The 141,768-nt window shown below is 42.7% G+C and overlaps 6 protein-coding genes and 1 non-coding gene across 10 annotated transcripts; 4 read left to right on the plus strand and 3 right to left on the minus strand.

Annotated features, from left to right (window-relative positions):
• Nucleotides 1–591: 591 nt before the first annotated feature.
• PNLDC1 (PARN like ribonuclease domain containing exonuclease 1) lies at nt 592–12,334 on the minus strand. The gene is made up of 19 exons (XM_061989646.1): nt 12,212–12,334; nt 11,941–12,038; nt 11,452–11,525; nt 10,527–10,560; nt 10,280–10,403; nt 9,508–9,596; nt 9,131–9,231; nt 7,547–7,626; nt 6,454–6,591; nt 5,453–5,522; nt 5,115–5,200; nt 4,832–4,887; nt 4,140–4,207; nt 3,271–3,324; nt 3,017–3,059; nt 2,350–2,449; nt 1,678–1,853; nt 1,414–1,512; nt 592–725 (listed from the first exon to the last, which is right to left on the minus strand). Exons 1-19 carry the CDS (start codon nt 12,332–12,334, stop codon nt 659–661), a joined length of 1,680 nt encoding a protein of 559 aa, XP_061845630.1. The 3' UTR covers nt 592–658.
• A 1,356-nt stretch (nt 12,335–13,690) lies between these two features.
• On the minus strand, nt 13,691–17,629 carry MRPL18 (mitochondrial ribosomal protein L18). Its single transcript, XM_061991635.1, has 4 exons — nt 16,969–17,629; nt 15,405–15,585; nt 14,113–14,347; nt 13,691–13,876 (listed from the first exon to the last, which is right to left on the minus strand). The coding sequence occupies exons 1-4, from the start codon at nt 17,030–17,032 to the stop codon at nt 13,805–13,807; spliced, it is 552 nt and encodes a 183-aa protein (XP_061847619.1). The 5' UTR covers nt 17,033–17,629; the 3' UTR covers nt 13,691–13,804.
• Nucleotides 17,630–17,769: 140 nt separating this feature from the next.
• Nucleotides 17,770–26,543, plus strand: TCP1 (t-complex 1). Its single transcript, XM_061991633.1, has 12 exons — nt 17,770–17,942; nt 19,384–19,469; nt 20,221–20,349; nt 20,937–21,034; nt 21,330–21,440; nt 22,102–22,283; nt 22,886–23,012; nt 23,346–23,521; nt 24,196–24,319; nt 25,340–25,532; nt 25,839–26,002; nt 26,257–26,543. The coding sequence occupies exons 1-12, from the start codon at nt 17,870–17,872 to the stop codon at nt 26,468–26,470; spliced, it is 1,677 nt and encodes a 558-aa protein (XP_061847617.1). The 5' UTR covers nt 17,770–17,869; the 3' UTR covers nt 26,471–26,543.
• On the plus strand, nt 18,780–18,915 carry LOC133625049 (small nucleolar RNA SNORA29). The gene has a single exon (XR_009818347.1). It is a non-coding gene; the product is annotated as a small nucleolar RNA SNORA29 (small nucleolar RNA).
• A 154-nt stretch (nt 26,544–26,697) lies between the features above and the next one.
• Nucleotides 26,698–35,437, minus strand: ACAT2 (acetyl-CoA acetyltransferase 2). The gene is made up of 9 exons (XM_061991634.1): nt 35,296–35,437; nt 35,049–35,183; nt 33,648–33,829; nt 32,787–32,904; nt 31,891–32,034; nt 30,982–31,104; nt 30,097–30,251; nt 27,990–28,100; nt 26,698–26,934 (listed from the first exon to the last, which is right to left on the minus strand). The coding sequence occupies exons 1-9, from the start codon at nt 35,342–35,344 to the stop codon at nt 26,767–26,769; spliced, it is 1,185 nt and encodes a 394-aa protein (XP_061847618.1). The 5' UTR covers nt 35,345–35,437; the 3' UTR covers nt 26,698–26,766.
• A 7,703-nt stretch (nt 35,438–43,140) lies between these two features.
• On the plus strand, nt 43,141–70,595 carry WTAP (WT1 associated protein). Of its 4 annotated transcripts, none has more exons than XM_061991639.1 (8): nt 43,141–43,164; nt 47,333–47,370; nt 47,455–47,510; nt 55,260–55,318; nt 56,997–57,124; nt 62,502–62,680; nt 67,442–67,596; nt 69,373–70,595. In XM_061991639.1, exons 2-8 carry the CDS (start codon nt 47,341–47,343, stop codon nt 69,954–69,956), a joined length of 1,191 nt encoding a protein of 396 aa, XP_061847623.1. In that variant the 5' UTR covers nt 43,141–43,164; nt 47,333–47,340; the 3' UTR covers nt 69,957–70,595. The 4 variants fall into 4 exon arrangements, with proteins under 4 accessions (XP_061847623.1, XP_061847620.1, XP_061847624.1 ...); XM_061991636.1 differs by lacking the exon at nt 43,141–43,164 and adding an exon at nt 43,424–43,676; XM_061991638.1 differs by lacking the exon at nt 43,141–43,164 and adding an exon at nt 43,705–43,790.
• A 3,228-nt stretch (nt 70,596–73,823) lies between these two features.
• SOD2 (superoxide dismutase 2) lies at nt 73,824–83,965 on the plus strand. The gene is made up of 5 exons (XM_061991641.1): nt 73,824–74,043; nt 75,167–75,369; nt 80,214–80,330; nt 82,035–82,214; nt 83,449–83,965. The coding sequence occupies exons 1-5, from the start codon at nt 74,015–74,017 to the stop codon at nt 83,592–83,594; spliced, it is 675 nt and encodes a 224-aa protein (XP_061847625.1). The 5' UTR covers nt 73,824–74,014; the 3' UTR covers nt 83,595–83,965.
• The last annotated feature ends 57,803 nt before the right edge of the window (nt 83,966–141,768 follow it).

Below are 141,768 nucleotides of genomic sequence, written 5' to 3' on the forward strand. Positions count from 1 at the left end.
TTGGATAAAGGACTGCTCACGTGCTGTGCACTAAAAGTGAACAGAAACACACACCAGCTCACCTGACCTGTGTATGTTCTGCACATTGGAATCTGAGAAATCCCACTTCTCTGTGTCTATCCTCAGCTCTACTGCCTCAGAAGATCTCACTGCACGACACTGATGGCACTGCAAATTATTTACCGTTCCCCAGAATCCTCCATGAGCCCCAAGAAGTGGCTTTGCCATCAACCCTGCCCATTTCCATCTGGTAAACACTGACATTTCCCCTGCTTTACAACTGTAGCTAAAAATAACCTCTTCCATTTCATAGCTTCCTGAACTCCATCAGAAACGTGCTCCAAGCAGCAGCACGAGCACTGGGAACAAACTGGGTTTGTGAAGAACTATGAAGAACTAGCACAGGATTGAGGTAAATTAGGCATCAAAAGAAACACCCCCTCCCTCTTCAGGAGGGGACTACGCTTTGAACAGACTGCAAAATACCACACGTTGGAAACCACCACATCCTCTTTAGAAGCACATTTCCAAGGAAGTAATTAAACACACTGTTCACAGCTTTTGGATCGGGTTGGGTTTTTATTTTGCTCAGTTGATGGAATGGAATGAAACAAAGTGAAACACAGCCAAACACAAAGTAGGATCTGCATTCCTCACGTCAACAGCAAGGAGCTCCTCCGAGTACAAAGGTGAGGAGAGACCACAGTGCCACAATACCTGAGACTCTGAAAGGCAGAAATAATAAAACAATATCAGCCTACTTATATTTAGGGTTTAATTTTGTTCTCACTAAGCACTGTCCAAACAGTCTTAAGGCCAGAAATTCACTCTTCATGAGCATCATTGTCAGCATCTCATGAGAGGGGAGCACTTTGAACCTGGATTTCTCTCCTACTGTCAAGCTTTTGACTCTGCTGCAGAAAAAAACACATATCCATGTCCTGGCTGGCAGATTGCCCCTCTTCTCCTCAAGCTTAATGAGCTGTAGTGCTACCTCTAACAAAATCACCTTCTGTCCGATAGCACATACAGAGTTTTGTGCTATCCGTGAGGTACTATCAAGGTGTGGAGTCTCCAGCCCTGGAGATCTTCAAGACCTGACTGGACATGCTCCTGTGTAACCTGATCTAGGTGGATCTGCCATGGCAGGGAGGTTGGACTAGACGACCTCTAAAGGTCCCTTCCGGCCCCTACCATTCTATGATTTTATGAAGATTATAGCCCAGTTGGCCAGGGCTGCAAGCTCCCACATAGCCATCCAGCAGTCTGGAAGCAAATCTGCCTCTGAAGCCCTCGTCCTCTGGAAGGGCTGGCAGAAGAACACTGGAGAAGAGCGGCAGGCTGCTGCCAAGTAGCCAGGGAGGCACGCTGTTCACCCCCCTCACCCCCACCCCTGGCATTTCCCTAACTCACTGCAGCAGGCAGCTCACGCGGGGCGAGTCCCTCCAGTGGCGATAGAGGGAAACCTGCAGGCGAGGGTGATGCTTATAATCTTGCAGAACGAGCCTCACGCTGAAATGAAAGCCGATGTCAGGAGCCACGGCTTGTGGGCTGCTTACAACATCCCACAGCTCAGCACAGGCATCTCTTTAGCTAAGAGCGGTCACAGCAAAGGGAGGGCAGGGTGAAGACTTGCATGCCAGAGGATGAAGGGACAGAAAACTTCTGATCACTTACTACTTTAATTTATTGGAGAGCAGCAGGAACTGGTTCTCTGAAAGCCGCCTGACATCAAAGCGACAAAGAGCTTCAAACTCTTGGTAAATCTGCCCTTCATTCAGCCCTGGCTGGCCTCGGACACGGACAACCAAGGCAGGCAGATGCTGGTAGGGAGCATCTTCCCCAGAAAAATTCTGGAAAGTGCACAATGCTGGGACATTATTATGCAGTATTTTTGAGTTTGGAAATACTATCGAAGCACTACTACCATAATCAGAAACGTGCAAAACATGACACACAGGACCAACTGTGCAACACAGCTGTTGGTGTAATATTATTTTCCTTTTTGTCCCCAAATTGTTCTAAACACGTGTCAGAACAGCAGACTGTCACGACTGCTGTGGAGGAACCACCAGAGAATCAGCGAGCTCTCTCACAGAGCAGAGAGAATAGGGGCAATGTAAACTGACCAGTGCCACCTCACAGGATAACAGCACTGAAACATTCCACAAAGCAGAAATTCAACTCGTTTCCCATTTGGAAAGGTCGGTTGTGACATTTGTATGACGGTAACTTCCGCCAGGGTGGACCCAGGCACTGGTGGATTTTTGTCTTCTAGCGAAGCCACGGAGTAGGCTACTGAGCTGCGCCCCCCCACGAACCAGTCAGACACCTGCAATCCATACGTACAACGCTCGAAGCGGCACCTCGGATGAAATTCACTTTGTTCAGATACTCAGCTAACGCAGTGAGATACCGAGAGAAAGAAGGATCAGCCTCCACTGCATCACTACAGCAAGAAACAAAATGGAACAGGGTTTTGTTTCTCCAGCCCTGCACAGCGTCTCTGGAGCACAGAGCTCCCGAAGCAGCTCTTCAACTAGTGACAAAATAGGCATTTCAGATCTTGGTATCCTCTGCACAAGTTTCAAAGCTGCGGGCAAAGGGAAAGGACTTGAACAGTTGCCTCTTAGGAACTTAGCTGAAGGCACTGAATCATGCTTATTTCAAAAAAGGAAAGTAATGGAAAATTATTTGACCCTTCCCCAAGTGAACCGAACTCAAGAGAGATTGTTCTTTGGATAAAGGAGTCACAGTGCTATTTCCCAACCTCTGAGCCATCGCACGGCCCCTGATTTCATTTTTTTAAATGTCAGCTTTGACATAAAGCTGCTACTTTCAGATTTATAACATAAAAATCTAATTAGGACAGTGACGTTTCCAATAACGCTTTCTCTTACCCAAAAGGAAGGCGAGTCTGCAAAACAAAACATCAGCCAGAACCAGCCAATGACTGTTTTCCATAGGACCCACCCATATAATGCAACTTTCAGTGAGCATTTAAAACATCACTCACTCTGTGGATCCATGCAGCAGCAAATGAGCTGACTTCAGAAGAACTAGGGGGAGGAATGAGGAGGTGGTGTTAGAACAAAGCCAGAAAAACGTTGACTGAAAAAACAGAAAGCAAAAACTCACTATGAAGTTACTAAGAGCAAGAGACTGTATATAAACACATATTTCTTCGCATCAAAAACAGAGCTACAGAGCCAAAGAGGCATTGCCAAGTCTCAACCCAAACTCTGGAGAAGTGTTTAAGAAGCATTTTACCTGAACCACTGAGAAATGCATCATAGCCTGCCTCGTGAGGAGATTTCTTCTCAGCTGTAAACATGTGACAAAACCAAAAAGGAGAGAGCACCTTTTGCATCCTGTGGAAACTGCTCCACTGCAGAATCCTAATATTCCCAAGATCCACTGTCCCCTTCTGAAGGTTTTATACCACCTCCCCCTGCCTGCCCAGCTGTTTCCTTCCTCAACTGAAACCTTTACATCTCACAGAAAGTCTGTGCTTCTACCATGCATTTTTAAACACCACCAACAAAAATACAGCAGTTACACAAATGAAGAGCTGAGATGCACATTAAATAAAACCCAACTTTAAGGAAGATCTAAATCAAACTGTCTTATATACATTACTGATGATATGATAACCTTTTCAAAACACAGGAGGCCCAGCACTGCAGGACACCATGCTGTCAGGAGAAGTCAGTATCACGTCAGATACTGAACACAACCTCCTGCACACGAGCCACCAAGCTCCTGCTACCTTCTGGGACCTCCCTCTGTTTTCCATTCTACTGTTCCCTGCCTCCCCTTGCAAGGGCTACTGACTCTTCACAGTGCCAGCTCAAGGGGCTCAATTCAACTCCACTGGGATTAAGAGCCATTTGTGCTAGCACCATGATAAAAACCTGCACCCCATTACCCTTGGCAGCTGCCAGGGACAGGTACAACACATAACACTTTGGGAGCCCAGGCTTTGGGTCTGGACAAAAAGAGAACGTGTATCAGCAGCTCAGTGCAACTTCAGCAGCCCCACAGGCACCCACTCATGCTTTGCATTGGGACATTAGTTCACAGAGTACAACAAAATCCCTTTTAGCTTCCGGCCTCTGAAGATTCACTGAAGAACATACCATATCTCAAGCAGTCACTTGCAAGAGCTATCACTGGGCACGTTGCATCCTTGGGGTTCAGCTTGCTGCTGAAGACAAGCGGGTGTGTAAGACTTTTGTCTTTCCTTGTTACGAGACAAATTACTGTTTTCTAACGACCTGTGGCTTCACATCAGAAAAAGCTGCTGAAGACTTCTAAAGAAACTTTGGTGGTATTCTATGAAAAGGACAAGATACTTAGCTGAATCGTATCTATCAGTTTTCTTCCCAAAAACTAACACCACGGCCAAGCTCATGAGATATGGTATCTGCCCATGTCCTCCATTTGAACATTGCATTCAGTTACTGCTTTGGGTTCAGTGCAGATTTTCCTTGGAAGCTGGTACTCTGAAATTAGGGTGTATTTTCACTAAAACTCATTCATTTCGTAACAACTCTAAGTCTGGATGTAAGGCTGTCTGCAAGCCAAACTTGTGACCAATGAAGTAATGGCGGTAAAATATGAGAAGTGACTCAGAACAAATAATTTCCTCCACAATTACTTTGTTAGAAAGATGAGACAATCTTTTTGCTCTTAAATTTTGAAAGACAAGAAATCAGCTGAAAAACATTCGGGAAGAGAGAAAGGTGAAAACATAGGAAGTGAATGACTTGGAAATATCTATCCCAAGAAAACAAAAGGATTGCTTAAGTCTTTCTAGGACACTACTTACCTGCACAAAACCTCATGTATCTCCAAAAGATTAAATACTCGAGGAAAAGAATACCTCTGTAAAAGAAGAACATGTCAGAAAAAAAACCAAGACAGACTCCATGGCAGGCAAGCTCATTTACTGGCACTGATGATTCGTTAAATGGTGTCTAAAATCAGAATGTTTCTGGGCAACACTGAGAACTGGTCACAGTTCTGTGATAGGAGGGCCCTGAAGAACAACATCCTCTCTTTTGGGTGAAAGACAAGCTGTAACTCCAAACAAAAAGACCTTTGCATCTCACCTTCCAGATGGATTTTGTTACAGTCTTGGTGTCTATGAGGACAGGAAACAGATTGTGAATGTTCCTTTTAAACTCCTCATAGCTTTCTGAAAGCAGAAAAGACATGCAGAAGGACAATGTAAAACTGAGGAAAAGCCAGTGATATTGCAAATGAATTCAAAAAGAAGGGTGAAGTCAGAGCAACAACACACCACTCCAGCAGTTAAAGCAACTAGCACTGCTGCTTGCTAAGCACTGTGGGTGGCTGGGGTGGCAAATGACCACCGTGCTTACTGTCCCATGCCCACTGCACAGACAGTGCACTGCTGCCTGGGGACAGCAGCTATGCACAGCATTACCTGGAAGAGGCTTGTAGAACTTATCGTGAAGATGCATGAGATCCATAAGCATGTTGTGTCCCACCAGGGGCTACGGGAAGAACATAAATGTAACAGCTCATCAGTGCTTATTTTCAAAGAGAACTCGGAGATAACCAACTTCAGGCATGCTCAGCAGCTGGAATCCTTGCCTCCAGCCAACAAGACCCACTCAAAAGTCATTCAGGCTGCCAGGCTCACAGGAGGACTACTGCTTTCAGGAAAATCAGACTTGTGGAGTCTCTGAGGAAGAGATTTTTCCAACAGCATTCTAGTTTGAGTGGGCCTAAGGATTTAGGTGGATCCTCAGCTCATCTGAATACCTGTAACACCTTCCAGCAATCAGCTTTACAGGTCCCTCACGAGGGCAGGGACAGCCTTTGCCTGCACACCACCCGTAGTCTGCCAAAGCTGAAATTCATTCCATAATCTGCACACGGGATGTAAGAATTTCCACATGTGATCAGACCAAAGGTCCACGTGGTTTGGTAAACTGGTCTGTCACATGCTGAAAAGCCTCATTTGCCCCAAAGGCAAGATTCTGCCCAGCCTCCTTAGGCACAGGGTGACTCGTGGCGTGTGACACAACGATTTTTAACACTGTAGACTTCTGCATTTTCTCAAGTGACATAAAAACCACACCACAGAGTGGGTTCCGGCTCCCTCTCCCCAGTTGCATTTAGTACGAAGGAGCAATAGAAAAGTAGCAAAGGGAAATCTAGTCTTTGGATCCATAATTCTGAGCATGCTTTGGGAGAGGGACCTGTCAGTAAAAAGAAGTGATATTTAACACTCAGCTTTTCTAACTGTAGCTGCAATCTAAGAATTCATCTCAGTGTTACTGACAACTAAACAGGATGATCACACAGAAAGATTAGAGCCATCTAACACAAATTACTACTTTATATTTTATCACCCCTCTACATCCAGTGTAGAAAATAGAAAAAAAGATGAAAAATGAGAGTAGGGATGAGGCATTTTACCTTCTTGGCTTCAACAAGTGTCTGGAAGAGGTTGGTGAAGCCCCGGGCAGACAGGAGAATGAGCTCCTTCTGGCAAGAGTCATCAGGAGAGTCCTCCAGAAGCCAACGATGCCGTGGACTCACTTTTTTCACCATTACCTGAAAAGAAGAGTCATTAGGTGTCTCATCCTCCCACGCTAGTTGTATGTACATTGCTTACTGGGCTTGAGTGATGCTGAGGACAAGTTCAGCTTCTAAGCTATGAAGAATGAAGAAATAGTGCATCTCCTGGGACCTCAGCACTGTCCCACTTCTCCTCCATACAGAGATCACTGCTCCAGTAACAAGGGAGATCTACTCTAAAGGTGTCCTATTAATCCTCTCTTGATAAGATGATGATTCCTACCACAGCACAAATGAACATGCTTCAATTTAACTTGACACCAATGTGGTGTAAGTTCACAGCACGAAAACCAGAAGCAAACGGCAATCACACAAACCAGGTCCCCAAAGGCTTCAGGAGAGAAGGCTGGGTAAATCTGTCACTCTGCTGACACTGGTTACCACACTAAAATAGTACTAATGAAAAAAATAAACCAAAAGGACTCATGTAACATACTTCTAAGCAACTGGCTGATATCACACTCCCATCATGTTTTAAGAAGTGCACAGTCACAGAAAATATTGCACCAAATGTAAAATAGCAAAACAGCAAACCACATAACAGGCAAGTCTTCAAAGCGACTACATGCCAAAAGTCAGCAAAGGAAAAACACACCAAAAAATAGGCTAAAACTCATACATTCTTGTGGAGGTACTGAAGGAGAGATCTAAAAGTCTGAAGACATGGGGAGTGTCCCTCCAAAAGTGCCCCAAGAACAAAAGCACTTCCAACTCAAGGTATTTTGTGGCTATAGAACAAACAGAAACCAAAGTTACTCAGTTTTCTGAATCTTTTTTCTTGGGATCTTCCCAGAACATTCCTTAGTAATTTTCTTCTCATCCTACACCCTATCATTAAAAGTACAAGCAACACTGCAGTTCCTGCAAGAATGCCAGTCTTAACTGTCCAGATAGCAGCCCTCTTTCCAAAAGGTTCACATTTCTATCTCACCTTCTTGTCTTCAAGAGGCTGTGTCCAAACATTTTGGAGAGCTTGTCTCAGAACCAGCTGAACTTCAAACATCTGATGGCCTGAGAGAAGAAATAATAATAATTAACAAAAAGTAAGAACTTGAGGAGCAGGCAGGCCTGTTTAGGAAAAAACCATTCTTCTAGACAGAGGGATTGACCAGATGTTTCTCCCCCCTACCCAGAAAATATTCCTGAATGTATGATCTACATTATCATACAGGAGGATAGAAAAAAAACAGACAGGAAAAAAACCCCAACAAAACAAAAATCTCAAAACGAACCAAACAAAAAGTGTCGCAGTTAGAATGATAGGTAAATAATCTCCTGTGAGGACAGAGAGGAAAGAGACTATCTGAAGAGGGAAGAAGGCTACTACTCAGAGAGTGTGCTTTTGAGAAGTTTCAGAGCCAAGCACAGATGAGAGGTACCAAGCCATCTTACCCACAGGTGATAAGGAACTAACCGAGTCCTTGTCTGAACAGCACACAAAAAGATGCCTTATTGCTTACTTGAATCTTTGTCACAGGTGCTCACTACTGTCAGACCCTACTACATCTGGCATAGCAAATACAAAACACAGCACATTCCTCACTGCCTGTATTTCACTCAGGAAAAGAAAAAAAATGACAGAAAATCTATCAACAGAACAAGCCTTCAGCAATTTCTACCCTTCCTAACCTCCTCTGTATTTTATTCCCTGACCTAGAGGATTCGTATTTGGTTTCTGTTCGTGAACATAAAAACTATTCTCTGCTACAACTCCCTGTCCTTCAGAACTCCTCCAGAATGACACAGAAAATTTCTCAGCTCTGCTATAGTGCTCCCAAAAGAAAATGTTTGTAGCAAGTGGCCCGTTTATCCCCATTAGCATAGAAATGCACCTCCACGGGACTCTGTTGTTCCACATAAGAAAGACAATGGGTAATGGGCATAAGCTGGAGCACAAAAAGTTACACTTAAACTTAAGGCATAACATCTTTACTGTAAGGGTGAGGAAGCCCTGGCACAGGCTGCCCAGGGACGGTGTGGAGTCTCCTCTGGAGGTTTTCAAATCTGCCTGGACACATTCCTGTGTGATCTAGGTGGACCAGCTTGAGTAACAGAGGTTGGACTAGACGATCCCTAGAGGTCCCTTCCAACCCCTACCATTCTATGATTCTATGAACAAACTGAAAGGAGACACACCTTCCCCTCTCCACAGGGAAAAAAATAAGAAATAGTTCACCCAGGATTTAAAACAAGTCAAAAGTTATCCCGATCCAGAGCAACTACAAAACCTTCAGCTGCTGGTCTGGTGCGGCACAAAATGGAAATCAGTTACCACAAAGCATGTTCCAAGCACCTAGACATCCACTTCCACTACAGAACTGAGTCACAGACAGGAACTGAGTCATAGAGTGGGGCAAATTGTTGTAAAGGCAGAGTGGGCATAGATGCTTTCACTCTTGACAGAGTAGTTTAACAGAACAGTAAGCAAAGGACAACAGCAGCACCAGAAGTTCAGAAGCAATGATGAAACCACTTAGAGCTCACAGATGCCTAAGGGAGGCACCCTGCTTCATACCATTCAGATCCTGCAGAACCATAGTCTCCTCCTCTTCTGCTGTAGCTATCCAACAGGTCACTTCATCAATAGCCTTCTTCAGCACGTTCCTGTCCAGGCCACTAAAGCAGAAGCGGGGGAAAAGAGAGCGTGAGAAAAAGCTCTTTACAAACTGAGTAAGACTGTGTCTTGCTGTTGGAATGCAAAAGCATCACTCCCTGACAGTCACACAGTTCTCCAGATTGTATCCTGTGACTGTCATCTTCCTTCAGACAGATCACAGCATGCTGGAGCAGTTGGCACCAAGGCATTTAGACCAACAAGCTCTAATGATCTGACTGAAGATGAGCTGTGATCACAGTTAACACTGAGGATCCACCTCTCCCAAGAGTGCTCACCTGCTGATTCTCCAGTTACCCGCTAAGAGCTGCTGGCGAAGGGTCTCCTCCTGTACCTCATTCATGTATGGGATTCCATCTTTGAGGAACTGAGAGGGGATAAGAAAAAAGCCAGGCCAATTACTCCACGCTGGACTTTCTCAAAGCAAATTATCAGCTAGCCAGGTCCAAATCCAGCATATACTTGGAAGATGCTGATGTTCCTCCATTCTTACATGAAGGAAGATGTGTTTGTGTATGGCAGAAAGAAAAGGATTTGTTAACTGCAACCATTTTTTTTCACTCTGCTTTTACCTTTCTTTTAATGACATACTTCAAGTGTCAAGGTATCATGATATTTCCTGTACAAAATTGTTAAACACTGCTCCTATGTAGTTACATAGTCTGAATTTGATAGGAAATGTGACAACACACAAGACATAAGTTGAGACTTCCCCGCCTTCACAGCCAGTAGAGACTCCCAGTGAGGCCTGTTCACTCACTCCCTTTCTCAGCTCACCAGAGAAAGGTTATCTTTTCTTCTTGTTTATTTTTTTTATTTTGAGGTGGGGAAATGTGTCTTAGGCTGACAAAGATGTGGTTACTGCCTCTACTTCTGTCCAGAAAAAACAGCATTCACTCTCCCTACTGACAACGAACCATGTGATGCATTCTCACCTTAGGAAGACGTCGCTTATCCCAGAAAAGTAGCATTTAGGGATACTAAGCCTAGTTTCTCCTGTAATTGCACAGACTTCCTCTGTTCTAGATTTCTGGCAGAGATATTACATACCTTATTATAGTCAAAGCCATAACGAGACAGGAACTGAATGCTAGATGCAGAAAGGGTGAACTCGACATCCGTAACTCCCAGTGTTGAGGGAAAGAGAAAAAAGTTGTACGAATGTACCACATACCTACAATGAAAAGAAAAACCTCTCTAGAAGAGAATTACAAGAAATAACTCCTTCCAAAAGAATTATGTGCAAAATCTCACCTGCCCTGTTCTCACTATAACAGAAAACTGCTTTTCAACTTACTTGTTTGAATTTTCATTTGAGAATATTGCCAGCCCTGCAACAGAGAGAAACCTCCACTGAAATGCAATGTTTAGCTGGATGTCTATACTGTGAAAATTAACTAAGGGATGAGTGGATACCCTGATGGGGTACATGTTTTCCATTCACTAATGCCACAGTGCAAACCTGAATAGAAATTGACAGGCCACACCCCAGCTCCCTGAAAGCTAAACAATCTTTTAGCGCCGATTGGGAAAAGGAGTCGTCTGATTCAAGAGCAAAGAGATTGAGCAAAGGGTAAGGAGAGGATAAAAATCTCCAACTATGCATCCACAGGTCTGTGGGTCCAACTAAACTACAACAGTATTTGAAAGGAGCTAGGCACCACATAGGACTGAAACATGTTTTTTATTACTTTGGTTCTTTCTTTTTCTATTAATCCCTAAAAAGCACATTAACATCTTACGTAGCCTAAGGCCTTGACCAATACTTTAAACAGTTTTGGAGATGGTTCTTAACTGGCAATAGTTCTCCACCACCACCACAGTCCCTTCCTTGATTTTTTTTATTTTAGGAATATCAGAAATACTAACTTTTGGTAGTTCCCCTTACTCATACACCGCATCAAGTGATACAGCCTTGAATAAGAACTGCTGTCACCCTACTTCTTGCTCGCATCCCCTGTTTTAAAAGCCCTGTATTTGTATCTGAAATTAAATTTAGACCAGTAAAAAAAAGTGTATGGCCCCTCCGACTTTCAGTTTTTAAAACATTAACATGTTAATAGTATCCAACTTCAGACAGGGAAAAGAAATTACCACAGCAAACAAATGGCTCTGCAATGAGTAAACTGAGAGCAGAGATACCAACAGGGATCACCAGCTGGCAAAAGGCCAGTTATCACTGGGACCTCAGGAGTCTGCTTCTGTGTCGAAACAGCACTTACCAAGCTGAGTAACAGTGAACTGCTGAACGCTCTGCCTGGCTTTCAGGTACCGCTCCACGGGGGAATCAAACAGGCTATAGATAAAAACAGAATTGGGGTAAAGAAAGAAGGAGGTTTGCAATGCACATGTTGGTCTCACAGAAACAGAGCAACAAGTCTCCCTCACATTTCAAGTCCCATAGCTTTACCTGAGCCTGTTATTTTGTGGAAGAGTTGAATGTAAGCCAGTAAACTCCATATCAAGGGCTGTTGAGATGGAAAACACACACAAAAAAGTCTGAAATACAACATGGGCATTCCACAAGCATAAGGATGAGGACGTCCAAAACACCTCCCTTCACTGTAACCTCTGTGTCAAACCCAGCTGGAGCAAGCTCGAGAGAGAAGGCAACCGAGTAGCGCGGAAGGCGAGTCTCCCGCTCACTCACCCCTTTGGCGTGACAGGGAAAGGGAAACATCCCCCCGGGAGGGACCCGGGGCCCGCCTCACCCTTTGGAGCACGAACCACGGTCGTAGCTCACACCCTGGGCCCCCAGCCCACCGAGCCGCGGCCAGCACCGCAGCGAGGCCTCACTTTCCAACCTCCACTGCCCGTTTAAAAGGAGCACAAAAAGCGTCCCCGCTTTCGCCGTTCTGGTACACACCAGCGCCGCTATCCGCTAAATACACCCCAATGCCCGCGTCGCCACAGCCTCGCCCCTCGCCGGGCACGGGCCCCGCCGCCAGGCCTCAGCGAGAGCACCACTGAGGGCCGACAGACCCTCCGTGCCGCCCCGGCACGGCACGGCACGGCTCGGCTCGGCTCACCCACGAAGGCGGCGCTGCGGAGGCGGCCCTGCACGCACGACAAGCGCTCCTCGAAGCCCGACGCCCCTAGATCCATCGCGGATCGGATCGGCCCGCTGTGCCCAACCCCACCCCGGCGGGGGCGGCTCCTGTCTGGGTTGAAAAAGGCTGACCCGAGGGCGGAGGTGAGTGGGTCAGTGCGCAGGGCCGCGGGGAGGAGAAGGGGAGGTTTATGATCGGAAGGCTGAAAAGCAACTATGCGGAGCCTCCCTTCACAGAGAAAGCACAGACAGCTCGCGTCTCGCATCCCTGTCTTCCGGAAATAAAGGTCACTCAAAGGCTATCACGATCTGCGAGTTAAATATTATGAACCTGCAGCAACCCCCAGGTAGAGATTCAGTAGAACGAGAACAGTGGGATGTTTTTTTTAAAGAATTATGACTGTTTTAGCACAAACACCAGAACCGGGCTGGTCCCACACCACCTGCCCCTGGACCCGGGCCACACACCACCCTGGCCTTCATGTCACCTCCCCCCGAGTCTGTCAGCCCTTGGCAGCAAGTGCAGCACCTCATTATACAGGCCAGGTTGGCCTCCCACAACTCAAGGGCTTTCAGTCAGAGGGATTTTCTGTGGGTATGAAAATGACTTGGATCAGCCTGCTACTTCCTTAGTTTGAATAAAGATGGCAGGGTCAAGTTGATGCAGCTGGCAACCTTCTTCCAATTATTAGGAACAAGTGCTCCATGTTAATCAATTGAGCCCTGTGTGATCACATGGGTGGAAGCAGCATATATAAGGAAGTAGCTAGCAAATTAAGGTTGGCTTTGAGTCAGCCTTGCTGGTTGTACTATGTTGCCAATGTGCATCTTTGTAAAGCTATTCCTTGCTTCTTTACATCCTTGCACGAGCATCACTTGCATCATCACAACAGTTCTCCGTTAAAACAAGGGACAATGCAGCAAGGACTCAGGCAGGAGCTCGGCTGGCCCACCCAGCAGAGAAGCTGACAGCACCAGTCTGTGTCCAAGCAGCGGGAAAACACAGAGAGAGGGAACAGGGCATCTTGCTCCCTACTGTTGGCATTTGTGCAGCTCCCCTCCTAGACCTGCGAGGTTTAAGTAGTTGAAACCTAAGGGTTGCAAGATGAAACCTAAGCTGCAAAGATGAGTTAGAGAGGAATCTAATCTTTTCACCACGTTTAGCACATAACTTTCTGTTGCAGTTCTAAGCGTGAACATAATGACTGCATTTTGTTAAATGCAACTGGCAGGGTGCATGGATAAAGTATCTAAATATTTCCAGAGTTCACTATAGAGAAAATACAAAACTAAGTATTAACAATGAAATACACTTTGAAATTATTGAACTCTGAAGTAGAGTCTGTTAACCTGTCAATTTATACCAGCCTTAAAGGTGTTGATGATTTTAAAAATCAAAGAGTAGGACACACTTCTGCCCATTTAAGAAGTATTTTATTACAAGGTGCCACGTTCCAGTTCTGGCCCTTCCCCATGCCAGGAAAGGGATTGTTGTTCCTTGGAAAGTTTTCCCAACAGCCTCCGTTTTACTGATAGATTCTCCGTGGCTCACGTAGAACGACGCCGCCCTCCTCCATAGCTTTTTCAAATTCCTGAATCTTGTTTAAAAGATAGAGACAGGGAAAAATGGGAGCCATCAGCACCAGAGTATCAGTGGGGACACATTAGGTGGAAGGGTTGAGGTTAACAGCCTCACTAAGGCATAATGCCAAGACCTGCAGCTTGAGCACTGCAAGAAGGAATCGTCATGGCAGTTTTAAGGAAACTAATGGTGAAGAGGAGTAAAATTCACACTTTGAAAAGGACCAGATAAGCGTAAGGAGATGGTACTTGCCGAGTCACAACGATGTGTCCAGGGGATAACAGCTTTAAAGTTCACAAAGTTGATTCCTGCCTCCAAACAGCGCTGTGCCATGACGCGGCCCAGGTTTTTGCAGGCGGTCACTCCCCTGGGGCTGTACAGGTGCCTCTTTATGGCCCATTCCCGGGTGGAGGCAGACACCACCACATCCCCGTTACAGCGCTCAACAAAGGCTTCTACATAATGCTGGGTGCGCTCAACCCGTAGCCTGAGGGAAGAAGCAACGTGGGATTATGATGTAAAGAGAGAACACCTTCAAGTGCTGAAATGCCTCAGTGACTCACCTTATGAAATAAAATCTAATGTACTAGAGTTATTAACATAACAATGAATTCTTAATACTGCTTTTGTTATCTAGGGTTTTGCTTATTAGGACACCACCAGTTCAGCAGAGTGAAGCTCCAAGAGCAACTTTTCACCAGTTACACAGTCCTACACACCCTCTCACCAGCACAGACTCCAAACCAAGCACTGTAGCTTGGAGTGCTTGTGACCAGGGAAACTGCTCCCACAGACATGTAACTTTAGGTTCACTATGCAGACTTTTAAAGGCTTGTGCTTGCATAGCAGGTAATGATGTGTTAGGACTGGCAAGTGGTCAAGTAGTACTTCATAAGCCGTAAAATAACCACAGAGTACTAGCAGCAACTGTTTCTTACAGTGCTGAGACAACATCAGATTTCTAGGTATGAACAAACTGCATGTGGTTCTCCCCACAAGAACACAGTAATGATTTTGAATCCCCATCTTAAAAGGAATTTACTTCCTAGAGGACAAGCAAACAGCATTTTGTAACCACCACCTCCCCCTAAAAAAACACAAGCAACTCCCCTCCTCCAAAAAAACCCACCCAAAACCAAAATCCCCCAAACAATAACAAAATCTAAAACCAGCCAACCAACCAAAAAAAAAACCCACCCCAAACCCAAGCAGACTATTGTGGTGACTCAAATAAAACAATGATACATTGTCAGCATAGAACTGGGAGGATTCCAAATTAAACAGCAGTTGCTTAAGCAATATAGCAGTATTACTGCTACCTTAACAATAGATGGAAAGATCTTCAAGGCATATGCTTTCCTGTGATGCTAGCCTACTGTTCTCTGAACACAGAAGACACCTGCTGAATAAGAACACCTAAGGGGAGCAACTGACATAGCTACCCAAAAAGTGCATATTGGAGAATTTCCACCTAATGGGTTTCTAGGGGGGTTGTTTTTTTTTTCCTTTGGGTGTCCTGACTTCTCCTGGTGACTCCGACTCACCTATGCCAGAATTCACGCTTTGGCCATGTTGTCTTCCAGCCACGCTCCTTCCTAGCCAGGGCCAACTGCTCCAAGTTCCGAGGATTCCTGTTAGTGAAGTCTGAGGAAACAATCTCATTTTCGCTTGTGTCCACTTCAGTCTCAGTTTTGAGACTGGCTGTGTTTGATGCAAAACGAAGACCTTGAGAGAAAGCAGTAAATAAAATCTCATACACTTCAAAATAAATATAGCGCAGACAGTAGAATGAACACAGTACAGAATGACGCAGTTTGCAAGAGTCAGCAAGGCAAAAAATCACATACTCACAGAATGGTAGGGGTTGGAAGGGACCTCTAGAGATCATCTAGATCAGGTCACACATGAACACGTCCAGACAGGTTTGAAAACCTCCAGAGGAGATTCCACAACCCATCCTGGGCAGCCTGTGCCAGGGCTTCCTCACCCTCACAGGAAAGAAGGTTCTCCCTGTGTTCAAGTGGAACTTTTTGTGTTCCAGCTTGTGCCCGTTAACCCTTGTCCTGTCACTGGACACTACAGAAAAAAGACTCACCACATCCTCCTGACATCCACCCTTTAGATACTTAAAAGTATTAATGAGGTTGCCCCTCAGTCTCCTCCAGACTAAACAGCCCCAGTTCCTGCAGTCTTTCCTCATAAGGAAGATGCTCCAGTCCCCTGACCACCTTGGTGGCCCTGTGCTGGACTCTCTCCAGTTCCTCTTGAGCTGAGGAGCCCAGAACTGGACACAGGACTCCAGATGAGGCCTCACCAGGGCAGAGTAGAGGGGGAGCAGAGCCTCCCTTGACCTGCTGGCCACACTCTTCTTGATGCATCCCAGGATACCATTGGCCTTCTTGGCAACAAGGGCACATTGCTGGCTCATGGTTAGTTTATTGTTGACCAGCATTGCCAGGTTTCTCTCCGCAGAGCTGTTTCCTAGCAGGTCAATCCCCAGCCTGTGCTGGTGCATGGGGTTGTTCCTCCCTAGGGAGCACCCATTTGATTTTTTTAATCACTAAACAGACAGATTACCAGAGCTAAAACTGAAAAGCATAGTAAGTTTTAACTCTGTTTCAAGACTCGTAGGTGACTAGAAGCTCCCTAGGCTTAAGGCTTCACCTAAATACTCCAAGTATGCAAAAAAGCAATGACAGTGCTACAAAATAACAAAGGTTGGAATAGATGATCTCTAAAGGTCCCTTCCAACCCCTACTATTCTATGAATCTATGAACCATCAAGCCAAGCGTCTCTAATTAACCGAACACGCACGATTTTGGACTTGGGCTTGTAAACTCGATCTACTGCAGAACCTTTCGGTCCAGAGAGACAGCGGGAGCCCCTCGCCTCCCTTCCTCAGACCGCTCTCCCCGGTCGGAGACGCACCCGCCCCACAGCAACCCGAATGGCCGCTGCAGGCGGGAGCCCGGCACAGATAGCACGGCCCCACTGAGACACCCGGCCGCGGATGGCCCTGGGAGCGGCCCCGCGCCAGCAGCACGGGGGACGCGGAGGCCCCTGCCGGGAATGGCCGCCACGGTGAGCCGCGGAGGAGCTGAGCTTACCCGCTCCACGCACCCGGAGCCTGCAGGCCACCAGCAGCAGGGAGCTGCGGCCGCTCAGCGCCATGGCCAGGCGGTGTAGCAGTCACCTCCCCGCCGCTCAGGAGCAGACGGGCGCCGCCATCTTGGCGAGGCCGGCGCTCGCCCCGGAAGGCGTCCTACTCGCACTTCCGCCGGCCGTCGGTAGGGCCCCGCGGCGACGGCGCGGTCCCGCTGCGCGCCGCCCATGCCGGGTGCGGCCAGGGCAGCCGCGTCTCGCAGAGTAAAGCGAGAAGCTCAGTTCTGTGACTCAGAGAGGCCCTTGGAAAGAAGGGCGTGAGGAGACACCCATCTGCAGAGCCTGTGGCGAGGGTCCCTGGAGCGGGCCTAAGGGCACTGGGCCCGGGGAAGCAGAAGCGCTGGCGCAGCACAGGAGCGGAGCTGCCCTTCCGTCCAGCGCCGCGCAAACAACGCCCGCCCGCGTTAGAAGCAAACCCGTTTGTGTAGCGCGGCGGACTGCGGGTGTACCGCACCCCCGCCCTCCGCCAGGCACGAGCGGTGCCCGCCCCCAGCCGCCGCGCGGTTACGCTAAGCTCTCAGCCGCAACCCGCTGCTGGGGGGCCGCGGGGCCGCGCCCCGGATCGGAGGCAGCGCAGCGCGCAGGCGCGGTCCCGCGCGGCCTTCTAGAAGCTCCTGGAAGTGCTGGCGCCCCCCCGCCCGCAGCGTGGCGCCTTTGTTCCCCTGCGCGCACCAATGGCGGCCTGAGGCCGCGCCGCGCCGCGCGCTCGGATTGGGCGGGCGCGGCGCGGCCCTGCCCCTGCGCGGGGAGGGCGGTACCCAGCGTCCCCCGCGGCGCGCTGGCCATTCCGCGGCTCCGCGCGTTGCCTGCCCTCACCCTGCGGCCCTGCGGCGGCCGAGCGGGAAGATGGCGGCGATGGAGGGGCCCCTGGCTGTCTTCGGAGAGCGGACCAGCGGCGACACGATCCGCACGCAGAACGGTAACGGCCGCGCGCTGCCGCCAGGGGATGGAGAAGCCGTGGGGGGAGGGGATGGAGGAAGGTAACATGGCGCGCCCGTTACCGCCGCCATGTGCTCACCCGCCTCTGCCCACACCCCGCACGGGAAAGCGCTCTCTGCTGCCGGCTCCTCTCAGTCCAAGGTCGGGGGGAGTTGTTGGGAGTGCTGCTGCTGCCGTGAGAGCGGGTGGGTGGTACCGTGCCTTCCCCACGGCCACCGTGAGGAGACGGGAGGCTCTCGCCGGCCCGCGCCGCTCCCAAGCGTCTCGGTGGCGGAGAGGGTCAGTGTCCCTTTCCCTTTCTTGCTAGAAGGGCTGAGAGCGGGGCGATTGCTGTAGAGAGGTGGGCTATGCTCCGTCGCGGCTTCGTAGGCTGTCAGCCGGCAAGGCCAGAGGGTCAGCCGAGGAACTATGTGTAGAACCTTGTTGGGCCGCCGCACAGGGAAAGAAGCTGCTTCTGAAAGTGGGGACCGTCCCCAAGATGAGAACCTTTAACTGTAGTTCTCGAAAACGTTCCACGTTTCTCAGGATTGTATCGCGAGTCTTGAGGAAAGGCTGCAAATTCCGAGGCTGTTCTCAATTTCCGACTAGATAAAAGACAAAGGAAGATGCTGATGAGTTTCTCGCTAATGCGGTGTGTCGAGTCATACAGCTCTGTAGGCACAACACTTGTAATAAAAAATATCTTTATGTCTGAGATTCTTGATTATGGTATCTTTGGTACAGCGGTTGATTCTTTTAGAAAGATGCCATTACTCCTCCAAAGCAAAAGAAACAGTTAAATTGTTTGAAGTTCAAAATGAAAGACTGAGGTGTAACTATTCCCATTATACTACCACTTTTTCAATTTACGGATTAAGTGGCTATGCTTGTGGGATAAAGAAAAACCTGCCACGGTCTGAAGGAAAAGGTTGTTTGTATCTTTTTCCTAAATGAAGTTGGCAGAACATACTTTAAACAAGCCAGCATGTTAAAAGCTTCATCTTCAGTAGCAACTAAAAGGTCACTTTTGATGGCTGTGACTTAGGGAATTCGAGCTATGTTTCAGTCTTGGACCTCATTGAGACCGAACGATGTGTTACTGATTGCTGTATGATGATACCATTGCTCTCTGTCTGCCTAAAACTGAGAAATACACGAGTGCAAAGTTTCATGGCATGACTTGCTGTTGCCAAAAGAGCAGGTGCTACCAACCTCTGCTGAACTACCCCTGCTGCTCTTCTAACCTCACCAGTGTCTTCCATCTTACTAGAAGAGCAGAAACCATTTTTTTCCCTGACACTTGCCATGTTAATTAGCTGAATCAGCTTGGAGGAAAGAGTGATATTTGGAACAGATTGTATTATTTTTAGTAGCAGCAAGCCATTACTAGCTTAGCTAGGCTGAAACTTAACACCTTTGTTTTTCTTCTTTCATTTATTCAGTTACTGCTGCATCTGCTATTGCCAATATTGTGAAGAGTTCTCTTGGGCCAGTTGGTCTGGATAAGATGTTGGTGGATGATATTGGGGTAAGTAAGGTTTCCTTAAAAAGTTTTAGGAGGACTTGTATTGCTTTGTAAAAGTACTTACACTTAGTATCCTTCCTAGGTCTAAGGTGCACATGCTTCTTTTGTTTTCCACAGTTCTGAGGGGGGGTAGGAGGAGAAGTGTGGTTAACATTGAGCATCAAGTAATGAATGTTTGTTACATCACTTTAGTTGCATCTCATAGTAGTTTATGTGGTACTCTTGTCTCCACACGCAAGTTTTTGTTGCCACTTACAGGTCTCAAAGTCACAGGAATTAATATCCCCATTAAAGACAGGCCTTTCACATTAGGAGAAAGAAAAACAAACAAAAGATAATATCACAAGATTTTAAAAGCAGTGTTGCCTATTTCATATTTTGAATGACTTCAAGTGAATGAGGAAAGCCTGCCATTTGACAGGCTGCTGGAATAAAATGCTGTATTAGAAGGTAGCCACTGCACTGCTGCTAATCCAGGAAGTGCAAAAGAAAGTATTTGCTAAGTTTCTGAAATGTAAAAGCTTTACTGATAAGAAGGTGCAGATTCTGCACTGGTAATGTTTCTGTCATTGGAGTGGTACTCCTGGTTATAAAAAGGAAGCAGGAAACATTTGGTATTAATAGTTAGGGACATTTGCAAAGAATAATTAAGGGCATTTGCAAACAGTAATTAACTTTCATTTGTATGAATGTTACAAAACAACAGTCAATACATAACGGAAGTACATATTACTATTTGATTTCTGCCAATTAGGACGTGACCATTACTAATGACGGTGCAACCATTCTGAAACTGCTGGAAGTGGAACATCCTGCCGCAAAAGTTCTTTGTGAGCTGGCAGACCTGCAAGACAAAGAAGTTGGTGATGGGACAACCTCTGTGGTACGTAGGAAGTTTTACAACAGGCAGAACAAACAACAAAAGTCAGCGTTTCATTATCACAGCATGGCTTTTGATGTACCCATTATGAATCTTGATGCAGTGTCAGTCTGCTAGACACGATGAAAACCTTGTGGTTGGCTGAATGTAAGCAGGTTTTTAAAGCATGTTACAGAACAAAGAAGTCAGACTTGTGAGTTTTTTTGAGATGTTAGTTTCCACAGCAGCTGATGCTCTGGAATGGAATTTGTTTACTGCAGTTTAATTATCTATTTTTAACTTTCTTGAAGCTTGAGGATAGATTATGAGTTAAGGTTGTGAATTTTTCACAGTCATGACAAATTTAAAGTATTAAGGCTAATTGAGATGCTGCATGTTGAAAATTTGCCTGAAACTTTTAACAACTTGGAGGGCAGTAGAATCAAAATGGCTTTTACCCGATGTCAGAAACTAATTCTAAGTTTCAAGTTCTTGTTTCCTCTGAGTAAACAGCAGACAACCATTGGGGATTTTACTTTTCACTTAATGGCAGCAGGCAGTTACTTTGCTTCTTATGGAATACATGTACTGAGTGTTTTTATTTCAAACAGGTAATTATTGCTGCAGAACTTCTAAAAAATGCCGATGAGCTAGTGAAACAGAAGATTCATCCTACCTCCATTATCGGTGGATACCGACTTGCTTGCAAGTAAGAAACTAGTACAGTTGAAGTACATTGCGGGGGTTTGTTTAAGGTACGATAACAGCATGCTTTTTGTGTGTTCTTGTATTTGTGACCTCATTAATACAGACGTCTTGATGCAAGGTGGATACTGTGTTTTGTTTGGGAGGGGGTTGGGTCTTTCGGTTGATTTTGCTTTTTTTTTTTTTAATATCCCGTTCCTCTCCTAAAAGATCATCCCCATGAAGGGATGCAAACATGTAAGATTTTTGCCTTTTTGTAGGGGTGGATTTCTTCACCACTGTTTGTCTTTATTTTACAGGGAAGCAGTTCGATACATCAATGAAAATCTTATAATTAATACAGATGAATTGGGCAGGGAGTGCCTAATTAATGCTGCTAAAACATCAATGTCCTCTAAAATTATAGGAATGTATCCTTTAACTCTTGCTGAAGTTAGTTAAGTGAGAGTAGATTTGACTGAGTAGCTAGGCTGCTTTCCTTTAAAGCAGCTTTTTAGTATGGGCTACAGTGTTCAAGTTGTTGTTTTTATAACTGGGGTGTAAAAGACATTGCACAGATCCTCTTACCTGACATGGGAAAACACGGTCAGGCTCTTTTCAATGCACTGAAGCCTGGTTAGGCACATAACAATAGCTTTAGCAGTGTATTTTGTTCCCTCATGACATTGCACATTAGTGAGGCTAGAAAAGGAGTTGTGTGAATGGAAGTCAAGTTCCTGCGGAGTAAAACAAGAAGAAAGAGGGTTGGGTTTTACTGCTCTGGGTAGTCCCAGGGGTTCCTTCATGTTTTAGCTTTGATGCTGACAAGGGAATAGAGCTGACCATAGGACAGGTGTTTTTGTTTAATACAAAAAGTGTGTAAAACAAGGCATCTGCCCTAGTTCTTTACCAGTGTTTCATCTTTACGAATTACTTGTTCCTTTAAGGCAGCAGTAAATGAAGCAGTTCTGTGGCTTTCTGGAGTTCCTTTTGACTCTTAGTTCAGGTGCTGTCACAGACCTTTTTTTTTTTTTTGCCCCTAAAGCATAATATTAGTTTTCTTCTTTAGTTTTAACCTTAACAGCATTTTAGTGATGGTGATTTCTTTGCTAATATGGTGGTGGATGCTGCACTGGCAGTTAAGTACACAGACCAGAAGGGTCAGGCTCGATACCCGATCAACTCGGTTAACGTCCTGAAGGCCCACGGCCGCAGCCAGAAGGAGAGCATCCTGGTGAACGGTTACGCTCTGAACTGTGTGGTGGGCTCCCAGGGTAAGAATACACTCTGCTTCAGAAAGCTTTTGTGGCAAGTTGGTCTTTTCCCTTCTTCTGCATGGATCTTGTTACTGACTGCATTAGCTGTGAAACATGTGAGTTTTCAATTCAAGAAAAATTCAACAAGAACACACAAACCCCGTATCACTTCAGCTGTGGTTTCTAGGCTAGGGTCTGCCCACTAATGTTACTGTAGTTTCCCTAGCTCAGTAGTGGCTTGGTAACATGGTTATCTGGAACATGAGCACTTGCCTTGTGGCGAGCTACTGTCAGGTTTGTGAGGAACTCCTGATATTTAGCAGAGCTGTGTTGGGATTAGGTAACTTAAAGAATGCGAGACGATGGGTCAGCTTGTCATGGTCACTCACATTTTTGGGGCTGGGGTCTGTAAAAAGGTAACAGAGGTTACAGGAGAGATGTTTTAATTTTAAAAAGAAAAAAATTGACTCTTTGAAAGCATTCTGGCATTTTTCTGTGCTAGAGCAGAACTGAAGCAAACTGAATGGAAACGTGAAATGTGACCGTTCAGTTTTAACCTCTAATTGTACTTTGTTAACTCGATTTGACAAAATCTTTTCTTTCTTGTTTTCTCTTGTCAGGTATGACCAAGAGAATAGTTAATGCAAAGATTGCATGCCTTGACTTCAGCCTGCAGAAAGCAAAAATGAAGCTTGGTGTTCAGGTTGTTATCTCAGACCCTGAGAAGCTGGACCAGATAAGGCAGAGGTGTGTGGAGGGATGAGGAGCTGAGACAGTGGGGTCTCCCAGGCTAAGTTGGGCCTCGAGGTGGCTTGATGTAATTTTGGCTGAGTGCAGGAGGAAAAAAAAAACCACATTTGAAATGTTAACATTTCCCAGTAATACGAAGTGTTAATGGCAAAAGTCTCCACTTCTGGAGGCAGAACTAGTATTAAGTCAGTTTTCCAAGCCGTCAGAGTATCTTTGTGCAGTGGTCTCTTGCAGAGCTCTGCATTAAGATTCCAGGAAATGAAGTGACAGAATGCGATTTTTTTTTAGATGTTTAAATACATTTTTCTAACTTTGCCACTATCCTCGCAGAGAGTCAGATATTACCAAAGAAAGGATCCAGAAGATTTTGGCCACTGGTGCCAATGTTATTCTCACCACTGGAGGCATCGATGATATGTGTCTGAAATATTTTGTTGATGCTGGTGCTATGGCAGTACGAAGAGTTGTCAAAAGGGACCTTAAGCGGATTGCTAAGGCATCTGGAGGTGGGTGTATATGTATATAAAGATACACACCTTTTTCTTTAAGTAAAAGCTGTTGGTAGGGTAGTAGTAACTAATTTTCAAAATACGTCTTTGTAACATGGAAGCTGTGCAAAGAGAGAATGAGTAGAGCTGAGCCACTGATCACAGATTTTAACTTTACTGTTGGTTTGAAGTGACTTCTCTCAAAGTAGATGAGTATTGTAAGAGTTGCCTGCCTGCTGCAGATTTACAGGGAGGAGAAAAAAGCTGAGGCTGTCCGCTTGTGGAAATAGGAGCCATAATCCTTATTTATTTAGAAGTCTTTATTAAGCACACATTCGTAAGCCTTTGTTTGGAGAGTTAAGTACATTGTTTGGGTAGTTCAAGACAAATGAACTCCTAAGGCATTGAATACATACTGAAAAAAGTTCTGGCTCTGTACGGATTTTTATCTGTCAATTCTTTAAACTCACAAGAAAACATTTTCATTATGGCAGAGCACAGGAGCTGTGGAACAGTGCTGTAGAAGTTGAGTTAAAAGAGCAGTATCAGTTAAAAACTGGATTACTGAATTGCCTCCCTATGCTGCGTTTGGTTCTGGTTTTCTTTCTGTATGCCTGTTCTGGGAAGTTGGCAAATGAAGGATGTGCTGGAATTGGATGCTAATTTCACTTTTTTTTGTTTCTTTGTTTAAGCAACCATATGTTCAACCCTTGCAAACCTTGAAGGAGAGGAGAGCTTTGAGGCATTAATGCTGGGACAGGCAGAAGAGGTCATTCAAGAGAGAATCTGTGATGACGAGTTGATTTTAATCAAGAAGTAAGGATCTTTTTAAAAATACTTGGTTTTGTGTACACTTTGTACTAAGTTTGGGATAAAATTCCATTTATTTACTTCCTTGCTATTTCCCTGGTAGAAGTAGTTACATGCATGGGCAAGAGTGTTCAAGTCCATGGCAAGTTAGAAGTGTAAGTATTAGCATTTAGGTTCTGCTGCTGGGCTTAGACACCTTTCTTTCATCAACCATAATGTGTGAGACAATCAGAGTGCTAGTTAGCTGTTACTAAAAGTTTTGTTAATGAAAAGTTTTTTCTAAACCGTCTTCCTTTTACAGACAATAAAGGGAAATAGGTACCATCTGAGTCATTTCATCTGAATAGGGATGTGCAAGCTTAGTCTTAACTGTTCATAGTGGAAGACAGGGTTTACTTGTGCTTGTTTCATTGTATCAACCATCCGCTTGGTAGGATGAAATGGACCACAGTGTTAAAAGGGTTGGGTGGTTTTTTTTTTTTAAATGAGTAAGAGCAACTGTTACTAACTGTCCACACACATGGTATTTTCCCCTCATGATTTTAGTATGCCATTGCTGTCTTAATACCTAAAGGGCTTGAGTATGAGTTTATTCTTCATGAACCTATCTTGGATGTTAACTTTTCCAGTGCTTTAATATCCTTCCTTGGTATTTATCTTCCTGTAGTCTCTCATTGGTATATGTGAACAAAGTACCCTGACCCTAACTGCACTTGTGTGGCAGTTCATGGGACTGCTTGTACTGCACTGTTGTCAATCATTACCTCACTTACCCCTATCTGATGAGCTCTAAAAGACTAAAACTCAGCCTAGGTTCTTCCACATTGGAAGTAAAACTACTGACTTACTGCACTACAGTGCACATATCCTGCTGGGGCCTGCGACAATGTTAAGATTTTTCCTATAAACATTGAAAGAATCTGGCTCAACTGAACTTGGCTTTAGAAGAAAAATTTAATCAAGAAAAATTATAATTTATATTGTTCAACACACCTGACTCCTGATTCTTTTTCTATTTTCCCCTAGTACAAAGGCTCGTACTTCAGCATCAATTATTTTACGAGGAGCAAATGACTTCATGTGCGATGAGATGGAACGATCTATACATGATGCTCTCTGTGTTGTTAAAAGGGTTCTGGAGTCCAAGTCTGTGGTCCCAGGTGGTGGTGCTGTAGAGGCAGCACTTTCAATATATCTTGAAAATTATGCAACCAGCATGGTACGTGTCTTGCAGGCAGAAGTAAGGCCGTGCATGTCTTAGCCTAGGACAATGGGAACTCTCGACCATTTTATTTTCTACTATAAGTTCTGTGGTTCATGAACACCTTACCACCTTACAGAATGTAAGATGCAAGGCACAAGTTACTCTTTTCTCTGATAATTAATTAGACTTATATGATTCTTTGACCTGTAAATGAGGTTTGCATGTCAGAAGCCTCTTGCCTACTACTGATGCCCTTGATCATGGCTGTATTTTTTCCGCTTGTTGGAGCAATTGGTTTAAAGTCTTCTTTCCTGTTTCTAGGGATCACGTGAACAACTTGCAATAGCAGAATTTGCAAGATCCCTCCTAATAATTCCCAATACGTTGGCAGTAAATGCTGCTCAAGATGCAACAGATCTCGTTGCAAAGTTGAGAGCGTTCCACAATGAGGCTCAAGTTAACCCTGACCGCAAAAACCTGAAATGGCAAGTATCTGTCTGGGGGAAGGATACAGAAAGCACAGCAGGATGGGGGAGTGAGGTGGAAAATTGTTCTGCTGGTTTTCTGAAACATAGTTTGCATGTTAAAAAAAAGAGATACTTGTTACTACTGAGCTTTTCTAGTCCCTCTGTCCTTCACTCCTGTATGTATGTCACTAAGAGCTACTTGTAGCTGAAGAACACTTTTCACTCTTACTTTTTCTACCTCTCCCTCCTCTAACCAGATTTCTTCTTCGCAGGATTGGTCTTGACTTGATCAATGGAAAGCCTCGCGATAACAAACAAGCCGGTGTCTTTGAACCAACCATGGTCAAAACCAAGAGCCTAAAGTTTGCAACAGAAGCTGCAATTACTATCCTTCGAATTGATGATCTTATTAAACTGCACCCCGAAACTAAAGAAGAGAGAGGGTGCTATGAGGATGCAGTTCATTCTGGAGCACTTGAAGAATAACTTAGGTTTTATTTATGTTTGTCTAACACTTCTCACTCTTGTAACTAAAACATTAATAAAACAAGTGGTTGAATGCTGCTGCTATTTTCTTGTGAACAAATCAATTCTTGAAAGTGAGGTTGGTCTGGGGCTTGAGAATTTAAGCTCTAGCATGTTAACACCGTGAGTGGCTGCCTACTTCTTAAAAAGTAAGGGAGCAAGCTTAAGCAAAACAAACCAATGCAAGCTCCATGACCAGAAGTTTATTAGTAAGCCGTTTTGAAGCTAGTTAACAGTAGCTGTTAATTCACTCACATTCATCTCTCAACACACATAGCTATTCCCATTCCTCCTCCTATACAGAGAGCAGCAACGCCACGTTTTCCACCTGTTCGTTCCAGTGCATGAAGAAGAGTAACAAGGATACGACAACCAGAGGCACCAAGAGGATGCCCAAGAGCAATGGCTCCACCTTGGACATTAATCTAAAAAAAAAAAAGCCAAGACAGAACATCCACTTCAGAAGTCATTTTAACTGCCGTAGTTGAGTTTCAATGTGAATGACCTCACTGGCTCGAGTCCTTGACTGGGAGTAAGCCTGAAACTGCTACTACCCTTTCAAGGAGAAACTGAACATAGAATCGCAACAGCTGTTATTAAGTCTTCTGCAAGCGGTTTATCTTTATTCTCTGGAGGTAATCAAGATGATAATTGAGGTGAATTTAGGGAGAGGAGACAAGTATCCACACTTGATGCCATCACTAGAAGAATACAGTGGCAAAGACCCTTCAGCAGCAAATGGTGGAGTTAATTTTAAATGTGCCTAAGCAGTTGCCTGGCTGTGCAGACACATGCAGCTGTAGCCTGGGCAGGCAGGAAAGCACAGTTACTACAGAGTAGCATGAGGAGTCATAGAATCTTCAGGGTTGGAAAGGACCTTGAAAGATCATCTAGTCCAACCCCCCTGCCAGAGCAGGACCACCTAGAGTAGGTCACACAAGAACTTGTCCAGGTGGGTTCTGAATGACCCCAGAGGAGACTCAACAACCCATCTGGGCAGCCTGTTCCAGTGCTTGTCATCCTCACAGTGAATAAGTTTTTGCTTGCGTTTCTTTGGAACTTCTTATGTTCCAGCTTGTACCCATTGTCCCTTGTCCCATCATTGGGCATCACTGAGAACAGCCTGGCTCCATCCTCCTGACACCCACCCTTTACATACTTGTAAACATTAATGAGGTCACTCCTCAGTCTCCCCAAAGCTCAACGGCCCCAGCTCCCTCAGCCTTTCATCATAAGGGAGATGCTCCATCATCTTGATGGCCCTGTGCTGAACTCTCTCCAGCAGTTGCCTGTCCTTGAACTGAGGGGCCCAGAACTGGACACAATATTCCAGAAACACCTGTTGGGGGTCCCAGCCTTTTTGCTGATGGCAAAATGTCAGGAGGACTGTTCTCACTTCTTTGGATTACCATCTGGCTGTACAGAATGGAACAACTTTGAATTACAGGAGACTAATTAGGGCCTCAGATATATTCATTACCTTTTCTGGGTTTACTTTCAGTTCTTTAGCTATTGCAATTGATAGTGATGCAAAAGCTTCGTTAATTTCAAACAGGTCAACTTGTTCCAGAGTCCAGCTGGCTTTTTCGATCTGAAAAAAACAAATAGAGGCTTTATTACCTTTTAGGCCTTCCTCAGCACCAGAGAAGCTTTTCATAACATTTAAATTGGGTGATTTGAAGCCACTCCTTCTAAAAAGACAAAGGAAATTAAAAAAAAATATATATATCTCTCTATGTATCTATATATATTTATATAGCCAGGGTTGACCATGGAATTCTTGAATACGACAATGCTTCAGTGTTAGCAAAAGTCAGTGCAACGTGCTGTAACATACTAGCTGCTCTTAAATCTGGAGTAATTTTACACATGTAGGGGTGGTGGTGTAATTGAGGGAATCAACCTCTATATTGTGCCCTTAATAGAACAAGTACTGCTTTCAAAAGGTTTTAACAAAGCCAAGTTTTTAACAAGGGAAGTTTTTGTGACGAGTCAGATTCCATTAGGAATTCTCTGCTTAACAGAGACTTTTACACAGGAAATAGTGAAATGGCCATTAGTGATGAGTGTCAAGTGTAATGTGTCCAGGCTCTTCTGCCTTTAAGTTGAAAGTTGCTACCTGAAGCTTTTCACAGGAGGCTGTTTTAGAAGATGGTTTGTTGAATGTTTTCACCTGAGAAAATCTTGTGGTGCAGTTCCTTACTTGTGTACAAGCACAGGCATGTTTCACATATTTTTACTTCCACTCACATTGTTTCTAACAGCAATGCTGTTTCACAACCAGACAAACAGACTGGTGCTTCTCCAAGACTATAGTCAAGGAGGACAGCCTCTTTGTACTAGCTATGATAGAGACAGTATAGAAACCATTTCCTTCCGAGAAGAGTCTACAAGATTTACTATGTTGCAACATTAACACGCTTGGCCTAGTCATTCTCACACTATGAAGTGCTACTACGAAATTCTAAAGAGAGAAACTGATCATATATGGAGGGTGTAAAGTGATAACACCTTACAAAGTAAGGTGCCCTTTTTCAGAGTAATTACAAAGTTATAGGTACCACTAACGAAAGCTTGTTCTACATTTTGAACTAAACATGTGTACTGGATACATTTATGGCAATTCTTGATTTAAAAGAACAGCTTGAGATCTGATAAGAAGAAGCTTCAGCATTACAGTTCTGACTTTCTTGTCAACAGACACAGCTTGGCTGAGTTCAAGTTAGGCTTCTGTGTTGCCAGGACACTTCAGAGATGAACAAAACAGGACTTTTACATAATATAAATAAAACTAAGAAGGAATACTAAAGCAAACCTGTCCTGCAAGAGCTCTTTTCATGCTGAGTTTCATAGCAGTTTTAACAAGTAATCAGCCCATTGCCATGGGCTATGTCAATTTAAGCAAGCAGTGTGGTACCACAGTGTCTGCTCACTCAAGGCATTTTACTTGAGATCCTTGCCCTGTGGACCAAACACAGAATGCATCAGCGGGTGCAGTAATGGTTTTAACACCTTAGATGTGCCTCTGGAGGACACTTCGTTTAGTTTCATCTCAAAGGAACATGATTTATGTGCTCCAACCCTTTGATAGGCCAAACCTATTGTAATTTAAAAGGCACCATCACATTTGCTAACGCAGATGCACTCCCTGGCCTTTCTCTCAGTCTTGTACTACTGCAAATACAACCAGGCAGTGATCTGAAAATTAATCTCTTCAGGTACAGCATCAGAACCCTATCATGGCAGTACCAAATCATCCCCAAATTAGGTTACTACATGCACCTATGAAATCTGATCTTTAGAAGGCTTTAGATAGCCTTCTACAAACTCAACTAGTTTATGCTCTGAGCTCCACTCACACACATAAGCATTCTTCTTTTTTTCCCCCAAGGAGTAGGCACTGGCCTGGTAGCACTAGAAATCTTACTACAGCTGAGAGTATATAAGATTGGCTTGTTTTCACTTAGGTATTTTTTCCTACTAATTTTTCCTTAGACTATAGAGAAACCAAGACATGGTCAGAAAATTAAAAGCAATTATAAGCAAGAGTTTTTAAATAATAGATAGATAGATAGATAACTACTTACAGCTTTCTTTATTGCTGAAATGGGCCCTACTCCCATTATAGATGGATCTATACCTGTCTGAGCCCAAGATACAATCTGAGCCAAAGGCATAAGACCTCTCCTAGCAGCTTCCGATTTCTTCATTACGATTACAGCTGCAGCTCCATCATTCATACCTGTGGAATGACAAACAATTTGCATGTACTTGTTGGGCTTTGTAGCTTTTATTATACGACGTTTTCCTGCTTGCCTAAGTTCACAATCTAGACAAAACAAAAATGGCCAAATCTTTTATTAGTTTAAATCATTATTTGTTCAGATCAGCCAAGTCTGATCTCTGACACACACTTAACTGGGGTAATGTATCTATACTGCTAGAAATGTGACACGTTTCTGGTTTCTATTTGGAAAGCAGCAGGTGTAAGAACTGAAGTACAATCTGAAAAAGGAGCACAGCAGATTAGGAAGACTTTGGAAGAAGCAGCATAAGGACTCAAGGGAGAAGGTTCAAAGCTGCCTGTGACAAGAGAGTTAACCCCACAAGAGTAACATTTTGAAACATGAATTGTTAATTTTTCCTTTGTCCGGACCTGCAGAATTAGAAACCACTACATACATAGTTTTAAGAAGGATGTGGTTTCTATTTGTTCCAGCCTATTAAATATTGCTGTTATTGTCCAAACACTTGTATTGCTTCTTAGAAAACAAGCAAACAAAACACAATTTATCTGTAAAGAAATCCTCCACCACAGTTACATTTGAGTGCTACCAATGTTGTCAAACACATTGCCATTTTCTGCAAAAGGCATCCAGCAGCAACCACACAGCACCCAAACCCCTTGGAGAGACTCTGCCTTGAGCCTCAAGCAGCTACTGCTCTTTTCCATTTCAGTTTTACGGACCAACCTGAAGCATTAGCTGCTGTTACTGTCCCAGTTCCGTCTGTCAGGAAGCAGGGCTTTAACTTTGACATTGTTTCCAAGTTGCTCCCATGTCGAGGGTGTTCATCTGTTTTAACTTCTATAGGACCTGCAAAACAGAGCATTATACTCACAGGAGGATTTAATCACACACACACACGTGTCTCAAATAGAAGGTCAGCACAAACAATAGGCAGATAGGAACGTGCCATACTCCCTTTAACCCACAAGCCATTCTCATGTTGGAGAGAGCTTCCAGCTCAGTTCAGCTTCACAAATTTCTGTAACCCTCCAGCTGCTTCTAGCAGGACAGACAGTTGAGTTTTCTGAGACAAACACTCACAATTAAAATGCTGGCTAATTGTATAAAACCATGTTCCTTGACGTTTCTAAACCAACAGGTTCGCTTCCAAGCAGAGGCCTATCTTCCAGATGATACTTGTAGGAATCTCACAGTCAAGTGTCATTAAATACTATTATCTAAACTGGTACCAGGAAAGCCCTTCATCAGTTTGCAACCAGCCCAATGCCAGAACTGATTCATGATTTCTGTTCGGAAAATTCAGTTTTTGCACCCACCTCAGATGGAGCTGAGGGAATTCCCCTGGTCTAGAAGCAGACCTTTGGCTCAAGCACTGTAACAGGTCTGTTCATATCCCTAACAGACATAAAGAGAAACATATCTAATATATGTAACAGTAGTAGTATTTGCAGAGAGCTACCTTTCAGTATTCCACATTTGCATTGCTTCTCTCTTATTTAAAAAATAACCACTGAAAGTTGAAAGAGAGCAATAGGCTACAGAACAGCCTAAAAGAGGGAAACCATCCACTGATTGTAGGAGACAGACTTTTTTTTCCCATAGTATTAGTTATCATTATCCATTCACACTTACCTTTTTTAGAAGGTACAAGAACAGGAACAATTTCTTTTGTAAAATAACCAGCTTTCTGTGCTGCTTCCGCCCTGTTTTGTGACTCTACAGCAAGTTGATCTTGTTCTCCTCTGCTGACTTGCCACTGACTGGCCACATTTTCAGCTGAAATAGGAACAAAATGCAAACTGCCATCAGGAAGTGCTAAAATTTTAAGTTGCAAATTTGTAAGCACAAAGGTGGACATTAATGTTTGCTGTAGCAAGCAGTTAAGATTGTTGAACAATTTTTATTCTGATTTCGTCATTTTGTTTGCTCATGATTGAAAATTTCCAGGCGGGACCTCCTCCTAGATGGTTTATCAAGTTAAATATAAATGTAAACAAGCTTTTCTAGTTCATTGCCTCTCTGGACTATTCTGCTCAAACCTCTCTACAGCTACTTCAGGGCAAAGAACGGTTCTGAAGTTACTCTGTTTCATAAGCAAAGTCTGAAAAAGCAGTTGGTTGACTATCTCATCCAGGTTGCAATACCCTGAAGCTTCAGAACTATGTGTGTCCACAGCACAATTTACATAATTCCTGCCCACTGTAAATCTGTGCTGCTGAATGCTCTAGTTACAGACAGGGATTATTTTGCTTATTTTTCCAGAAATTAGGCTAAATTGCTCAGATGCAAAAGAGATGCAGTGACACTAGTTCATACAAAAAAAATCCTCTAAAACAGCATCTTTACAACAAAGCAGCAAATGCCTTCGTTGCCTTTTAATATTAGGTATTTCTTTCTTTTTCACAACTACAACTTAAGTACAGCTTGAAACACCTTATTTGAAAGTTCAAGTTTCTGAAATTTCCTATCACTGAATTCTTCCCCCTTCCCCAGTTAACCATTTCATTTTCTGGACTGTCACCACATACCTGTTATACCCATATGATACTGATAAAATGCATCTGTAAGGCCATCGAGGATAATAGTGTCCTGCAAGGAAGCCTCTCCCACTTTCACTCCAGCTCGCATGTGAATTACATGAGGTGCCTGCAAGAAGGTGTTTCAAAAGGAGTGAGATGTTTTGTATCTCCTATGCACAATATAGCCAATTAGTTAAAGACACAGACCCTCTCCCCTGCAGATGCAGGTAGCTACCCCAAATAATCCTGGCAGTCTGCCCATCTGCCTGCTCTGTCTCTCTCTCCAGAGTCTGCCAGCTGGTGTGGTGTTTGGCCTGTGCATTTCCCCAGCAGTAGCTCACCAAGGAGCAAGTGATTGCTCTCCACAGGTCAAATCAGTCATCACTGGGGCCACAGGGCCACGGGCCTCCCATCCTACCAGTCTGCTCTAGGTTGTTCCACTGAATGTCAGCACCACTCTAAACACAGGCAGCTAGCCAGCCCTGGCAGAAAAGGCCACCTCCTCCTTAGGCACCAGATCACTGGCACAGCACCAGTCCTCAATACAAGCCATGAGATGGATACCTTGAAATAAAAGTGCTTTGCATCCATGCTGAGCTCAAATTGCTTGGAGAACAATAAAGCTTCCAGCTATTCCTTCTTTGGGCTTCTTACAACACAAAACCCCCCTTGTTTATTGCCAGTTGTCACAAACAATTCACCACAACAGGGCGAACAAAGCTACTGTAAATTCATTCCCAAGGGCAGAAACCAAAGATATCCTTTCAATTTGTCTCCAGAGAATTAGCCTACAAATACAGGGTTTCAGCACTGCATAATGCTGTTTAGTCCTGGTAAGTCAGTGGCCTGCATGTGCAATATTGGTTTTACCTTGCTCATACTTTCCATGCCTCCTGCCACCACGATGCTGGAGTCCCCCGTCAGAATGGACTGAGCAGCCAGACATACCGCTTTCAAGCCTGACCCGCAGATCATCTGGCAGCTCCAGGCGGGCACAGAGTAAGGGATTCCCGCAGCAACACTTGCCTGCCGGACAGGATTCTGGCCGGTACCTGCAAGAACAGGCAACGTTCTTCCTTTTCCTGTTCTAAAAAGCAAAGGTCTACCTTGTCAATTTTCACAACGGGTGATTCCATCAACATGTAGAGCTCGCTCCTATTTTCGGTTGGTAGATAGAGAAGTTCCTAGCAGTAATCTGTAAGCAGGAGCTTAGTTACCTCTCTCATTTGTATTGCTCATCAATAAAATACCTGCAGGATCAGTGACTTGGTACTGACAGTTTCATATCTGCAACTCTGCTTTTGACAGCAGGTCAGATGAAACATCGACTTCAGATTAGCACTAGCCTGTTGCACCTGTGTAAGATGAGAGCTCATTTAAATTGCTACTTTGTGAAGGGTTTATTTCTGACATTTTCTGTACATTACCAGCAGACAACTTTCCCTAAAAGTTCCTATGGAAACCAAAAGCACAATTATGCAAGGAAGGTCTCAAAGCTTCCATTCTTTATTGTGATCCTAAAGGAGAGAATAGTAGTGCTATATTCAAAGAAAACATCCATTTTTATCTCCATCCCCCCAGGTAAAATAATGCCAGTTCTTTGTATGCAAAGAAACTGGTAAGGAGAGCACATCACTCAGTGAGCTAAAAATAAAGCTGATCCAGATTCCTGTATGTTAGACAAAAATCTTATTTTTTCCTCAATCTTTAAACATAACCTGCCTTTTGACTCTGCTGATTAAACACTACCCTGGAAAAAGTAGGGGAACATTCAAAACCAACAATTCCCTATCAGATGCATTCTCATTAAATAACAATATTTGTTTCCAAGCAAGTGACATCACTTATCTTGCACATCAGTCTTGCAGATAAATGCAGGCTTCACTCTTAGAATCACTGAGTTATCATTACTTACGATGTTAAATTTACAAGAGATGACTAACATGAGAGAAGGGATGCTGTAACAAAGAAACTGACTTTCATACATATGCTGTTAGCTACTTTGAGGATTTAAAAAAAAAAAACCAAAACCGCTATCTCCCCACCACAGACTTTCCAAAACCCCAGCAATGGTCACCCATAGCGCTGCGAGAAGCGGCCAAGATGCCGCTCGAGTCCTTTGTTAACGAACCACCCTCTTGATGGCAAAGAATAACGTCCCGAAGCGTGACCCCCGAGTGGTTCCGATGGGACGTGGCCCTAGAGAGACGCCGCCCAGCACCCCCGGCCGCGGGAAGAGGCATCTCCACTGCCCTCCGCGCTGCCGCGTACCTGCGGTGAGGACCTGCCCCAGGATCACCTCCGACACCTCCGAGGGGGCCAGCGCGGCCCGACGCAGCACCTCCCGGATGACGGCAGCCCCCAGTTCGTGCGCCGGCAGCGCCGACAGCCCGCCGTTGAAGGAGCCTGGGCGGACAGAGAAGAACGCTCAGCACCGGCATCGGGGGGCGGGCGCGCACCCGCCTCTCGCCTGACCCCGGCGGGAGCGCCCGCCGCCCGGCCCGGCCCGAGCCCTCACCGATGGCCGTCCTGGCGGCGGAGACGAAGACGACGGGATCGGCGCTCATGGCGGCGGCGGCGGCAGCAGGCGTGTGGCGAAACTGTAGACCGGGACGGGAGCGCACACAGGAACAGCAGCGCAGCCGGCGCCGCCCCTCGCGTGTTGCCGGTCCCGCCCCTCACCCGCGCCGGCGCCCTCCTCCCGGCAGCGGGCGATTGGTGGCCGGGCCCCTGGGCAGAGCGAGGAGGCGGCCGGCAGTGGCGCGGTCAGAGCAGCCTCCGCCCGCCTGTCCGCCCCCGGGCGCCTCGCCGCCGCTCCTCCGGCGCTGGTGGGGCGGGCAGCCACCGCCCCTGGCCGCCTTTGGCCAGCTCTTGCCTAATGCTCAGTTCCTTACAAAATAAAACGTGCAGATCAAATGCTCTTTTGTTATATTGTGGATCTAGGTGTTGTTTCTTTCACGGAGGCATTTAATCTACGTGACCTATGTGAGCCAACAGAATAATAATTAAAATCACATTTAAATCAGACTCCAAGATTGCTGATTGCTGGTCTGCTCAGCAATGGTTACTGACACCCTGAGATTACCAACACCCAACGTGCCCTTTTTCTTTTTTTAACAGAAGCCTAACAGATATATATATTTCTTTTTATCACAGGCAGTGCCATGCCGCTGGCCCAAAAGCCACTCCTGTCCAACTGGCACAAAGAAGCAACCGGGGGCTGCTTGCAGGCTGTCTCCATGGGAGGCAAATGCTTCACTGGGAAAGCCAGCGTAAGCCAGAGGTAGCCCATGCTGGGAACAGCAAGCTGAGAAGAGGCAGCAGTAGCAATGATGGCTGCCACTTGGGCAAGCAGAAATGTTTCTGTGTGGGGAAATTCAGCCGGGATGCCTAGAGTGGTGGGGTGCACAGCAACAGTGTTAAGACACTTGGAGCAAGAAGGGACAGAGTAAAGGGAGGAACCAAGAGCCTAAGTCAAAGAAATTAAAAGCATTAAAAAAAAAGAAAGAAAGATAGGCTGGCTGAAATCGCACATCTCTCTCACAGCCTACATCTTCAGTCCTTACTTCTTCCTGGGCAGAGTCCAGTGCTGACTCATTTAGAATCATAGAATGGTTGGCATTGGAAGGGACCTTTAGATATCATCTGGTCCAACCCCCCTGCAGAAGCGGGTCCACCTAGATCAGGTCACACAGGAACGTGTCCAGTCGGGTCTTGACCTCCAGAGAAGGAGACTCCACAACCCCTCTGGGCAGCCTGCGCCAGGGCTCCCTCACCCTCACAGTGAAATAATTTTTTCTTAAATTTTAATGGAACTTTTTGTGTTCCAGCTTCATCCCATTACCCCTTATCCTGTTGATAGATACCATAGAAAGAAGGGATGTCCCAACCTCCTGACACCCACCATTTAGATATTTGTAAATACTTATAAGATCCCTGCTCAGTCGCCTCTTTTTTACCAAACAGATACTCGGGGTAACAGACATGCCAGCCAAAGCACCACATTGCAGCTGCCATTGAAGGCTAAGAGATGGTTAGAAAACCTGCTGCCACTCCTACTGCAGCCAGAGTATGAACAGCACAGCAGGCACGTGCTACAGCTTTTCTTCTATGCTGCTGTGCACTCGGGACAGCTGGTAACACATGAAATCTGGATGAGAAAAACACGTTTGGTGTCTCTTCAAAAGACTCATCAGTAATTAATTAGTAGATCTACCATACAAGCAAAACTTGAGTATGTATTATTTTAAGCAATACAGAGTGATTGTTTTACAAAAATACTATATAGTGCCTGAGCAACCCTACACCACGGAGTGTAGTCACTGCACCTTCTCAAAATTCAGTGCAGAATGAGTAATGTAAACATATAAGGGCAGCACCAAGTAATCCAGTTTATCAACTGTACCATATACATCATTCTTAGTGTAATATTTGACTAATTATAACTTAAGGTCATCAATGCAAATACAAAAGCAATAATGTAAGATGAGCTTAGATGAACACTAAATGTTAGCAGGTGTGCAAAGTCCAAAACTGACAGAACACTTAAGTAAACAGACAGGATGCCTTTTCTATTTAAAACTTCACAAATATCACTATGAATATTGAATGGAACATTAAGAGAGACTTCAGCCCCTTCCCTCCCCACATATCACCTTTAACCCACGAACAGATAGACTTTGAATGTGAAGCAGCCTTAGGCACTTCAGGCCACTTTACCCCAATGAGATGACCTGCTGCACTTTTGCTCTCAGCCTCAAAGAGCAGAACTGTTTTGCAACTCAACACCAGTGACAGGCTGGGCTGCAATACTGGGCCACCCTGGAACAAGAGAGATGAATGAGTTTTACCTTGGTATCTTTATCAGACTTGCAATATCCTGTTTAACTCTGCTTGGATGGTGTCCAGGACTGAGATCTAAATGGATAAAAAGGATGTGTAAAGGAACAAAATCATGTAGCAATTGCACAAAGGCAAATAATTATGAAACATTGCCATGGTTTAACCCCAGCCAACAATTAAGGACTATGCAGCTACTCACTCGTCCTCCCCTTTGCAGTGGAAAAAAAAAGAAGTAAAACTCATAGGCTGAGATAAGAATGGTTTCATAACTAAAATGAAATAATAACAATTAAATATATAATGATATAAATGAATCTAACAAAAAGAGAGGGAGATATAAAACCCAGAGGGAAAAAAAGGAAAAAAAACCCTTAAAGTGATGCCCAATGCAATGGCTTACCACCCGCTGACCGATGCCTAAGCAGCGATCTGCCCTTCTCCACCACCTCCCTCAGTTTCTGTGATGTTCTGTGGGATGGAATAGTCCTTGGACTAGTCTGGGTCAGCTGTCATGGCCATGTTCCCTCCCAGCCCACTGGCAGGGCAGGCTGAGAAGCAGCAAAGGCATTGACACTGTGCAGCACTGCTCAGTGACAGCCAAAACACCTCTCTGTTAACAACACTGTTCTCAGCACTAATCCCAAACACAGCCCTGTACCAGCTACTAGGAAGAAAATGGATTCAATCCCAGGTGAAACCAAGACAAACATGTATGGTACAGATCAAGGCTGTTGTTTTAACAAAGTTGTTGATATAAACTAAGCTGCACCTTTTATAGGTAAAAAATCCTGCAATGAACACTTACTTTAAATTTGTAAATCTTGACATGAGATTATTCTAATCTTAAAATCCTCTTAATTTGCCAATGGCATCCTGGCTTCTATCAGAAAAAGTGTGGACAGCAAGACTAAAGAAGTGATTGTCCCCTTGTACTTGGTGCTGCTGAGGCTGCACCTTGAATACTGTGTTCAGTTCTGGGCCCCTCACTACAAGAAGGACATTGAGGTGCTGGAGCGTGTCCAGAGATGGGCAATGAAGTTGGTGAAGGATCTGGAGAACAAGTCTTATGAGGAGCAGCTGTGGGAGCTGGGAATGTTTAGCCTGAAGAAGAGGAGGCTGAAAAGATACATGACCAATCTCTACAATTACCTGGAAGGAAGTTGTAGCAAGGTTGGGGTCACTCACTTCCCCCAAGTAACACATAATAGGACAAGAGGAAATGGCTTCCAAGTTGTGCCAGGGGAGGTTTATATTGCAGATTAGGAAGAACTTTTTTACCAAGAGGGTTACTAAGCATTGGAATGGGCTGCCAAGGGAGGTGGTGGAGTCACCCTTCGTAGAGAGATTTAAGATGCACAGGTGAGCTGCTGAGGGATATGGTTTCGTTTAGTGATGGGCCTGGCAGTGTGAGGTTAGTGGTTGGACTTGATGATCTTAAAGGTATTTTCCAACCGTAACGATTCTAAGTTGTTTAGCTGAAAAAAAAAAAAAGCACCTGGGATCCCTCAGGACACATCAGGCCCTCAGGCTCGCTGAGTACCTTTAGTACCTTAGGGCCCTTTCTCATGTCTACAAAATCAATTCATTCTATTTCCAGGTTTTCTTACCAGTGGACTGGCTGGTATTCAGTTGTTCAGCACATGTCTCAACAAACAAGCTGTTTTCCCAGAAACTATAAGGTTTACTTTACTTTTTTTCTAAAATTTGTCAACCTTAAACTCCAACCTGACTGATTGTGTCCTTGGAAATCAAGTTCTTGCTACGTAAAAAATGTTCTTGGCTGTGATAAGAGAAATCTGTGTTTTCCTTCAACCTATTTTTGTCAGGGCAAGCTCATAATCTAATCAGTGTTTAGTAAAAAATTCTGTCATCCCCCTCAGAGAGAAAAAACATTGTATTGTTAAAAACATCCCATCTTTTCTATGGCTCAAAACAAATCTAGTAAATGCCTGGGTTTATATCCTTAGCAACTATATGCAAACCTGCACTTAAAATGGAAGCTTGCAGTATTTATCAAGCACCCTAAAATGGAATTTAATTTGACTCACCATTTCACTGTAGCTGTATCTTGTATTATTAGTCAGGGATGTCTCTGGGAGAGGATCTGGAATTCACTCAATGGTGTGGTCAGCTTAGGAACAAAATTCCTGGCCACCATGTTGCACACACCAAGTCACAGGTGTGTGGTAGCATCACAAAGGCTGCCATCTTGGAGACAAGAGCTGCAAATCAAATTGCTTCTGTGAAGCTGAATATTATGATTTTATACGCTTTCATGGAGTCTTACACTTGAAAAAAAATTACAAACCACTGGCAATTAAGGGATGTCCTTATATGAGCTTTCTGAAGAAGTTTAATTATTTCTTACTTTAAAAAAATCTGAGAAAAGTACATGATAATTTTACCAAGACCCTCAAAAAAGTCACATAATGGTATACAAAGAAGGCATTAAGCTTTCAGTCTAGTACTCAGGAAGCTTTAGTAAGAGAGGGAGAGTTCCTGGATGTCAAATTTGTGCTTTTGCTGCCCAGATCTTTATGTAGTAGTTACTTGAAAGACCTCTCCATATCACTTCACAGTGCAGCAATCCCCACAGTTAATCTTTCTCCACACTTGTAAGCTACAGCAGCCTTTTCCAGCGCTCCCCCCTCCTCGTCCGAGCGCTCACCCTCTGCTCCAGCAGCAAAGGTACCGTGCTTTTGCCTTCCTCCATCTCACGTCCTTACAAGTTAAGAACAACCTTTGCAAGAACTGATTAGCCTTTCTTTAGTTCCTGATCTTTTAAGGTACTTTAAAACGCTAAGAAATCTACCTAACAGTACTCCACACGCGCTTGTGGGTTTGGGGGTGGTTATTTTTTCTCTTCTGAACGTACTATCTCACTTTTTTTTCCCTGCTTCCGAGCTTTCCTGACCCACAGGCTATTATAAAATATCAGTCTTTGATGACAGTGAATCGTTTTCCTCAGAGCCCGCCATTCCATCCCCCTCCCGCCCCACGAGCGGCAATCGGGGCCCGCGCTCCCGCGGGGCGCTGTGTGGGCGCCCCCTCGCGGCCGCCACCGGGGCGTCCCGCCACACAAACGGGCGGGCCAGCGGCCCAGGCGGAGGCACCAACTGCTAACTGAAACATGACCCACAACAAAAGGATGCAAACAGCACCCCTCCGAGCTTAGGGACGTCTCTCTGTTTGCGTTTGTCCAGCTGGCTTCCATTGGAAATCAAGAGGTGAAAAAGAAACCCAGAACCACGCAGGTTAAAACAATTACGAATGCCTTACAGTTAATGGATAACTAAGTTAATGCACCACACATTAAACATTCAAGGAACCTAAAACCCGGTGAGATAATACGGACAGATTGAAAACTACAATGACAACCATCTTCCATAGTATCCCACACCTGAGCAGGCTCTGTGTGTGAGCACAGTGTGGTAGGGAGACAAGGGTGTGGAGGTGCAAGGGACTGACTCCAGTGAGACAGTCTGTCTCATCAGGGCACTCACAACATTTCTATCAAAGCCAAAAGAGAGAGTCTACATCAATTTTACCATAAACGTCAGACTAACTCTTAAGCAACGAGAAAGATAAAAGCTCAATATACTCATTAGAAGTGCAGTGGTTCATTTCACCTGAGACATAGTTATTTCTTGTGTTTAACTATGACAAGCTGTCCTGCCCACACGTTCATAATCTGGTTCCTATTTCATCTTATTAGAGATTAATAAATACATGAATTTTACAGGTTCTTTTTGGTGGTGCTTGGCAAGATTGTTATGTGTCCTCTTATCTGAGGGGAAACAAGAAGTGTAAGTGTAGCCTGATAATATCCACATTAATTTGAAGGGGCAGACAGAAGGTGGGCCAGAACATAAAGCTCTGCAGACTGAGTCCATGTATTTCTAGCTGTCTCTGGTTGGCTGACTCTTGCTTAACAAGCATGTTTTCCACAACTGTAATCTACATTTGTAAAGATAAATTTAAAATAACCAAGTACTGACAGTGGGTAAAAAATGCAGGAATGTTTTCTACATGCTCACGAACACAAACAACAGGCACCAGGAGATTTATTATAGTCCCACACATTACAGTGTATCTGAGCTGGGCCTTTATCTCAGTACTATTAAAAAGGCACAGGGAAGCTCAGTTTCTAAACATAACAAAAAAACAGCCAAACTCCAAGCAAATGCTGGGAGACCTTGTATTTAAATCAACACTGATATATAGAAAATGTTAGGTAATTTACATACAGAAGAGAATTACCCAGAAGCAGCCCTGTATAAACAGACTCCATCTTTTATATATAAAAAGTTTCAATTTCTTATCCTGCTTGGCTTATATGCATTTTTAGTATTGCAATGTTTACATTTGTGCATGGGGATGTCAAGCCAATATTAAGGCCTACTCTGGTCTTTCAGCAACTCTTCCACGCTGCCATATCCTGTGATGGCTTCATCTGTTAATTAGCACCTTGAATGCTTAAAAGAAACACCTGAAAGGTATTTGCAGAGGTAAGCAGAGGCAGGAGTAAGAAACCGTAATCAGTAATCACAGTGTCTTTTCCAGTTTAAAAATGAGGTAAGGCTCCAAAGGAATTAATTCAAGTCCTCTGTGCTTGTGGTCACTAATTATACAATCCTTACCCTTTTTGGAGTAGCTATGTCAAAACACTTGTAGCCTGTCATGGGTTTCAGAATGCTTGAAGTACTCACTGAAAAAAATCTATGTACTGATATATATATATATATATATAAAATATATTTATGGATGTGGGGACATATGGGTTGGAATCAATTCTCTTGCCAAGATAGTCTTTCTGCTAACACCAAGAGTCATGAGAGATTTCTGGAATACCTTCGAAAGTGATGTAGTGACAGTCAATTACACCAGCACAACCCAGCTGAGAGACTCATTTAGCCTACAGCTTTATTACTTCATTGGCAAGAGGGAGAAGTATTTATTTACTTGTCCTAATAACATTGCTTGAGAAATCATGAATAAGAAAGATCATTTTCAACTAGCAGCTCAGTATGGGGCAGCAATTAAGAGCAAACAGTATGTTTTATTCTTCCTTATTCCTATATGGTGAAAGTGAAGTTTAGTTTCTTTGGAAGCAGCTGTAACTTCACTCTTTTCTTTCACTGTCGATTGATGCTGATTTGCACCGCCACCACCGAGCTCGGTTTACCCGTGAGAAAATGTTCCCTTCCCGGCCTGGCAGCGGGGCAGAAAGCCCCAGAAGTCAGGCCGAGAAGCCCAGCGGCCATCTCACACGTTCTTATCTGCTACGCGCAGTTTTCCTTCCCAGAGACGCCCCGCTGTCCCTCAGCCTCCAGAAAAGCCGCTTTCACAGCCGAGGCGGTGCCGCAGGCTGAAGCGCAGCCCGACACCGCCAGAGGGCGCCCCGCTCACTCAGTCTCATCCACCAGCAGGTGGCCGCGCGACGGCCGTATCCTTCCGCCCGCCCCAGGATGCCCCGCCGCGCGCGCGCGCTCCCTCGCCCCGCCCCGCCGCCAGTTTAACTGACAGGCTTCAACCCAACGTTCAGGTAACCCCAGGAAACCGTCGCACCGGGAAGGCGGGGCGCTCCGGCGCCGCTTTCCGGCGGAGCGGGGTGGGGGGCGAGGGGCCAGCTCCCCAGAGGCAGCTCAGACAGGCGGCGGCCGACCCGCGCTCCGGCGGCGTCTCTGTGCCGTACGGCTCCCGCACGTTGCGGCAGCTCCCGCCGCCCCGCGCTGCCTGCGCGCGCACCTTGCCGCCCCTGACGTGGGGGGGGTGGGGATGGGCGGGGCGTCCGGGCGCTCATTTCCTCCTTGGGCGCCATTTTGTAGCGCAGAGAACCCGCAAATAAAGAGCGGGCGGGAGCGGCGTGGGAGGGAGCCCGGGTAGGGGTACGCGGCAGCGACCCCGGCTCCGGAGCGGCGATCACTGTAGAGCCGGTTGCGGGCGCAGAGGTGGCGACGGGTGCGAGCAGTGGCAGCGTTTCGCCCTCGATGTGACGGGTGCGGCCCAGGCAACCAGAGTGGTGGGAGCGTGAGGCCTCCGCACCGCGGGCGGGAGGTGAGTGGCCGCGCGGGCGCTCCTCCCCACCGCTGGGGCCCCCCCCCGCCCCTTGGTCCCGGCCCCGCCGTCGTTCCCTTCGCGGGAGGTGGTGGGGACCACGGCGGAGACCAGGTACCTCGTGGTGCCGGGGTGCTAAACCCCACTGTCGGCTCTATCCCTCACGTCGAGTGAGGGGAGGAGCGGAAGCTCTTAGAGCCATTTTGTGTAAGGCCCTGAGCCTGGCCTGGCTGCTCCTCCCGGCGGGGATCCTCCCCCTCAGCCTTCTGCAGCCGTCACGCCCGGGCACGGGAGACACGTTTCTCTCATCCCTTGTTGAAGATACGCGAGGGCAGCCCGGTGAGGCGGAGCCGGCAGTACTCGAGCAGGAGTGGGGGGCGGCAGCAGGGTCTGTCAAACACCCACGGCGAGCCGGCCGGCCGGCCAGCGGGATCCGTGCAGGAGGCGGGGCCGCGAGCCGGGGCCTCGCCGTCTGTAGGGGCCTTCTGGGGAGGTGAGGGAGCGCGGGGCACGGCCTTAGACCGAAGGTCCTGAGGCGACTGTGAAAGTCTGGGCAGTCTGAATGCTATTTTGAATTTTCTTTTTTTTTTTCATATTTCGGGAGGTTGGGGCCTGTGCCGGGGTTTTCCTCGCGCAGCTGTTTTTCATATTGTTAAAGTGCTGGCATTAAGTTCAGGTGTAACTAGTAAAGCAACGTACTTGATATTAATTATTTTGCATTTTAGTTTTTTTTTTTAGTCCATTAAATCCCTTGCTTTTTTAAAAAATTGTAGTAAAAAGTGTGCAGACTACCGGAGTTCCCAAAATTAAAATACGGTTTCTGGTTTCACCTCTCATTGTGTTGAAGTGCTGTAAAAGCCCAAGACATGTTCAGAATACGTAAAATTTGTTTTAGTGTCCAAGATGATGTTATTTTAAGTATTGGTTGTTGCCAGGAGCAGTTAGACAGAAGGATTGGTGTGTAGCTGCCATCATTTCCTCAAACTTATGCGAGTGCTTGGTTAGGGTAGCACAGTTAAGCTGTTCATTATATAAATCACAAAATATAATCAATTTAATTCCAGTCACTTGTACAGGAATATTGTTTTCGTTGTTTCTTTTTATTGTGGGAAACAGTACTTGATCATGCTCTTGCAAAATATTTCTGATATGTGTAGGAGAGAGATATCTCTTTATAGGTGAGCCAAGTGGTGAGAAACACCTCGTTCTGCCCAGCACTTACTGTATTAAATTAAAATGTTTAACATTTCAGTTATAGTGTTAATTGTCTAGTATACAAATTCATCTGTTAATAAACAGGATAAATCACAGCAACAGCTGGTGCAGTCAGTCTCATGCTTTTAATGTTTCTGAAAAACACTGAGTACAATGGTGGAAATGTATAGCAGTGATAATTTTTTAAGCTTTTGATAAGTTACTGTAGGTGCCAAAAAAGCTGTTGCATGGGAGTAGTGAGGTGGAACCACTAGTGTTTCATCTATAAAGATGATCAACCTCACTTTTCCAAAATAACCTGTAGACTCTTTTTAGCTAGGGTGGTTATTTCTTTAGTGTATATTTCTATCACTGTAAGTAATAGGTGGCAGTAAAAGAAGCACTTCTGTAATGCAGTGACATTTTTGTGCTCTTGTCTTAAAGCAAGACATAGTAAATGGGCTGGTTGCAGAGGTTGGAGTAGATGGGTCTGTTGCTGCTGTAGAGAACTGGATACCAGAACCTTGTGTGAGGTCTGGCAGTATGAGGGAGACTACTTTGAGATGGACCATCAGCCTTAATTGTGGCAGCAGTCAAGTATATGTAATTGTTGTGTGCTACTGCAGGGTTCATGAGTCAAGTCTTTGGGGGAAATTAAGCTTTTTTGGTACTTGCATGCTTCTGCTGCTTTTCTGAGGAACACACTTGATGTCATCTCTGCACAATTAATCAGTGTTAGCTGTAGTTGTGGGACATCTGAATAGCACGTTTCTCTCTGTCAAGAACTTAAAACTTGCTGAGATCTTCAAGACTACTTCCAGACACTGAAGAAGTTAAAAAATTCTGAAAAATCTTTAATAAAACTAGAATGGGAAAGGTAGACAATCTGAACACAGGAGTCACAAGCATTCCCTCTGTGATCGTAATGATTTTGTGCTGTTGGATGTCTGAGTTGGGCACTAGCAGTTTGTATTGATAGCCTCTTGAAAATACTTAAGGTTCACTTCTGGTAAAACAATCTCAAATAAGGAGGTGCATGTAGAGGAGCAAAATTGTTAAGCGTTAGGAGGAGTGTGGGGTCTCTTAGACAAGGGAAACACTGAGGTGCCTGGGTGTTACAGAGGCTACAGGAAGCTACCAGTTCATCAGTGAGATGTTTCTCTACTGCATGTTTTTGGAAGCCTTTATGAATTCTAGCATCAGTTGTTATTTTATGAAACACTTGGAGGTAGTTTCATCTATACGCTGAACTTAGGGTGGGTTTTTTCCTTTGTTTTTGGTGGTGGATGGGAATGGTTTGTGTTTGTTTTTTTAACCAGTGCTTTGTTTGGTAGAGTTGTGTTTTTGTCAGTGGTTAGTATTGGATGAAGAAACTCTCATTCATTTTAGATCTATTTGTTTGTATTTGGAAAAGTTAAATTAGTTCATTGGATATCATTGTGAAAATACCTAAGGTAGTCTGTAAAGGTCTTTTTGAGAGAAGAAAATATTTAAATACTTCAGGTGATTGATTTTGTGAAGCTAAGTGTTCACAACTGAGGAGATGATGAATCCGTTCCCTGATCTACTTGAGTTGCACTGGATTTACAAGCTTGTCGAATCTTAGTATTGTATATAACTTTTCTGTTGGAAAGCATGTGACAAAGATGCATGCCTTTAGCAAACCTTGCATTCCTTCTTACTTATATGCTTATAATCTTTGTGGACTCAAATCTTTTTTTATATAATCATAGTTGTAGAAAATGCTGTGCATTATCCTTATAAGGTAAGGAAGTGTCCTATAACTGGAGGAAGGGTAATTATTTGACCTACCACAATGCAATCCCATTATACTACACAGAGACAAGAGGAGCTGAATTTGATGGTGCATCAAAGGCATTTATTTGATGTCTTACTTTTCCTAAAAATATTCATAAGGATTTAAAAATAATTGTTTGCTATTCCTATTTATCAGAGTCTTAGAAATAAGAGAAGTACTTGGAAGAACGTGTTATTTTATCATAACCCAAGCATTAGTGTAATGTTCACAAAGGATTTACTTTTATTCTGAAGAGATACTGAAATAGTAGTACAAATTGCTTTTCTCAGGCCTCGATCTTCCTCTACTTTTTAAAACTGTTAAAAAGGTGTAGGCATGTGTGAGATGTCAGTTTGTTCTAAACATATGTGTTCAAAGTTTGGTGGTTTTGCTTAGTTAATGAGGAAGAAATGATTACTGATAGACTTTTTAGATATCTCAAAGTTTTGTTTAAATGTCCATCTGTTGACTTTCTCTCTAGATGACAGCAGTGAACTTGTTGTTTTGTGCTCTGGCTCTGCATTGTGTGCAACCAATGTTTTAGTAGTGTTAGTATTGCAAATTAAAAAAATGAAAGCAAGAATTACAAGTTTTTGGCTTGTTCAGTATTTCATGTACACTTATAACTGTACTAAATAAAACTCTTTTTTTCCTTCCCCTTCAGAGTTCACAATGACGAATGAAGAACCTCTCCCAAAGAAGGTATGTTTAAAAATACTTGTGACTTTACCCCCTCCTGCTAATCATGACAGCCTGATAAGTTGTGCTTTTCTTTTTGCTCCATAGGTTCGCCTTAGCGAAGCAGATTTTAAGGTTTTACCTAGAGACGAACTCATCTTAAGGTAAAGTAGAAAGCAGTTTTTCCACCTCAACATTTTAGTAAACTTTTAATGGAAGATAGAAGACCTTCCTCTTCCACTGTTTTTAGCGTCCTTGTTCTGAAAAACTACTTTATCCTTTTCATGATACATCTCTTCTGTAAAGCTCTCATCTTGTCTCAGACAAAATCCTGAACAGTATTTTATAATACATGAGTAGGAGTTTTTGTCTTCACTTGTACTTTTGGAAGATACAGTTGCTTACACTCTGTGCTAGATGGTAAGTTATTTTTAAACATCAGAAAAATGTGAACTCCTTATTCCTACAATAAGCTTTAGGTTAATGTATAGGATCAGATACTCTGTCTTCTGGGCAAACTATCCTATTAACTACTTCTAAGGTCACAGCTCTTCCAGGAGAGTCAACATAGTCTGGCTCCATGTGTTTAAAACTGATTTCTGCTGTGCTCAGAGATCTAGTCTTTTGAGGGTAGTAAAGGATAATGTATTTGAACACTATGAAAAAATGCTGCTTTAATGTTAAATGGTTTAGGCCTTGTGAACCTTTATGTAGACATTTCTGCATTCAAGATTATCCCTGGGAATAGTAACTCCTGAGTCTGTAAAGCTATGCCCTTACTTCCAGCTATAAAATTCCTGTAAAAGAAATTCCTTGCTTTCTGCTTGCCTAATGTGAGAACAGAGGACTTCCAATTGCAATCAGTTTCTCTCAACTTGAAATGATAAGTTGCTGCCATAGACAAGATCCATTTCCAACATATATTCAAGTGAGAATGTGGTGGAATGCACCCAAGGAGGTGAAGTATGTCAGTATCTAAACAGTGTTAATGGAGACACAGAGGAGTTTGCTAGTAACAGCTGTGTTGCTATCAAATCATCTTAGTGTAGACTAACCAATTTCTGCTTTCATAAAGACCACTTTGTAGATTTAAGGACAATAACTGTCCATTATACTCAGAAGTGGAAATATCCTATTTTGTCCACGTCCCATTTACTTGTTTGCATTAAATAGTCCTATGAACACAGGTGTTTTTTTGTTTGAAAGGATGCATATTTAATGGATCTATAGTAAGTTCACCTTTAATTGTGATTTCATGCAAAACTAACCATTACTGTGCTGGCTGCTGGCTTCATTTGTAGATTGGAATAACATATAACACTATTATGTATTTAATGATACTTTAATCAAAGGCCTGTGTACTACTTTCAGATGTAAAAAAAGACATGCATTGACTACTACTGGGTTGTTTTAAAATTTGTAATGCATTTTTGGGAGTCTCTGCTTTGGTGAGGCACATGTTTAGTAGGGTTCTTGGCAGTGTTAAGTTAGTGGTGGAAATCTTTTCCAACCAAATGATTCTGTGATCTACTTTTGGTCTTTTAGGTGGTACATCATAATCTCTGTACAATTGCACTGAGTAAATACATATGTATTTATATATATTTTTTGTAAGTTCTTGTGCCACAAATCCCAATTTAATTGTTCTTTTCTATGAAGGACCTAATTTAGGTTTTCTCATGTTAACTTCTGTTGCAACAGATTAACAAGAAGCCTTTCAGTCTGGCTTTTGGGGAACTTATGTTTCTCATTACTTGTTGCTGTGGGCTTTGTCTACCCTCTGCTCTTTAGTGCTGTAGCTACTTGGCTTGATTGCATAGGAGCTTCTTTGAAGAAAATGGCCAGGAGCACAAAAACAGAGCACTCAATGGATCATACCTAAAACTCTGATCAGTACTGTCCTGATTGTTTAGCCTGGTGGTTAGCCTGTAAAATGATGAAGCATCCAATTTAAACAAGCAGTTCTGGGGAAATATGATGTTTTTACTTCAATCAGTATGAACCTCCAACCAGTCACTTTGGAACAGCTTGTATGCAATGTGGTGTGTGCCCTACCCCCTAGATGCTTATGAATTTATCCTTGGAAAAAGTGAACCCTGAAGTTTAACATGAAAAAATGGCTGCTCCAAGAAAAATACTGGTATTTATACAGGTATATTGAAGCCACAGATGCTTAAAGCCTGCTTAATATTTTTAGAGAATGAAGATAATTAAGTAGCCTACATTAACGCTTCTCCGTTACCTTCCAGTTCTCATGAGACTGCAAGCGACCCTTTGAATGTAAATTAGATTCGGGACTGTCTTCCTAGTTCTGTGTACTGCTCTGTTTCTGTTCTGTAGTGCCTTTCCAAAGAATACTTCAGCGAAACTCTTCAGATAGCTAAATCTTGACAATCAGATTACTAATATGAGCTACTAAACAGATCAAGAAGCCAATATTGAGTGGAAACTGACTTCCCCCCCCTCCCTCAGTCTCACTGTTGAGCTGCTGCCCGGGTCTCTACAGATGTACCAAAAGGGGGAATATGGGGCAGGGAGGTCAAGATAACTTGCATTTGCTTAGACCAATGTATCTCCTAGATTTCTTCTCAGGATCCAAGAAGGATGTAAGGTTTCAGACTTGAGGTCTAACCGACAAATTTCTATTCATCACTGGTTCATTTAAAGAAGTTTTTGCAAGTATGTGCAAATTCTTAAATAGTTTAACAGAAAATTGGGGGTTTACATCTCTGTAAGCATTGATTTTACTTATGTCTATTAAAAGAAGTTTAAAGTAACTATTTTGTGTTCGTGAAACCTGAGAGGGATGTATCATCTTCAAGTAAAGCAAAAAAGTTTCCCGAAGAGAAATTCTTACCTCTTGTAGTTGAATATGTGCAAGTAGCAATCTTCAAATTTTAGTTTTGACATCATTTTATGGGGGGAGAGAATGATTTCTGTTTGTATCACTACTGATTTTTTTTGAATGTGTTTTGTTTACTGAATTTTATAATATGTTTTAGGGGCAAAACTTTTTTACCTGAAGAGCTTGAAGTAAACTAGCTGGGAAACCTTTGTAGTACGTAATTTCATAGCTTATCAGAAGCCTTTAATGTGTTCTGGTGTCTCATGGAGAAGTTGGGTGTTTTATGCAGAGGATTGCAATATTTCTGGATAAAATTTTCATTGAAGTTTCTAACTGGATCTGAAATAAAGACCTACTTTGTGGCATATGATATATGGAAGTTGACTTTTTAAAATAATTTCCTGATAGCAGTAGGGCCTAATGCAGGCTTTTGATCATAGTTGCTTTTTTTCTGTGTTTTTGGATTTGTTGGTTTTGGTTGGGGTTTTTTTGTTGTTGACTCTTTTGGACTGTACTGGAGTTGTGCTTGGTAGCTGGCACTTCTAGGTCATGCTACATCAATTGCTTTATTAGCCTTAGCTTTTACTGTCTGATTTCAGCATGACATGGCTGAGTTTCCATTGCTTGAGTCAAGACACCATTACAGCATTCCACAAACTTGCTGTCCTTGTCACCCATTTGAAGCTCTGTATCTTCATACAGAACTTAGCATGGAGGATTCATATGATTAGACTGCAGGTTCACCTCAGCCTTGCATGTCAGCAGCTGAGTCTTTATCACTGGAAAAGTATAGAAGTAAATTGTCCATGGAGATTCAGTTGTACAATGTAAGACCAAAGTTGTGCATCTGGAAATACTGCCTCATTATTGTGCAGATTTTATGTGAGAATTGTTTATTTAGTGAATGGTGTTACAGACTCAAACACCATTCATGTAATCATGTAGACATAGAAATACAGAGATTTACACTTGTCCTAAATGACCAATATCTTCTGGTCTTCTGTACCAGTGAGACATACTAAACAGAAAAGGAATAAATTGTTAAGAGTTAACTATATTTGGAATTGGAGCATTGAAAATATTGTCAGTGATCTTCAGCATCTTCATTTTTCAAAAACCCTTTATTCTGTTACAGTTCCTTGTTTTCCTTTTTGATTTCTTTTGCACAGCTTCAGAAGCTACAGTGTTGCAACTTCAACTTTTCAAAGATCAGAATTACACTTTAATTCTCTGTTAACGATCTGTGCTACTACTGTAGACAAAGGAAAACTATCATAGTGAAATAATCTGGAAGGACTGTTTAGGAAAAGAAAAGGCACTGAACAAGAAAAGTTACCACAAGAGGAGACTTAAGAATTTATAAATTAAAAAAGGCATTTAAAATATAGAGTTGGTTAATAGACTCTTAAGTGAGCAAATTATCAGAGACATTGCAAGACTGCTTTTAAAATACCTAAAACTAGTCCAAAGGTGTATTTATATAAAATAAATAAAATATTTGGTTTTCTTCCTTTAACTTGAATTTGTGAATATTCTTGAGAAATACTTGTTGATATATTTTGTAAATATTTATTCATGTTAATCCTCAGGGTTACTGAGATCACTACAAAAATAAATATGCATTGCATGAAGAATTACAGCTGCAAGTTTGAGAAGGAATCAGTTCCTTTTCAGTAAGGGTCTACCAATATATTTGCTTATTTTCCAGAGCTGAAGTTACTTAAGAGAGTGGTTTATTTCATTAATGTGAATGTTTTTAAACTTTCAGTATTTCACTTTTTGGTTTTATACTTTTAGTCAATTCAACTCAGTTGATCTGGTTTTATGATTTTTTTTTTAATCTAATTCTACTAAGTAAGCCTGCTTCTGATTTTTTTTTTTCACTAGTTGCTAGCTTTCTGCTTTGCCTGAAGTGTGAGGTGAAAACTGGCCCGATTGTGAGAAGAGAAAGTTGCTTCTGAGGTCTTTTGTAGTTTGGCAAAATTTAGACAATGCCTGTGTGTGAAAATGAAGCTACCATGGTAGAAAAAGTTTTTAAACCGTTGACTTGATTGTTGAAGAGGTCTCTCTGTCAGTGTGATGATCACAGGCTCATTCTGTACAATGCATAAACCTGTGTAGTGGGTTGACCTCGGTTGGATGCCATGTGCCTATCAAGCTCCTCTGTCACTCTTCTCTGCAAGACAGGGAGAGAAAATAAGATGTAAAAAAAACCTCGTGGATCAAGGTAAAGGCAGTTTGCAAAAGCAAAGGCTGTGCATGTAAGCAGGGGAATACAAAAGATGTTATTCTCTGCATCTCATTAGCAGGTGATGTCCAGGTGCTTCTTGGGAAGAAGGACTTCAGTAGGTGTAACAATTGCTTTGGAAGACAAAGGGATATATTCCTTTGTAATCCATGTACATCATGAATGCCCCCTCTTCCTCCTCTCTTCGAGCTTCTGTTGAGGAGATGTTGTATGGAATACCCCTTTGGTCAGTTTGGGTCACCTCTCCTGGCAGTGATCCGCCTGCCTCCAGCATGCTCATTAGGGGACAGTGTTGGAGGGTCAGCCTTGGTGCTGTGTGAGCACTGCTCAGCAGTAGCCAAAACACTGGTGTGTTAGAGCTGCCAGTACAAAGCACAGCCCTGTGAAGCTGCTATGGGAAAATTAACTCCATCCCAACCAGATCCAATCCAACTTGCTTGAAGATGAACTGCAACGGTCTTCACCAGGTTTTTGCAAAGCAATGTCAGAAGAGTTGTGTTTCTAGAAGAGTTAACACATACAATGAAAAAGCCATGATGTGGCTTAGTCGATTCTGGGTTTTTTTTTCCAGGAATTCAGTTCTTGCTTAAATACTAGAAGTTGTTGAGAACTGACTTGGAGGCATTGTCTCTGACCTTACTGGTGAGCCCATATGTGGTGTTGGTTTTGGTTTTTTGTTTGGCAGATGGTTGTTTTCCTTGGTAGTGATGTGTTAATTCTGCTTAACTTCAGTTTTAGGTCTTCCTTTCACTGACTTTTTTTATAGTTCCCCCTATTAGAATGGGGAAGGATGGAGTGTGTGTCAGGATTTTGGTATAATTACTGTTTTCAGGCTGTTGAGATGCAGCTTAGAAGTCAATTGTGCAGGTGTATTTGAAGAGCAATTATTTTGTTTCATGTAATTATTTCATGTGAAAATTAGGTTATTTCTTTCTGGGTTTGCTATTTAGTAGACTGTTTCAGTTCTGCTTTGGAGAGATTGAAATATCCTGAACTAATGTGGAACTTTTAGTGGTCAGATAGTGAAAGTTTTAGTTGTAACAATGTTCTTTTTATAGCAGAGAGATAAATTTAAGAGTTAAGCTGGGAATACAACTCCTCTCTTCTCCAGAGCTTCAGAGTTAATTTCTGCTGATTTCCTATTCATCTATAGAAGTGCAAAGTTTTGTTGCTGCTGGAAGGAAGAGATCTTGTGCTTACTTTTGCATTTACTAATGATGTGATCTTGCTTACTGTTACAGATCTGATGCTTTAGAACTTCAAGCTGTTTGAATTCACTAAATGGTCAAAAGTGATGTAGAGTTACATTTTATAGTTTTGAGATAGCAGTGTTATGGGTAAGGGAGTTTAAATAGAGCTGTTATGATGAGTTTGATATAAAACAGGTATCAGGGAAAAAGGGTAGTTGGAAGCAGGGAACAGAAACCTTCCCTTAGTGTAGTGGTAAGCCATCAGATTAATTTACTTCATAATGTGAAGTTGTACCGTCATGAAGAAGACATGTAGAAGCAAAGTGCTGCTTTAAAAAGAAAACCAAAACACCATCCTGTGACCTGTGTTGGGTAAAGCATGTTGTGCTCAGCATTATCACAGACTATTTGCTACTGATAGGATGGTTTGTAACAAATGCATTGCTGGTATTAACTGTGAGGTTTCCTAACTGATGATGAATCTTTAAAATAACATGTCTTCAAAGAGTTAAGACTGTTGTCTTTGGGGTGACGACTATAATCAGAACGTGGTCTTGGTTTCAATGAGCTCATATAACTGCTTAACCTAGACTGCCAATTCTTATGTTTTGTAATACATTTCTGCTTGTCTTGTTCACTTGATAACAGAATTCACATTGTCCCTGTATTATGGTTTCTGTTACAGAATTTTTTTCAAATTTTCTGATTGAGATGAGATGCATACTGTTACTTTACACAGAGAACTAAGTAATGAGTATTTGAACCTGATTGTTGTGATTTAACCTCAGTCAACAACTAAGTGCCACAGAGCTGCTTGCTCATCACCCAACCCCCTGCAGTGGCATGGGGAGGAGAACTGGGGGGGAAAAAAACAGTTTGTGGGTTGAGATAAGAACAATTATTGATTAAAAATTAAATGTAATAACAAGAAGAATATTATATAAAAATAGTAATGAAAAAACTAGAATGGATGAATAAAAGGAAAAAACCCAACCAAACCCAAGTGATGCGCAGTGCAGTTGTAACCCACTCACTGACTGGTGTTTAAACAGTGATTTGCTCCTCCTGGCCAACTGCCCCCATATTGGGGCATGACATCCTATGGGATTAAATAGTCCTGAAACTAGTTTGGTTCAGCTGGTGTGATACCTCCCAGCTTCTTGTGCACGCTCAGCCTGCTTGCTGGCAGGGCAGAGAAGTAGATAAGGCCTTGATGCTATGTAAGCACTGCTCAGCAATAACTAAGATGTCTGTTATGAACATTGTTTTCGCCATAAACCCAAAACAAAGCCCTGTAGATGTTACTAGAAAGAAAATGAACTCTTCCAGCCAAAACCAGGAAATGATTTTTTTGTCTAAAATACTACCTTATATTTTAAGATGTTAAATGTGAGTGTTGTAATGCATAACTGCATGTTTATCTTTTTGAGGTGCAAAGTGAATTTTACTACTTCCATGAGTAAAAGCTCCTTTTTTGAAACTGTAGTTCTTTTAAATGTAGTTGTGTGATTATCTCTTGATATTTTCTTCTTATGCTGTGAATGTATACTCTGAAAGTTTAGGAATGAGATGCCTTGATTTAATAAATTGACCTCAGAAAATTGTTTTTTTCTTTTTGTCTCTGCAATAGGTGGAAGCAGTATGAAGCATATGTGCAAGCTCTGGAGGGCAAATACACAGACCTTAATTGTAAGTTTAAAAAATTTCAAAATGCTATGAGTTATCTGAACATTTGTATAAAGCAGTGTTCAAGAAATGTCTGTGCTTTCTAAAACTGTTAGAAATAAGAGATAATCTATATGTCAGTAGTCAGGAAAAAAGTTCTATTCTTTTAGTGTAAATTTTCAGCCTTTCTTAACTACTTACTTTCCTTTGCAGGTCTTACATAGCATCTAAAAAAAATCTATTTTTTGCATGTTTAGGACTGTCTGTACCTGGACTGCTGGGGCGGGGGGGGAGGAAGCCTCAAAACAGAATTCCACAAATAGGGGGATTTTCAGGACTTTTCCATTAGAAAGGAATTGTTATTCTAAAAATACTACATGACTCTTTGTGCCTTCTGTAGTCTCACAGGAATGTAAAGCACATGAGGGGAATAGTTTGTAGGTAAAAGTCTAAATAGAGTCCCTAAGTAATGTGTGATCTGATTAGTTAAGTAAAGTATTTGATTGTCAGTCTTACGTGGTCTTTAAAACTTGGTCTGGATTTCAGTCTGTCGAAAGAGAATATGGTAAAAATATCCTATTCTCAAATAGGAAAAGCTGAATGCATTCTGGAAGTGATTGAATTTTCAGTCCTAAGTCACTTTCTAACAATTATGTTAGCACCTAGAGGTGGATTCTTTGCTGGTTTTTACTCGCTTTTTCAGTCTAAATAGGTGAACACTGAGTTTGAAGGATATTTTTCTGTCAGTCCAAGTAGATGGTGCCTCTGTTTTCTCTGTTGTTACGTCCCTTTTACTGCAACCCCATCATGTTATGGGCTTGGAGAGAATAAAATATAGCAAATGTAAGCCATTGTTTTCGTTTTACTCTCCTACTATTGTAAGTTGTCTCAACATTTGCAGTTTCTCAGTTTTGAAAATTCTAATACAGGTTGTAGTCATCAGTATTATTTCATTATCTGCAAAGAATTATTTAGAAGTAATTGTCATGAAACATTTTGATGTTCTTGGCTTACATTTACAGCTGATCATTCTCAAATAATTAGAATTATTAAGATTTTGGGGTTTTTTTCTATCTCTTCTTCATTTTTTACATGTGAGTAGTGGAGTGGATGTATGGTAGCAGAGTGAACGTATACTGCTTCTGTCAAGCTGCTTGCACTTGTTTGAGTAATTGGAAATCTACTTTTTTAAAACTTTATTAAATGTTCATGGACCAGAAGAATTCTGGTTGAGACTGAATTGCCATTTCTGAAATTTCTCCATGTCGTGCTTGTTAAGTTATGAGACCAGTTTTTGAGGATTGACCTCAAATAGTGCCAAAGTGTAGACTTCCGTCCCTCTCTGGCCTCAACGTTTGTTTCCTAGAGATATCAGGATTATTCCAATTTCCTGAGTTTCAGACTGCAGGTTATAGTAGTAGTTCATTAAGCAAGCAATTTAGAAGCTGCTTCCCGTATAAACATGGAAACGTTTTCAAAACCTTAATACTTTAAAGGAGGATGAGATGTGTTTCAAAAACCAGATTTTCTAATACTTAATGATATTTTGTTTTTTCTTTTTTATATTTATTATAACTTTGCTTATTTATGACTCTTGCTGTTCATGAGTTTGGTTTTTAGAGTCTTTCAGGTGTCTTTAAAAACTGTTCATGACAGGATGCTATAAACCACATGCTTTTTCTGCGTTATTTACTCACATTAGCTAATGATGTGACGGGATTGAGAGAATCTGAAGAGAAGTTGAAACAGCAACAGCAAGAGTCTGCCCGAAGAGAAAATATTCTGGTGATGAGGCTGGCAACTAAGGAACAGGAGATGCAAGAGTGTACTGTAAGTATTTCAAAAGGATAAGTGTTCAGACTGTCACAAGTATAATCAGCTTTTGAGCCAGTATCCCCATGTGCTATGTTTTTCAAATATCTATAGCCTGACATTTGCTGTACTTAAAGAAATGGCAGGACCCGTAAACTTTCACTTCATTAGTGAAGATAAATTCTTAAACTTTGTGATTTTAATATTATTTCAGTTGATTGTCATCGGCAATTGTGCTTGGGAGGATTTTTGCTTCAGAACCAAGCTAATTCTTGCATGAGCCTTGCTTACTTCTACCACTTATCAACTGTGCATATTTACCAAAAACGTTAGTTCCTGTTATCATTACATGCAGGAACAAACTGAAACGTAAGGATAAGCATGAGTTTACTGGGCTTCATTTAGGAGGTTTTAGACTGGTATTTACATAGAATTTGGATAAGAAGGTATTTGTAAACTTCTGTATCCATTTGGCTAGGTATGGGAAAGAGCTACTGACTTTTTCACAGTAATTTCTTTTGACAGATCTGCTGCTTGGGATTTCTGATGTCCTTTGTCTTGAATACATTTTTAATTACAGTTTTTCTCCTTTATTTCTGTGGGCTTTCTGTGACTTTTTTCTTCTGTGTTTACTTTTGATGTCCTGAAACTAACTTTTACCACTTTTGGATTTTTGATCTTACTACCTTTGTAACATAATTTTCACCTGCTGCTTTAATTTGGCAGTTCCTGAGAGAAGATTGTAAAAAGCTTCTTATTGCTGTTTTCTGTAACATACTCCTGAGAGCTCCTCTCTTAAAAAAATGTTTGATGCAAAGCTGATTACTATTGTAGGTTGCCTCTATTGTTTTCTTTTAGTCTTCCTTTCTGTTTTTTTCTGTAGGTTTTCAGACCTGTCAGGCATTGTAGTGTGGCAGGTACCTAACTGTGCATACATATTTTACTGCTCTTACAGGCTGTAGGATGACTTCAATTCATAGTAAGTATAGGTATGAAGAGAAGAAAAGTGGAGGTTAAGCTTGCTTTGCAGCAGCAAAAAATGGATCACAAAGTCACTGACTGAGGTTGGAAGAGACTTGCACTTCATCAACTCCAACCTGACTGCTCAGAGCAGGGTCAGTTTGACCAGGTGTGCACAGTTGGGTTTAGAGCACCTCCTAGAATGGAGGCTCTGAAACCTTTCTAAGTAAGTTGTGACAGTGTTCAACCATTATCACAGCAAAAAGCACTTTCTTTTAAGTGGAAGTTCCTGTGTTTCAATTTGTGCCCATTGCCTTCTGTGCTTTCAGTGGGTGCCACTGAGAAGAGCCTGGCTCCTTCTTTACTCCCACATCAGGTATTTATGTACATTGATAAGATTGTCCTGAGCATTCTCTTCTTCAGACTGAACAGCCCTAGTGCTCTCAGCCTCTGCTTCTGTGTCAAATACTCCAACCCCTTAATCATCTTCATGGCCCTTTGTTGGCCTCATCCTGATATATCCATGTCTGTCTTGTACTGGGGAGCCCAGAACTGGACCCAGTACTCGATGTCTCAGCAGTTTGGAGTGGAGAGGAAGGATCACCTTCCTCAACCTGTTGACAGCACTACTCCTAATGCAGCCCAGGATGCCCATGAAGATATCTTCTGGTACCATACTCCAACACTCCCTTAGGAAGAAGACTACTATTGATCCTGCTTCTCTTGTTAGCTTTACAGATAAATTTCATTATGGGAACAACAGTAGTAAGATTTTTTCTTCTTAACTTCAGAGGTCGTAGCTGAAACAATAAAAAAAGTAAGGTTTTTTTCCTAAATCAAATTTTTGTACTATTTTCACTTTTCTTCCTATTTTAAAAATAATGATTTAGACAAAAATTTCCAGGTATTTTAGACTCTGAATTTTGACAAGATGGTGAATACTATAGGTGTTTTGGCAATGCTTTGTTATAGTTATTTAGAGATGTGCTGCACAAACTTTCCAGAACATGTTTAAAAGAAATTGTAAGGAGCTTTTATTAATTTCAGTGTATTTTTGAAAAAAGGAAAGGCAGAGATGATTAGACACATACAATTCATCAAAAAGTAAGAAAACTCAAACACCCGCCCAAGTGCCTTCTGTTTTTATGGGTATTCACACATCAATGATGTGGATCACATCCCTGATCAGGGATGTGATCTATGCCATAGTGCATGGAGATAGGAAGATGCATTCTTGAAGAAAGAGTAACTCTAGTTACAACTCTAGTAACTAGATAGTCATTAATAATAACCTAGTTATTGTTTAGATTACAGGTCTTGTGGGTTTTTTTCTCTATTATTCAGTTTCTTTTCTCCTACACCTTCTTTGTAAGAAGGACATATGTACTTTTATAGACATATCTATACACACTCTTGTATAGGACATACACTTGTATAGATTGATTACATTTTCCTTGGTTCTATTTTGTTAAATTCATGTCAGAGGTTCTGTTCTTTGTGGATATCTTTGAACAACCAGCTGAAAGGTTTCAGCTGTTTCTAAGAATGTGAAAAGTAGAGGGGCTGAAAATAGCTTTATCTGTCTTAATGGAAAAAAAAAATCCACCAGAACAAAACCCCACACAGCCTGACATCCTCTAAATAGACTGCTTTCAGCATTCTGCCTTGAGCTAGAGCAGAGAGAAAGCAGATACTGATGGTTTTATTCTGTTTGTGATAGTTCATCCCTATTTGTCACTGGATGGGCTTTTGGAAAATACAGTTTAGTGTGAGCTTTCAAGTTTAGGGAGTATGAACAGCCAGTAGGCATTTCAGGTATGGGAGTGGATGTGTCCTGGAGTCTGGCATTGGACATAACTGTTCCTGTACGTTCAGTGCTAGTCTGAAGTTGGTCCTGACTGCAGGCAAACTCTTCTGCTCCCTACCCCATACCTCTTGGAACATCAGTAAGAGGAGACCTGTGCCAGAGTGGTTAGAGTGAGCAAGAATGAGACTGTCTGGGACTGGTTAAGCAGAAGAATGGGATAAGGAAGTAGTCAGGTAGACTAAGAGATACAGGCTTTCAGTGAGAGGTTTTTTTTGTGGGGAGCTTGCTAGGTCTGGGTGGATGAAAACCCTGATAGATGAGAACTCTGGACTTAAAACTGGAGAATGCAGTTGTGGAGGGATGGAGGAAAAATTGAGTTGGAAAAACTGCACATGTCTTTAAGTTTGGGGAGGTAATGAACAGGAGTTGTTCAGCTTATGTAAATTCTATGCTACTGTTTCAGAAATGACAGTTAAGGTGTTATGTGGAATTGCTCTGTGCTGAGCCTAGGAACATGAACTGGAGATACCCAAATGAGACTGTTAAATAACTGACTTTGGAGAGTCAGCTGGATCATTTTGAGTGTTTTAGTGCATTTTTTACATGGGTGAGGAGCAGGTGGCAGCAATTCTTTGTGCTGTGTATCCAAGGAGTCTGTTACAGGTCTTAGGGGCTGACAGAAGAGGGAAGGAACTGGGCGTAGTTAAGACAAGGAAACATGGTTGGTTTGGTTTTTTTTTTTCCTCAATGATGTCTGTCTTAAAACAGTGAACCATACTGCTGTAGCATAATTATATTCCCAAAATACTTTGTCAACTGGAGTGTCTGTATATATGCAGACATCTGTTAAACTCACTGTTTCACTCTGTAGTAGGGCTGACCCTCACAAAGAATTGACAGACAGCTGAAGTACTTCCAGTAGTGCAAGTGACAGAAAGATGAGTCGATAGAAAAGATAAATCAACAGTAAATTAAATAACTCTTTATTCAGTGAGCAATGTTATGTGCATTGAGTGAATGCCCCAGAGGGGTAAAATGCTGTATAGGAATTGTTGGAATAATCTTAATTTGGACTTCATATTTTGAAGTAATGTTCTGGAGTGCTTTCTTTCTTGAAAATACTTTTATGCTGTGCTTTAGTTCCATAACATTTCTTCCTGGACACGTAAAAGTTTGTGTAAAATTTGAAATAACCACATTAATTACATGTTTTTTCTAAGTAGTTAAATTTTTTATTTTAGTAATATCAAATTAATGTGAAGTCAGTGGAAATATTTCCTTTATTTCAATAACTTTGAAATCACTTCCTTGGAATAAAATCCAAGAATTGTTGCTGTTTAACAATTCATAAATTAAAATGCATATTGTCCTCAAGAAATGACTGGGGTCACTACTGCACAATTTTAAGGTAAATAAAATGTTTGTTCTTATGCTACTTCTTCACCATTGCTGTTGAAGGATTCCATAACGCAGTAACTGTATGTCCAGGAAAGTACTTAAACCGACAGTGCTTTTGACTGTGCCACTTGTTCCAGGCAAAGCAAAGTGTGAAGGAAGATGGTCTTCATCTGTTTTGCTGGTGATTAATGCTTGTACCGTTTATCAGGGAGACTTGCTATCAAGTCTGGTTGCAAGATTGTGTTTGCAGCAGGAGATAAAATCCCTGACTTTCAGTTAATTTGTCTTTTTAAATTTCAAGTAATTTTGGTCACCTCTTGGAGAGGAAGAAACATCTGTGATGCAAGAAGCATAATAAATTTAACTTAAGAATGAACACTGTGTAGGCTGATGTGATTTTAGTGATTAGCTGGATTTTAAAGTTGTACCATTGAGGACATTTTGAGATTGTTTTGATGGGATTAAAATACAGGAAACTTTCAAAAAAAGTTAAGCCTGTTTAAATACATGTTCTGACTGCTGAATGCCATATTTTAAAGAAGTCTTTTCACAGTTATGCCTTAAATTTTGAGTATTATGAATTATAAAATTGTAAATATTTTAGGTTGTGGTTACTGCAAGAGAGTGAAATCCAACAAAAATGTCTAAGTGATGTTAATATTTCTAAATTATTTAGTTTAAAAATAAATATGCAAAGTTGCATTGTTACTCTAACATTTGCAAAAAACCTTAAAAGTTTGTAAAACCATTTTTAGTAGTAGCTTAAAAATACTGCTTGTCAGTAGTTGATGTAACGTTGCATAACGCCTTTCCCCAAAGTTACATGGAAATTAACTGTCTGTTTTAAGCAGATAACTGCATATACTTTTTGTTTTCACGAAAGAATGCAGGCAGATACAAAAGAAAGGGAGCATATTGTTTTGGCAAATGTAAGCTGACATAGCAAACAACAGGAAGTGAGACGGGGGAAGAAATGGCCTTGAAAGTTTTTAAGATTAGCAGGTGGTGGGACTGGGATTGGTTGACTCTGCAGATTGATAAGAGTACAGGTGGGCAAAAGTGTGGGTTTTGTTTTGGGGGTTTTTTGTTTTGATTTCTACCCTGCCCTTCAAGTGACAGTGTTGAAAGAAGGCAAACTTCCTTACTGTTACCTTTGCAGTAACTTTTTGTATGTAACTGACTTAAAAACTGTATGTAGTATGAATAACAATCTCTTTTCTTATTATGCAGAATCAGATTCAGTACCTCAAGCAAGTCCAGCAGCCTAGTGTTGCCCAACTGCGATCAACAATGGTGGACCCAGCCATCAACTTGTTTTTCCTAAAAATGAAAGGTGAACTGGAACAGACTAAAGACAAACTGGAACAAGCCCAAAATGAACTGAGTGCCTGGAAATTTACGCCTGATAGGTAAACAAAACAAATACTCCCCAGTCAAGACTTCCCTGACAGTCCCACTACGAGAATGCTATGGTGGGACAGCCAAGTACTCGCTTCCACACCAAGACTCAGACGTTTTGAGGCAAAAGCCACATTCTAATACTGTCCAGCTTGTAATGCTTAATGTAAAACTTACCAGATGAAACTTGTGTTTCAGCTTTTTTCTCCCCCTTTGCTTCAGAGGCCTGACGGCGTCGGACTATTCTGAAGAAATGGCCATCTTCGAAAAAAAATCTTTTCTAGAACATGTAGACATTTGCAAAATTGTTCTATTTGAAGAAAATAGAGGGAGAAACAGAAGTCTTAAGTCTGTGGCACACTGTGTCTACAGACAGTTTGGAGCAGAGAGAACCTAGAGATTATAAATCATGAATTGAACATGTAAAATTCCCGTAAATCTAGAAGTGGAATATGCTTCACATTTAACCTTGAGCCTAGTGACTTAGAGACACTGTAAGTCAGTTTTGCCAATAAGACTGTGGACTTCCTGCTTGTTCACTGAACTGCTGGGTCAAAACTCGAGGGGAATTTTGCATTAAAGAGTTTACTTGCTAACCAGTTTCGAATAGCCATGAGAGTGCTATTTGATATTGCAACAGCAGTAGCGTATACATTTGACTGTTTATTTAGCCTTTGGGCTCTCTAGCACTTGGTGGAGCCTTAAGTCAATGTTGCTAAATAATGAACTGTTTTCTGGATGGTTGGTAATACCGTGGATGCCTCAAAATTAGGACTGTACAAAAATGTACATTCTATCCAATTGCAGGTTTAAAATTGTTGGAAGCGATATATATTTGATCACAACTAGCATGTATAAGAAAAACTGGTTGTGATGATTATTCACTGCATGTTTTCATGCAGAAATGAGAATTTTTCTATCTTCTATGCTAAGAACTGATCTCAGATGCTCAATACAGAAGGCACACAACGACAACTGTCTTCAGTGTTGGTGGGGTGTTTTTATTCCTTTGTACACCTGTTTTTTTTGTATTGCACTTCTATATACAATGTGCCTTGAAATAGTTGTAATATATAGTTCAAGGAACACTACTGGTTATACTGTTGTATTGTAAAATTCTTGGGATGAACGAGAATTGAACAGGTTGTTACTTCTGCATTGTCTCGTTCTCTGAAAAAAAGTATTTTAACAAACAAACAAAACCCTTCAATGCATGCATTTTCCGTGATTGAATCAGTGAAGGAGCCTTTGCTCTATCTTGTTGATGCCTCTGTTCTGTTGTCCCAAGTTACTTGTAATAGTAGCAGTCTGGGACATTTGGGAGTGCATGTCTGAGGTGTGTAAAGTGAAATGCACATTTGGTATAGCATTTGTGTGTTTAGGTTTTTTTTGCTTAGAGAATTGAGTTTTTAGTAATCTGAGGATTTAATTTTCAAAACAGTTGGGGAACATTTTATAATTCAGTCTGATCCTAGAAAATTTTTAATTGAAGACATCCAGCTGTCACAGAAGGTGATGTATTCTAACTGTTTTGATGACTTCTATGAAGTTGGCATTACTTATTTTTAACTTGGAAGTATCTTAACTGTTTGTGCTTCAGATGATTAATATGAGATTTAAGAGTAGTGTACTGTTATGCAGACTTTTTTGCATGAGTAATGACTTAACAGCAAAAGAAAAACCTACAGAGAAACATTACTTTTTTTAAAACTGGCACGTCTGGAATGATTTTGCTATAGCGGTATCTAAGATTTTAATGATTTAGCATCAAAACAGAGGTAAGAGTTGCGTTAATAAATTGTTAACGTGTTACGAAGCCATTTGTAAAGCTCACCATAACAGAGGTGTGCCGTGCAGGCTGGTTGTTAACTTGATTTAATAAGTTTAGATATAGGTTGGTTGTTTCCTGAAGTCCTCAGGCTCTAAATGTGTGTGTACAACTCAGGAGAGATGAGTAACTTTCAAGCAAAGGTACTGAAATAAAATTTTGGTATTTCTGTAGCTACAATGTACCCTAATATGCATCATATAATTATAAGCCAGTGGTGTGAATTTGCGTAATTCATACACGCAGCAGCTGGAATATAGAAAATGAGTTATTTCCTGGTAAACGATTGAGGCTGTCTTAATCCCATTAAGGTTTTACTGATTTTTATTTCTGGAAAGGTAAACAAATGATGACTCATGTAAAGTATTTATAGTTTTTTTTTCATTTGCTTTGCATCCCACTCTCCAATTGTTTTAATTGTCCATCTTTGTATGCAACTATTCTTACTTCATGGCATCTGGCCTAGTTTTTGAGATGATACTCCTATTCAGACCCCTAACTGGTGTTCTTAGGGTAACACGTTAACTGCAGCCCTAAGTGATGTTAGCTCTGGGCCTTAACCATAGATAAGAGTGTACAGCACAATCATTACTGGTGTCTGGAGGGAGAAATAAAAGGACATGGAATCAAAGGAATGGCTGTGCTCAGCCATTTCAACCATCATTAAACATGGAGTATGCACTGGGATTAAAATTTAAATAAGGAATTCATTTGGAATAAGCCTAGTACAACAAACACTAGTCATTCTGAAATTTAACCTTTTATGTTCTTGCAGGTTTTGTTGCATGTATGTTCAAGAGGATTTGTGAAAAAAATGCCAAATGTGGTTTTACAGCCAGTATGAGTTATTTTAATAGCTATTGATTTTTATATTCTTGCATGTGCTGTCTTTTTTTTGTAAAGTACAAGGGGAAGTTACTTGGTGCCATACTAGTTAAGAACATCTGGAAAAATTTTGATGGTAAGAAATAGCATTATAGGTAACTATGCAAATTTCTATACAGGTAATAAATATTTTACATTTTGGCAGGAGTTAATGCGAAGAAATTAATGGGATTCTAAAATTGTCCCAATTCCAAGGTAACTGGTACTTGCGAATTCTACAGTTGACGTTGCTTTGTGAAGAGAAGAGCGTTTAATGACTTAAGCACTGTGAACTTCTTCAACTTGTAGTGATGATGAATACAGTAACAGGAATTTGCAAATGGCTAAAACTCCTTGCATGTCTGCCTAATATCTTTTGGGATATGTCACATTGGTTATCTCCAAAGCAGTCCTGCTTTACACAGAGTGAACATCTCTAAGGAAACTTGCATCTTAAGTGTGTGGCTTGGACTGTATTATAAAGTCAACACAATTTAAACTTCAAGGACCTGGCATTGGACATCACATCAAGAAAGAAAACGGGTTGCTGCCCTTAGCAGAGTTTCAGGCTTCCAGGACTTTACACAGCCAGATTCCTTCTGGAGCAGCCCATCTGAAAGATTTGGGAGAGTCAGTCGGAAAATGTTAAATGGGGCAGTGTTGGCAAAACTTAAAAGTTGTCTAAGACTTGAATGCTTAACAGGTAGCTGATAAGGAAATTTATTATTTAAAATTCTTTTGGTTGGGTATTTTGGTTGCTGGAGAGAACCGTGGCTCTGAATTGTAGCAGAAATTTCCTATTCTACTTTTTTAATCATCAAAATTTCTTTCAGTCTTGTCACTTGTTTAAAAGCAAGCAAACAAAAAAATTAAATGACCTTCTTGGTCTTGAAAAGTAGTGCAACTCCTGCCATTGAATTCACAATAAATCTGTTCACGCTTGGGTTGGGGATTTTTTTGGGTTTGGTTTTCTTTTTTTTGGCAGAGCTTATACTCTTGTAGAACAGAGGACAGCTTCATTATGTTGCTGAGCCTGTAAAAGGAGAACTGTTTGTGGTTGCTATCCTGACTTTGGCAGACCAAGAGTCTTAAAGGACATTAATTCTTTTTTATAAATTCAGATGTATTGCCTATATATTAATTTGCATACTACTTCCTATAATGCTTTACATTGCAATTTTTATAATGAAGATTAAAGATGTGTGATGTTACCCACTTAGTAAAGAAAATCTTGTCAAGTCAAAGTACTTTTTTTCCTGACTGTTTCCCATTATTTTCAGAAATTGGACATCTTAAGGATCACTACTTATGAACTGAAGTCTGTCATTCTCAAGGAAGTAGATTAATAATATGCTCCTTCCTTAATTTCCTGCCCCTTTTTAGCTACATTTTACTTTCTACTCACCATGCAAGATGTGCTTAGGAAAAGCTGACCTTAGAAATAATAAAACAGATTGTGTTCTTTATTGTCAAATACATAAATTGTGATGAAAAATAGACACCTAATTTTTTAAATGACTATCTGGATAACATTCAAATGAATTCCTGAGCCTCTTAAAGAAAAATAGTTGTCACTGAAAAATTAACGTGGGATTTAATATTTTTCCACAAGCAACTTCCTTTTCTTGACCCAAACTTAATTATTTTTCTGTTATAAAAAACAAAGAAGGTTGTTGTTTATAGTTTAGTTACACGTGTCATTTTTCACTCAGTGAACTTTTTAATTAAAAGGCACATCTTTAATCAAATATTTAACTCCATTGAGGATGAGCACATGCAGGATTGTGCATACTGATAATCCAGATGTTGGTATCCAAAAAAAGAACAATATGCTTATTCGTATTTGCAGTATTAAAACTTGCCTTCCACTTTATGGGACAGCGACAGAAGATCAACTGGCATTGGAGCAGCACGTGGTAACTATAGGGAGACTTTCTGCTATGACAATTATGTTGAGGCATAATGTTCCTTGAATTGTGACATGCAGAAATTGCATCTCCTTTTTGTTTGTAATTGTGATTGAGGAAGTTTACTGAAGGTTTTATATTCATTTTGTGATAGATGGCTCTTTCCTTTGCAGCCAAACAGGCAAAAAGTTAATGGCGAAGTGTCGAATGCTTATCCAGGAGAATCAAGAGCTTGGAAGGCAGCTGTCCCAAGGACGTATTGCACAGCTTGAGGCAGAGTTGGCTTTACAGAAGAAATATAGTGAGGAACTTAAAAGCAGTCAGGATGGTAAGGGATTTTTTTAAGAAAATGGAAGTTGCCTTGCACTTCTGCTAGTTGAATTTCTTGATGATACACATACTGTAAAACAGCCTTTGCCAGGATGAAGTGAGTAAAATATGATAATTGTAAGTCTTCACTGGTAGTCTTAATGAAAAAAGCAAAATAAACACAAACTTGGTGTTGGGGGGAATGGTGGAATTTGCAGCTCCAATAATGCAGCATTTGAATTTGAAGTTGCCAGACTTGGTGCTGTAGGTCTTGCTATTTAATAGGGAATGTTTAGACTGCACATGACAATTGGTGAGATGAAAGCTGTTAATGTTGCATGAAGCTAAGCATGCACTGAGAACAGTATGCTTCTTACTAACTCTTGACTCATTTTGGAAGTATTTTATTAAAAAAATAAACTTTTTAGCAATGCCTAAGAATATGAAAAATAAATGAGGTTTTTTTGTTAGCTGACTCAGATGAGCTAAAATTTCTAATTATTGTATTCACAGTCCAGATTTTCCAGCATTGTAAATCTGAACTGAAATTACCTATAAACTCTGACCTCATGCATAATGCAAATGGAGGGAAAAATGCAATATAAAAAAAAAAATCTTAAGTTCAGAGTTCTGTATAGAGTCAGTGGGTTTTCTTGGTAGAAGGTTATGGAGTACATTATCTGATTATTGCAATAAATCTTAGGACAAGAGCTGTTTTTAGGTATCACGTAAACCTGGATGTATTTCTGTATTACAATTGAAGTAATAATCTCTAAGATAGCATAGACGTTAATCTAAGTCATCCCTGTCACATTTTTAAGAAAGTAGTAATATAAAATTATACATAACTGCTAAAATTCTTAAGGTAAATTATTATTTGTGTAATAACATATTGCTGGAGTAGTTACCTTTTGCTTTTTAAATACTATTTCGGTAATGCACTTCACCTAAATTTATTAAGTTCATAGTTGAACAAGTGTGAACATTCTTTAATTCTCCTCTTGCTTTCCCATATGAACAAAGATTACAGTAATCCTGCAGCATTATTTTTCGTAGTGACTTTTAGGAAGTGGTTTCTTTAAAAAACATTTCAATTTCTGATTTTTTTTTTTACAACAATAAGTAGTCTGCATTTTTTTTTGCTCTGTCATATCAATGGTACAGGTGAGTTGAAGACTAAGGGAGTCAGTGTTCTTTTGCTATTAGAAAATTGGTTTTGTTCCAAAATGCAGTCCTAATCATAAAAACTTTTTTCTTGCTACATAAGTGCTAAAATACTCTGTAGAATTAGTTCACAGTTTTGTTGCTAGGAAAGTCTATCTTTTAGTGTCCCATTATGCAGGAGTTAAAGGATAAAAACCAATAAGAGCTGAAACTTTCTTGAAATGTGACTAAAATATTTTTTTGTCACTGAATAGACTTCTGTAATTATTCAGATCTATTATATACAGAAGTTGTTCATGGTCACTTTTACAGTATTTGTGCTAATTTATACCTGAAGTAAAAGTATAGACACAGGGATCTACTCACAAAATACTGACTGTTGGAATTAAGCTGTTTTCCAAATATCCTTTTTTGCCCAGACCTCAATTTCTCCTTATTCTCAGTAGCAGTATAAAAAGTATGTAGATGATGGTTAAGCATTTCCTCCTTCAGAGGCAGAGTATCAACTGAAAAGTAGTCTGAAAAATTCCAGCATAAAATGTTGAGTTACAGGATTTCAGTTTTGTTGACTGAGATTCGAGCTGCATATGGGTTATTAAGCATTTGCAACAAATGTGTTTTCTTTATATAGAATTGAATGACTTCATCATCCAGCTTGATGAGGAGGTAGAAGGTATGCAGAGTACCATTCTAGTTCTTCAACAGCAGTTGAAGGAGACCCGCCAGCAGTTGGCACAGTACCAGCAGCAGCAGTCGCAGGCCTCCAACCCAGGTACCAGCAGGACTCCATCTTCTGAGCCGACAGACCAGGGAGAGGCTGGGGGTAAAGACTGCAGCCGTCTAGCAAACGGACCAAGCAATGGTAGCTCCTCCCACCAGCGGACGTCTGGGCCTGGATTTTATAGGGAGGGTAGCAGCACAGAAGATGACTTCCCGGCTTCTCCAGGGAATGGTAATAAGCTGTCCAACCACTCTGAAGATAGAACTGGTAGAGGAAGTGGTAGCTACATAAACCAACTGAGTACTGGGTATGAAAGTGTAGACTCTCCCACTGGCAGTGAAAACTCTCTCACTCACCACTCAAATGACACAGACTCCAATCATGATCCTCAAGAGGAGAAAACAATGAGCGTGAAAGGTAACAGAACTGTGGGTTCTCGTCATGTCCAGAATGGTTTGGACTCCAGTGTAAATGTGCAGGGTTCAGTTTTGTAACATTTTTCTGCGACATTTTTATACAGTGTCATTTAAATTGGGAGAGGATACTGTCCGGAAGCCGTTTAAATTAGTGCATACTTGTCACGATTTTGCCTTTTTGTGGGTTTCTTTTTGCTTCAATACCTCTGCCACTTTGGAAATTTTAACAGTTAATTACGTTGAATGTTGCTAAAAGGACGTTTGTGTAGCTCAAGTTATTTTTATATGAGTTAATGTGAAGTTGAAATGGAAATTATTTCCATAAAGTATAACATAAATGATGTCTGTACAAATCTGTGTATATCTAGAACCTGTGCTGTGTAAGGGCATTCTTACTCATACTGTTATACTTACCACCTTCAAGATTTGTCATAATAGCTGTGGGTTTATGACTGCCAAGTTTGCCCAGTACAGTAGTTTTATCACTAAGAGATGGACTTACTGAAGGAGTCCTGTAGTAGTTTCAGTGTTAATTACAGTTTTTGCCACCATACATCTGTGCATTTTCTCCTTAGGTGACCGAATGTTTATGAATTGTGTGCATAGTTACTCAGTTTTTAAGAACTGTTGTATCCTGTTCATGCATATTTGCTCTGTGACTCCAATATTATCTTACCTGTACTGACCAAACCTAAATAAAAACTTTTAATAATGTAATTTCCTCATTGTTCTGCATTGGTTTACATGGCTTATTTGTATGCAGTGTATTTACAGTATGTGTGTTTCTACTGAATTTCTTCCTGTGTCAGTCCTATCTTGATACAGCTTATACCAAATGCCTGAAGTTACAGGTGGGCCAAAGTGCTAATTTCAGGCCAACCTGATAGTGCTGCATCTACAGATTTTTTCCTTAGTGGCAGATATGGGGGAAAAAAAAGAATTTTAATGAAAGTAAACCTTGGAGTTTACTTCCGACTCACCAGTTAGAACCTGGTTTTTATGAAGATTAAAACAAACAAAACAACCCAAACCTGAAAACTAGAAGTGTCCAACAAGTAAAATTAAACCACAAAACTTTAAGGAGTTGGTAATTCAGCCTCTTGAACCAGATAGATACAGCTTTTACTGTTTTTAGATGCCTACCTGAGGGAACAGACTACTTAATATGTGCAGATAATTAAATTCCATTGGTGATACCTTTAATTAAGCATACTGGTATTCTTCTGTAGCAGTCAGTTGTGAATTTCTAAGAACCTTGTTTTCTGATGGTTATTTTCTATCTGCTAATCTAGTAATGGTAGCACATAAGCAAGGAGATGAAAAACCACTGGCTTTTAAGCACTGTTTTGAAAGGAAGATAGAAGTAGTTGTCAGGTAGACTTCAATTTAAACATTTTTCTACCTATGAATCTTAAAATTATGAAATCACAAAATTACTTCTCATATCACCAATAAAACAATAATAAAATAGCTCATAGCTTTACAATTCATTGTAGAAACAGTGGGACTCTTGTTTGAAAGTGGTGTTTCTCCAAAGTTCATACTTGAATTTATCTCAAATTTACACAGAATTACTACATTATAGAAGAGTTTCTGTGGTACCATTAAGTGATATGTAAGAATTAGAATCATAAATGGATGTAATTAAAATGCTATGAGCTGCTGCCATGTTTGCTAGACACATGCTAGTCCATGTACCACTATTTTCAGAGTTCACTTAAATGTATTGAAACCACTTAGCTGTTATCACAGGAAGCATAAATTCCATTGATGATACCTGGGTGTGTTTTGACAGTTCCTTTAGCACTTATTGCCTGAAAAATAGCACTTTAATGCATGAAAGGGAATTGATGAGTATCTGTACAAAAAAGTACCAGCATCTGACACCCAAAGTAATTCCTGCTTTAAAAAAAACCAAAACATGGTGATAGAGATTTGTAGTTGCTGGTACTGTTTGGTTTCAGTATTGTATTGCTTGAATATTCATAGTGTGTGTACATGTCCATCTGATCCTGTATGTGGTAGAACATAATTTTAAGAAACTGCTTAAAATGCCTATCATAGATTATAACACTGACTTTCTTTGGTAATACAGATGGTAAAAAGCCTCGTGGGGAAATCTGTGGTTATGGTTCATATAGGCTGAAATATGAAAGCAGCTCATGCCAAGAAAATGGTAGACATTTTCACCTAGAAGGCAGTAAAGTATCTTTAGAGTCACAGTAGTTGCTGTTAATTGTGATAGTTTGGTTTTTTTTAAAAAAAAAAAGGTGATGATAGGTTGCTACTTAAATCTATAGGAAATTCATCTCTTAAGGCATCATATAAAGATTAATTAAATTTACTTAAGTGTGTGGTACTCAGTTTTTAAGTACTGAAAAATTCAAAGCTTAGCTGAAGAGCTTAAAAAAAGAAAATACAAGATTACACCCTTAGACTAGAAATTATCTTAACTTGTTGAAGGAACCTAATTGTAAAGGTGAAGTCTTTCTCTGCCCAGAGGGCATCTTCTAAATAAGCATCCTGGCATTGTTTTGTATTTGTTTTGTTGATGAAAGCAGCACAGCACTAGCACCAGTTAACAGGCATCATATATAATTTACTTGCTTTCTTGGAACACTCACTGCAAAGTATTAGTGAATTGCAGTGAAATAATACATAGAGAAATGCTCAACCCAGTAATATTCCTGATCTTGCCTGGCTGTCAGTACCTGTGTTATGATATATAATAATCTTCAATGTAGTTGTTTAACAAAAAGTAACATTTTATTGGTCACTGATAAATAGAACGTTAATAATCTCCACAATTAGTTACTGCCTAAATCTGTATATTTTCATCGTTCAGGAAAATCTTGTTTTCAAACCTCTTGTTGATTTTGGACAACTAACTTTTTATTGTATCTTGATAAAGCAGTTATTTTCACTGCTTGGATTTCCAGAGAGTACTGCTCCGGAAAAAAGATAAGTGTAAGAAAATTACCATGGTTTTCTAAGGTCCTCCAAAAAGCAGGAGGGTGGGCACACACTACTGTGCATCAATCACAGTGGGCTGGTTCCTCGGGAGTATTTCTACAGGTAGATTTCCTGGTAATTTCCAAGATAAATTATTTTCAGGAAGGTTTTTCTAACCTCCATTTAAATTTTTGTAGCTTGTGTTTTTATAGTCTGGTAAACGCGGGTTCTATGATCTTAGAATATATGTGTTTATTTTCAAAGATGAAGGGTTTGTGGTACCAGAGAAGCTTTTCAGACAGTTCAAATTTACCTGATGTTTGTCCTGTGTGCATAGTGTCTCCTGTGACCAAAATTCGTGAGTTCTCCTTATGACCTAAATTTCTGGAGAGCTAATTTTAATCGATTGTTTAAGCTTACTATACCGATTATATCAGTTGTTGGGGTTAAGGTAGCCGAAAGAAGGATTTTCATTAGTGCTAAAGGCCAGTGAATTGCTATCAGGAGGAAAAAGCCATACCCCACGCAGAAGCTGCTTGCAAGCGATTTTCTGCTAAGTAGAGGCTCCCCTCAGCGTCTGCCTCACCTCGGCTTGCATTACCCAGGGGCTGAGTTTTAAGCTAGCGACTCTGTGCCTCGGTGAAGCAGGAGGAAAACATGTTGGGAACAAGATGTGAACAGAAATGAGGAAAAAACAGAAATTAAACGAAGTTTTGAGTCACAGACAATATAGCTGAAAAGGTATTTTTAAGTGCTAGTGGTCCTGACAGAAACTTGGCTTTGCCAAGCAGGTTTTCCGAGCTGAATACTGTCGTCTTGTGCAGCTTTCCTTGAGCCCTTAACAGCCGTACCACGGGCAGAAGCTGCTTGCAAGCGATTTTCTGCTTCGTAGAGGCTGCCCCCAAGTGTCTGCCTCACCTCGGCTTGCATTAGCCAGGGGATGAGTTTTAAGCTAACGACTCTCTGTACTGGTTCTGTTTATGATACTCTGCTACATTAAACCAAGTATTTTTCTCGATTTAAAGAAAAAAGGTGACCGCTGTGTCGCCGCAACTATGGCCCGGTGAAGCTCGACTCCCCTCAGCTTCCCGCCCCCGGTGCCGCCCTCCCCGCCGCCGGCCCGGCGGGCCGTGCGAGGGCTTGCGAAGCCGCGGTTGCGCCGTCGGTGTAGCGAGCTAGCCGCCATGTTGTGCCGCCTCGCTTCGTCGGGCAGGTGAGAGCCGGGCCGCGGAGGGGATGGGGGAGCGAAATGTCGGTCAGATCGCTGCAGCCTGAGGCGGCGGCCAAGCCGCCCTCGCGCTTCGCGGGCGAGGGGTGCGTGGGAGGGAAGGAGGAGGAGAGGGTGGAGTCGCCCCTCAGCGCCTCCCCGCCATTTCGGGAGGAGGGAGGTCGCGCTGCTGCCGGCAGCTCTGCCGGGGTCGCAGCGGCATGGCCGAGCGGCTGCTGGCCGATGTCCTTTCGCCGTCCCCGGTTCTGCCCTTGCACTGCACCGAGCGGCTTTTGTCTCCTGACACGATGTTGCCAGGATCTCGTCTTTGCTAGCCAGGGTTGGCGCATTCAGCCGCTATTTAGGGCCCCGAGGGTTTTGCTCTTGGTTTATTCCTGATTTATGCCAAGGTCACTATCAAAACATAAAAGAGCCTCAGGACTTGACCTTCATCCCGGCCCAGTGCTTCTCCTTTCATATTGTTCGTATTGTTCGTTGTCATGCCTCATGAGGTGTGCGAGGTGTTAAAATGGGAAAGGATACCCAGGGTCAGCATGGTTTTCCGTGCGGGACACGGCGGCTGCCCTGTCATCCTGCAGCGTGTGGGTCCCCCATGCCGGCCGCAATGACAGAGAAGCACGTGTATTGGCACGGGAGACCGGAGTGCTAAAGAGGTTCAGTGACTGGGGGTGGCTTCAACCTTTTTTATTTTCCAGTGCAGAGACTTTTTGCATAGTGAGAGAGAGAGACTTAGCAGGGATGTCTTGGTGTTTGTTTTTAATCAATAAAAGACTAGGTGAAGCTTTGAATGGCAGCATGTTGCTTGCTTTCTCTGCTCACCTTTGTTTTTGCCTGCATGCATGGGAGTTATTCTTTGCGGGGAATTGGTTGCAGAAGTGACAGCTTTTTATTGCAAAGCCATAGATCCATGACCTTTATGTGAATTTATCTACAGTCAAGCTGCAGAATGTGCTTGCTTCGAGCTGCAGAGAAAAAAAAAAAGAAATTTTACTTCTTTATCAGAGGTATCATCCTATGTACTGAGAGTAGCTGATTATAACAGTTATGGTTTCAGTGGTAAAGCCTAAGTACTAAATAAGACTACTATCTTCTGATTTTTCTCTTCTAGGAGCAGTATCAAGTTGGTAGCACCTTTGGGATGTTTAGTCTCTAGGCAAAAGCACACTCTGCCTGACTTGCCATATGACTATGGCGCTCTGGAACCTCATATTAATGCAGAGATCATGCAGCTGCACCACAGCAAGCATCATGCCACCTACGTGAACAACCTGAATGTTGCGGAGGAGAAATATAAAGAGGCACTGGCTAAAGGTTTGTATATCCCCAGTCAACAGATCATATGGAAGCTAGTTGACATAGACAATGGAGAAAAAAAAATGAATAGCCCTTCTTTCTAGGGGAAATAGTTTCTTTTAAAAGTTTTAGATTATCTAATTCAGGCTTTTTTTTGATAAAGTGAAATATTGGGAACAAGCATTTGTTATAAGCTTCAGTGCTGCTGATAATTGAAAACTAGGTGTAATTAAAAGGCATGAATTCTCTTCATAGTTGTCATACTGTAAAACTAGAGGAAAATTCTTTGTTGTGGCTTTAGTCCATATTTACCATAGTAACTTGAACCAAAGACTGAGTCAACAGTCGATAGTAGTAATTTTACTAAATGATTATTTTGTAACGAGAGGTTAGCAACAAACTCGTCTAAACTAGAATTTGTGTACCTTGCTGATTTTCATTTCAGATGCTCTTCTTATTCTTGTGAAATAATCATAGTTGCCTACAAATGGAGGTGAGATTAACATGTGGTTAACACCTGTGACATCCAGTGAAGTGATCTAAATATGAGGCCCAGTTATGACGGTCAGATTAAATGGTCGTGTAGGTTGAGTGCCAGTGTGAGACATCAAAATAGGTAGCAAGCCATCATGGAAATTTTTGTTAAGACCTCAGATTGAATCTGGAGAGAGTTGCTGGCTTCTATGAAAACTTTACAGTTGCAGCAGGGCTTCAGTAAAACACACAAAATGTTTTTTTCAAATCTTCTTTCAGTCTTTCAGCTGGACTGATGAAAATAACGTGTGAAATAACATGTATCTCTTTAAGAAGGTGGAATATTTTCTGGGTTTTTTTTGGTTATGATCTTTCTGAAAAGTATCAATTTACCTCTACAAAGTGATTACTGTGTAGACTTGCTTCTGCCTGTTTGGCAAGTGGCTTCATGGTATAATTTAACTGCTTCAACTTAAATGAAAGTGAGAATTGTTGACATCTGATTAAATATGAACTCTGTATCCCTTGATAATTGCCAGTGTGCTTGAATAGAAAACATTGGTTACCTTATGAAAGTTTCAAGTGCCTCTGTAACTTGTACAATCTAAATTGGTGAACTACTGAGGTTTGATTAAAAATCAGTCAGTCAATATGGGCTGCTGTTTTGTCCTGCTGGTAGTGGATCAAGGGAAGTTGTATGCTGGAGACATAATTAGTTCAAACACAACTGAGAAGGGAACCTCAACTATAAGAAAACATTGTATCTGCTGCTGCTGTTAGTTGTGCTGTTTAGCAACTAAGACTTCAGCCAGTAGTGGAGGCAGGGTTTTTAGTTAGCAGGAGCATCTGCAGTACTGTGGATCCTTTGAGGTATTAAAAAAAAATACTGTCCTTTGATAGTATCTCCTTGCTTGCTGTTGGAAATGGTCTGTCTAGAGGTAGAGGTTATTATCTTCTTAAAGATTTTGTAAATAGATAATGTGGTGATGATCAGGCACACCAAAGGAAACATTACTGGAGATATTTGTGAGCGTGTGTTTTGGTTTAGTTGGTTGGTTGGTTTTTTTTTTCCTGATTGGTATGCCAGTATACTCAGTGTATTTTGACCCCTCAGGAAAATTTGTAAGACTGAATGGGCTTTAGAAAAGGGCAAAGTCTGAACTGTCACTTCATTATTTCAGTATTGTTCTGTTTCCATGCCTAAAAACTAAGTATGATCAAAAAAGTCTTTCTGAACTGCATTGTTTCAGTATTGGATTATATAGCACAACAGATGGCTAGCTAGTGTCTCTTCTGGAGAACAGAACTTTGTCAGTGGCTTTTGTTCAGCAGTTGAAAGTGAAGTAGTATTCTTAGATTAACATGTTCTCCATCATCTAGATCTGCTTAGAAAACTCAAATAAAAGCTGTCCTGAGTTGAGTCCTGTTGGCATATCTTGTCAACTCATTTGAAAATGAGTAATGCACTCTGTGACAGGGCACAACACAGGACTTTACGTATTTCAGCTTAAGCTGCCTCTGATTAATAGTGCATCAAAATGCACAAGATTTACTATCTGAAGAATAATAACTTGAAACTTCTTTTCAGTGAAAGCTTGTGCCTGGCACAATTTTCCCTGCTCTTTTCTGACTGTCGTATGACCCGTGGTGCTTTACTTAACTGATTTTTACAAAGAAACAAATGCCTCTCCTAGGCTGAGAAACTGAGTTGACTAGTCTCTTGAGCACCTCTGAGCTGCTTGTCTTGGTTTACTGAATTGTCTTCTGTGGCCAGGAGTGTGGTAAACTGGAGCAAAGGCCAAGGACTCGGAATACAAATAAATTCCAACATGCTTTTGCTGTAACTTAAAAGCACGTTACATCTTTTCCCCATTGTTGTTTCCAGTGCAAAATTCAGTAGGACTGATCTGACAGCACCACAGATCCTGTGTTCTAAGGTCAAAAGCCATCTCTAGTTCCTAGTGGCTGTGAGGTTCCTCTAAGGAGTAGTGGAGTGGTGGCCATAAAGACATATTTTTGGATTTCTGGCTTGTGACATGCTGTATGCTTTACATGAATGTAGAAGTGTCATTAAGAAACGCAAAATTCAATGTCCTGAAGGTGACTTTGGAGTGGATACAAGAGATATGTCATCCTTCACTTGATACCTGAATTCTGCAACTAGTGTTTTTGCTAACTGCATTGGATGCTTTGGCCTAGTCCTGTGCCGATCTGTAGTTTTTAAAGGGTATGAAGAGATGCTGAGAACATTTAATCCTGTGTTAAAACCTTAGTAACGGGTGCACTACTTGTGGCTTTTGTTTGTGTCTTGTCTCACATCTCTATTAAGATAATGGACTTGTTGCTATAGGAAGATTCCTGTCACTCATTCTTGAGAGAGAGTGGAGGAAACAGCTGCCCTCACTGGTTTCTTATTGAAGAACGTATTAGAATGGTGGAAAAACTTCAAAAACTTTTGAAATGTTTCAATTCTTCTTAAAGCTAAAATAGCTTTTTGAACACATCCGTTTAACTGGTGCAACACCATTTAGAGGCACAAGGCACCAGTGAAGTCTTTAAGAAGTATGACATCTTATGGAGAGGGAGGAAGTACAGAGCTGTCTGTTCTTCATTTCAGACACAGGGTTCTGTCATGTGCGGTAAAGTGATATGGGTCACTGTCTCTTCCTACAAGTAATTCCCTCAAAAAACCCCTATATGAAACATTTTGTTTGTGTATGTGCTCGCTGTACTCATCAGCTTTCTCTCAAGTACAGACTGTTTGCCCTGTAAATGGTTTAAGAAATGTACAAATTCTGAGTTTGCAAATCAGTGAGTTGATGAGTGAACAATGTTCTTGTCTTGACTGACTTGATAGGCTTCTATGATGACATGATTGGCTGGCTAGATGAGGGGAAGAGCAGTGGATGTCATCTACGTTGACTTCAACAAAGGCCTTTGACATTGTCTCCCATAACGTCCTCATAGGAAAGCTCAGGCAGTGTGGACAGTGAGGTGGATCGAGAGCTGTCTGAATGACAGAGCCCAGAGGGTGGTGGTCAATGGAGCTGAGTCAAGTTGCAGGCCTGTGGCCAGTGGAGTTCCACAGGGATCAGTTTGGAGGCCAGTCTTGTTCAACATCTTCATCAACAATCTGGACGAGGGGACAGAGTGTACCCTCAGCAAGTTCGCAAATGGCACCAAACTGGGAGCACAGCCTTCCCCAGAAGGCTGTGCTGCCATTCAGCGGGATGTTGACCAGCTTGAGAGTTGGGCAAAGAGGAACCTCATGAGGTTCAACAAGGACAAGTGCAGAGTCCTGCACCTGGGAAGGAACAACCCCATGCACCAGTACAGGCTGGGGATTGACCTGCTGGAGAGCAGCTCTGCAGAGAGAGACCTGGAAGTCCTGATTGATAATAAACTGAATGTGAACCAGCAATTTGCCCTTGTGGCTAAGAGGGCAAATGGCATCCTGGGATGCATCAAGAAGAGGTCAAGGGAGGTTCTTTTCCCTCTCTACTCTACCCTGGTGAGGCCTTGTCTGGAGTCCTGTGTGCAGTTCTGGGCTCTCCACCTCAAGAGAGATAGGGAACTTCTGGAGAGAGGCCAGTGCAGGGCCACCAAGATGATCAGGGGACTGGAGCATCTTCCTTATGAGGGAAGGCTGCGGGAACTGGGACTGTTCAGCCTGGAGGAGAGGAGACTGAGGGGGGACCTTATCAAAACTTACAAGTACTTAAAAATATGTGTTGAGAGGATAGGTCTTTTTTTCTGTAGTGACAGGACAAAGGAAAGGGGCATAAGCTGGAATACAGGAAGTTCCACTTGAACATGAGGAGAAACTTCTTTCCTGTGAGGGAGCCCTGGCACAGGCTGCCCAGGGAGGGTGTGGAGTCTTCTTCTCCGGAAGTTTTCCAGGTCTGCCTGGATGTGTTCCTGTGTGACCTGATCAAGGTGAACCTGCTTTAGCAGAGGATTGGACGGGATGATCTCTAGAGGCCTCTTCCAACCCTTTCCATCCTGTGTGATTCTTTTTAATTCTATCTTGTGGCAATACTGAGCAATTTACAAGTGGCTGGATCCTTAAAGTGCTCTGGCTGTACTAGTTGCTTTATGCTGCTGTAAGATGACAGTAAATGTTATAAATGTAGTATGTGCTGCCTGATAGTTGCAATATTGTCAGATCACATATCATTACATCGTGACAAAAGTTCAAAGATGAATCTAACGTAGTTTGTCAGTGACCATCTGAGACAGATAATAGTCATAAGCATTACATTTTCTGTAGACATGTTGTGGGTTAGTAAGACTTGAAAGGTTTTGGAGATTGATGAAGGCCTAATGGCAACTTAGTGGCTAATGTGGTTATGGTGTTTTTATTTATTTCTTTTTTTATGCATCCTTAGGTGACGTTACAGCTCAGGTGTCACTTCAGCCTGCACTGAAATTCAATGGTGGGGGTCATGTCAATCATACCATCTTCTGGACAAACCTTTCTCCTAAAGGAGGAGGAGAGCCCAAAGGTTAGTGCTTGCTACAATGGTTTACTGCATCAGTTTTAATTGACCAGTGGACCTGATGAGCTTTTTTCTCTTTGAAACAGTCTAAAAAGTCCTTTCCTTTTAGAGTCATTCTGCCTTTCCATGTGACAGTTGTCACAATTTTGAGGAATTCAGAGGTTTTTTTGGATGTAAACCAAAAAGATAAAAAGCCCTGTGTTAAGTGGCTAATTTCTAAAGCTGCTTAGTACAGTGCAAAATACTTGACTGTTGCTGTATATTGTCCTTTTCCTTTTTCATAAGAGAAAATAACTGAACAAAGCTGTGTGAATTAAGTTGCCATATGTACTCAATTCACAGGGAAGAAATGTGCTGTCAACCACCCAACCTGGTGGCTGGATTCATGTTCTTGTTTGAATAGTGACAGTTTAGCAGTTAAAACCTAAAGGAAGAAATCCCCTCTGGGAGGATAGAGCAGTGATTATCTATAAGTGACCTGCCATTAAAGGTAAAGGCCCAATAATACCTCACAAAAGCTGTTGTGGTAAACTTGAGGGTTTTTGAATGAGATGTATGTACGTTTCTGTAAATTGTTGGGCTTCAGGTGTTTTATACTCTGGTTTAGCATTTGTAGGGGACATCTACTTTTGACTTTTGACTCTACGATGCTCTGGAGATAATCCAGTTAAGACCAGAGCATAAAGTTTTGAAGCTCTGAAGCTGAAATTTCAACAAGCAGTTCTGATATTGATCCCTTTCTGATCTTTTAAAGTGGCATTCTCAGAAAAGGTGCTTCAAAACCTTGATTTTTGTCTCCGAATTTCTGTGAAGTTTCTGTGAAAGTGAGCCTAAAATGTCATGTTTCAATTTCAACTGAAAGGTTCAAGGCTTCTGTAGGAAGCCTGCTAAAGCTAAAGCCTGTCTGAAAATGCATTTGCAGCTATCGCCAGGAGGTTTTTAAGACCGTCTGTGTGAAGGCAGAAAGAATGAAGAATTCTCCAGCATTGTGCTGTATGAAGTATTCTTACACATGCTAATCAGAAAGGAGAGTAGACACCTTCAGGTTTTGAGCAAACATTTATGTACCTGAAAGCCATAAGTGTGCTAGGATGTAGGGGAAAGGAAGTAGTTTGACAGTATGTTGTTACACTAAACCATTCTACTTTTTGTTCCTTTGTCCCAGCACAGATTAGCCTAATAATATTACAGAAGAGATCTAATAACAGAGCCTAATTATCCATATCAAACAGAAAACTGTAGAAGCAGATGTAAATCTAAAATCTGAGGAAAGTGGTTAAATGCTTCTTGCTGTTCCTTATATCAGAGATGTCCAAATATTTCTCTGTGTCGACGTGAGGAAATAACAGACACTTAGTATTGTCCTTTTAGGTATGCAGACTAGCTGCTTACCTTCTTTCCTAGTCCTCTGTGGTGTTCCCTTTCCTTTTAAACAAGAATGCCAGCTCCTGGATATCCAGTTGGTAGCACCCTTACTATGTCTTTGACAACAGAATGTTTGACTTGTGCATTAATTTCTTTCCAGTCTGCTTGCCCTCTTAAGCAGGTTGGCATGGAACTGTTACTTAATGATGCAACTACTCTATCTAGACACTTCTTTCCCACAGAGCCCAACTGCTTATGCTCCACTTTCAGTTTCCAAGTGACGTCTGGAAAATGAAAGGTGTCAAGTACCTGACACTCTGTGATCTTTCTGTGCTTTTTCTCCAGGAGAATTGATGGAAGCCATCAAGCGTGACTTTGGTTCCTTCGCAAACTTCAAGGAGAAGCTGACAGCTGTATCAGTTGGTGTTCAAGGATCAGGCTGGGGGTGGCTTGGCTATAACAAAGACCAGGGACGCCTACAAATAGCAGCTTGTGCAAATCAAGATCCTTTGCAAGGAACAACAGGTTGGGTTTCTTTCTTTCCCCTCTGCTTCTCTAGAACAGCCTAGGCAAGTGTATGAGATCTGAAAAAGGATTTGTAGCCAAATGCCGTGAAAAAATTACCGGATAAATGGAACTGGAAAACTGAATATTGCTAGCAGCAAGAGTGAAAAAACAGTGGCAATTTTAAAACAGCATTTGTAAAGCAGGACTTCAACACTGTGAAGAGCAATAGGGCTTATTTAGTCAAAGAGAAAATAGATGTGGCATACTGTGAAAGCGCTCTCTCTTGACAATAGTTTTAGCTGGGCTCCTTTGGATTATTTTTGAGTAACCAGAGTAGCTTGCCTGTGTTGAAGAACATGAAGCCTCTTGCCTTTAGGTTGTTTTCTCTGACAGAGAGGTTATTCACACAACTGGCAGAGACGACCAGAGAACAGGGAAGGGGAAGATGTATGTAGTAAACCTTGTTGCTATGTAGACTGGGTTTAAAATGGAAGGCTTATAATCTGTTTCCTTAGTACTGATAAAGAGTAATGAGTGTCAATTAAGTCTTGGATGAGGATAAGTCTTAGTACAGCATAATGCTGTCCATCATAGCTTTTGAAGATATTTTGACTTGCTTAGGGTGACATAGCAGTGATGATGGCAGGCAGGACATGGCCAAGGTGAATCCTGCCTTCAGTAGCTGTTCGTCTAAGTTGTATTCCAGTAATCTTAAAAACATTTTGCTTTGGTAGAATTTGTAGAAATGATAATGAATTTCATGTATCATATTGTTTATCAGTAGGGGGACATACAGCATCATGTGGGTAAATTTCACCCCTCCATGAAAACTCCCCATTAAAATTCAGTGAGAAGGATATTTAGCACAAAAGCAAAGAAAGCAATTAGACATCTAATTGTGATTAAAATACTGGAGGCAAACTGGCATGGCAAGAATCTACTTTATGGTGAAAATGCCCTCATAACTGTGCAAAAAATGTAAACCTTTCGGAAATTATTGTGGGTTACGGTTCTGTTTTCAAGGCAGTTCTAGAGTATCCGTAGGTGTTTATTGTAGTTGTCTCTTTTGGTTTATGCGTTGTGTGTGTGGAGGACAAATATTTCTGTAAAATGCTGCAGTGTGCACCTATGTGCTGGAGAGCTCTTTATCTTCCTGCAGCTAAAGACTCAGACTTGAGGATGCAGTATGAGACTTTACATGTAGAGCATGTTTTCTGAGACGTACAAAATTTATCCTCCTTTGTTTCTACAGGTCTCATTCCCTTGCTAGGAATCGACGTATGGGAACATGCTTATTATCTCCAGTATAAAAACGTTCGACCTGATTATTTGAAAGCCATCTGGAATGTGATCAACTGGGAGAATGTATCTTCAAGATATGCCGCTTGCAAAAAGTAGAGTGGAATTCTTGCACAGACTACTAAAATGTCACCACCTCTACTCTGATACCACTTTTGTAGTATTGCCTGTGGCTTACCAATGAATTGCTCTAATGCAGAAAACACTTAGCTGATCCAACAAAAGCATTTCATAATCAAGCAAAGTATCTGTTGTTTAAATCTGTGAGAAGTATTTACTTAGATTTTTGAAGCTTTAAACTGTTGTGCAACAAAGGGAGACACTTTAAATATCTTTCTCATTGCATACAGAAACACATAAGTCACCTTGCTGAAGCTTAATGTGGTAATTCTTGGTTGCACTAAAATACCCAAGTGGAAACATGTATTTTGTGTTGTTATAAACAAATAAAACTCAAAAGAAAAATCTTCTGTAACTGTCTATAACAGACTCATTTTTAATAATAACGGTCCAGTTACATACTTGATTTGAAAATGATTGGAGAAACACTTTTTTTTTAATGTGTTGTGTTACAGGCAATGGATCTTGTAGGTGAAAAAGACATTGCTGTACTTACCTGTCTTGCCTGCCTTCAGTCATCCCTACCTGTGCCTGCATCTCTTACGTGAGATCTTCATGTATTGCACTGATGCACTAGCTTTTGAAGTGTTACATTGGGCAAGAGATTACAGTTCTACAGGTCAGGCTAAGTTGTTCATATGAGAACTGGATGATGACATGTGGTATTCATTCCATGCTAGCTGTTCCACAGATATCCTAAAAGCATCTTTGAGCTGAAGAGATTGATGATGTGCATGTAGCAAGCATAAGTTGTCTCTGTGTTCCTGAACCACTTATAACAAGTTAAAGTTAATGCCTGAGGTGAGGATGAAGTGCCATCTAGTGTAAAGGAGCATGTCCAAGAGGTCTAGAAAAATGCAGTGTCTTGGTTTTTTTTTCCGACTGTGGGATATTTTTTCTCTAGGCATAGTTGTCAGGTATGTGGCTTGAGCTTCTGCTTAAGTCTGGATTGCTTCATAATCTTGCTCAAAACACATCGTCACCCCTCACATCCTTAGTTTGCCTCTGAGTGTGTGAGAACAGTGATGAAGGAAAGTAAGTCTGTTGCTAATCAGTCTAGCAGCTTTTGATTTTAGTTTTAAAAGAAGAAAGGAAAAGCCTACTGAGTTGTCTGTATTGTCTGCAAAATTCTCTGTAAGTCTGGAGAGGTGGTGAATGAAGTCTGTGAAACTATGCTCAGCTTCTGTCCTTAGGAAGCTTCAATCTCCATGAGTGATGACATTGATCTTTCCCCAACAAATGCTTCTGTCAAAAGGAATTATACCTCCTACACTGCAATTCCAAACAGATTCTTTTCTGTAATTACTGGGGTGATCAGTTTATTCTGAAACCTGTCTTCCTAACTTAATGTTCCCAGCCTCTGTCCTTCTGTGTTTCCTTCTAAGCACCTCTGACTGCTTAAATTAGTGCAAAATATATCATGTAGCCTGTTGAAAGACTATTGAGGCAAATCCTTTTCAAGGACTTGATATAATTGAGTTGATTGACATTATTGATAATTATTAGAGGGAGAAAGGAACAGTATTTACTGTAACTTGTAAATCTTGTGTAGCTAACTACGTGATAAAGCTTAATTTCAGCAAGTTGAACTGGTATCTGGATTTTTAGTAAAGATTTATATTATGTTTTTAATTGTCAGACTTCAGCTTCCTGAAACCCAGGTTGTAAGGTGGATTGAGTAGGGGGAAGCAGTGACATTTTTTGAGAGGCAACAGGCACATCAGGTATGAAGAGGCTCCTTTGTTTCTTACCTCCCAAAAATACTTCGAAGTACAGATGAGGCATATTGTTTTTAGCTTGGAGTCTGTCTGAAGATGAAGGGAACAACTGAGTCTTTTTTTCTTTCCTTAGTCAAGACTATATGAAATACCATGTAGCAGAGATCAAGAAACCTTAGTGGAGTGCTCCCCGTCCTCCTGAGCAAATGCTGAGGCAGGGCACTGTCGGTGAGTGCCGTGATGCGTGTACTGTGTGCCCCTGGAGAACAGAGGTAAAATGTGCCTATAGGCTGGCGCTCTGGGAAGCTATGGAGGAAACCTGAGCTAACTCCAGGCTATGAGGAGGTAAACTGTGGAGGAATGGTTAAGAGAACATGGACATGGATCCCGGCGTATTATACTAGGCCTGTTGGGGCAAGGCAGCCTGGGCTCTAGTCGTATGGATTTGATGCACAATCAAGACCAGAGTCAGAGCAATGATTAAAGCAGTTGCTGTCACGCAGACAGCAGGCCGCTTTCTGTTCCCTCAAGGTCGGACTGTTCTTGGCTAAAGGTGGTAAACAACTTTGAGGAAAAACAAGATGGGAAAATGTGAGGGAGCTTGCTTATCGCAGAAACCGCAAGTAGGATGAGCATGAAAATGTAATCTATTGGCTGCTGTTGCTGAGCTAGCTTTGAAGCTGCAGTGTATATAAGTTAGAGCCTGCTTTCAATAAAGTGAAGATTTCTGCTATCACTCACACTGAGTAGGACTGGATTTCTTCCCACCCAGCTGAGAATCGGACCCTAGGCTTTGAGCTGGTTTTTTAGGCTTCCAGCTGTTTTTTTAGGCTTCGAGCTGGTTTTTTTAGGCCAAGAGCTGAAAACTTCACAGCAAATGGTGCCCGAACAGGGATACTCACTGGGTGTTACCAGGTAAATAACCTGCCTGTGGGGAGCCGAGAGTTGAAAATCCAGAGGCAGAGGCAGTGGTCGGAGGTGAAAGCCTCAAGCGGAGGTTGCTGTACCCGGGGGAGTGCCTACAAGTTGCGGTGAGACGAGGAGCCGGCAACATGGATAAGGAGGTAGCACTCTCACTTTTACATCGCTTTTTAGAAAAGCAGGGGGTGGACTTAAAACTGACCGATCTGTCTGGTCTACTTGTACATGGTAATCGTAAAGGCTTTTTTAAAGACTCTGAGAAATATTTTGATGAGGAGGAGGGGAGAGCATATGGGACTTGTCTTTGGGACTTGGTTATAGACGAAGACAAAACCGCTGAGAAACTGATGAAACCGTGGAGAGAGGTTATTAACTGTTTGAAAAAGTATAAGATGGAAAAGGATTTGGCCGCTGCTGTAACTCAGCAGCTTGATATGTCTGAGACTGCAGCCGAGCCAACAGCTGGACTGCTCGGTATTGGAACTAATTATGTCTCACCTCCCTTTTCTGGCGATCCTGTTGTAGTTCCTGGGCCAACAACTGCGGCTGCGGTTTCGGCAGCCTCAACTTCTGGGCCGGTCACTGGTTCGTGTTGTACCCCAACCGCCTCTCCTGATCTGCCCTCCAGTTCGACCGCTCCTTTCACACCAGTGGGAAATGGTGCGGGGGCAAAGACAGAATCTGTTGAGAAAGAAGAATGGCCTGAACCTCCAGCTCCACGTGTTTCTTCAAAGGAACAGAGTGGAGCCCAAAAGATTATCCGAGTGCGTTATTGTGGCGTTGACTGGCGGCGTGTAGCTGAGCAGGCCAGTGGAGAAGGGGATTATGAAGCCGCTGCCACTTCGACTTGTCCAGTGTTGAATATGAGAGATGGACTAGGGAATGTGAATGGTGATTATCACCCCTTAAATTGGAACTTACTTACCCAACTGCGAGCTACAGTTAGCGAAGGAGGTATTCACAGTGAACCTGCCAAACAAATGTTGAATTATATTTGGGGCACCGGGATATTACTCCCGGAGGACATAAAAACCATCATGAGGCTAATACTTACTCCCTCTCAACAATTATTATGGCAGGCTTATTGGCAACAGCAATCTGATGCCAGTCAGGCTATACCCAGACAACAAAATGATCCTCTCTTTGGGGTCATTTCGGCACAATTAATGGGAACAGGACCTTTTGCCAGTGTAGAAATGCAATTACATATGGGACCCGAGGTCAATCGAGAAAGTATGTGAACTGCCTGTCTTGCTTTAGATCATGTACGTGAGTCCGCTCCTGTGCCTTCCTATATGAGTATCCGACAAGGAAGGAGTGAGGCTTTTGGGCCGTTTGTAGATCGAGTTGCTGAAGCTTTAAACAGGGCTGGGGTCCCTGATTACCTTAAAGGACCGCTGTTAAAACAATGTCTCCTTGAAAATAGCAATGCGCAAACCAAAGGGGTGCTGATTACCTTGCCAATCGGGGCCTCGGCAGAGGATATGTTGGAGCGAATGTCGCGAGTTCCTGTTGGGGATCAAGCTATGTTGTTAGAGGTATTGTCGAGCATGGGAGAGAAAATAGAGAATATGGTAAAAGATTTAGCCACAGCACAGGAAAGCGCATTTGCAGCGGTGTTAGCCCTCTTAAGATCCAACAATGGGACAAGTAAAGGAGAAGAAAAACCAATAAAATGTTTTCGCTGTGGTAAAGAGGGCCACTATAGGAAGAATTGTAAAGTTAGAGTATGGTGTGAGACTTGTCAATGTAATTCTCATATGACTGGCCTGTGTCGATCGGGAAACGGATGAGCGAGCGTGATGGGCCGCCACGTAATGACAACAGTAGTGGCTCCAGCGCAGTATGTTCACCAAACATCCCAGCCTGCAGCCCAGCAACCAAGGGGAGCCTTGGATTCGACCTGGTTACAGCAATAGATACTACGCTTATTACACGAGAGCCTGTTAAGATACCGTCCACTCTGACAGGACCATTACAATGTAACGGGGGCCCCTGTGGCGCTTTGCTTTTAGGACGATCATCATCAGCTATTAGCGGCCTTTCGATAGTCCCTGGAGTGATAGATGCGGACTATATTGGTGTAATACAGATTGTAGCTTATACATTGTTTCCTCCTGTACACGTTCCAAAAGACAGCCATATTGCCCAGCTTGTATTGCCTGTGCCTCACCTTTTAGCAGATGCTGCAGTGGAGGCACCATGGAGAGGAAATCAAGGATTTGGGTCCTCTGGTGGGATTGTGCTATTAGCATTGCCAATGAATCGACGCCCGATGACTGTGGTAACCTTTAGCTGTCAGACTGATTCAATTGTCTTGCGAGCTTTGCTGGATACTGGCGTGGACATTACTATTGTGTCACGAGACAGATGGCCTCGATCCTGGCCTTTACAGCCATCTGTTAGGGGGGTAGAAGGTGTCAGCGGTGCCTCTCCGGTTATGCGTAGCATTGACAGGATTTTAATTACCCTCAACCACCAAACAGCGGGACTATTTGTCACAATAATGCCATTACCACAAGGAGTGGATGCTCTGATCGGTCGAGACTACCTTAGCCAAATTGGAGCAGTCCTAACAACAGAACATAGACGTTTTTAGTCTTGGGCACTGCTGGACTGTAGTCTTTCCCAATCCGGCTGATGTGGCATTCTAACACATCCATCTGGATTGAGCAGTGGCCCTTGAAAGGAGAAAGACTACATCAGGCCAACCTCCTGGTACAGGAACAACTTCAATTGGGTCATATTAGACCATCTATGAGCCCTTGGAATACTCTTATTTTTGTTATACCTAAGAAGTCAGGGAAATTTCGCTTGCTGCATGATTTACTAGCCACCAATGATCAGATGCAGGACATGGGGGCCTTACAACCTGGCATGCCGAATCCGACGATGTTGCCTGAAAATTGGGCTATCTTAATAATAGATTTGAAGGACTGTTTTTTCTCGATTGCATTACATCCGGATGATCATCAGTGGTTTGCGTTTACGATACCAGCAGTGAATAGAGAGAGTCCAGCGCAAAGATATGAGTGGACCATGTTGCCACAAGGGATGAAAAATAGTCCGAAAATTTGTCAACTGTATGTAGATAGTGCCCTGCAACCCATTCGGCGTAAGTGGCCCCATGCACTTGTGTATCATTATATGGATGATATCCTCATTGCTCAGGAGGAGGCATTTACTGTAGACCAAGAGAGAGATCTAGAAGCCATATTACAAGGACAGGGACTGACTATTGCTCCTGAAAAGGTACAAAGATGGCCAGCATGGCAGTATTTGGGCTGGAGTATTATGGAGGCTCATATTAGGCCGCAAAAGCTCCATATTCGACCGCAAAAGCTCCATATTCATACCAAGATAAAAACTGTAAACGATGCACAAAAATTAATGGGGGATTTGCAATGGTTGTGCCCTATTGTTGAATCACTAATGACATGCTGGAACCGCTGCATCCTTTATTGAGGGGAACAGACCCATCGGCAATAGTACAGCCGACAGCAGAGCAACTGCAAGCCATTGCTAAAATTTCTGATCTCATTACCACTCGGCAAGTCGACCATTGTGATCCAGATTGCCCCATTGATTTGACCATTTTGCAGGGCAAAGAGCAGTTTCTTGGTGCACTGACACAGAGCAAAAAACAAAAAGGGAAGCCAGTCGTCCTGGAATGGCTTTTCACCACGTTACAACCAAAATGAACAATTGAACAAAAAACTGTGGGCTTGGCAATGCTTATTAGAAAGGGATGCACTCGGATCTTACAGATGAGCAGCCAAGAGCCAGGAACGATATATATGCCTACAGCGAGAAAAGAGCTGGAATGGATCCTGGCAACATCGGAACCTCTACAGCTTAGTTTATTGTCATCTGCCCAAAAGACAAACATACAGTCTTTAAAATCTAAGGTATTGGCGTGGATGACGCAACAGCAGTGGATTACTTGTCCTAAGTTAAGTGAGCTACCTTTGTCAAATGCCGTTACAGCATATACAGATGCAGGAAAGAGATCTCAACGGGCTGTAATAGTCTGGGAAGAGGCAGGACAATGGAAACACCAGCTATTACATGCCATGGAAATGGACTCTTTACAGACTTTAGAACTTTTTGTGGTTGTTTGGGCCCTTGAAATGTGGTGGTGTAAACCATTGAATATTGTAACTGACTCTTTTTATGTTGCAGGAATTGCTCAGCGAATAGAAGATGCTCGCATTAAAGATGTGCGCAACCGACGCCTTTTTGACCTACTTAGAGCCATGCAGGCCGCTATCTGGCAGCGCACATCTCCATATTGTGTGATACACATCAGAAGTCATAAGTATGACATTGGTTTAGGAACAGGAAATGCTAGAGCGGACAAGCTGGTAGCTTTGGGAGTGACTCTAAATAAATTCAATCAGGCAAGAGAAGCCTATGCCACCTTTCATCAAAATGCCAGAGGCCTAAAGAGAAGTTTTGACCTCTCAATAGAGGATGCCCGAGCGATAGCGAGGCTTGCCTGCAGTGTAGCCACTACGGCCCAGGGTTAGGTCTAGGGGTCAACCCCAGGGGTCTGGGACCATTAGAATTGTGGCAGATGGATGTCACTCACATTTCTGAATTTGGAAGGCTTAAATATGTTCATGTAACTGTGGATACATTCAGTAAGTATATGTGGGCAACGGCTCAAGCAGGAGGAAGGGTGACGCATGTAATCTGACATGCCACTGCATGTTATGGGGGTGCCAGGCACCATTAAGACTGATAATGGCCCTGCGTATGTTAGTCAACGGGTGAGACAGTTTTTCCAAATCTGGGGAGTGAAACACATTACAGGGGTACCACACTCACCGACAGGACAGGCTATAGTGGAATGAGCTCATCAAGTATTAAAATCATATTTAAGTGAGATGTCTGACATACAGGACCCACAGGAACGGTCGTCTAAGGTATTATTTACTATAAATCATTTCTGTATCTTTGGGGAGGAGAAAGAACCTCCAGCTTGACTACATCAAGGAATAGTGGAAACATCCAAAAGACTGCCGGCAATGTGGGTAACTTACAGAGATCCACGAACAGGTATATGGCAGGGCCCAGCTGAAGTGCAGTATTTAGGCAGGGGTTATATGTCTGTGCTTACACCTACAGGTCTAATAGGGGTTCCTGCGAAATGGACTAGAGTGGCTGTTACTCCTAATAGTCCTGGTGGTAACAGTTCACGCATGGCCATTGAATCAAGTGAATCCACATCAGAACGTGTGGGTCACTTGGGCGAATCAGACAGGCCAAGTTGATTTTTGTCTGAGTCTTCAGTTGGTGACTGATACATTCCACACCTGCCTGGTTGGGATACCAGATTTTGATCCTAGTGACTTCCAGAAATATGTCAACGGGAGCGCCTCCTGTTCCAGCAATGTGACATGGGACTGTGCTGTGGACCTGCTGAATCGGCTCAAAGTCCCGCTTCCCTGGGACCCACAAGAGTTGGAGTTGCTGGGGAGTCAAGCAATCGGAAACATCACAAATGGGAGTTGGACTTGTACTTGTTTTAGCTTTGGGACTAAATATCAAGGACTAAGAGGAATGGAACAATATAAAAGTATGGTTAAGCAGTGGACTGATGTTTCCCCCGAGGGCTCATATAGTCAATTTGTAGATCCAAAAGGAGGATATTGTGGATTGGCCATAGGACAATTTGGTGGGACTTGGATGGCCAATTTGTCTGGGTTGATATATGGGGGGAGTAGCACTGGTTGGGAACATGGGGTCCCTCAGGGGCCTACTCTGTGGAGCAATGGGTCTGCTAAAGCCCTTCCTAATAACATCTTCTTAATATGTGGGGATCGAGCATGGCAGGTAATCCCGGCTAACCCAATTGGAGGGCCATGTTATTTAGGGAAACTGACTTTGTTTGGTCCTTAACAACAGGAACGGTTAAAAATTACCAGGTTGCGGAAAACAAGGAACATCCACAACTTAAAAGAAGATTGTGACGGTAAAGTACAATTGTGGTCCATTATGATGAATGTATTTGCCTCAACATTTGTCCCTGGGTTGGCCGCAGCCCAGGCCTTACGACAGTTAGAAAAGTTAGTGTGTTGGTCGGAGCAGCAAGCTAATGTTACTACTGATGTTATTGAAAAATTGTTGGCAGACCAGAAAAGCCTTAGACATGCCTTATTACAAGATCATGCAGCTATTGACTTTTTGCTATTGGCACAAGGGCATGGGTGTCAAGACTTTGAAGGCATGTGTTGTTTTAATCTTTCTGATCATAGTGAATCTATTCACAAGGCTTTGGCATATTTAAAGGCTCACGCTAAGAATATTAAGGTGGGTTATAACCCTTTTGATAATTGGCTTCAATCAGCTTTTGGGGGGTTGTCACCTTGGTTGACAATATTAATCAAAGAAGGGTTGAGATGGGTATTGACTATTTTGCTTTTGCTTATAATGTTTAGAATAATATATAGTTGTATTATGAAGGCAGTGCATAAATTGACTGCCTCAGTCTTGATTGTGCAAAAACAAAATGGGGAAATTGTGGAGGAATGGTTAAGGGAGCATGGACATGGATCCCGGGGTATAATGCCAGGCCTGTTGGGGCAAGGCAGCCTGGGCTCTAGTTGTATGGATTTGATGCACAATCAAGACCAGAGTCAGAGATACGATTAAAGTAGTTGCTGTCACGCAGACAGCAGGCTGCTTTCTGTTCCCTCGAGGTCGGACTGTTTTTGGCTGAAAGTGGTAAACAACTTTGAGGAAAAACAAGATGGGAAAATGTGAGGGAGCTTGCTTATCACAGAAACCGCAAGTAGGATGAGCATGAAAATGTAATCTATTAGCTGCTGTTGCTGAGCTAGCTTTGAAGCTGCAGTGTATATAAGTTAGAGCCTGCTTTCAATAAAGTGAAGATTTCTGCTATCACTCACACTGAGTAGGACTGGATTTCTTCCCACCCAGCTGAGAATCGGACCCTAGGCTGAGAGCTGGTTTTTTAGGCTTTGAGCTGTTTTTTATAGGCCAAGAGCCAAAAACTTCACGGCAAATGGTGCCCGAACAGGGATACTCACTGGGTGTTACCAGGTAAATAGCCTGCCTGTGGGGAGCCGAGAGTTGAAAATCCAGAGGCAGAGGCAGTGGTCGGAGGTGAAAGCCTACTGGATCTCAAGCGGAGGTTGCTGTACCCGGGGGAGTGCCTACAAGTTGCGGTGAGACGAGGAGCCGGCAACATGGATAAGGAGGTAGCACTCTCACTTTTACATCGCTTTTTAGAAAAGCAGGGGGTGGACTTAAAACTGACCGATCTGTCTGGTCTACTTGTACATGGTAATCGTAAAGGCTTTTTTAAAGACTCTGAGAAATATTTTGATGAGGAGGAGTGGAGAGCATATGGGACTTGTCTTTGGGACTTGGTTATAGACGAAGACAAAACCGCTGAGAAACTGATGAAACCGTGGAGAGAGGTTATTAACTGTTTGAAAAAGTATAAGATGGAAAAGGATTTGGCTGCATGAAATAGGCTTAGAGCTGTTTTTTTAGGTTTCGAGCTGGTTTTTTTTAGGCCAAGAGCCCAAAACTTTGCTGCAGTAAACCATGGTGAGCTCCTCAAGCAGGAGCAGCTTTTGCTGAGGCAAAAAAAAGTCAGTAGTATGAGACCTGACATGCTGGTAAGGCTCAGTTTCTGCTGTGCACGGGGTTAACAAGCTCTGCTCATCTCCTGCTTACAGTCAACTGGTGAGCTTATCCTGCTGCTTTGTGTCGTGTCTGCTAGCCTGAACGTAGAAAGTCTGAAGCTGCATACAAACAGAAATGTTTGTGGAAGAGGAAGATGAAAATTTACTGAACTTTGAAGGCAAATAGTATGAATACTGAAGCATTCAACATTATTTAATGCTTGTTTTGGTGGACAATTATAAAGCACAAACAAAGGTTGGTTGTGTGGTTAATTTGAAGGAAGGGCTTGGTTAAACTGGTTTAACTCCAAACTTCTCTGAAATCTGGAAAAAGTCTTAGTGGTTCTTGTGACACCAGACACCTTGGACTGTCTGGCCAGTGCGAGTGCATAAACCTCTCACTGATCTGTGCTGGGCAGTAAATCTGGAACTGCTGTCGCTGCTTGGAGCTAATGCTTTGCATCTCAGAAGTTGCTGTGGAGGTGGGTGGGCAAATGTGTCTCTCACTACATCAACTGAGGAATGGGGAAGTGAATCGTTACAGCCAATATCAAATGTCCTGATTGAATGTTGCTCAAAAAATGAACTACTAATGCAGTTTTTTCTACCTAGAACTTCCTGACCCAAACATTAAAAGTAATAGCTGTGTGTGTGGAGTTGTCTCCAACCTGAACTGTGCAGGAAATGTCTCATGAATAAGTGTGGATCTGCGTGACTGAAGTTTCCTAACTTCAGGAAGTTAGGAATATTGGTATTGATGATAAAACTAGACTGAGGTTACTGAAGTTAGTTTCCTAACTTCAGTGATAGCTGAATCAGTAGCTGAATCAGTCTTTGATCTGAGCCTAACAGAAGAGTTGCAGAAGAATTGCATCCTGATGTTTCCCCTGGGCCTAGCTTTTGTCAGCCCTTGCTTAGCTCCGTTGCTTGTGAACATGCCATGTCTGAATACACAATTAATTGTGTATAGGCCACAATATGTTAAAACAAGAACTTGGGATAATTTTCAAGTGGGGATCATAGTGCAATACCTCACCCACATCCTCTTGGAAATATGTATTCAGTTGGAAGAACAAAGTGCATTGGGGGCATTCCATAAGCAGTGCTTACATGTGGCAAAGCTGCTGCACTTAGCTTGCAGGTGACAAACAGATTCTGGTGACTGAACTTTTTCAGAAACAGCTGCAGTTGGGTCTCAAAGGCTGATATGCTGCTGTAAAATAGGAGTGCACATTTGTAATTTTCTTTTGACCTGTAAGAAGACACTTGGAGGCTGATGTGAATTGCAAAGCATGTGCGTCAGGTTCTGTACTAGAAAATTACTAGAGTAATTAAAGGCCAGCCAAATGGAGCTGTTGGGGTGTTTAAATGTCCCTCTGGGATGGGGAGTGAGGCTGATGCCAATGGCTCGTCTCAGTGAGCCTGCAGAGCAGTGTGGTTGTCCTGCTTCTGAAGCAGAGGGGCCTGCTCTTTACTGAGCAGTCAGAAACGTAAACAGATCAAATACACTGTTTTCCTCCACCTTTTGCTTCCCGACTCACAATTATTTATTTCACCTATATCTAGAGCATTTATTAAAAAAAAGAAGTAAACCCTAAACCATCTCCAGAAAATACTGTCAGTGACTTGGCTTGTGAGCTAGCAGGCTCTTCTACACATATTAAACCCTGTTTATTTACAGAAGACTTACTTGTCTTCTGCTTGCATTCAACTTTCTGGTGTAGCAAAATAGGTATAACATGCTGCTATGCTACTCAGCGAACACTTTACATGCTTATTTCATTGACCTCATTGGGAAACCTCGTGAGGTTCAACAAGGACAAGTGCAGAGTCCTGCACCTGGGAAGGAACAACTCCATGTACCAGTACAGGCTGGGGGTTGACCTGCTGGAGAGCAGCTCTGCAGAGAGAGACCTGGGAGTGCTGGTGGACAGCAAACTAAACATGAGCCAGCAGTGTGCCTACATGGCCAAGAAGGTCAATGACATCTTGGGATGTATCAAGAAGAGTGTGGCCAGCAGGTTGAGGGAGATTCTGCTCCCCTTCTATTCTGCCCTGGTGAGGCCTCATCTGGAGTCCTGTGTCCAGTTCTGGGCTCTCCAGTTCAAGAGAGATAAAGAACTGGAGGAAATCCAGTGGAGGACTCTCATGATGATGAATGGGCTGAGACATCTCTCTCATGAGGAAAGGCTGAGAGACCTGGGCCTGTTTAGACTGGAGATGACTGAGGAGGGATCATATCAACACTTATAAACACCTGAACAGTGAGTTCAGGGAAGATGCAGTGAGTCTTTTTTCTGTAGTGCCCAGTGCCAGGGTAAGAGGTAACAGGTACAAGCTGAAGGGGCAGGAAGTTCCACTTGAAGAGAGACTTCTTTCCTGTTCAGGTGAGGGAGCCCTGGCACAGGCTGCCCAGGGGGGGTGTGGTGTCTCCGTCTCTGGAGGTTTTCAAAACCCGCCTGGATGTGTTCCTATGTGACCTGCTTTAGCAGAGAGATTGAACTGCATAATCTCTGGAAGTCCCTTCCAACCCCTACCCTTGTGTGATTCTGTGTGACCAGAAGTTAATCATTACACTAGTATAAAGCGAAAGTGTTGCGTCGTGCCTAACGGCGAGAGGATAACGGTAGTCCTTTTCATTAGAGTGCTTTCTGCTTAATGATTAAAGGAACGCCGTCAGATTGCCTCGTAGCCGTTGTTATCCCTCCAGGTCCAGAGCGAGGCGCGGCGGGGTCGGGGGCGCGTCCCGGGGAGGCACGGCGGCGCGCTGCCGCTGGGGGGCGCTGTGTGCCCGCGCACGGCCCCGCGCGCGAGGCCGCGGCGTGAGGCGTGAGGCCGGCGGGGTGCTCGGGGCTGCGCTGGCTGCGTCACCGAGGTAACGCTCGTCAGTGCAGCTCCCTGTCGGTAAACGTGCGGGGAGGATGCCGTGCTGCAGTGCAGAAGACAGTTTGTTCTAACAGAGTGAAATGCGCGTCTTGCTGTCGCTCCGTAGCGCCAGGCGGGCAGAGGCGGGGGAAGGTACTCCTAATGAAAATCACAGAACGGTAGCGCTTGAAGGGACTTCTAGAGATCATCTGCTCAGACTCCCTGCTAAGATGTTTCCAGGGTTCCCATCTCACTGTGTGGGAGGCACTCAATGTCCATGGCACCCTGACGCTCAGAGATCAGGGATCTGACTGCAGGAGATGAAGTCGGTTATGTCGTTGCAATTAAGCAGAGAGTAAGCAGCTGGCTACCTGAGGCACAGTGGTTTACAGTTACAGCTGTGCTGCTTCACAGGGCTGTTGCTGCTTAGAGAAACTCTAGCTTTTCATTGGATCCTTTCGCCTCAAGACATCGATAAACATATTAGCACAGAAGCAAGTCAGCAAAGCTATTGCCTGGACCTCCCAGAACTGGTGATGGACCTATATAGCCACCCGCAGAGCCTTTTGACACTGCTGAAACAGCTCTACAACAGGTGTGTCCCACTGCATTCTCTTTAAGCATCCATCTGGGTTGATAGCAAATCGCTGGAATGCAGAGAGCTCCCTACAGTACAGCACTCAGTCTTGATGTTAGGGCTACATGAAATGACTGTCCTTCCCATAATCCTGGGCTCCTGTTGCATGTAAATTTGCAGAAGAAACGAGAATTTTTGGAAAGCATTAATTTCTCCAGAACTGTGGAGAACTTTCAAAAGCTGCTGATTACCACACTCGGTATTTGCGACAGCTGGGGGCCTCCAGACTCTGATTTCATCTGGGCAAATTTTGCCCTTCTAGGGAAGGTAAAAACTTCAAGAAGTCCAGATCTGTCTTAAGTTGGAATACAATTCCTTAGTCCTTTCTTGTTTTCACTACCTTCCTTCTGGGAAGGAATCAAGTTTCTACTTCCCTGACTTCTCCCTGCCTCTGCTAAGGTCCCACCTTCTTCATAGCAAGGTCTATGGTTCTTTTCTTCCTTGTAGCTGTATTCCCACTGTCTGCTCCATGGTGCCTGCATCTTAAGGGCTTGTCCTTTATGCTCCTGGCTGTAGAGCTATAGCTCTAAAAATGCAGATCCAAAGGAAAGTAGTGTGGTCATTCATCTGGTTTTATCCAGGAGTTTTGCAACACTCAGTATCAGAAGATCACTGCACAAGAGTTGCAAGTATTTGTTGTTTTTTAAGAGAAGGTTAAAAGTTTTCACACCGTTAGTGCAAAAAAAACAAAAGTGGCACCTCAGAGGTCTTCAAAGCTCTTAATTTGCGTGTTGTGGTTTGAAGGTAATCTCACAGTTCTCAAAAGGGCTAATTTTTACTAGCCTGGTATTTAGACTTCATAGGAACGGATGATATTGCAACCCTTGTTATGCCTGAAGAAATTCTGACTTGAGGTAGCTAAAAGGAAGGGTTTCCAGTTTGCAAGAATTTTCAAATTTGGCTGTGGTCAAAATTGGCCAGAATTGAGAACTTGTCAGTGTTTCCAGGAATCCAGAAGCTCCCCAGACGCTACAGCTGCTGGGGAAGTCTAACGTTCTTGTCTGCTGGGACAGCTGTTATGGGCTCAAAGTCTCAGGCTCCCCCAAGGGTCATTCAGAGCTGTTTCAAAGTATTTTGGATTCACAAAGGTAGCATTTAAGAAAACTCTCCCTCTCTCTCTCCCTTTATCTATGTATCTGTTTTCTGATTAAATGCCTCACTGGGCTATTTCCAGCTATTCTTAGCCCATTAGCAAAACTTCATGAAGAAGCTGTAGGAAGGAGGGAAAGAGCAAGCCTTCAAAGGATGTGTCATCGAGCTGTCTTTGACTTCTCACTCCCGTAAAAGATGCGTGCAAACCTGGCCAGCCGACAGGAGAAGAGCTTGATTCTTGGATCTTTTGAGCTCGTTTTCCAAGATGCTGAGGGAAACTTGTGTCAGAATGAGTTTACCATTTTCTCTCATCTGGGCTCCCCCACCTTTATTGAAGATTTCAGGCCATTTCGGAAGACCTTGTGTTTAATTACAATAAGCTGTAGTGGTGTTTACAGGGAAGAAACAATCATGAAATTTTGCTTATTTATTCTTCTTACAAAAGAATAAGGATCATAGAACTAAAACTCTCACCTAGATTTTTTGAGGATGGAAGAATAATATTTATGAGTGCATAAGTGTAGGGTTTGATGCTTGTTTGTCTAACTAAATGGCAACAATCAACTGGAATTAGCCCGTCTGAGTATCAAAATCTCCCGTGGGAGTTTTTCCCTTGCCGTCTTGAGATCCAGGGCAGTTAAAAGAGATTTTAAGCCACAACTGCTGCTTTTCCTCTATTCTCTAGATGGGAATTGGAATTGTTCCTGGATTTTATCTTAAGTGTAAGTCATGGCAGTTAAATGGTGCTTATTATCCATCTGCTGATACTCATTGTTCTCCTAAATGCATTTTCTCCAGCTGGTGTGAGACTGTGCAATGCACATTGTGTGTGTGAATGTCAAATTCATGTTTTGTATAGGAGAAAGCACAGGATATTAAATGGAACAAAATGTTTTTGTTCCAGATGTGTCTCTCTGGCATAGACACTGTGGGACAGATACTGGTGTGGGCTGGTGATGAGGGTTCAGCCCTTATATTGGTCCTTGAAAGTAACATCTGCATCTAAAGATTCTGGGCTGACCTGCCCAGATTCCTCTCCAGTGAGCTCTGGTGTCAGTTTCATTAGAAAGATGTGTGTTTCTGTGGCCTCAGAGAAGTATCCAAAGAGCTAGCTCATGTGAGGATGTAGGACTATCCCATCAAAACCCTCTTTCCTTTGCCTGAGCTCCTTGCTACAGTAGCCAGTGTGTCACAACAATGCAATGACCTTCCTGCTGTATTTGAATCCAAATCCTAGTGTATTCACTGAGCACAGTTTTGCATCGGTAGAAAAGAGCAAACCTGTCCATGGCCAGCTGAGAACTGTTGATGTGTGCTGTACCCAGGAACATGCTTGAGGTCAGCTGCTGAGGGATTCTGTGGTCTGCACCTCCTGGCATCAAGGCAGCAATACAGAGAAGTCCTGGTCTGTCTGTTAGTCCCTTGGAGATTCTTGCAGAGTTTAAGCTGGAGCTAGTATCTGAAAATCCTAGCCATGATATCCAATTATGAACCCTTAGGGTTACAGTTTTGGAGTGGCTAGTACGTGGATGTGTCTAAATATGCAGATGTGATCATAAGCTTATCTCTGTGCGTGTCATTCTGTTAAACTGTTTGGAGAAAAAAGTGGCAGAAAAGCCATCTGATTACACTCACTCTTGCAAACCAACATCTGGCTGCCAGACTTGAGAGGCTGTGTAATCTCTGCTCAGAATGATTCTGTGATTCCATGTGGTTTCCATGCTTTGATTCCACTCTAAGACCGAGTGCTGGAGAAGAACCCACCCCTTATGGCAGAGTGTGAGCTGACAATGTGTTGGAAGGACAGAAGACGTCCACCGTTACACCTTGTGTATATGGAAGCATTGCCAGGTTAATCCAAGGGGCAATGTATTTGTATGGTTCTTGTATTACTTCATCACTAAAGCCTTGGCCTTAAAAGCTATTGCTTGAGCTAGAACTGCTCTTACAGTTACCCAGATGTATCAAAGAGGCGAAATGCTACTCCTGCACTGTGAATGTTGTAAAAAATGAAGTCTTCTTGTCAGCCTCTGAACTGAAATTCTGGAACAGTATGTTTTGTCCTCCTCAAGGAAATGAGACCTTGTGTCTTTCCCACTTGATTTATTTCTGGTTGGATGAAAAAGACTGGGACAACAACACTGTTCATGCGAGCAGGAAGGAGGTGAGTGCTGCAGCTGTGCCTCTGCTCAGTGGGCAGTTCAGTCCTCCAAAATGCAGGAGAGGGGCATTGAATTCTGCTGCTGAAGTGGACCTGAACATGTATCTCCCACCAGTGTACCCTGTCTGCTGTGCCAGGAGCATTTTGGAGGTGATGAATTTTGAGTTCCTGCAGCCAAAATTGCTGAGATGCTTATCAGCTGGGGTAGTCAGGCAGAGGTGACCCCCTCCAGCCCAGTGCCCAAGGTGCTTACCTAAAAGGGAGACTCTGCATTTCAAAAAAAGAAATGCTGCAGGCAGTATCCTGACTGCTCAAGGGGAGCCATCTGCCCTCACAATCCTCTCGTTAACACTAATTGAACCCCTTATCCTCTTTCTGGCTCCAAGCTTTGGGTGACTTCGTATGAATTGGCAAGATTTTTTGAATCGGTCAACACCCATATCCAGTAAATAAGTTATTTGCTTCCCCCAGTCTCGCCCAAAGCATTTTTCCAGCTCCATGAAACTATTTTCTGTTGGCTTGAAAATGGAACAGGAATGAAATAAGTTTGTTGACCGAGTCAGAGAACATGTAACGGCAGCTAAACAAGAACTCTCATTTACAGTTTTTCATCATGATCAAATTTAGACTTCATCTTCTACAGATATTTAGACTGTGAAGTGGTTTTTGGTGTTTTTTAAAAGGAACTCACAATGAGTTTGTTCATTTCAAGTCAGAATGGTGGCAGTTGGCAGTGACATTTGGGTTATGTTAATGAGCTCAAAATTAAATATAGTGCAGAATTAAATATAGCATCAAGTAGGAATCAGCAACATGAAAAATAAGTGAAAAAGAAGACAGGACTAGCTGTAAGATTGCAGATAATAAAGAGAGAATTAGTGGAGAATCACAGCACCAGCTTTTGATGGTTTGGGTTTTGTTTTCAGGGAAAAACAAACAAAAAAAAGGCTATAGGCTGAAAATTTGGATGATCTCATTCTTTCTTAAAGCAATACAACTTCAGCTTTTCTTGGAGAAATTATCAGGTTTTATTCTTCCCCTTGACCAGAAAAACAAACACAGTGGAAGAGACAAAGAGAGGAGAGCCTCTGGTTTTTCTTTTGTGCTAATTTGTATAATGTTCTTGACAATGGTGAGAAACATGTACCAAGGAATTAGAAAATGGATGTAACTGTAAAACAGCAAAAAACCCTATGCTTGTAGAAAGCCAGTTATTTGGTTACCTTTTCCAGTATTTTGTGGTTAAGTTTAAAATCTGCCCACTGGAGTTAGTATCACCACCATACAGCCCAAACAACCCATCATCTCTATTGACTTTGTCTGACAAGTTCTCAGCTTGCAGTCAAGGATTATTAAGAATGTCCCAGCCTTGGTAACATTAATCTTTAAGAAAAATATGTCAAATAAAGGACAGGCCTCACCTAGACCAAGAAATATCCTATTGCCACATTAACCTTCACTCTCTGTTTGAACTAACAAACTAAGCAGCATTAATGTATGTACGAACCCTGTGCTCTCCTAGAGGCGGTTGCTCGTCATCAAAGAAAAAGCTCCCAGAAGAGCCTGTAGCTCCCTGTGGGGTTTATTGTCTGATGTATAGACAACTGAGATTCAAACATCCACCTTTCCTGCTTGACTAGAGTTGCTCGCTCCAGATCACCACGACTCAGGTGGAACAGAGAGCTGGATGAATCCAGCAGACAGCTGTCTGTTGAGACAAGATCTATGTAGGGAAGGAAAAGCCCTTTCCAGCAGCAGATGGTATTTATTTCCGCAGGAACAACAACAACAAAATCCAATTTACGTCACTTTCTTTGCCACGTGGCAAAAGAGAGAAGGGAACAGACAATGGTAACCTCTGGCTGCTTCTTGTGTTCTCCATAACTGTGCAGATGATGAGTCTTCTTCATCTTCTTCCCCAGGAACTCCCTACTATTGTTCATGGCACACTGTCAACTCAAATACAAGGAAAAATCAATAGCCGTTGTGCTGAAGTGACTTGCTTTCATTTTGTTCTTGTTGGGAGTTCAGCCTTTCATTGGTCTGGTGGGAGCTTAGGCAGTTCTACTGCTTTCCTATAACCTTTCTGTGGACTATTTCCTGCACTTTGTCTCATGCCTTTAACTGGGATTATGCTTTTTTGTGGGACCACATAAAAATCCAATTCAGCTTTTCCTTTGACCAAAGGGATGCTCTGGTTTATTAGGACATGTAGGCATTTCCCAATGCTGTGCTGTATCCATCAAGGTGGCCAAAAATGCAAACAAAATTGGCTGTAAAAGTTCTTGTCTTCCTAGTAAGAAGTAGTATTGCAACATAGTACAGAATGGAAATGGTGCTTAATACAGCTGGTGAATAATCATGTGGTACTTTTGTGGAAATGGCTTTATGTAGAAAACAATGAGATAATTGCCCTGAAATATATATTCTGCATATGAAATGGTCATTTTCTGTATTATCTTTCCTTTGCAAAATGTTTTTGTTTGCTGAGAGTCAGGTGAAATTTTTTGTCTTGAAATTTGGCACGCCACCTTTATTCTCTGAACTTGATTTGAGTTTCAAGCTTTGCATAGATCCCATATGCAATGAATGATTTATAAACTTAACTTGATTTGGAGCTAAACCAAGCAAGACATTGCCATTAAAAATTTAAACTGACAGAGATTCAGGTGGAAGAAGCTAGTGAAACTTTTGATTAAAAAGGAGTTCAGGAAAAAAGTGTATTTGGGATGTCAATATGTAGAGGTCTAAATTCTGAACAAATACATTGATCTCCAATTTACATTACATTTACATTTAAATTTACATTTCTATTACATGGTTCACATGTGGTATTAATAGCCAGTGTCATGGAGTAAGAAATGGGCTGCATTCCAGGGGTCTCTCTATCAGGCAAGTCTCAAAACTGAAGAAATCTGTGAGGTCCTGACTGCTGGTCTTGTTCTATGTCCCCAGCACATAAAACTTTAATTCTTCACAAGTCCTCTGGGAAACTTGAATTGAAATTTCCTTAAAAGGCGGGATATCAATACACTTCAGAAGGGACAAGCAATGGAGACCAGAAAAATGCTGCTGCTCCTTCTGCTTACCACAGTTTTGTATGTATTTGAGGAAAGCTTGAAAATCTCAAGATATGTTTTGTATTTTTTCATTGGGAGCTGAAAGAGCCCTTGAGGGCCCCCATCCAGCGTGATGACAGTCTGTGAATGTCTGATCGATAGTGCTGGATGAGAACAGCTGTGAGCAAACAGGCTCTGTGCTCTTCTTTCAGTAGCATTTAACAGATTAAGGTTAAGAAATTTAATGTGGCCTAAAATTCTGTCCAAGCAATTACTACCAGGTGGTGTGATGGTGTCTAGAAAGTCATTGCCTGAACCCTTGTCCTGAGATGAATTTTGTATTAAAAGAATGCTCTGTATAAGTAGGGGCCAGGGACCACCGATTGTGCGTGGGATGGGCAAGACTGTCTGCTTGTTCCCCTAAGGCATATCCATAAATATCACTGTGGTAATGAGAACTTGTAGAAAAATCTGAGACTGTTCTTCCTCTGAGGGATGTTGACTTAGAAAAAGTTTAAATAGCAGTATGTGTTCTCTAATAAAGAGGTCTGGGACATCCTGTATTCTTCTGAGGTCCCCTAGTGAATACATTGGCCATGTCTGAGGTATTTTTGCACAATAATTCACATACAGTGTCTGGAAAGGGGTATAGGAATGTATCCCCAAAAGGTGGATGGGTGATGCTGGTAAAATACTGCTATATTGGCATGGAAGTAAAGGCCCTTTTCTTTTTTTTTTTTTCCTGAAGATACCTATAATTACAGCTGTAGGGGAACTAACCATGTATTTGTTTGGAGGTAATCAATCATGCTGTGGCCTGGCTTCTGCAGGAATTTATGTGAAATGGATTATCACAGTGTCGCTTTGTTTTTTAAATCCAATATATTTTTCGTTCCTTTCTAAATTCCCACATGATTTGCTTTACTCTTCCCGTCTTTCTCCTTGATAAGTTGAGTTCTCCCTCCCTCTGTAAGTTGAGAGCTTTGATCAAATCCTTGTCTCTGTCTTACTAATGTGTGTAACCCTGTAGATTAGTAGGATGCCTGCGGCCAATCTAAGCCTCTGCACTCTAGGACAAAGGCTGGACTCTATGATCTTAAAGATCTCTCCCAGCCAAAATGATTCTATGATTCTAAGCAGGTTTTCCAAGGCCAGCCTATCCCATTTGGTACAAGAGAGTCTCAAAAAGAAAAGAGGATGCCTGTTTTTGAGACAGCAGTAACTGATCCCCATCTGAATCACATGGATGTAATGCAATTTATTTTTTCTCATAGCATAAGGAGTTTTGGATAGGAAACTCTCATGTGAAACCTAAGGAGCTATAGTAATAATGTAGAGAGGAGACTGAGGTTGTCAAGAAGATAGGCTTTATGTGATGAGCAATAAGTTTTTCTGCAGAATGAAAAGTTAATTAGGATGTTCACAAGCCAGTTTTGTGTTCCCATGCTTTGCTTTAACTGAGATACCAAAACACAGCTACTATATGGTCTGTCACCAGTTACATCAATGTGGACGTCAGCCAAAGATTAGATTTTTCTTGTAGCTGACCTATGAACCTACTTCATTTTCCCATCATCTCTTTATATGCATTGTTGTCACCTTGATACTTAGAGCTCTCCTTGCCCTGCCTTCATCTGTACTGTGTACAGAAAGTAAAAGTGCCTATGAGTGATGCTTAATCCCTTCTTTGCTTACCACAGCATCCTATTAACTGCGTGGAATTAATCTGAGGCTGGTGTTTTTTTGGATAAATGAAATTAAGAAAAGCTGAGGCAGGATATATTGTTGCCTATGAAATACATATACTGGATAGAATACAAAAATAGGGTTTTTTGTGATCATGGCCTGAGTTCAGTGGCAATTGGTGTGAAAAGCCCCGAAATGGACCTTCTAAAACAACAAACATCTAGGAAAAAGCTCCAGTGCTGCAGAGGGATGGCTGGCATGGAAGTCTGCCAAAACACTGCCCTTTGCCCATTGCAGGCACGAGGCTGAGTGTTTACTTGCATCAGCCTGCTGTCCAAGAACTCAGGATGAAGCCTTCTCCCATGTTTGATAGATTTTTAAACTAGGCCTTTTCTTTGGGCTGCTAGAGCAGTTTGTAGCCACTGTTGCTTTAGCTGACATCTGTGTGAGAGGTCGCGGCAGGGAAGCCTGGCTGATTTGAAAGGCAGGATCCATCCCGAGTGTCCTGAGTTCTTCTGCAGGTTTGGGACAATTTCATTGCAACAGGTGACTTTCTGCCTTGGTTTCCAGGAACAAAACAGCACTCCTAAGTGTGGCTGTGCACCTTATTTTGTGGCTTTTCAGGCTACTTTGTCCCCCAGTTTCTGATGTGTCGGTGATGAGCGATTTCTAGTACTGTGGCCTATGTGCAGATGCTTTATTGCTTCGGAGTCATGGCTGTCTCTCCACCACTATGAACAGAACCAAGGTCTGGCAGCAAAGGAGGGCATGTTGCCTTTGCTGCATGTCTTGCCTGGCTGCAGAGCAGGCAGTGAGGTACTGGCAAGGTCCTCCTCAGGTGGCCACATGTTCATAGCCCCACGCTGCTGTTGCCGCTTCAGAGCCCTGACCCTTGCTGGAAAGGGAGTGCAGAACCTCCTTCCCAGAAAGGAGCAGCAGCTGCATTTAAATCCCTTATCCATGGGAGACGTCTTTTCCATCACTGTAGCTATTTTGCCATTATTAAGAGGATTAAAATCAAGCCCTGTGTGTACCTGGTGAGTCAATACACAGGATAGACATGTATGTATACATGTGCGTGTGCACTCTTAGGCACACAGGAATAGGGATCCGCTGGAGAGGAGCATTACTGAGAAGTAAACCATTTATCAATCTGTTTTGTTGACTCAAAGCCCCAGTCCAGACAAGCACTTTAGCAAGTGTTCATTATAAACAGAGGAACATTCACAAGCTTAAAGGTAAACCAATCAAGAATTAACTAGCTGGGCAATGCTAAAAAAGGGCAGCAACTGGCTAGCTGTGCCTTCAAGAACAACACAGGGCTCTTGGCCTAAAATTACCTTTTTGGCCAATATTTTTTCATGGATGACACTGCTTCTGTTTGATAGCCAGTAAGTGATTGGAAGAAAAGCTAAAACAATAAGGAAATGAAACGAGAAGGTAGGCTAGCAAGTGTAAACCTAAATCTCTGACTCTCCTAACTGTGCAATGATGTGTCTGTCAGTAACAAATCTTGTGTGAAGGCTGAAGTTTCATTTTGGATTTGCCAGTGGACTCTTTTGCCACCAAAAAAAAAAAAAAGAAAGAAAATAAAATTGTGCTCCGTTATGAATTGCCAAGTGAAAGCACAATAGCTGCATTTCTTTTATTAGCCTTCTGACCTTTCCCTTCTCTGGTGAGATCTCTTTTTCCTATTAGCTCTATTAGAGCGTCTACTGAGATGGCAACAAAACAAACACTGTTATTGTTGGCTAACTCACTCTTTTAGCAGACAGCAGGGATGCACGGGCCATGAGCAGATGCTTGTCTTGCAGCTCCAGCCCATGGCAAGCATGGGGGCTACACCACACCTGGGACACCTGATCCCAGTGGGAATCCCTCACCATGAACACCACCATGCTGCATCTGTTTTCACAAAGTGTTTAAAGTCATGCTTGACTTGGAGCCTGGGAGTAACTTATTTGCCTCCAATGGAAAAGTGGTATTTTGTTTTGTACCATTCATGTATTTTTGCAGATGGTGGAATTCAAGATCCTGTATGGAAGAAGCAGGACACTGAGCCAGGTTGCAGCCCTGGACATCAGGCGAGCTGATTTTGGCCTCTTCAAAGACCTGCTTGGAAGAATCTCATGGGATAGGGTCCTAGATGGTAGGAGTGCCCAAGGAAGCTGGACAGTCTTCAAGTGCCACTTGCTCCAAGCCCAAGACCAGTGTGTCCGCACAAGTAGAAAATCAGGAAAAGGAGACAAGAGGCCTACATGGATGAAAAAAGAAATACTGGAACCACTCAGGGAGAAGAAAGAAATCTATGTAGGGTGGAAAAAGATCCTGTTTGCTTGGAAAGAGTATAGGAACATCATCAGAGTATGCAGGGACGAAACCAGGAACGCCAAAGCCCTTTTGGAATTAAACCTGGCAAAGGAAGTAAAGGAAAAGAAGAAAGACTTTTTCAAATATATCAAGAGCAAAGGGAAGATTAGGGATAATTTGAACATGCTGATGAACAAGGAGGATGTCCTGGTGACAGAGGGTGCAGAGAAGGCAGAACTACCTGAGGCCTTCTTAGCCTCAGTCTTCACTGCCAAGGCCAGCTCTCAGGAAGCCCAGTCCCTGGAGGATGGGATAGTAGCATGGTCTGGAGAACGGATGAGGTTAGAGACCTGTTGGGCAAGCTGGATACCCATAAATCTATAGGATCTCACAGGATGCACCCATGAGTGCTAAGGGAGCTGACTGATGTTATTACTAAACCACTCTCCATCATCGATCGTGGAGGACTTGCAAGGTGCCTGAGGACTGAAGGAAGGCCAATGTCACTCCAGTCTTTCAAAATGACAGATAGGAGAACCCTGGAAACTACAGGCCAGTCAGCCTTACCTCCATCCCTGGAAAAGCAATGGAGCAACTCACCCTGGATGCCATCTCAAAACACGTGAAGGAAAAGATGGTTATCAGAGGGACTCAACATGGATTCACCAAGGGGAAATCCTGCTTGACCAACCTGATAGCCTTCTCTGATGGTATAACTGACTGGCTAGATGAGGCAAAAGCAGTGGATGTCATCTACCTTGACTTCAACAAGACTTTTGACACTGTCTTGCATAACAACTTCATAGAAAAGCTCAGGCAGTGTGCATTGGATGCGTGGACAGTGAGGTAGATTGCGAACTGGCTGAATGATAGACCCCAAAATGTGGAGATCAATGGAGCTGAGTCAAGTTGGAGGCCTGTGCCCAAAGTCCTATGTGGATTTTGTGTCCTTAATTTACCAATCTGTGTAACTGGCTGCTCAGCATCAGTGAAACTGGGTGTTTCAAAAATTTATACCAAGCAGTAAGGGTCGTCTGTTACACTGGCATGGAGCAGGACTGTGGAATTGTTGGACTTATATGGAAGTCTGGGAAAACTTCAGAAATAATTCTGGAATATGCCCAGCAGACTGCATGGTAACAGATGAGCTGGCTGAGGAATTTATAGCTGTGGGTGGAGAATAATCATCTTTTTCGTAAAGAAGCTTTGATCTTGGGATGGGAAAGAACAACTCAGAAGGCTGGTGAAGAATTTGTCAATTATTTTTTCCTTTGTGTGTAATTTATCTAGGACCTATATACATAAATCATAGTAATAACTACTGAAATTACCAGCAACATTTAAGCAAGAGAATTTGGGACTAGGATCTCACTGGCTTTCCAGAACGCCAAGATTGCAGTGCCATGTTATTCTAATGTTAGTCACTTCTAGCAGATAAGATTGTTTATAAACCACAATGCATCTGCAGTTTCAGGAGGACCAAACCAACCCATTTAGGAACAGTTAAATTGCTAGTTCTTGAACATAAATGGCAGGGTGATGAATGTGACCTGTTTGTTTTTTAACTCCAGGAAAGTGCAGCCAATTTTTCTTTAGTTTAGCCTAAGGGAAAAAGCATATTAAATCTTTGCATGTTGGCATTCAGAGTCTTCTCTTTTTAGAACAACGACACACCACTTTAGAATTTAAGGGAGGTAGCTGAATCAATTGGTCTTACACATTTACTCCATATAATTGCTTTGTTCTCATAAATAATTTCTTTATATTATTTTGCTGTTAGTATCATCTATGGTACTAGACAATCTTAAAACATACCACCAATAAGCTCTCCCGCCTTTCTGTCTTTCTGTGGTTGTCTAAGTATGGGGAAAAAGCGTTTACTGTAACAATATTTGTTGTTGCACATCAGGTATGTTTCAAGCATGGTGTCAACCTGGTGAAGAGGCAACTGGAAGCGTCCCTGACACCCTGATGCGTGTTGTGCTTGTCTTTAGAAAGAGGTGGGCAGGTTACTGACTCTCCCAGGGGAGTTCACAGAATCACACACAGAATGGTAGGGGTTGGAAGGAACCTTTAGTGATCATTCAGTCCAACCCCCCTACTAAAGCAGGTCCACCAAGATCAGGACACACAGGAACGTGTCCAGGTGGGTTTTGAAGACCTCTAGAGAAGGAGAATCTACACTTGGGCAGCCTGTGCCATGGTTCTGTTACCCTCAATCACTTCACAATCATTCCAAAGTGATGGAGAGTGGCTTAGCAATAACATCAGCCAGCTTTCTCAGCAGTTGTGCGTGCATCCCATCAGGACTTGTGGATTTGTGAGTGTCCAGCTTGCCAAGTAGATCTCTAACCCAATTCTCCTCAACCGAGGGAAAGTCCTCCTTCCTTCAGATTTTGACTCTGTCCTCCAGGGATTGGGCTTCCTGAGGGCTGGTCTTACATCTGAAAGGAAACAAATTACTAACTGTGCTATTAGAGGACTTGTGGTGAAATGGATATACTTCAGACAGCAAGGAGAACAGAGGAATAAGATCAGGACCCATACAAGTATGGGATAGGGCTTTTTAGCAAGACTTTGGGATAGTGTACCATCTCAGGTAAAGTTATACTGAGCCTATTGCTGGCAGCCATGTCAAGATGATCTGGCACCCTAGATTCCCAAGACTCAAGAGTTTGGACTGTGGTATTGAAAGTAAAATAACAACAGCTGCAGCATCACAAGGACTCACTTGCAGCATGAGCAGTGCTGTTCACCTCTCCCTGTGATCCCACCTCTCACCTTGAACGCACTTCACCAGCTGTTTGAACGTCTTGCGATTTTCCAGAAAGCTGCTCGTGACAGGCAGAACAGCAGAGACTGTGGTGCTCTTATGGGCCCCATGGCACAAGGGGTTAAGCCAGGACTAGGGTGAACTTTAGGGCTGCCTCTTAAGCACTATTGCTCAGAAAGCCATGACAGTTAAAAAATAGCTCAAACTACTTCAGCTGTTTTGCCTTTCTTTTTCATGCATCTGATGCAGGTGCTCTGTGCAGCACGTCGCAGAAACTTCCCAGGCTCTGCATTTGTCTCACACCTGTGTAGTGTAGTGCCCACTGTGCTGGAGTCCTGACTTGTTTGCAGGGCTCCTATGGCCCACATCAGTACAAAAATATAGATGTCAACGAATAACTATCTCTTAGGTTAGGACTCTGCTAATATTTTCACCTTTTCTGTGCACAGAGGCACAGAACCCCAAATCTGGGATTGCAAAATCCTAGTTAAAGGACAGAAAGGATTAACTATGCTTGCTTCCAGGGCCTTGGTTAGACCCAGTTTAGACCTCTGAGTTACCTGATTTGAGCCACACAGTATGTCAAGAATGTACGTACCATTATGCACTAGGAAGATACACGCTTCATAAACTCCGAAGTCTTGATTGGCTCAGCTAGAAATATTTCTGAATGAGTGTTGCAAAACATTGTATGGTTTTAAAATGGCAGTTTGTCTTTTAGTATTTGTTGAGCAGGACTAGTCAGGAAAATAATTGAGATAAATTCCAACCCAGTGCATCCAACCACGGCATCGTGTATAGTATCAGTCAACCAAATCGTGCAAATTACCCTATTGATCCTTTTCTATTTAATAGCTGGCCTACCTCTGTGTTTTTCAAAAAACAGAGGTTGTAAAGTTTTCTAGTTCTTAACTAGGTTGCTTTTTGGTGTCAGTTAATGTTATGTTTTATTAAGTCAACGTGGTGGTTTCTTGCCAGCTTTATTTTTCATGTTTTACAGATAAGTCATCTCTATAGGGTACCGTTAGAAAATATTTTATAACATTTCATGTCTATTTGCTAACCACAAACAGTCTCTCTGGTAAAACAAAATGTGTTCAATTATCTTTATTTTTACTAATTTCACTTTTCTCTGAAAAGTCCCTTCTGATGTGGAGAGCACAGCTGCACAGGAGGAAGCCAAGAGCAGCCCGGAGAGAAAACAGCAGTGCTGGCGGGCCCTGCTGAACAGGAAGGGACTCATGGGCTCTGACCCTCTCCCTCTGCACCCAGGGCTGCGATGTGGCTCACCTCCGCTGGCTCCTGCAGGCTCAGGGGAAGGCAAGGCAGCTGTCCCACCTGTCCCCTGGGTGACAGGGGCACGGATGTAGGCATGTCACAGGCCCTCGTTAGTGCCTTTGGTGTGGTCCGGCATGCTGACTCCCCAGCAGCCTGCCCCCAATAGTGCCTGTGCTCCAGGGCAGCAAATGCTGAGTTGGGAGTTACACAAAGCAGTGACAGCAAAAAACCCTGCTGCTGCTCTACTTCTTCTGTTTTAATGTCAGTGGACTGACACTTTCAATGCTTTCCTTTCTTGAGTGCAAGGGTGGAGTGAACGGATTGACCTGGGGAAACCGGTTGCCGTGACCTTGGGGAATATGTTGCTTGTAGTGTTAAGTGTTAGGAGGCTGGTTAACATCAAAGTAGGATACAATGAGCCTTCACCAACTTCTACACTCTCCTTTAACAGAAACCAGCTGCTCTAAATACTGTCTTTTTGAAGGTTCATGATTCCCATTATGGTTCTGTGCAATATATTTTCCATATGATTTTGTTTTAAAAATTGAATATAGCCTTATGGCCAAAATACTTTCTCATCTCACCAACCATGTGCATGTAAAATAACCCCTGCGAGGTTCAGGCTGTGAATGGTGTGCAAGGTTGAATCATTTTGTTGGAAGGAGAGTCAGACAAATGGAAAGAACCATTTTCAGCACATTTTGTCACTGCAAGGTGTGAAGTGTGTGTTGGGTATAATTCCTATTTATACTCATATTCCAAAGCAGTCCAAAATCCAAGTTTTGAGTTTGTTCTTAGTGCAGTGGAACAAAGTGCTCATCCTACACGAGGCCTGGATGCCTTAAAGGCATCCTGTTACTCTGAGCAGCCCTTCCAGGGAAAAGATGGCTCTCCACTTCCTCGACAGCTTGACTCTGAGACATGAGTGCTGCGTGCTAATGCTGCAGTATTTTACCTTGCAACGACTAGAGAGGGACTTGCTGCAACCCTTGTGACATGTAGAGTGACACACCAGACCTTAGTGTTACATCACCTCTATATATTCTATCAAAAAGTGATTGGCTACCGCCACAGCAGCAGTTTCATGTTGCTGAGCAAAATGTCCCCAAAGAGCTGCAAGAAAGGCCTGTTCTGCATGCAAAATAGCAGAAATTAATTAACATTGTGTATTTTAGCTGGTGTGGCTAGGTAGGACAGTGTAGGTGTTGGCTATTGGTGGTTAGGAGTGGCCTATTCCAATTTATTTTAATCTATTGAAAATCTAAAAAAATGGCTTAAGCGAAGCCAAACTACAGTATTACAGTATTGGGTGCCTGTGTATAAGCCAATGAGTGGCTCACTAAAACACTTAATAGCTACAAAAATGCAAACTGCTGTGTAGGTAAGGTCTGAGATGCTCTTTCATGGAAAGAAGATCTTAGAGAAGCTAAGATCTGACGTGGAAATGATGTGCCAACAATTGACCTGATTTGCTACAAAATGCATCAACTGAGAGCAACTGAGTGGATCAGGACACAGGTTCACCCAGCTCAGCAAGCTATGTGCTACCATTACTCACACTATAAGCCAGGAAATGGTATAAGACTGGGGCAAATGCAAAGGGATGCTTCTCCATCCTCCAGTAACTTGTGTCTCAGCCAGAAGGGAGTGCCTTAGTATGCAATATTTCTTGATATATTTCTGGTTCATAAACTTGTAAAGTTGCCTCTTGAACCCAAGTACACTTTTATACCTGCAGCATCCTGTGCCAAGTGTATTTGGGGTGGAAAAATATCGATGTTGGACTCCTCATGTCATGGATAGAATTAAAGGTTTTATCTGACTTTTCGCCATTGTCAGCAGTGAGATTCACAGAGCTACTCAATCTTCTTGCAGGGATTTTTTTATAACTAGATGTTCCAAATGACTTGAGATGAAATATTTAGTAACAGTAATAATATATGCCAGGCTTCTGACACACAGTGTCTGCAGCTATGTCTGCCTTCTGAGGTCCAGGTATGCCAAAAGAGCCATAATTCCCACCGTAGTGATTCACATGGCATTTCTGTGCACAGAATTCTGTGCATTTTCCCATCTGGCATCCTTTATTCATAGGAGCAGCTCTTCTCTTCCAAGATCCTGTTTGTTTTTACTTTACTCTTTTTCCTGTGAGGTTTCTTATCAATTCAGGGAAGATAAGTGGATACAGAGATGGTGTTGCACAATATGAGAGAGAGTACATGTATTCTGAGCAAGCATACATTGCCATCAGCTTTTCTGACTTCATTGAAGCTTTTGTACTTTCTCTTAGCTGCCTTCATGCAGCAAAATCCCTTAGTAACAATGAAGCCTAAGCCTCCTCAGATGTATGCAGGTTCTATGCCAATGCTGATGCCAGGCTGCAGTCTCTCACATTTTTTTACTCAGGGTGCAAAATTTCCAGGCACTGGAGGGGAAAAGTTTTGTGTTATTTCCTACAGAAACTTGAATGAGCTGCAGCCACCGTCTGCCTACAGCTCATAAATTAAAAACAATTAAATGCACAAGACATGGAGAGTCACTGCTCCATGTTGGCCTGTCTCCTCTCTCCTGCCCTGTACAGTCAAACTATCAGGAAGCAGCTTCTCTGGCAGAAAAAAGAAACCAACAGAAACTCAGACCCCAACTCCCCAGAAATAAAAGAAGAAAAAAGCATCAGTGAAATGAACTGAAACACAGGAAGGCAAGTCTTGTGACCCATTAGCTCTTTTGTTTGCAGTATAAATCGCTCTATTATAATCATAAATTTGAGGATATAATTGGACTCCGCATATAAATCTGTTGCCAGTGATTAAAGGCAAAACGCCCTGAGTAATGTGGCCCGCAATCCAGCGCTGGTGTGGTTTGAAGGGCGGCCTCGGGGAGGGGGAAGGGAGCCTCTGCACCCACCAGAGTATTTTCCATGAGCAATTCTGTAGCTGGAAACAGACAGTGTGCTCCCATCCAGCCAGCAAAGTAATGTAAAAAACATTCTGAAGATACCCTTCAAAGCATTATTCACTTTGCTCATTGTCCTGCAGTGCCTTGTCCTCCTCCTTGCTCCCTGACAAAAGCACTGTGTGAGTACTGTGAGGGTCTCTCTGCCCCATCTCGCTAAGGAAGGGGAAAAAGCCCCCCAAAAGCTAGGGTAGCTCTCACCTTTGTGGCTGAAGATGAGTAGCATTGCTGTCTCTTGGTCTCAGGTTCTGACAACGTCAGAACTACAGAAAGGCTTTCAGATGTCCTTGACAATATCTCCTGAGCGAATGTGAATGCTGTGCCTGCAGGAATGAAAGCTTAAACACATTTCCCACCTGGTCGCTCACTTGGGCACCAACTTGCCTTCCCCTGGCCCAGGGTGCATTTGCCCCATGCCATTCTCCTCTTGGTTCAGTTCGTGTAGTTAGGCATGTTATAAAGAATATACCTGTGAGCAGTGTATGTGAGAGTAAAAGTCCTGTTGGCATTTTGATTCATAACCTTTCCCCACGAGGAAAAGACTGGAACAGTGGGGGGTACCATGGCCTAACATTGTGCCAGACATTTTAAATTAAACTGTATTCCAGGAGAAACTTGCTCAGAGGCACAGTTGTCCTTCAAAATGAAGATGTCCCACTGAGATTCTGCTACCCCTGCTAAGGCTGAGGTGTGAGGGTTCTGCATTTACAAACTCAGTTTTAAGTTTGTGAAATACAGCCAGATTATTTAAGGCTGAATTCTGCATTGGTGCTTGCTGCTTCTTCCTTGTGTATGTTCCTGCACATTCTGCCCTTAACAGTTGATTCCCCAGGAGAGCATGTGCCAGACACGTGGCTTCTGGAAGTGAATTTAGATGGACAGAGGTTGTTTGCTGCTGGCTACAACGTAAGTACACCCTAATGTAACTTGTAAGGGTGCATGTGCCCTTAGGAGCATGTTCCCACCTCTGCCCTTCTCTGCCCATTAATTAAGATGGTGAGACAGCAAGAATTGCTTTTACAGGCAGTTGTCCAAATGTACAAGTCAGTGCACTGCAAGTGCAAGACACAGGCAGATGTATGGACCTGGAGGCCTCAAATACTGTGTTCAGTTCTGGGCCCCTCACTACCAGAGGGATGTGGAGGTGCTGGAGCGTGTCCAGAGATGGGCAACGAAGCTGGTGAAAGGTCTGGAGAGCAAGTCTGATGAGGAGCAGCTGAGGGAGCTGGGGGTGTTTTGTCAGGAGGAGGCTGAGGAGAGATGTCATCATTCTACAACTAGGAGGTTCTAGTGAGGTGGGGGTCAATCTCTTCTCCCAAGTAACAAGTGATAGGACAAGAGAAAATGGCCTCAAGTTGCACAAGGGGAGGTTTAGATTGGAGATTAGGAAGAAATTTTTCACTGAGAGGTTGTCAGACACTGGCATGGGCTGCCCAGGGAGGTGGTGGAGTCATCATCCCTGGAAATATTGAAAAGATACCTCAATGCTGTGGTGGTTTAGCCCTGCTGGGTGCCAACTTTTAAGATTTTGAATCTGTCTTAGAAAGTGAGAGCAAGTGCTAGATTTTCTTAACCATCACTTCTCTCAAAGTCACTTCTACTCTACCTATGACACACTACTGTATTTGTCTTTCAAAGAGCTTTTTATTAAATTAGCATAGCACACAATAATTTTCTTTTACAGAACTCTCATTTCCCTCTATTAACACAATATTTCCAGCCAGCATCAAAATTCCCATATCTTTAACAAGCCTTCTGGGGATATAAAAGCTTTTGGCAGGATTATAGATCATTCTAATCCTATCTATAGAACTCTTGATGCCATTTGGCTTATTGTGAAAACAAAATAGTCTCTACCATGTGTTGTGGTTTAGGCCCATCAGGGAACAAAAGACCACGATTAGCTTCAAGTACCAAAGACCTGAGGATTGCCAAAGGGCAGGGAGAGCTTAATTGATGCTTAAGGTTCAGGACAAAACAGACCAGGCTACTCGGTTTGGGGAAGAAAACAGAAAATAATTTAATGAAACATCAACTAAAGCATAACTATAAAGCACCAAAACATAACCAGCACAAAACAACACAGAGTGATACAACGATGAAGAGTCCAACCAGCTCTTTAAGACCAGCTTCTCCCGACCCCTCCTCTCTTTCCACGCTCAGAGCCCTGATCCAGTGTCTTTATCTCCTCCCCCCTTGAATGGCTCAGGGGGGCAGGGAATGGGGGTTTCAGTCAGTCTATTCCTGATAGCTTCTGACCATTGTCTCTCCTCAGGGTAGTGGGGCTCCACACCTCCACGGGGTACCTCATACACGTGAAGTCTCCCAAGTCACAATCTGTAGTCAATGCCCTCTTTCATGTCATCTGGCACCATTGAGACTGGTTTGGCTCTGCTATCTTCATTGCTTCATACTCTTTCTTTGCATACAGCTTTCTGCATGCACATCTGATGCTTTTCATGGCTTAGGCCACGGTGCTGGTGGGGCCACCCCATCACCTGGATTTGTTTCTCTCCTTACTGTTGGGATAGATGGCTGTCACAGCAGGACTGCAACTCAGGCACTCCAGCAGTCACCACCTGAGACCACTCCACTTTATGCTCTTTAGGCTGATCTTTGTTGGCCAAAACTTCTTGCTCCACTGCTGGAGTTTGTCTTAAATTAAGTAACTGTGAGCTGAATCAAGTTGCTGGGGTGTCAAAGAAGGACAACTGTGGGCCCAGGGGAAGAGGAGTAGCTCTGTCCTTCCCACCTGTGTGAGCTATTATGCAGACTCAGCTTGAGTCAGCAGTGAGTGGAGGGGGCAGGTTAACCTGGGGAGGTACTAGGCTCTCTCACGGCCCGTAGAGCAGAGCAGATGACCTATTGGTACTATGCATCTAAGTTACAGACAGTAAAACTAGTTGAGATGACATCCATGTTTTGCTAAGCACTTCTAAACATGTGGGTTAGGAAGACAGTGTTTTTGTAAGAAATGAAAGTTTGGATTTTCATCTAATCCAGATGCTTTCAAGAATGGGGACTTCATTAAAAAGTTCAATATCAGCAAGTAATGATACAATTGCAAAAGCTGGCAATGCTGAATTTCTGTTTGCCAACATTTTTAGAAGCCAAGTTGTACAGTGAACAGTGGCAGGAATTGCAACATTTTCCCCATTTTAGAAATGGTTGTAGCTCTCTGTAATGTCCACGGGACCCACCTGTTGACACACTTTGGTACAATTTCCTGATAAATTATTTTATACAAGCAGTTATTTGCTCTCTCTGGAGGAATTCTTGTTTATTGATGATGAATTCAGAGCAAAGATATCTGTGCCCATGGAAGAAAAACAAAAGAAGCTAAATTCTATTCAGTTTACAATAAGATGATATATTTAGCTCTGTTTAACATATGTTAGCGATGAGGGCAGTGGATGTTAGATTTAATGGGATCCAGAAAAAATGATGAGTATTAGTCCCTCTGGAATTTTTGCTGGTGAATCTCCAGGAAGATTCACAAGTATCTTAATAAATTAAAAGCAAATGGGAAAAATTATAGAATCATAGCATGGTAGGGTTTGGAAGGGACATTTAGAGATCATCTAGTCCAACCCCACTGTAGAAGCAGGTTCACCTAGATCAGGTTGCACAGGAACATGTTCAGGTGAGTCTTGGAGACCTCCAAGGAAGGAGACTCCACAACCCCTCTGGGCAGCCTGTGCCAGGGCTCCCTCACCCTCACAGTGAAATAGTTTTTTCTTACATTTAATTGGAACTTTTTGTGTTCCAGCTTCATCCCATTACCCCTTGTCCTGTTGCTAGCTACTGTAGAAAAAAGGGATGTCCCAACCTTCTGATGCCCACCCTTTAGATATTTGTAAATGTTAATAAGATCTCCCCTCAGTCTCCTCTTCTCCAGACTAAATAGCCCCAGTTCCTGCAGCCTTTCCTCATAAGGAAGAAGCTCTAGTTCCCTGATCATCTTGGTGGCCCTGTGCTGGACTCCAGAAGTTCTCTGTCCCTCTTGAGCTGAGGAGCCCAGAACTGGACACAGGACTCCAGATGAGGCCTCACCAGAGCAGAGTAGAGAGGGAGCAGAACGTCTCTTGACCTGCTGGCCACACTCGTCTTGATGCATCCCAGGATGCCATTGGCCTTCTGGGCCACGAGGGTATAAATAAACATAAATGAAAAAGGATTTCTCCTTTTCATCTCTGAGATTCCAGTTTCAGATCCTCACAGTGACACAGGTAATGTTCTAGGATGCTAGGATGCTTTTAATCTAGAAAAGATGAGAGAAGAGGAAAAGGGAGACTGAAGGGGGATCTTATTAACATTTATAAACTGGTTACGTCTGGGTTTATGATGCAGATGGGCTTTGGAGTAGTGGAGAAGATGGTTTGTTAGGTTACGAGAACCCAAAGACTATGTTCCTTGAACTGGGCTGGTGCAGGGAGAGATGGGGTAGAGGTCTGCTTTCTGGCACTATACAAATGTCAAGAAACAGAGAGCCTTCAACAGCCAAGAGGAGAGGCATTTGATAAAGCAGAGGCACTTCTATGCACTGAATAAACCACTGGATCAAAACATGATACAGAATCCTGTATGATGTGATGCAAAGGAATGAACGTCCCTGCTCAAGTGCATTGCTACAAAATGGGAGGTCATTGAGGGGCCAGTCACTAGCGATGGGATCAAGGAAGTGATTTTAAGAGCGAGCAGATGGTGACATATTTTAAAGAGATTATAAAAGGAGGATCCTCAGGGCAGATGTTTTCTCAAAGACACTAGAACAAAGCACTGGCAATGACAAGCAAATATGCCAAAAATGTGTGGCTGTTAGAAGATGGCAGCAGCCAGATGGTTCAGATTAACACAGCAAGGACTGCAAAGACAAAGTGCAGCAGCAGGTGAGTCAGCCCTCAGAGGAGCAGCAGCTGTGCAACAAGCCCTGTGTCCTCCATCCTCTGCTTTTAACACTTAGGATAAACTCAAGCCTGGTTGTGAGGGAAACTGTTTCTGGTTGCATGAGAAAGTGATGAGAAACTTGCAGTTTTGCCTGGTTTGTGAAAACAGATACACCTTGGCAGGTTTGACATGTGCCACCCTGTAGGAAGAACAGGAAGACGTAAGCTTGTCAGAGGCCAGATGAGGGATTATGAAGTGTTTCAGTGGAGTACCTAAGAACTGGACAGATGCTTGAGTTCATACAGTCACTAGGATAGTAGATGTGGGGTCTATGAAAGAAGCAAAGAAGGAGGGTGTAGACTCTTTGGAGGAGTAGGAAGGAAGACAAGCTTGAGGATACCTTTTCATCTGAAGGTGTATGAAGACCTGGAAGAACAATAGGCAAAGGAACAAACTGGTCAGAGAGAACAGTAGAGATTTTAGAAATAAAGAGTATGAGCCTGTAAACATGTAGATATGGTGATCTACAGGCAAAGCTGTGTGGTGGGGGCAGCCCCTAGCCTCATCATGGAAAAGGCAATGGTGCTGGCTACTAAGTGCAGCTGGAAGGGTTCAGGCCCTTGGGATCACCAGGTTGTCAGTGTAAGCATTCAGCGTTTTGCCAAGCCCAGCACTGCCTATGGTTTGGGCAGTGGGGAGCTGAAGCAGTACAAGTTCCTGAAGAGTGCTAGACATGTTTAGCTTGGCTCCTCTCAGGAAGGTCTGGTTTATAACTTTTCCTCTTGGTACAGTGCAATTCCATCGTTCATTTTTACTGTATAGGAATTATCTACACATTTTGGAGAGAATGCTTGCCAAAAAGAATTATTTCTGTTGCTTCAAAACAGAAGAGTCTTTAAAAATCCTAAGAGATTTCTTAGCTTTAGTGCTGAAAACGTGGCACCTCTGAACAGATGATGTACTCTCCAGAGACACAGCAGCGTGAGGCTGTGAACACTTCTACGGCTTTCGCTTTGCAGTGCAGTGAGTGGGACCTGCTTTGCCTGCAACATTCTCTCTCAACAGGATCCTATTCACCATTAATGTTTGGGCAGTAACTTTTTTTATTGGATTGGCTAAAAGTTCAGTTGGGCACCTAGAATGTGTTTCTAGGGAAAGATTTTTATGACAGAAGTTTAAAAGTACTCACCCTCTAATCTCTACTTGAGGGTAAAAATGAACTTTAATAAGTTAATGAAATATTTGAACATGAATGTATGCATGGCATTTACACAACAAACTTGTTTGGAACACTGCAAAAGTGTTGGAATGAGACATTTTTTGACTTATGCTGACTGATGTTTTACACTTATTCTCTGAGAATCCAGAAACATCAGCATGCATACAAAAAAATCCTGATCTGGACACTTTGAAGTCATGTCACTGGCATGTTCCACCTGCCTCTACTTGGAGACTGTGTGACTTTTTGAAATGTCGACTTTTCAACCACTGTTGACCCTGCAATTTAATTGTATTCAACATGCACCTTAATCACATGCCTATTATTCCTGAAGTGTGCTCTCTACATCCCTCTGCATTTATTCCAATGCCTACTAAGTGCTTTATGTCAAATCTTTTCTGCTAAAATCTCACAGTGTGTCCACTGGTTCTCGGCAACTTATTTCAACTTATTTGTTCTCCATAACTGTTCAGAGATTTCTATCTTAACTGTCACACATGTCAAAAATTTCACTGGTGCACTGGGCTGTGCAATCTTGAATTGGCTAAAGCAAAATATGGTTTTGTGGTGTTTCGTTTTCCCTGTCTCATAAACATGAAATGAGAGAAATTCTACAGGTTGATTAGCTGCCATGGACAGATAATTTAATAAGAAAAATTGAGACCATTGCACCAAAACCAGGGCATGTAAGAACATATTTAGAAGTCTTTGACATTTTATTTCAGAGAGCCAGCAGTCGTTTCCTATTCCCATAACCTGATGGTGGCTTGCAGGAAGAGGCAGAAAGAGGCAAAAGCTTTGTCGGTCTGACTCAAAGGAACTGAGGGCATGAGGAAGAGAAGACCTCTAAACAGCATCTCCCAGGACTTTTTCACTTCTGACAGGTTTGGACTCACTGAAAGTGAACCAGAACAGCTGGCAGGTTTTAGTTGAATCCAGGCTTTTGGCCATTTCAGATAGCACTTTGCTTTTGTAACTGGGCTCTTTCAAGAACATGTCAGAGTCCTGTCCTTGCTGAGCTCTCAAGCAGCTCTTCTGTGGGAGGAGGTGGAAGCACAACACCTCTTACAGACATTTCTGCTTATCCCATTAAGGAAAAATTCACTTCTGGATAAATGTGCTTGCAGGCTGATGCTGTGGTAATGATTAAGGAAGTTAATGGAATTGGCACATTTATACTTTATGTGGGACTTCTGAATATTTCAGTATTCTTCCACTGAAGGAGAAAAACCCAGCCAGACACCCCAAACTATAGGCTGGAAAAATAATGTTCAATGTCTTTATAGATAATGTGATCTGATCCAAGGTCTTACCACACTCGTCCTTAAACAGTATCCCATGGGAGGCAGCAAATGCTTTAAGAATCAGGACTGCTCAATGATGGGTTTGCCACATATCTTTTCTATAGGCACACATATATATAGTCACATGCCTATAGATATATTTGTATATACATATATAATTTCTGTATAATCAAATGTGTCTGCCCTTCTTAGAGCTCTATACCTGACTAGTAAGTCCATACCTGACCAGTAAGTCCTAAACACAGTTCATCCCATCTTGCTCACTGCCATGTCTCACCCCAAAAAGAGCTCTTGGTAAGAACTAGGACAAGACAGAGAGCTACGAGCAAAGTCAGTGGCTTCATGTATCTAGCCTCATTGCCTGAGCCTGTTACTTGCCTCTGCAGCTGTGGAGTGAACATTGTCTCCTGCCTCAACTGCACTTTGCACAAATATTGCCTTGCTGCAGGACCAGGGGAAGAGAAGGAGGGAACGATATGGGAGCTGCTGTTTGGGTAAACCAGAGTGACTTTGAAAAGAGAACTTGAGCAGTGATGTACTTACTACAAGCCAAGCAATGCTGGGCTGTGTGGGCAGCCACAGCAGAGTGCTGGGATAGTTATTGCTGGAAAAGTCCAGATAACGCTCTGTAATGGCATGGCCATGGCTTCTGGTCTAAGGCAAAGGTTTCCAGCGGCTCACTTCCACAGTGGCTATTAGTTTGTGGTGCTCCACTTGAGGGCTGGAGCCTAGCATTGGTCATTTGCCATGCTTTCCCACTGGCCACCAGGTCACAAGGCTTGGAATTTGGAGCCTGTCTGCCAGGACATCCCCTGGGCAGCACAGTGCTGTGCAGTGAGTGACAGTGGTGGAAATTCTTTGCTGATTCCTGCAGGAAATCAGCTCCTTTTCTGGGCTCCTGGGACAGCAGTAATGTCCTAATTACGGAGAGCCCTTTAATTAGTGGGGATTGCCTCAGCCAATCCATTTGCCTCTCTAGCCACAAGCATCTGAGCCACTGGCTGCATTCCTCTTCAGTAGCAATTACACATCCTCTATCAAACTCCCAAGCACTTGGACCCCTAGTCAGGCTTTTTGAGGAGAGGCTGTTTACTGCCATGGAGACTGCCTGGACATGTTCCTATGCGACCTGATCTAGGTGATCCTGCTTCTGCAGGGTGGTTGGACTAGATGATTTCTAAAGGTCCCTTCCAACCCCCACCATTCTATGATTCTACTGTTGCACCTTACGAGCTGCTTGTATTTAAGCACAGGCTACAGGGCTGTGTTGCTCCTGAGCAGCCTGGAGGAGATTGTATTGCTGGCTGTTACAGTTGTTATGGTGTTTCCAGATGTGCAGCACAAGAGAGGGAGCAGCTGTTTTACTCTCAGTGAGAAACTCACCTGCTGCCCACACCAGTGCACCTGTACCATGGCAGAGCCACCCACAAGCTAACAGGAACACAAAACAGAGTTGTCATGAGGAGACTGCTGGTGGGATTTCTCCTGCTCATGGTGGTGGAGGTTATTCTGCTTGCACATTGGGGTGTCTGACAGCCCACAGACATGCACCTTGTTCACTCAAGAGGTGAAACTAGAGACACAAACCAAAATATGGGTCTTCACAAAGAAAATGTTTTAGGCCTTTGTCAGAAGCTATTATAGCTAAAGATGCACCTAGTGCTACAGGTGAAATTGATCATTTGGTCTTGACATAACCCAAAGATATTGAAAAGTGATGCTCACAGTAGCCCTGTACCACACAGTGTGATCAGTTATCTTGAGGCACCACTAGCAAACTCCTTGCTTTACAGAATTTAACATGGCATTTTACCTTGTACCAGAATTTGTCCCAGTAGTATGTTAATTGAATTGTGTACCAATTGCATTGAATTTTCCCTTCAGAAATTTAAGGCAGACTTTAAGGCTGCTGGGAGGCAAAGTTGGAGGAGGCACTAGAACTTGAATCACAGAGCAATCACTGCCAGTGTTAAACATCTCTAGGCACCACTGCTTATATAAAGCTGGTTAGCTCAGGGAACTACATTTTCTTATGGTAACATCCAATACTCACGTCCTCAACGCATGGTGGCAAAGGGTTGTTTTAAGAGACCCTGCAGAGGAGATAAGACTAGGGTCAGAGGATGAAAAGACTGCATCTACAGACATCAAACAAGCAGCCTGGAGGGATGCCAGCCATTAGAAAAGCTGTTTTCTAGAGGACACAGTACAGAACAAGCCAAGAAGTAAGAAATGAGTGTGTTTGTTGAACTGGACATAACCCACTAGTCCCGGCCTCTTTCCATATGTCTGAAAGAAAAGACGGGATTCTTCTGTGTCTGGAGACCCACAAACCAAGAGGTGTCAAATTTTCAATAATTCTGTTGATTGCAAAGATGACAGAGTTGCCTGGGAAGTCTTTGTAGAAACCTTAGTGTGAAAAGGTAGTTCTAAACCAATGCCCTGAACAGCATCAAGTAGCAAGTCCAGGCTAGCTGGACAGGATGCTCTTGGGGGCCTTGCACTCACATTCTACACTTCTCTTTTATGAGCTCAGTTCTGGTTTTGTTTTGTTGTTTTTTGTTTTGTTTCTTTTTTTTCTGAGGCTCAACAGTGTTTTAGGGAATGTTCAGAGGCCAATAGCTAGAACACATCAGCCTCAAACTAGCCCTTGAAGGTTGGTACAGTGTAGACAGAACATTCATCTTAATATCTCTGAACTTCCCAATGCAGCAACCTGTGATCTAGACAACTGAGAAGTACTCCCACCTAGACCAGATTTGCTTGAAAACAGTCCAAAAGAGTTAATGGGATTTCCAGTTTCAGTGGCTTAAGCTCTGTCTTGGCCTGTCTTTTTTGTTTCCTTCGGGTGCTACACCAGTGACTACAGTCCAATTTGCATCATCCAGGGTTTTGTCTTTTTTGTTGTTTGTTTATTTTGTTTGTTTGTTTATCTATTTGCTTGGGGTTTTTTCAGCTTATTTATTTGGCTTGTTTAATGAAAACTTGTCCCAGAAAGAAAGGCACAGGAGGTCATGAGGGGATTGGGACACATATACATGCAGAACCGCAAGAAGTGTTGCTATGTATTTGTGTGAGATGTGTTTCCCTCACTACTTCACCAGGTGAACATACTTTTAGTTTGAGATTGCTTTCACTGTAAGGGAGGAAACAACTCTACTGATGTGTTTAAATGCCAAGCTCTGAGGTTCAGAAATTATGCAGGACAGCTACTGTAAGAAAGTCAGAAACTATTGCCAAGATCCTCCGTATTTCAGTCTGTAAGTCAGTTTTGTTCTAGCATATCTGCAAAGAGATTGTCTTGCAAGTCATTGTTTCATCCCAGGTGCCCATAAAGTGGCAGACACCATGAAAAGGTTCATCATTGAATGAAGGATGAGAAGCCTGTCTTGCCCGAGGCAAGCAGCACTTGGAACAACAGCGCTCACCACAGATATGACGACCAGGACAAACAAAGTCTACTCTCATGTCTTCTGCAGACAGGAGAAGTCAATAGGGCTGTGCTCACCTCCTGCCTCTCCTCTTGCACTTGACCTGTTGGTTGTGTGAGGCATGGCTGTGCTTTTTGTTCTTCATATGGCTATGCCAAGTCTTTTCATTTAAATAGCCAGAAGAAGGGAAAAAATAGTTTGTCTTTGGATTAAAGTGGTATAGAAAGGAACTTCTGTTTCTCACCCAAAGAAACAGAACCAAACTTAAGTCCACTTAGTTTGGCAGGAAACATTCCTTCTGGCTCCAGATTAAATGTGTCATTTCAGGCACTTACAAGAAAAGGAAGGAAATGAGCAGCTACAAACAAAACACCTGAGAGGAAAGCAATGGACCTCTACATATTTTCGAACTTGCAGGATGTCAGACATCCATATTTGTAACCATCTCTATCCCCAGAACCATCCACCTGCCCCTGCTGAGAGAGCATCCAGGTGAGAGGCATCTTGCACACGAGAAGTGCTGTTACACTCTCTTCCACCATTGTCTTCCATCACTGCTCACTTTGTATAAATGTCTTTGTTAAACCCTATCACCTCCAGTTGCATTAAGAAATATCACTGAAAGAAGAATTCGGCCTCAGATGTCTCAGACTGATGATCTTACAATATGTTTAAGTATTACTCATGGCTGTAGGTGAGTGGAAAGATTTTTTAACATTAAATCATTACTGTGTCAGATTTTCCTGGTGTTCAAGAAACAAGAACAATTTAATCATTTTGAAGAAACTCTATTCAGTTTTGGAACCCACTGGGAGGGGAAGCAATAGTAATGGAAAACTAAGAACAAAAGTTAGGCTCCTACTCTGAAAGAGCAACTGGTATGTACACATAGACAGATGTGCACACCTTCATCTCTTATGTATGAGTATCTTTATGGAAGTAAAGCAGTGTGACAGGAATTGTGTTTCCTCTACTGTATTTCAATTCTCTAATTAAGTGAATGAGCCACAGGATGGGTGCAAGATGTTTCACTAAGCACAGCTTGGCCGGGAAGGAAGGAAGGAGGGAAGGAGGGAAGGCAAGTTTTTTGGGTTTTTTTACAATGCAGCTACATAAATAAGCAAGAGGACTACATTCCTCTGGGGGTGTTTTATGCCACACTCTTCTGACTGTGATGTGCATGTTACATATAATGCAGTGCTCAAGCTCCGTCTCTGTTCCAGGCAGTCAAGTTGGGGGCAACTCCCAAGTGCCACTGTTGGGACCTGTGTGTGGATTTGAGCTCTATCTGGGTTTGGTGTCTAAGTCACAGTGTACTTTTTTCTGAATGTGGAGCACTAGCCAGAGAAGATGGATGGGAATATGCTGTCTCGCATGAACAGCCATTGCCATGGAGTTGTCCAGCAAAGGTGTCCAAGGGGGCATTGACCCTGGATATGGAAAAGCAAGGAAATTGTGCATGATGGTGAGGAGGTGACTGAGGAGAAGCTCAGCAGCCTGTTCTGACAAAGAACAATCATTCTTATGTTTAACTCCTATGTTATTTCATTAAAAATTACATTAACAGACTTTAATCAATCAAACCCAGCAACTCTTACAGTAAACTTTTGTCATACGTAGATGATATTTCCTTATGCTCCATATGTGTCTGTTCTTTCTTCTCTTTTGCTTTAATCATGGACTCAAAAGGAGGCAGAGAATCATTTTGTTATGTGTTTGGATAACACCTTACAAAAATGAGCATTGGCTTGTGCCTAGAATTTTTAGCCAGCAAGTTTGATGTTCATGTAAGCATTGTAAGAAACAACAGAGCTCCAGCCCTCACAGGCTGTGAGAATTAGCCAGATGCACTATTTAAGAGATATCAACAATTACAACCTAGATAATTACAGTTTCTGTGAAACAGATCTTAAGTACCATGTACTTACTAAGAACGTAGCTTTGGATATCCATTACTATCAGATGAGATAAGAGGTAAGGTACAGGGGAAGAGGGTGCTGTACAAAACAGGTACTGAGCAGTGTCAGCACCTGCCTCTGCACCAAGGCACCCAGCATGGGCTCCTGCATACAAGCCATGCTCATGTGCATCCCTTACACTGGCCCTGCATTTACTCCAGCATAACCTTGGCAGTGGCTGTAGGACAGAATTTTGGGGGTCTCCTACTCCACATCCATACAAGGCAGTGCCTTTGTAAGGCTTCCTGAGCTCTGAACAGATTCATCACCTGTCAATGTTGGCACAGCATTGTAACTCTTTCTCCATGAAATAGCCTCCTTTAAAAATACTTTATGCATGCTGGTAGCCAAGATCACAGCAGATTCCATATTTTTTTCTGGGATACAGGTCATTAAATCAGTGGGTTGAATTACCTAATGGAAGCTGTGAGCCACGTACAGCACAGAATCACAGAATGGTAGGGGTTGGAAGGGACCTCTAAAGATCATCCAGCCCAACTCCCTGCTAAAGTAAGTTCACCTACATCAGGTCACACAGGAACATGTCCAGTCAGGTTTTGAAAACCCCCAGAGAAAAAGACTCCACTCCTTCCCTGGGCAGCCTGTGCCAGGGCTCCCTCACTCTCACAGGAAAGAAGTGTTTCCTTACGTTGAAGTGGACCATTTTGTGTTCCAGCATTTGTCGATTACTCCCTGTCCTTTCATTGGGCATGATAGAAAAAAAGTGTCATCCCATCCCCTTGACACACACCTTGCAAATACTTGTAAGTTTTAATGAGGTCCCCCTTCAGTCTTCTCTCCTCCAGGCTAAACAACCCCAGTTCCTACAGCCTTTCCTCATAAGGAAGATGCTCCAGTCCCCTGATCATCTTGGTGGCCCTGCGCTAGACTCTCTGCAGAAGTTCTCTGTCCCTTTTGAGCTGGGGAGCACAGAACTGAACACAGGACTCCAGATGAGGCCTCATCAGAGCAGAGTAGAGGGGGAGCAGAGCCTCCTTTGACCTGCTGGCCACACTCTTCTTGATGCATCCCAGGATGCCATTGGCCTTCTTGGCCATGAGGGAAAAATTCCACCTTTGTCATCAGAAAGGCCCAGGGGTCTCTGAGGAGGAGCTGACCAGGGACTCAAGTAGGACAGTGAGCTGGCAAGACACATGAGATGTGGGGATGTTTGTGGATCGCAGAATACTTGGGTTTGCTCCCTGGTGTTTTCGCTGTGTCAGGGAGACGAAATTTGCCTTGTCATGCAACACAAGTAACTCCTGTTCCATCCTTGCTGCAGGGAAAGAAAGGCTGCTACACATTTCCCATCAAAAATTAAGATGCCCACGTTTAAAGAAACACCTAATTTTAGCATCCAGGAGGCAGAACTGCCATGAGATCATACGATGAACTGGACGATGGTCTTTTCCTTCATTGTACTGATAAATGTCCTGCACAGCTCTTCAGAACAAAAAAACCCCCAAAACCTAAATGCCTTTCCTGCAATGTCTGGGCAAACATTGTAGATTTTCATGCTGGTTTTAAGTGTAACAGGAATCAAGGGTATCTGTCTTGGAGGGAAGGGAAGACCACTGAGCAAAACTGAAGCTAGGAAGGGAATGCAATTTTGTTAATACGCTTCACATATTGATGTTGATCTATACCAGTGTACAGATCTATTGGCTCAAAGGTAAGACTGCTCATGTCTACTAGAGTCCAGCTCAGGACAGATGTGAATAACCCACCAAAAGCCAAATGATACACCTGTTCTTTCCAAAGTTTGTCTCACTTGAGCTTCTGTCACTCTGCCAATTTTGCAGATGGAAAGCTGGTTATGTAGTGTGCCACGCAAGGATGAGGTTACCAAATGAGTCAGAAAATGCTTACAGGAGTTGGGTCTGGCAGCCAGCCCTGCTGCAAAGTCATATTTATTTTATGCAACTACCACTTATGTTGTTGCTAACCGTTCAAACCATAACTTTTGCAGCCCTTAGAGGTAATAGTTTCACAAATATGAACAGTTCTTCAACAACTTTTTAAACATACAAGTGCACCTTCAGGCTCTGAAACATTGTATGGCACCTTTCTCCATGGGTGAGATTGCATATGTTGTGAATAAGGATGATAAAATTGAATTTATTCTTTAGTTGGAGAGTGCAGAAGTGGAAATGGTGGGGTGAGACCAACCTCACAGGACCAGCAGCAGGGATCAGACTTCGGTTTGGAAAGGGCTACAGAACGCTTGTTCCTACTGCCCCACAGCTAACTTACATCAACCCCATATCAGCCCCACAACTGCCTCCTGGACTTCCCAACAGCTTTTAGCAAAGTCTCAGTAAATGTGCAAAAGTTACAAGTACAAGGTACCACAGGAATGGAGTCTGGGATTGGTGGCACTGACAGTGAGTCGCCTCGTGGATTTTTTCCAGTTACAAGTCCCACATTGTGCTACATGAGCTTTCATTCAGACATTCTTGTTGCTAGGTCAAAAATGTATGTGTCTTAGAAGGTGTTTAAGACATGGTTTCTCCTCATATTAATATGAACAAATGTGTCCTTTAAACCATCCGTGTGAATGTCACAGCCTGAGTCCTACCAGGGCCAAAGCTGTGAGCTGCTAACAAGGTTAAATGCCAGTTGCATTTTCTGATTTTATCTGAGTATAGATGTACATTTATTATCATACAATAAAAAGCTGTGCTTCCTTCTCCAGGAATTCATTATTTCTTCAGCCCATAACATTTCTTAGGATTTCATTCTTGGCTGAGCAATCTCTCCATATTTCAACACCCCGTGATCTCAGGACCCTGGGAAATACTTATGGAATGATGCTTTATGCATAAACTTCTGAGCTCATCTTTACAACAAGCCCTCCAAGACTGTTATAATGACAGCTCTCTGACAAATTAGAGAAGTGGCAATTATATGAAGTCCACACTGTTGATAGTGAAAGACTGTAACAGTGTGTACTGGGTGTACACAGCATCTGAGTGAAGTGGAGAAAAATCCAGACGGTCACTTCATTTAATACTTTTACAAGCTCCACCATGCACAAAAATCTAGCTGTAGTTATTGAGTGCAGACTTGTCTCTCACATCCCACTGATATTCTTTCATAGTCCTTTTAACACCATTTTTTTCCAATAAAAAATTGAGGTACTTGATTCTTCTGCAGTTTTTCATGTAAAAAATGCTGTAGCCTTCAGAAGGCACAGGACCTGGACAGTCCTTCCTCATGGAAATACAGCTGTGCTTCTGACTGTACCCTGAGCTTTCTTTCCAATGTGTTTTCCTCTGTGGGAGATGAAGATGCCACTGGCAGAAAGGCAGTTTGCTGTGATGAGGATATTGGGCAGGAGGTTAAGTGGTCTCCTTGGCTGGTTTCCTTCAGATCCTCCCAGAGACATTTGCTCTGCACTCAGCACAGGGCTGCAGGCAGTAGAGATGGAGTTGGGCATGGCTCTCTAATAGCAATGTCAAGATTGAAAACATCCCAGTTTTTAATGCTCACAGGTATTCAGGGAATGACAGACTGCAGGTCCAGGCTGTGCCTCGGATAAATGCCTGCCTCTCCCTGGGATGGTGCTTTTGGCAGGGTGAATGCTTTGTGCTAGGACTGCTGTCAGGGGTTGTCACATTTTCTTTGGAGGGTTTGAGGCCTCTCAGCTCACTGGCATTTTTGTGCTCACCTCACAAGCTGTATGTTTCTTTTAACTCTCCAGTCAAACTGAAGAAACACACGGCAACAGAGAAGAATATGTTTCTTGAGTGATATGTTTTGCTCTTTGACCTTGGGCAGACCTGGATTTTTGCTATGTCCTATGAGATTGAAATACTTAGATTAAAAGATACCTACATGTCGACAGATCTTACCTTTTTTCTCCTGGATGTCCCCTGAATCATTATATCCTAATCTGCTTTACAGTGCTGCGTATTCTTGAAGCCAGTCATAACGTTTATGTTGGTACATTCATCCCTCATCATGCTTCTCTAGAGACAGTGGATACTTGTTTGTCTAATGGCTTCAGCAGAGCTAAAAGCTCATGTCTGTAGTGGTCATATTTTTATAAGGAAAGGGGACGTTCCATGCGCTTGTTTCTTGAAATTTTCAAGTGCTGTCCCTCTATGGCAAAGTTATTTCTCTTACAGTGTATATAACTGAACTGCACTTAAGGTACATCCTAACCCCCATGTTAAGACTTACAAGATTTATAGATTTGTATAAACAATGTTTGATATGCCTTGTGGCAGACTCACAGGTTATTTCAGAGGAAATAACAAGTGAGATCCTATTCCTTCCCTAGCAGTTTGATCCACCGCATCATAGAGTTAGCTGGGAGTACGGAAAGCAGGAGATTTATGGATGATATGAAGGATGACATCATGTTTCTGGCCTGCTCTCCATGTTGCTACTGCCTGCAAAGACGTGTGTTTTAGGCAGAACTGCTCCTCTGCCCATTTTGATGCCATTGCCTGCATACAGAGGAGGGACTGGAAAGATCTTAAACTCTGCACCTTTTCTTCAGTGAGTACCTAGGATCACAGCATCATCAGAACTGCCAGGGACTTTAGGAGGTCTCTAGTCCAGCTCATGCTCAAAGCAGTATCAGCTTCAAAGTCAGATCAGGTTGCTGAGGGATTTATCTAACTTGCTCTTGAAAATTTCTAGGGATGCAGATGGGGCACAACCTCTCTGGATGACCTGTTCCACTGTTTGGCAGCCCTCAAGGTGAAGAGCTTTTTCTCATATCCAGGCAGAAATCTCTCTTGGACCAAGTCCAAGCCCTGAGTCACCTTAGTCCCTCTGTGCACTGCTTTCCCCTCCATGCTGGCAGGGCTGGGCACAGGACTGCCCTGGATGCCCACTCTTCCAACTGGAAGCTGACAGAGCACAGTGTTTAAGGGCATCAGGTTTAAGGGTTAGCTGAGATAGCTTTCATGTAGCACTTGACAAGTTCAGGCAAACCTTCTTACAGCTGGGCTTTGCCTCCCAGCTTTGCTGAAGTGGTCAGCAGGATAAGAGTAGTTGTGGACACGGTGGGTAGCTCTAGCCTGGCAAGAGGATACTTCCAGGATTGACTGTTTGGCTTTTTCCAGCTGAGAGGCCCAAAATGACCAAGGAATGGAGGAAGAGGGAGGTGGAAGGCTTTTGTGTTGCTCTTGGGCCATGCAGAATGGCTCTCGCTGAGCATAGCAGGAAGGATTACCACAGCAAGGCAAGCGAGAGAAGCATCAGCTTAGTGACACACATTGCTCGGGAAAAGAGACACCGACTTGCACTCATTTTACATTTAGCAGTTTCTTTCTGCTAAACCTCACCAGCATTTGCAGTAACCACTAATATAAGAGTAGTAGGCTGTTATAAATGACTGTAGATATTTAGGAGTACAAGTCAAACAAAAAGTCACTTTAGAATCCCAATGCTCAACCCCAGTTCTAGTGGTATGTAGGAGAGGGGAGATCAAGATGCATTTTTGATCTAAAAACCTCCATATGCCAGGCTTGCAATACAGGGCACTGTCTGCTTGTGGTCACAGGAAACTCCTCCTGTGACTCTCAGTATTATCAAGAAGTGTCAAAATTGTCAGTATGGTCAGGAAAGCCATGTCCACTCTCCCGACCCAAAGGATTTTTCTGGTGTAAGAAGGAGTGTCACACCTTGTGAAGCCTTGAAGCTAGGGGTAGCTGGTGGTCACTAGGGGTCACGATTTTCAGGTTCCAGCAAAAAAATGGACACTTGCCTGTCTTTCTAAATGAATCAGTAGTGTGTGTAGACTTGTCAGAGTGTCTCAGCCTTTGGGAAATTATAATACTGTTACCTCATCCTTCTATTGTCTATTCCAACACTTCTCTTCCAGTGTTTTTCCTACCATGATGCCTGCTTTAAAGTATTTGTGGTAGCAAAAAACCATAAATCTCTCATGAGGAACACGGTTAGAGGGCTGGATTTTGCATATATCAAATTGAGGCAGTGAAACCTGTGGAATGCAGGGTTCTCCAGCAAAAAAAAAAAAAAACAACCCTGTAGCCTGAACTGTGGAAAATTAGTTTTCTTCCAGGTCTCATAAGGTCTGCAGTAACCTCTGGAATTCTGTAGGCTGCTCAGTGGATGGCCAGCTAACTGCGGAAAGTCCCAAGAAGGCTTGAAGTAGAAATTCCAGGCATTTCTGAAAGAACTGAATAAAAAGCATGTGTCTGAGCTAGCTCATAATCTTATTTGATCTGAGTTCAGATATGAGGTTTTATAGGGCTTTATGTCAATCAGGGTATGAAACTATCATAAAACATGACAGTAGACAATACTAAATTTACTACATCAAAGTCAATAGCATATAATGACTTAACTCCATGGGATTGCATCAGGAGCTACTCAAATATTTTTTAGTACTTATTAGGGAAACAGGGTGGATCCCTTCTTTGCTATGTGTTTATGCCTGCTTTTATATTTTTGAGGCATAGGGATGAACTTTGTCCTCTTGCAGAACTTTTATAACGCCGATAAAACTAGATGAGAAACCTTCAGTCAGATATCATTGTTTCAGTGTGAAATATAAAAACCATCAACAACACTCTGGAAAAGGACATGCAGGCTTTGTCTTGGAATGTTTTTGATCTCTCTAAATCTGAGCTGCTTCAGAGATGACACAAAAGTCAGTCTTCCAGCAGCTCTAAGTCAACACAACTCACTCAGCTTCACAGAGTTGCTAGTTTCTTAATGGAGGGATGTCAAGTGGTATTACATGTCTGTAATAGCAGCTGGTCAGCTGTTTCTTCTAGAGATGTCCTGTTTTATATTATTAAAATTACTTGATGAACCTCAGTCTTCAAAAATGCATTCCTCCCTTGATCTCCCTTCCTGTAACTGTGATGGTAGCACCTGTATAGACCTCTTCTGTGGGGGTGGCCTTGCTCTCACTCCCATTTCCATATCTGTCATCACTCCTTCCTCATCCCGGGAAATGATCTGACCATACCAGAGATGAAACTGGTATGAGAGGAAGACCAAGACCTCTTCTGGAGAGGACGTTTCCTTAGGCTGTCTCCAAGCCTCAGATTTCCTGGGAAATGAAGTGTAACGAGTGGAGAACCACCAGCTCTCAAATAGCATCAGTCACCACGATGTGAAGGCTTGGGCATAGTTAAGTGTGAAGGAAAATAGCAACTGATGGTTGTCAATACGTTTTTGTGGTTTCATCCCACTTACAATTTCTTTTTTTGCTCACAGATCAGAAGCCACACTATTATCTGGTACCCTTCCTATAGGCAGACCCAAAGCAGAACAGGCAGAGATATTCATTCATAGGTTTGCTGTGTTCATCTGTAGGGTGGGTTATGCTTAAACGAGGCTGATGAAGACTGCAGAAGTGCCTTGTAAGAATTTCCACTATTGCAGCTTTCTTCCATAACATTAGCCTAGTGAAAGACTTAAGTCAATGCTATCAATTGTTTTTCAGAGCAAACAGCTTACGACATTTCCTACAGGAGGTAAGTTTTAGCTTTATTTATCTAGCACTTGAAAAGGTTTAATTTGTTTTTCTATTGTTTATGAGATCTCTTGTTAAGAAGGAAAAGATTGTTACACACACATTTGCTTATTTGACTGAATGCCAAGGGCAGGCACGAGGAATTTACAAGCAACTATGATGCAGTACAGTTTCAACAAGCTGCAGATCTTTCTAACAGACAATGGAGACCTTTGAGCAGGCCAACAAATGAATAGATACTGGCTGCAGAACATCATAGTTCAGGAGTTTTGGAAAAGAAGCAACTTGCACTATAGAATGTTGGATTTCTGGTTGGCCCTGAAGTCACCTACCATTTAGGAAAGAGCATTTTTGAAGGTTGTATGAATTTCAAGTGTTCAAATAACATAACATGTGGCTAAGAAATATGCTTTCTGGGAAGATTTCTTTGTGCATGACTTCTTTGGCAGCTGAATTCTTGTCTTCCGCTGCAGGACCCTCCTTCCTAGGTTCTTGTAGCAGCAATGCTTTCTGACAGAATATGTGTGGAAATGATGACAGTTGACCAGATGTGATGGAAGCATGATTATGGTGGTAGATCCAGAGGCGTGAGTCTGATGTAGATTTGCAGCAGGTGTAGACTGCCCTGACTGCAACGAGTATTTGTTTGAGTGAGGGTAAAAGATGGGGAATGCTGATCCAGATAGATAAGTACATAGATAGATAGATAGATTGATAGATTGATTGATTGATCGATCGATCCACTGGTTGACTTCTCTGTTTCTCCAGATATGCAGAAGGTAGTTGTTTGCAGATGGAATCTGTAGATTTCTTTTTAAAGAAATGCTCCAGGGTATTGAACCTATTCCTGATGCATCAAATCCTGTTCTGACTGGTGCAGGAAATGTGACAAGATGGGTTCTTCAGCCACGTTTGAGGATTTTGAGGAGGGAGCACACCATGTAGCAGTAGTTTTAGGCAGCCAGTGCAAATTGTGGCAGCATAGTGCTGCATTCCAGGATCAGACTCTGGCTGTCCCAGCAGCACATCTCCCTTGCTTTGCCTCTGCAGAGGGACCATCCAGTGGCAAAGTCTTTGACAGCAAGAACTGGCTCCATCACCTCGGTCTGTCTGTCTTTGCAGGCCGGTGTCTCATGTAGGAGGTAAGGATGGGATTCTCCTCCACCTAGAGCTGGCCTTTTAAAATGTATATACTTCACTGGAGTGACTTACATCCCAAATTTGTCTGTTCTGCAGGCTTTGTCTCTCCCAAGTGAGCTCCAGCCACCAGAGGGGTTTATATATGGGATTATATATAAGGTGGTTTCCATACAGACCCCTGTTGATCTCCGTTCAACTGACACAGGCTGGCCTCCACTGTCACACCCCAGTGCCCATCACCCCAAGTGATCACCCGCAATGATGGTGGGACACGATGCTGATGGTGAGGTAGCCGGCACTGCTGTGTCATTGCAGGGAGTGACCCTTCACCTCAGGGCAGCCCTAGTCCATGGTGGTGGGAGTCCTCGAGGTGGTGTTCACCTGGGCAAGGGCTCCCCCAAGCGATGTGTCATGGTCTGTGGGTGACAGCTGATGTCCTTGATTGCTTTTGGGGAGAGGGCTGCATTAGGTGGCTGCCTCCATTTTGCCCGTTTGCTGGGAAAATCCCAAAGAGTACTATTGATGTGGAAGCTTTGGCTACTTTTGGAACATCAGTCGAGGGCACGGCACATTTTCTGTGTTACTCCTGGGTGTACCAGTTTTATTGGTACTGCGGTAGTTGCATCAACTGCACTTTAAATCCTCAGAGCAACACACACTCCCAGGGCAGGTCTATTTGGAAAAGTCCTTTATGCTGCTGGAATAATCTGGGACCCTGTGGCTAAAGAAGTCTGCTGAGGAAAAGTACACAGTAAATGACACTCGTAATGACTGCTGCATACTGAATTAGAGGAACTGACACAAAGGGCAGAAACTTCTTGTTTGGTGGTTAAAGTTCTCTGACTGTGTTTCCACAGGGTCTCATCTTTCCAGTTGCAGTATTTCCCATCCTGTCCCTCAGCATCAACTAGAAGACTTAGGTGAACTAGAAAAAGCACACCTCTGAAAGGAAGGAGCCTACCAAATTCAGGTGGCAGCTAAAACAGGAATGCTGACTGCAGTATCCAGGGAATGCCTGCTCTGCTGGACCACTCACCAGCAGATCCCTGCTGGGCAGTTCCCAGTATTATTGTTGATCCTATAGAAAATGCAGAACTTTTGCAGTGTGTAGTGTTTCTTCTATACTGTTCTTGCTCTGCAACACTTGGGGGAGTTGATTATTCCTGGTTTGATTTTTGACTTGCTCTTAAAAAAACAGAGTGCTTTTGGTTTGGAAGGAATATTTATCTTCTGTTTTCTTTGATTATTAACATCATAATTAATTCTGCTAGCAGGTTGCCTTTTTGTTAACCCCAGCACTTCCTTCCTTGCCTTTTATGTGTGCTGGTGTCTCATCAGAGCAGAGGCACAATAAAGGTGAGTTGCATGATTATTTGTAAAACCCGTGTTGGGGAATGGGGGATTCCTAAACAAATCCAGCATTTTCCTTCCATTTGCAAATGATCAGATGAAATCAGAGCAATTCCTTACAAAATAAAATAAAGTCCCAAATGAGTTGTAAATTTAATTTCTCTCAAAAAGAAGTGCCTTTGAAGAAATGAGGAACTCGGGGTTGCCTGTAATATTTGTGTCAGGAACACTTAGAGCTTGACCTTTTTCTGTATATTAGCTACCCTCACTTTTTTCCTGATGATTTTCAGGTATTTCTAGCTATTGCTAGATCTTTGTTATACCAACCCTGAGATGCTCCTGTGCATCCACCCTGACCAGCCCAGCACATGCAACTTTCTTCTCCTCCCCTCCCCTCCCCGTTCCTTCCAAGCTTTCCTTTCAAGCAGTCTTCTGTTCTCTGTTCCAGCCAAAAAACAAAGTCACAAGTTTTGGGCTTGGTTTGAAAAACTCCGAACGCAGCTGCCTTGGGTGGGGTTGGAAGGCAATGACCTTCACACTGAAATAAGAACTGCAGTTCAGAGGTAACTTTTTTTTCCCCTACTGTTTCTTAGTTGTTCTATGCAGGCATCTCTTTGTTTAAGTTCAAACAGCATGGGACCTCTCCTCTCCTCTCCTCTCCTCTCCTCTCCTCTCCTCTCCTCTCCTCTCCTCTCCTCTCCTCTCCTCTCCTCTCCTCTCCTCTCCTCTCCTCTCCTCTCCTCTCCTCTCCTCTCCTCTCCTCTCCTCTCCTCTCCTCTCCTCTCCTCTCCTCTCCTCTCCTCTCCTCCACCACCTGGGTTGTTGTGATCATGCTGTGCTCCACCAGCACTTCGCCATGTCACACCACAGAACTGGAAGTGACCTCATGAACTGTCAATCTGTATCTACAACTGTTGAAAATAAACAGTATAATAAATGGATCAGGTTCTGTTTTGAACCTACATAGTTGTCTCAAATCTTGTTTCATAGGTGGCTGCAGGACCCCTGACACTCAAGGCCCATTTCTACTGATTTGGGGTTTTGTGCTGCCACTGATATTTCATTCAAAAAATTATTTCCTACCAGTGGTGTGTTCCAGCTGGTGTACTTTTAGAGAGCAATTGCACACATTCAGCCTTCAGTTTTATGTTCTTATATTGAGTAAATTCTCTGGCCACTTGATCCCATCTCAGTAGCTTTACTTAGCGCTGCTCCGATTTCTTGTACTCTTTGCAGAGAAGAGGTGACCAAAGTTGTGCACGGCAGTACAAATCAGGTGCTCCAAGACTTTTGTATAATCTCATTGACTCATTACTACTTATATTGGAAATATCTGATTCATTTTATGATCATGTCTGCTTTATTTATGGATACACCATGTTTGTAGCTTGACATCACTCCAAATAATACATTTAAGTCTTTCTTATGTGTTTCACATAAACGAACTCCTGGGCTATATCAGAGATCCTTCTTATTATGTGCTAAGTATATGACCTTGTACTTTTAATTGCATTTCTACTCCAGATTTCAAGGTAATCCAGTTTTTCTTTTCCCAAATGATATTGCAAACCTCTTTTCTTGGCAATTCCTTTCTGTGTTGCATTAGCAGCAAATTTCATGACAAACTGTAGCAATTCATTCAGGTCATTCCTGAAAGTCTTGCCGTAAGATCCAATACTTTCCACTGGATTAACTCCACTAATAACTTCAACACAGTCATTCCTCTCTGTGCAGCCTGCTCTCCTCTGCTTTTAGTCTTCTGTCACTTCCAATAATCTCCCAATACAGTGAGAAATGTTCAGCTCAAGGCAAAAGGAATAAGTTTACTGTGTTTTCTTCCAGAAATCACTTATCTTGTACCCCCAAAGTCACGTTAATGCTTTAGGTTTTATTTCCTTTTCTAATTGCTTTCATTTCATCATTTTCCAGTTCCAAGTGCTAGTTTCTCCACAATTCCTGCAGAACGAATGTAAGCCCCATCTGCATTTCATGCATTACCTTCTTTCAAATTTACTTGCACATTAATTTTGGGAAACTACTATTTCCAGCTACTGTTATTAGCCATTTCAACTTTGCTCCTGTATTCAAAATCTTTATTTAAAACTCAGAAATTTGGGCCTTGTCTACATTATTCATCATTCCAACCTTCTCCATTCTGCCCCTCAGCCTCACTTCAGTTCAGTCTTTTTCAGTACATACGATTGAGGAAAATCTTTCCACATTTCTTTTCAACTCCTTGCCTTTTTAGTTTCTATACCTGGACTTCCTAAACTCTTAACCAAAGATTTCCTTAATTGACTAATTCTTCTTTCCCATTCCTTACAGACTCTGTGGATATTCCTTATACCCCTTTTTGTGGTAATACTAATTTTTGTTCCAGTGTTTTATTCATTAGATAGATAAACAGTCCTTCTGCATAAGCTTTTTAATTATTGAAACACAGGCTGCAGACAGTTATTGTACCTGTGGCAAAAGCTCATTAAACCTATACCTAGAGCAATTTTCATTTCACTTAATTCTGTAAAAGCAAATCCTCACCCTTTTTTTGTTTCAGGATTTAACACCTGTTCACAACAACTTTGATCTTTTTAGAGTAACTATGATATGCAATTACAATAAATGTCAGTTAAGGGTAGCTTAATTGAACTGATCAGCTGACCACTTATAAATGAGGAGATAAACACAATTTCATACAAGATAATGAGGATTGCTGTACAGTGTGCAGATTTCAGCACATCATCTTTTGCCTAGAGAGAGACATAACAGTGCACGTATTTTGGCAAACTGCTACTGCTGCTTATTAAAATGATCTAATCCTAAAGTCAGACTTTCTTTGCAAAGTGTTGCATATGCCTGTTCAGTTTTTGTACAGCTTCTTTCTTAGTGAGGTATTTTTTGTCCTCCTAGGGAAAGCATGTTAAAAATAAAGTCATTCTGGACTTCACAGCCTTGCCAAGTCTAGTGGCTTTTGGTGGACAGCGTGAGTGGAGGCAGAACAGACTCTGAGACAGTATGGGATCTGGCAGCCTTGGCATCCCAAGGAGATTTGCCCAGAGCTGGGTGGGCAGGCAGAGGTCAAGCAGGTTTGAGCAGGGTTTGGTTCCCACAGGTGGTAGGATCATGAGGCCCCATGAGGAATGTGTTCCTCATGAGAGTGGTGGGGAAACCTGGATCAGACATCCATCAGCAAGTGGCTTTGCTGCTAACAGCACTTTGTGGGGGCCAGATGCAGCACTACAACACAGGTCACTGGGGTGGAAAGGGAACTCCTCCTTCTCTTTGGGATGCTGCAGTAGCTTTGCTGATGGCTGTCCCTGCCTTAGCAATGCTCAAGTGTACCCTTTCAGGAACAAGGCACGCCTTTTTGCCACCCCAGCAGTGGGATGAGATCCAGCATCCCTGTGGGTTGCCCCACTGCAGCACCTCGATTTGGCAGGGCTCTGCTCTTGCTGATTCAGCCCCCTCTGCCAGTGAGTGGGTGAGGGAGCTAGGGGCACACAGCCTGCCCTGATATGGTGGATAGCGGAGACACCTGTGAGCCTTGGGCTACAGCAGCTTGGGCTGTCACTTCTGTCCTTATCTCACATGATTGTGTTTTAGCTCCTAATTTATTCCATGCATGTTAGGGAGAAAGAAGAATAAATGTCTGTCAGGCAACCATGTTACATATCACACCTCAAGGATGGGAATTCTGTAAGGAAAGAGCCTCACAGTGGAATTGTTTTCTGCATATTTGCCCAGATAATGTATGCACTTTTTCTTTTTTAAGTCCTCTAGCATATGGTACCTTCAGGTGATGCAGAAGACAATGTACTTTGAAATACAGGCCAAATAATACAAAAATCAAGTGACCATCTTGGAATAATGGAACCGCAAAATCCAAAGGCCACAGAAATGTTTTCAGTGAGAGCAGAAGGATGCTCCCTCAGCTTCTGCTGCTGTGATTTGAAAGGGCACAAAGATGGCGAGGTGCATCTGAAGGATGGTACAGAGTCAAGTCATGTCTTGGTGTAACTGAGCGTATATAGAAACCAGCCTGTGAGATGAAACGTGAGCACAAATTTTCCCACTCTGGGCACAAAAAGGCCATAGAAGGAAAGTGAGAAAAGGTGAAACTCCAGCTCTGCTGAAGTGCATGGGAATTTTGCCACTGATCATGAGATATAGGAGTCTCCCCTGCAGAACTGTAAGGAACTTTTTAACCATGTTATAATGTGTGCTGGGGAAAATGCTGACATGATGGGGAAAATTTGGTACTTGGATAAATAAATTTTTTATATTAACTC

The sequence above is a fragment of the Colius striatus genome, chromosome 2 (genome assembly GCF_028858725.1).
Source record: "Colius striatus isolate bColStr4 chromosome 2, bColStr4.1.hap1, whole genome shotgun sequence".
Lineage (NCBI taxonomy): Eukaryota > Metazoa > Chordata > Aves > Coliiformes > Coliidae > Colius > Colius striatus.

What these genes read in the sequence shown, in the direction of transcription:
- PNLDC1 (XM_061989646.1), bottom strand. Translation starts at nt 12,334, where the DNA reads ATGGATCTAGGGGCGTCGGGCTTCGAGGAGCGCTTGTCGTGCGTGCAG. An exon ending in ATACATGAGGTTTTGTGCAG is followed by an intron (nt 4,208 to 4,831) that starts GTAAGTAGTGTC and finishes GCTTGTCTTCAG; the next exon opens with CAGCAAGCTGAACCCCAAGG. An exon ending in CTCTCCAATAAATTAAAGTA is followed by an intron (nt 1,513 to 1,677) that starts GTAAGTGATCAG and finishes CTTTCATTTCAG; the next exon opens with CGTGAGGCTCGTTCTGCAAG.
- MRPL18 (XM_061991635.1), bottom strand. Translation starts at nt 17,032, where the DNA reads ATGGCGCTGAGCGGCCGCAGCTCCCTGCTGCTGGTGGCCTGCAGGCTC. An exon ending in GCTCCGGGTGCGTGGAGCGG is followed by an intron (nt 15,586 to 16,968) that starts GTAAGCTCAGCT and finishes CTTTCTCTCAAG; the next exon opens with GTCTTCGTTTTGCATCAAAC. An exon ending in AAGCGTGAATTCTGGCATAG is followed by an intron (nt 14,348 to 15,404) that starts GTGAGTCGGAGT and finishes TTCTTCCCTCAG; the next exon opens with GCTACGGGTTGAGCGCACCC.
- TCP1 (XM_061991633.1), top strand. Translation starts at nt 17,870, where the DNA reads ATGGCGGCGATGGAGGGGCCCCTGGCTGTCTTCGGAGAGCGGACCAGC. An exon ending in GTGATGGGACAACCTCTGTG is followed by an intron (nt 20,350 to 20,936) that starts GTACGTAGGAAG and finishes TATTTCAAACAG; the next exon opens with GTAATTATTGCTGCAGAACT. An exon ending in GGATACCGACTTGCTTGCAA is followed by an intron (nt 21,035 to 21,329) that starts GTAAGAAACTAG and finishes TTTATTTTACAG; the next exon opens with GGAAGCAGTTCGATACATCA.
- ACAT2 (XM_061991634.1), bottom strand. Translation starts at nt 35,344, where the DNA reads ATGAGCGCCGATCCCGTCGTCTTCGTCTCCGCCGCCAGGACGGCCATC. An exon ending in GCATGGAAAGTATGAGCAAG is followed by an intron (nt 32,905 to 33,647) that starts GTAAAACCAATA and finishes ACCTTCTTGCAG; the next exon opens with GCACCTCATGTAATTCACAT. An exon ending in AACAGCAGCTAATGCTTCAG is followed by an intron (nt 30,252 to 30,981) that starts GTTGGTCCGTAA and finishes GTCATTCCACAG; the next exon opens with GTATGAATGATGGAGCTGCA.
- WTAP (XM_061991639.1), top strand. Translation starts at nt 47,341, where the DNA reads ATGACGAATGAAGAACCTCTCCCAAAGAAG. An exon ending in AGGAGATGCAAGAGTGTACT is followed by an intron (nt 57,125 to 62,501) that starts GTAAGTATTTCA and finishes CTTATTATGCAG; the next exon opens with AATCAGATTCAGTACCTCAA. An exon ending in TGGAAATTTACGCCTGATAG is followed by an intron (nt 62,681 to 67,441) that starts GTAAACAAAACA and finishes TTTCCTTTGCAG; the next exon opens with CCAAACAGGCAAAAAGTTAA.
- SOD2 (XM_061991641.1), top strand. Translation starts at nt 74,015, where the DNA reads ATGTTGTGCCGCCTCGCTTCGTCGGGCAG. An exon ending in AGGAGGAGGAGAGCCCAAAG is followed by an intron (nt 80,331 to 82,034) that starts GTTAGTGCTTGC and finishes CTTTTTCTCCAG; the next exon opens with GAGAATTGATGGAAGCCATC. An exon ending in TCCTTTGCAAGGAACAACAG is followed by an intron (nt 82,215 to 83,448) that starts GTTGGGTTTCTT and finishes TTGTTTCTACAG; the next exon opens with GTCTCATTCCCTTGCTAGGA.